Source organism: Heterodontus francisci, chromosome 35 (assembly GCF_036365525.1).
Source record: "Heterodontus francisci isolate sHetFra1 chromosome 35, sHetFra1.hap1, whole genome shotgun sequence".
Lineage (NCBI taxonomy): Eukaryota > Metazoa > Chordata > Chondrichthyes > Heterodontiformes > Heterodontidae > Heterodontus > Heterodontus francisci.
The window spans coordinates 15,095,610-15,239,788 of NC_090405.1; positions in this window are offsets into that span (position 1 = coordinate 15,095,610).

Sequence of the window (144,179 nt, forward strand, 5' to 3'; positions counted from 1 at the left end):
TGACACTCTCAGACACTCTCTTTCACTCTCTGTCACTCTCAGACTCTCTCAGACGCTCTCTCTCAATCTCTGACACTCTCTATCACTCTCTGACACTCTCTGACACTCTCTATCACTCTCTGACACTCTCAATCGCTCTCTGAAACTCCCTGACACACTCAATCACTCTCTATCACTCTCCGACGCACTCTGAAACTCTCTATCACTCTATGACACTCTCTGACACTCTCTGACACCCTCAGACATTCTCTGTCACTCTCTATCACTCTCTGACTCTCTCTATCACTCTCTGACACTCTCTATCACGCTCTATCACTCTCTTACACTCTCTAACACTCTCTGACACTCTCTGACACACTCTATCACACTCTGACACTGTCTGACACTCTCTATCACTCAATGACACACTCTGAAACTCTTTATCACTCTCTATCACTCTCTATCAAACTCTGACACTCACTGACACTCTCAGACACTCGCTGTCACTCTCAGACACTCTCTGTCACTCTCAGACACACTCAGACACTCTCTATCACTCTCTGACACTCTCTATCACTCTCTGACACTCTCTTTCGCTCTCTGACACTCTCTGACACACTCTCACACTTTCTGACACCCTCAGACACTCTCTATCACTCTCTATCAAACTCTGACACTCACTGGCAATCTCAGACACTCGCTGTCACTCTCAGACACTCTCTGTCACTCTCAGACACTCTCAGACACTCTCTATCACTCTCTGACACTCTCTATAACTCACTGACACTCTCTTTCACTCTCTGTCACTCTCAGACTCTCTCAGACGCTCTCTATCAATCTCTGACACTCTCTATCACTCTCTGACACTCTCTGACACTCTCTATCACTCTCTGACACTCTCAATCGCTCTCTGAAACTCTCTGACACACTCAATCACTCTCTATCACTCTCCGACGCACTCTGAAACTCTCTATCACTCTATGACACTCTCTGACACTCTCTATCACTCTCTATCACTCTCTGACACACTGACACTCTCTGACACCCTCAGACATTCTCTGTCACTCTCTATCACTCTCTGACTCTCTCTATCACTCTCTGACACTCTCTATCACGCTCTATCACTCTCTTACACTCTCTAACACTCTCTGACACTCTCTGACACACTCTATCACACTCTGACACTGTCTGACACTCTCTATCACTCAATGACACACTCTGAAACTCTTTATCACTCTCTATCACTCTCTATCAAACTCTGACACTCACTGACACTCTCAGACACTCGCTGTCACTCTCAGACACTCTCTGTCACTCTCAGACACTCTCAGACACTCTCTATCACTCTCTGACACTCTCAATCACTCTCTGACACTCTCTTTCGCTCTCTGACACTCTCTGACACACTCTCACACTTTCTGACACCCTCAGACACTCTCTATCACTCTCTATCAAACTCTGACACTCACTGGCAATCTCAGACACTCGCTGTCACTCTCAGACACTCTCTGTCACTCTCAGACACTCTCAGACACTCTCTATCACTCTCTGACACTCTCTATAACTCACTGACACTCTCTTTCACTCTCTGTCACTCTCAGACTCTCTCAGACGCTCTCTATCAATCTCTGACACTCTCTATCACTCTCTGACACTCTCTGACACTCTCTATCACTCTCTGACACTCTCAATCGCTCTCTGAAACTCTCTGACACACTCAATCACTCTCTATCACTCTCCGACGCACTCTGAAACTCTCTATCACTCTATGACACTCTCTGACACTCTCTATCACTCTCTATCACTCTCTGACACACTGACACTCTCTGACACCCTCAGACATTCTCTGTCACTCTCTATCACTCTCTGACTCTCTCTATCACTCTCTGACACTCTCTATCACGCTCTATCACTCTCTTACACTCTCTAACACTCTCTGACACTCTCTGACACACTCTATCACACTCTGACACTGTCTGACACTCTCTATCACTCAATGACACACTCTGAAACTCTTTATCACTCTCTATCACTCTCTATCAAACTCTGACACTCACTGACACTCTCAGACACTCGCTGTCACTCTCAGACACTCTCTGTCACTCTCAGACACTCTCAGACACTCTCTATCACTCTCTGACACTCTCTATCACTCTCTGACACTCTCTTTCGCTCTCTGACACTCTCTGACACACTCTCACACTTTCTGACACCCTCAGACACTCTCTATCACTCTCTATCACTCTCAGACACTCTCAGACACTCTCAGTCACTCTCAGACACTCTCAGACACTCTCTATCACTCTCTGACACTCTCTATCACTCTCTGACACTCTCTTTCGTTCTCTGACACTTTCTGACACTCTCAGACGCTCTCTATCACTCTCTATCACTCTCTGACACTCTCTGACACTCTCAGAATCTCTCTCTCACTCTCTGACACTCTCAGACACTCTCTATCACTCTCTGACACTCTCTATCACTCTCTGACACTCTCAGACACTCTCTATCACTCTCAGACACTCTCTATCACTCTCTGACACTCTCTTTCGCTCTCTGTCACTCTCAGACACTCACAGACACTCTCTATCACTCTCTGACAATCTATATCACTCTCTGACACTCTCTATCGCTCTCTGACACTCTCAGACACTCTCTATCACTCTCTATCACTCTCTGACACTCTCTGACACTCTCTATCACTCAATGACACTCTGTGACACTCTCTATCACTCTCTATCACTATCTGACACTCTCTGACATACTCAGACACCCTGTGACACACTCTGACACTCTCTATCACTCTATGAAACTCTCTGACACACTCTATCACTCTCTATCACTCTCTGACACACTCTGACACTCTCTGACACTCTCAGACATTCTCTGCCACTCTCTATCACTCTCTATCACTACATGACACTCTCTGACACTCTCAGAATCTCTCTCTCATTCTCTGACACCCTCAGACACTCTCTATCACTCTCTGACACTCTCTATCACTCTCTGACATTCTCAGACACTCTCTATCACTCTCAGACACTCTCTGTCACTCTCAGACACTCTCAGACACTCTCTATCACTCTCTGACACTCTCTATCACTCTCTTTCGCTCACTGACACTCTCAGACACTCGCTTTCACTCTCTGTCACTCTCTGACACTCTCTGACACTCTCTATCACTCTCTGACACTCACTGACACTCTCAGACACTCGCTTTCACTCACTGACACTCTCAGACACTCGCTTTCACTCTAGTCACTAGTTGACACTCTCTGACACTCTCTATCACTCTCTGACACTCACTGACACTCTCAGACACTCGCGTACACTCTCTGTCACTCTCAGAGACTCTCAGACACTCTCAGACACTCTCTATCACTCTCTGACACTCTATATCACTCTATGACACTCTCTGACACTCTCTATCACTCTCTATCACTCTCTGACACACTCTGACACTCTGTGACACTCTCAGACACTCTCTGTCACTCTCTATCACTCTCTGACACTCTCTATCACTCTCTGACACTCTCTATCACTCTCTTACACTCTCTATCACTCTCTGACACTCTCTATCACTCTCTGACACTCTCAGACACTCTCTATCACTCTCTGACACTCTCTATCACTCTCTGACACTCTCTTTCGCTCTCTGACACTCTCTGACACACTCTCACACTTTCTGACACCCTCAGACACTCTCAATCACTCTCTATCACTCTCAGACACTCTCTATCACTCTCTATCACTCTCTGACACTCACTGACACTCTCAGACACTCTCTTTCAATCTCATGCACTCTCAGACTCTCTCAGACGCTCTCTATCACTCTCTGACACTCTCTATCACTCCCTGACACTCTCTGACACTCTCTATCACTCTCTGACACTCTCAATCGCTCTCTGAAACTCTCTGACACACTCAATCACTCTCTATCACTCTCCGACGCACTCTGACACTCTCTATCACTCTATGACACTCTCTGACACTCTCTATCACTCTCTATCACTCTCTGACACACTGACACTCTCTGACACCCTCAGACATTCTCTGTCACTCTCTATCACTCTCTGACTCTCTCTATCACTCTCTGACACTCTCTATCACGCTCTATCACTCTCTTACACTCTCTGACACTCTCTGACACTCTCTGACACACTCTATCACACTCTGACACTGTCTGACACTCTCTATCACTCAATGACACACTCTGAAACTCTTTATCACTCTCTATCACTCTCTATCAAACTCTGACACTCACTAACACTCTCAGACACTCGCAGTCACTCTCAGACACTCTCTGTCACTCTCAGACACTCTCAGACACTCTCTATCATTCTCTGACACTCTCTATCACTCTCTGACACTCTCTTTCGCTCTCTGACACTCTCTGACACACTCTGACACTTTCTGACACCCTCAGACACTCTCTATCACTCTCTATCACTCTCAGACACTCTCTGTCACTCTCAGACACTCTCAGACACTCTCTATCATTCTCTGACACTCTCTATCACTCTCTGACACTCTCTTTCGTTCTCTGACACTTTCTGACACTCTCAGACACTCTCTATCACTCTCTGACACTCTCTGACACTCTCAGAATCTCTCTCTCACTCTCTGACACTCTCTATCACTCTCTGACACTCTCTATCACTCTCTGACATTCATTGACACTCTCAGACGCTCTCTGTCACTCTCAGCCTCTCTCTATCACTCTCTATCACTCTCTGACACTCTCTGACACTCTCTATCACTCAAAGACACTCTGTGACACTCTCTATCACTCTCTATCACTCTCTGACTCTCTCTGACAAACTCAGAAACTCTGTGACACACTCTGACACTCTCTGTCACTCTCAGACACTCTCAGACACTCTCTATCACTCTCTGACACTCACTGACACTCTCAGACACTCTCTGTCACTCTCTGTCACTCTCAGACACGCTCAGATTCTCCCTATCACTCTCTGACTCTCCCTATCACTCTCTGACACTCTCTATCACTCTCTGACACTCTCTATCGCTCTCTGACACTCTCACATACTCTGACACTCTCTGACACTCTCACATACTCTGACACTCTGACACTCTCAGACACTCTCTATCACTCTCTATCACTTTCTGACACTCTCTATCACTCTCTGACTCTCACTGAAACTCTCAGACACTCTCTGTCACTCTCTAACTCTCTCTGACACTCTCTATCACTCTCTGACACTCTCTGACATTCTCAGAGGCACTCTATCACTATCTATAACTCACTGACACTCTCAGACACTCACTATCACTCTCTGACACTCACTGATACTCTCAGAAACTCTCTTTCACTCTCTGTCACTCTCAGACTCTCTCAGACGCTCTCTATCACTCTCTGACTCTCTCTATCACTCTCTGACACTCTCTGACACTCTCTATCACTCTCTGACACTCTCAATCGCTCTCTGAAACTCTCTGACAGACTCAATCACTCTCTATCACTCTCCGACGCACTCTGACACTCTCTATCACTCTATGACACTCTCTGACACTCTCTATCACTCTCTATCACTCTCTGACACACTGACACTCTCTGACACCCTCAGACATTCTCTGTCACTCTCTATCACTCTCTGACTCTCTCTGACACTCTCACATACTCTGACACTCTCTGACACTCTCAGACACTCTCTATCACTCTCTATCACTTTCTGACACTCTCTATCACTCTCTGACACTCACTGAAACTCTCAGACACTCTCTGTCACTCTCTAACTCTCTCTGACACTCTCTATCACTCTCTGACACTCTCTGACATTCTCAGAGGCACTCTATCACTATCTATAACTCACTGACACTCTCAGACACTCACTGACACTCTCAGACACTCGCTGTCACTCTCAGACACTCTCAGACACTCTCTATCACTCTCTGACACTCTCTATCACTCTCTGACACTCTCTTTCGCTCTCTGACACTCTCTGACACACTCTGACACTTTCTGACACCCTCAGACACTCTCAATCACTCTCTATCACTCTCAGACACTCTCTATCACTCTCTATCACTCTCAGACACTCTCTGTCACTCTCAGACACTCTCAGACACTCTCTATCACTCTCTGACACTCTCTATCACTCTCTGACACTCTCTTTCGTTCTCTGACACTTTATGACACTCTCAGACACTCTCTATCACTCTCTGACACTCTCTGACACTCTCAGAATCTCTCTCTCACTCTCTGACACTCTCTATCCCTCTCTGACACTCTCTATCACTCTCTGACATTCATTGACACTCTCAGACGCTCTCTGTCACTCTCAGCCTCTCTCTATCACTCTCTATCAATCTCTGACACTCTCTGACACTCTCTATCACTCAAAGACACTCTGTGACACTCTCTATCACTCTCTATCACTCTCTGACTCTCTCTGACAAACTCAGAAACTCTGTGACACACTCTGACACTCTCTGTCACTCTCAGACACTCTCTATCACTCTCTGACACTCACTGACACTCTCAGACACTCTCTGTCACTCTCTGTCACTCTCAGACACGCTCAGATTCTCCCTATCACTCTCTGACTCTCCCTATCACTCTCTGACACTCTCTATCACTCTCTGACACTCTCTATCGCTCTCTGACACTCTCACATACTCTGACACTCTCTGACACTCTCAGACACTCTCTATCACTCTCTATCACTTTCTGACACTCTCTATCACTCTCTGACTCTCACTGACACTCTCAGACACTCTCTGTCACTCTCTAACTCTCTCTGACACTCTCTATCACTCTCTGACACTCTCTGACATTCTCAGAGGCACTCTATCACTATCTATAACTCACTGACACTCTCAGACACTCACTATCACTCTCTGACACTCACTGACACTCTCAGAAACTCTCTTTCACTCTCTGTCACTCTCAGACTCTCTCAGACGCTCTCTATCACTCTCTGACACTCTCTATCACTCTCTGACACTCTCAATCGCTCTCTGACACTCTCTGAAGCACTCAATCACTCTCTATCACTCTCTGACACACTCTGACACTCTCTATCACTCTATGACACTCTCTGCCACTCTCTATCACTCTCTATCACTCTCAGACACACTCTGACACTCTCTCTCGCTCTCTATCACTCTCTTACACTCTCTATCACTCTCTGACACTCTCTTTCGTTCTCTGACACTTTATGACACTCTCAGACACTCTCTATCACTCTCTGACACTCTCTGACACTCTCAGAATCTCTCTCTCACTCTCTGACACTCTCTATCACTCTCTGACACTCTCTATCACTCTCTGACATTCATTGACACTCTCAGACGCTCTCTGTCACTCTCAGCCTCTCTCTATCACTCTCTATCAATCTCTGACACTCTCTGACACTCTCTATCACTCAAAGACACTCTGTGACACTCTCTATCACTCTCTATCACTCTCTGACTCTCTCTGACAAACTCAGAAACTCTGTGACACACTCTGACACTCTCTGTCACTCTCAGACACTCTCTATCACTCTCTGACACTCACTGACACTCTCAGACACTCTCTGTCACTCTCTGTCACTCTCAGACACGCTCAGATTCTCCCTATCACTCTCTGACTCTCCCTATCACTCTCTGACACTCTCTATCACTCTCTGACACTCTCTATTGCTCTCTGACACTCTCACATACTCTGACACTCTCTGACACTCTCAGACACTCTCTATCACTCTCTATCACTTTCTGACACTCTCTATCACTCTCTGACTCTCACTGACACTCTCAGACACTCTCTGTCACTCTCTAACTCTCTCTGACACTCTCTATCACTCTCTGACACTCTCTGACATTCTCAGAGGCACTCTATCTCTATCTATAACTCACTGACACTCTCAGACACTCACTATCACTCTCTGACACTCACTGACACTCTCAGAAACTCTCTTTCACTCTCTGTCACTCTCAGACTCTCTCAGACGCTCTCTATCACTCTCTGACACTCTCTATCACTCTCTGACACTCTCAATCGCTCTCTGACACTCTCTGAAGCACTCAATCACTCTCTATCACTCTCTGACACACTCTGACACTCTCTATCACTCTATGACACTCTCTGCCACTCTCTATCACTCTCTATCACTCTCTGACACACTCTGACACTCTCTCTCGCTCTCTATCACTCTCTTACACTCTCTTTCACTCTCTGACTCTCTCTGACACACTCTATCACACTCAGACACTCTCAGACACTCTCTATCACTCTCTGACACTCTCTATCACTCTCTGACACTCTCTTTCGTTCTCTGACACTTTCTGACACTCTCAGACACTCTCTATCACTCTCTATCACTCTCTGACACTCTCTGACACTCTCTGTCAGTCTCAGACACACTCAGACACTCTCTATCACTCTCTGACACTCACTGACACTCTCAGATTCTCCCTATCACTCTCTGACTCTCTCTATCACTCTCTGACACTCTCTATCACTCTCTGACACTCTCTATCGCTCTCTGACACTCTCACATACTCTGACACTCTCTGACACTCTCTGACACTCTCAGACACTCTCTATCACTCTCTATCACTTTCTGACACTCTCTATCACTCTCTGACACTCACTGACACTCTCAGACACTCTCTGTCACTCTCTAACTCTCTGTGACACTCTCTATCACTCTCTGACACTCTCTGACATTCTCAGAGACACTATATCACTCTCTATAACTCACTGACACTCTCAGACACTCACTGACACTCTCAGACACTCGCTGTCACTCTCAGACACTCACTGTCACTCTCAGTCACTCTCAGACACTCTCTATCACTCTCTGACACTCTCTATCACTCTCTGACACTCTCTTTCGCTCTCTGACACTCTCTGACACACTCTGACACTTTCTGACACCTCAGACACTCTCTATCACTCTCTATCACTCTCAGACACTCTCTATCACTCTCTATCACTCTCAGACACTCTCTGTCACTCTCAGACACTCTCTATCACTCTCTGACACTCTCTATCACTCTCTGACACTCTCTTTCGTTCTCTGACACTTTATGACACTCTCAGACACTCTCTATCACTCTCTGACACTCTCTGACACTCTCAGAATCTCTCTCTCACTCTCTGACACTCTCTATCACTCTCTGACACTCTCTATCACTCTCTGACATTCATTGACACTCTCAGACGCTCTCTGTCACTCTCAGCCTCTCTCTATCACTCTCTATCACTCTCTGACACGCTCTGACACTCTCTATCACTCAAAGACACTCTGTGACACTCTCTATCACTCTCTATCACTCTCTGACTCTCTCTGACAAACTCAGAAACTCTGTGACACACTCTGACACTCTCTGTCACTCTCAGACACTCTCTATCACTCTCTGACACTCACTGACACTCTCAGACACTCTCTGTCACTCTCTGTCACTCTCAGACACGCTCAGATTCTCCCTATCACTCTCTGACTCTCCCTATCACTCTCTGACACTCTCTATCACTCTCTGACACTCTCTATTGCTCTCTGACACTCTCACATACTCTGACACTCTCTGACACTCTCAGACACTCTCTATCACTCTCTATCACTTTCTGACACTCTCTATCACTCTCTGACTCTCACTGACACTCTCAGACACTCTCTGTCACTCTCTATCACTCTCTGACACTCTATCACTCTCTGACATTCATTGACACTCTCAGACGCTCTCTGTCACTCTCAGCCTCTCTCTATCACTCTCTATCACTCTCTGACACTCTCTGACACTCTCTATCACTCAAAGACACTCTGCGACACTCTCTATCACTCTCTATCACTCTCTGACTCTCTCTGACAAACTCAGACACTCTGTGACTCACTCTGACACTCTCTGTCAGTCTCAGACACTCTCTATCACTCTCTGACACTCACTGACACTCTCAGACACACTCTGTCACTCTCTGTCACTCTCAGACACGCTCAGATGCTCCCTATCACTCTCTGACTCTCTCTATCACTCTCTGACACTCTCTATCACTCTCTGACACTCTCTATCGCTCTCTGACACTCTCACATACTCTGACACTCTCTGACACTCTCTGACACTCTCAGACACTGTCTATCACTCTCTATCACTTTCTGACACTCTCTATCACTCTCTGACACTCACTGACACTCTCAGACACTCTCTGTCACTCTCTAACTCTCTCTGACACTCTCTATCACTCTCTGACACTCTCTGACATTCTCAGAGACACTATATCACTCTCTATAACTCACTGACACTCTCAGACACTCACTGACACTCTCAGACACTCGCTGTCACTCTCAGACACTCTCTGTCACTCTCAGTCACTCTCAGACACTCTCTATCACTCTCTGACACTCTCTATCACTCTCTGACACTCTCTTTCGCTCTCTGACACTCTCTGACACACTCTGACACTTTCTGACACCCTCAGACACTCTCTATCACTCTCTATCACTCTCAGACACTCTCTATCACTCTCTATCACTCTCAGACACTCTCTGTCACGCTCAGACACTCTCTCTCGCTCTCTATCACTCTCTTACACTCTCTATCACTCTCTGACACTCTCTTTCGTTCTCTGACACTTTATGACACTCTCAGACACTCTCTATCACTCTCTGACACTCTCTGACACTCTCAGAATCTCTCTCTCACTCTCTGACACTCTCTATCACTCTCTGACACTCTCTATCACTCTCTGACATTCATTGACACTCTCAGACGCTCTCTGTCACTCTCAGCCTCTCTCTATCACTCTCTATCACTCTCTGACACTCTCTGACACTCTCTATCACTCAAAGACACTCTGTGACACTCTCTATCACTCTCTATCACTCTCTGACTCTCTCTGACAAACTCAGAAACTCTGTGACACACTCTGACACTCTCTGTCACTCTCAGACACTCTCTATCACTCTCTGACACTCACTGACACTCTCAGACACTCTCTGTCACTCTCTGTCACTCTCAGACACGCTCAGATTCTCCCTATCACTCTCTGACTCTCCCTATCACTCTCTGACACTCTCTATCACTCTCTGACACTCTCTATTGCTCTCTGACACTCTCACATACTCTGACACTCTCTGACACTCTCAGACACTCTCTATCACTCTCTATCACTTTCTGACACTCTCTATCACTCTCTGACTCTCACTGACACTCTCAGACACTCTCTGTCACTCTCTATCACTCTCTGACACTCTATCACTCTCTGACATTCATTGACACTCTCAGACGCTCTCTGTCACTCTCAGCCTCTCTCTATCACTCTCTATCACTCTCTGACACTCTCTGACACTCTCTATCACTCAAAGACACTCTGCGACACTCTCTATCACTCTCTATCACTCTCTGACTCTCTCTGACAAACTCAGACACTCTGTGACTCACTCTGACACTCTCTGTCAGTCTCAGACACTCTCAGACACTCTCTATCACTCTCTGACACTCACTGACACTCTCAGACACACTCTGTCACTCTCTGTCACTCTCAGACACGCTCAGATGCTCCCTATCACTCTCTGACTCTCTCTATCACTCTCTGACACTCTCTATCACTCTCTGACACTCTCTATCGCTCTCTGACACTCTCACATACTCTGACACTCTCTGACACTCTCTGACACTCTCAGACACTGTCTATCACTCTCTATCACTTTCTGACACTCTCTATCACTCTCTGACACTCACTGACACTCTCAGACACTCTCTGTCACTCTCTAACTCTCTCTGACACTCTCTATCACTCTCTGACACTCTCTGACATTCTCAAAGACACTATATCACTCTCTATAACTCACTGACACTCTCAGACACTCACTGACACTCTCAGACACTCGCTGTCACTCTCAGACACTCTCTGTCACTCTCAGTCACTCTCAGACACTCTCTATCACTCTCTGACACTCTCTATCACTCTCTGACACTCTCTTTCGCTCTCTGACACTCTCTGACACACTCTGACACTTTCTGACACCCTCAGACACTCTCTATCACTCTCTATCACTCTCAGACACTCTCTATCACTCTCTATCACTCTCAGACACTCTCTGTCACGCTCAGACACTCTCAGACACTCTCTATCACTCTCTGACACTCTCTATCACTCTCTGACACTCTCTTTCGTTCTCTGACACTTTATGACACTCTCAGACACTCTCTATCACTCTCTGACACTCTCTGACACTCTCAGAATCTCTCTCTCACTCTCTGACACTCTCTATCACTCTCTGACACTCTCTATCACTCTCTGACATTCATTGACACTCTCAGACGCTCTCTGTCACTCTCAGCCTCTCTCTATCACTCTCTATCACTCTCTGACACTCTCTGACACTCTCTATCACTCAAAGACACTCTGTGACACTCTCTATCACTCTCTATCACTCTCTGACTCTCTCTGACAAACTCAGAAACTCTGTGACACACTCTGACACTCTCTGTCACTCTCAGACACTCTCTATCACTCTCTGACACTCACTGACACTCTCAGACACTCTCTGTCACTCTCTGTCACTCTCAGACACGCTCAGATTCTCCCTATCACTCTCTGACTCTCCCTATCACTCTCTGACACTCTCTATCACTCTCTGACACTCTCTATTGCTCTCTGACACTCTCACATACTCTGACACTCTCTGACACTCTCAGACACTCTCTATCACTCTCTATCACTTTCTGACACTCTCTATCACTCTCTGACTCTCACTGACACTCTCAGACACTCTCTGTCACTCTCTATCACTCTCTGACACTCTATCACTCTCTGACATTCATTGACACTCTCAGACGCTCTCTGTCACTCTCAGCCTCTCTCTATCACTCTCTATCACTCTCTGACACTCTCTGACACTCTCTATCACTCAAAGACACTCTGCGACACTCTCTATCACTCTCTATCACTCTCTGACTCTCTCTGACAAACTCAGACACTCTGTGACTCACTCTGACACTCTCTGTCAGTCTCAGACACTCTCAGACACTCTCTATCACTCTCTGACACTCACTGACACTCTCAGACACACTCTGTCACTCTCTGTCACTCTCAGACACGCTCAGATGCTCCCTATCACTCTCTGACTCTCTCTATCACTCTCTGACACTCTCTATCACTCTCTGACACTCTCTATCGCTCTCTGACACTCTCACATACTCTGACACTCTCTGACACTCTCTGACACTCTCAGACACTGTCTATCACTCTCTATCACTTTCTGACACTCTCTATCACTCTCTGACACTCACTGACACTCTCAGACACTCTCTGTCACTCTCTAACTCTCTCTGACACTCTCTATCACTCTCTGACACTCTCTGACATTCTCAAAGACACTATATCACTCTCTATAACTCACTGACACTCTCAGACACTCACTGACACTCTCAGACACTCGCTGTCACTCTCAGACACTCTCTGTCACTCTCAGTCACTCTCAGACACTCTCTATCACTCTCTGACACTCTCTATCACTCTCTGACACTCTCTTTCGCTCTCTGACACTCTCTGACACACTCTGACACTTTCTGACACCCTCAGACACTCTCTATCACTCTCTATCACTCTCAGACACTCTCTATCACTCTCTATCACTCTCAGACACTCTCTGTCACGCTCAGACACTCTCAGACACTCTCTATCACTCTCTGACACTCTCTATCACTCTCTGACACTCTCTTTCGTTCTCTGACACTTTATGACACTCTCAGACACTCTCTATCACTCTCTGACACTCTCTGACACTCTCAGAATCTCTCTCTCACTCTCTGACACTCTCTATCACTCTCTGACACTCTCTATCACTCTCTGACATTCATTGACACTCTCAGACGCTCTCTGTCACTCTCAGCCTCTCTCTATCACTCTCTATCACTCTCTGACACTCTCTGACACTCTCTATCACTCAAAGACACTCTGTGACACTCTCTATCACTCTCTATCACTCTCTGACTCTCTCTGACAAACTCAGAAACTCTGTGACACACTCTGACACTCTCTGTCACTCTCAGACACTCTCTATCACTCTCTGACACTCACTGACACTCTCAGACACTCTCTGTCACTCTCTGTCACTCTCAGACACGCTCAGATTCTCCCTATCACTCTCTGACTCTCCCTATCACTCTCTGACACTCTCTATCACTCTCTGACACTCTCTATTGCTCGCTGACACTCTCACATACTCTGACACTCTCTGACACTCTCAGACACTCTCTATCACTCTCTATCACTTTCTGACACTCTCTATCACTCTCTGACTCTCACTGACACTCTCAGATACACTCTGTCACTCTCTAACTCTCTCTGACACTCTCTATCACTCTCTGACACTCTCTGACATTCTCAGAGGCACTCTATCACTATCTATAACTCACTGACACTCTCAGAGACTCACTATCACTCTCTGACACTCACTGACACTCTCAGAAACTCTCTTTCACTCTCTGTCACTCTCAGACTCTCTCAGACGCTCTCTATCACTCTCTGACACTCTCTATCACTCTCCGACACTCTCAATCGCTCTCTGACACTCTCTGAAGCACTCAATCACTCTCTATCACTCTCTGACACACTCTGACACTCTCTATCACTATATGACACTCTCTGCCACTCTCTATCACTCTCTATCACTCTCTGACACACTCTGACACTCTCTCTCGCTCTCTATCACTCTCTTACACTCTCTTTCACTCTCTGACACTCTCTTTCGTTCTCTGACACTTTATGACACTCTCAGACACTCTCTATCACTCTCTGACACTCTCTGACACTCTCAGAATCTCTCTCTCACTCTCTGACACTCTCTATCACTCTCTGACACTCTCTATCACTCTCTGACATTCATTGACACTCTCAGACGCTCTCTGTCACTCTCAGCCTCTCTCTATCACTCTCTATCACTCTCTGACACTCTCTGACACTCTCTATCACTCAAAGACACTCTGTGACACTCTCTATCACTCTCTATCACTCTCTGACTCTCTCTGACAAACTCAGAAACTCTGTGACACACTCTGACACTCTCTGTCACTCTCAGACACTCTCTATCACTCTCTGACACTCACTGACACTCTCAGACACTCTCTGTCACTCTCTGTCACTCTCAGACACGCTCAGATTCTCCCTATCACTCTCTGACTCTCCCTATCACTCTCTGACACTCTCTATCACTCTCTGACACTCTCTGTTGCTCTCTGACACTCTCACATACTCTGACACTCGCTGACACTCTCAGACACTCTCTATCACTCTCTATCACTTTCTGACACTCTCTATCACTCTCTGACTCTCACTGACACTCTCAGACACACTCTGTCACTCTCTAACTCTCTCTGACACTCTCTATCACTCTCTGACACTCTCTGACATTCTCAGAGGCACTCTATCACTATCTATAACTCACTGACACTCTCAGACACTCACTATCACTCTCTGACACTCACTGACACTCTCAGAAACTCTCTTTCACTCTCTGTCACTCTCAGACTCTCTCAGACGCTCTCTATCACTCTCTGACACTCTCGATCACTCTCCGACACTCTCAATCGCTCTCTGACACTCTCTGAAGCACTCAATCACTCTCTATCACTCTCTGACACACTCTGACACTCTCTATCACTATATGACACTCTCTGCCACTCTCTATCACTCTCTATCACTCTCTGACACACTCTGACACTCTCTCTCGCTCTCTATCACTCTCTTACACTCTCTTTCACTCTCTGACTCTCTCTGACACACTCTATCACACTCAGACACTCTCAGACACTCTCTATCACTCTCTGACACTCTCTGACACTCTCTCTGACACTCTCTTTCGTTCTCTGACACTTTCTGACACTCTCAGACACTCTCTATCACTCTCTATCACTCTCTGACACTCTCTGACACTCTCAGAATCTCTCTCTCACTCTCTGACACTCTCAGACACTCTCTATCACTCCCTGACACTCTCTATCACTCTCTGACATTCTCAGACACTCTCTATCACTCTCTGACTCTCTCTATCACTCTCTGACACTCTCTATCACTCTCTGACATTCATTGACACTCTCAGACGCTCTCTGTCACTCTCAGCCTCTCTCTATCACTCTCTATCACCCTCTGACACTCTCTGACACTCTCTATCACTCAAAGACACTCTGTGACACTCTCTATCACTCTCTATCACTCTCTGACTCTCTCTGACAAACTCAGACACTCTGTGACACACTCTGACACTCTCTGTCACTCTCAGACACTCTCAGACACTCTCTATCACTCTCTGACACTCACTGACACTCTCAGACACACTCTGTCACTCTCTGTCACTCTCAGACACGCTCAGATTCTCCCTATCACTCTCTGACTCTCTCTATCACTCTCTGACACTCTCTATCACTCTCTGTCACTCTCTATCGCTCTCTGACACTCTCACATACTCTGACACTCTCTGACACTCTCTGACACTCTCAGACACTCTCTATCACTCTCTATCACTTTCTGACACTCTCTATCACTCTCAGACACTCTCTGTCACTCTCTAACTCTCTCTGACACTCTCTATCACTCTCTGACACTCTGACATTCTCAGAGACACTCTATCACTCTCTATAACTCACTGACACTCTCAGACACTCACTATCGCTCTCTGACACTCACTGACACTCTCAGAAACTCTCTTTCACTCTCTGTCACTCTCAGACTCTCTCAGACGCTCTCTATCACTCTCTGACACTCTCTATCACTCTCTGACACTCTCAATCGCTCTCTGACACTCTCTGACGCACCCAATCACTCTCTATCACTCTCTGACACACTCTGACACTCTCTATCACTCGATGACACTCTCTGCCACTCTCTATCACTCTCTATCACTCTCTGACACACTCTGACACTCTCTCTCGCTCTCTATCACTCTCTGACACTCTCTTTCACTCTCTGACTCTCTCTGACACACTCTATCACACTCTGACACTGTCTGACACTCTCTATCACTCAATGACACACTCTGAAACTCTCTATCACTCTCTATCACTCTCTATCACTCTCTATCACACTCTGACGCTCACTGACACTCTCAGACACTCGCTGTCACTCTCAGACACTCTCTGTCACTCTCAGACACTCTCTATCACTCTCTGACACACTCTATCACTCTCTGACACTCTCTTTCTCTCTCTCTCACTCTCTGACACTCTCAGACACTCTCTATCACTCTCTGACACTCTCTATCACTCTCTGACATTCTCAGACACTCTCTATCACTCTCTGACACTCTCTATCACTCTCTGACACTCTCTGACACTCTCTATCACTCTCTGACACTCATTGACACTCTCAGACGCTCTCTGTCACTCTCAGACACTCTCTATCACACGCTATCACCCTCTGACACTCTCTGACACTCTCTATCACTCTCTATATCTCTCTGACAATCTCTGTAACTCTCTATCACTCTCTGACAATCTCTGACACACTCAGACACTCTGTGACACACTCTGACTCTCTCTATCATTCTATGACACTCTCTGACACTCTCAGACACTTTCTGTCACCTTTGTCTCTCTCTGACACTCTCTGACACTCTCTGACACTCTCTGACACTCACAGACACTCTCAGATACTCTCCATCACTCTGTATCAGTCTCTAACACTCTCTGACACACTTAATCACTCTCTATCACTCTCTATCACTCGCTGACACTCTCTATCACTCTCTGACACACTCTAGCACTCCCTGACACTCTCGATCACTCTCTGACACTCTCTGTAACTCTCTATAACTCAATGGCACTCTATGACTCTCTCTATCACTCTCTATCATTCTCTGACTCTCTCTGACACACACTGACACTCTCGGACACTCTCATACACTCTCTATCACTCTCTATCACACCCTGACACTCTCTGACACTCTCAGACATTCTGTGACACACTCTGACACTCTTTGACACTCTCTGACACGCTCTATCACTCTCTATCACTCTCTGACACTCTCTATCACTCTCTATCACTCTCTGACACTCTCTGACTGTCTCAGACACTGTCTATCACTCTCTATCACTCTCAGTCACTGTCAGACACTCTCTATCACTCTCTGACACTCACTGACACTCTCAGATACTCTCTGTCACTCTCTGTCACTCTCAGACACGCTCAGATTCTCTCTATCACTCTCTGACTCTCTCTATCACTCTCTATCACTGTCTGACACTCTCTATCACTCTCTGTCACTCTCTAACTCTCTCTGACACTCTCTATCACTCTCTGACACTCTGACATTCTCAGAGACACTCTATCACTCTCTATAACTCACTGACACTCTCAGACACTCACTATCGCTCTCTGACACTCACTGACACTCTCAGAAACTCTCTTTCACTCTCTGTCACTCTCAGACTCTCTCAGACGCTCTCTATCACTCTCTGACACTCTCTATCACTCTCTGACACTCTCAATCGCTCTCTGACACTCTCTGACGCACCCAATCACTCTCTATCACTCTCTGACACACTCTGACACTCTCTATCACTCGATGACACTCTCTGCCACTCTCTATCACTCTCTATCACTCTCTGACACACTCTGACACTCTCTCTCGCTCTCTATCACTCTCTGACACTCTCTTTCACTCTCTGACTCTCTCTGACACACTCTATCACACTCTGACACTGTCTGACACTCTCTATCACTCAATGACACACTCTGAAACTCTCTATCACTCTCTATCACTCTCTATCACTCTCTATCACACTCTGACGCTCACTGACACTCTCAGACACTCGCTGTCACTCTCAGACACTCTCTGTCACTCTCAGACACTCTCTATCACTCTCTGACACACTCTATCACTCTCTGACACTCTCTTTCTCTCTCTCTCACTCTCTGACACTCTCAGACACTCTCTATCACTCTCTGACACTCTCTATCACTCTCTGACATTCTCAGACACTCTCTATCACTCTCTGACACTCTCTATCACTCTCTGACACTCTCTGACACTCTCTATCACTCTCTGACACTCATTGACACTCTCAGACGCTCTCTGTCACTCTCAGACACTCTCTATCACACGCTATCACCCTCTGACACTCTCTGACACTCTCTATCACTCTCTATATCTCTCTGACAATCTCTGTAACTCTCTATCACTCTCTGACAATCTCTGACACACTCAGACACTCTGTGACACACTCTGACTCTCTCTATCATTCTATGACACTCTCTGACACTCTCAGACACTTTCTGTCACCTTTGTCTCTCTCTGACACTCTCTGACACTCTCTGACACTCTCTGACACTCACAGACACTCTCAGATACTCTCCATCACTCTGTATCAGTCTCTAACACTCTCTGACACACTTAATCACTCTCTATCACTCTCTATCACTCGCTGACACTCTCTATCACTCTCTGACACACTCTAGCACTCCCTGACACTCTCGATCACTCTCTGACACTCTCTGTAACTCTCTATAACTCAATGGCACTCTATGACTCTCTCTATCACTCTCTATCATTCTCTGACTCTCTCTGACACACACTGACACTCTCGGACACTCTCATACACTCTCTATCACTCTCTATCACACCCTGACACTCTCTGACACTCTCAGACATTCTGTGACACACTCTGACACTCTTTGACACTCTCTGACACGCTCTATCACTCTCTATCACTCTCTGACACTCTCTATCACTCTCTATCACTCTCTGACACTCTCTGACTGTCTCAGACACTGTCTATCACTCTCTATCACTCTCAGTCACTGTCAGACACTCTCTATCACTCTCTGACACTCACTGACACTCTCAGATACTCTCTGTCACTCTCTGTCACTCTCAGACACGCTCAGATTCTCTCTATCACTCTCTGACTCTCTCTATCACTCTCTATCACTGTCTGACACTCTCTATCACTCTCTGACACTCTCTATCGCTCTCTGACACTCTCAGACACTCTCTGTCACTCTCTAACTCTCTCTGACACTCTCGTTCTCTCTCTGACACTCTCTGACATTCTCAGAGGCTCTCTATCACTCTCTATAACGCACTGACACTCTCAGACACTCACTATCACTCTCTGACACTCACTGACACTCTCAGAAACTCTCTTTCACTCTCTGTCACTCTCAGACTCTCTCAGACGCTCTCTATCATTCTCTGACACTCTCAATCGCTCTCTAAAACTCTCTGACACACTCAATCACTCTCTGTCACTCTCTGACACACTCTGACACTCTCTATCACTCTATGACACTCTCTGACACTCTTTATCACTCTCTATCACTCTCTGACACACTCTGTCACACTCTGACACTGTCTGACACTCTCTATCACTCAATGACACTCTCTGAAACTCTCTATCACTCTTTATCACTCTCCATCACTCTCTATCACTCTCTATCACTCTCTGACACTCACTGACACTCTCAGACACTCGCTGTCACTCTCAGACACTCTCTGTCACTCTCAGACACTCTCTATCACTCTCTGACACTCTCTATCACTCTCTGACACTCTCTTTCGCTCTCTGACACTCTCTGACACTCTCTGACACGCTCTGACACTCTCTGACACTCTCAGACACTCTCTCTCACTCTCTGAAACTCTCAGACACTCTCTATCACTCTCTGAAACTCTCTATCACTCTCTGACACTTTCTGACACTCTCAGACACTCTCTATCACTCTCTATCACTCTCTGACACTCTCTGACACTCTCAGAATCTCTATCACTCTCTGACACTCTCGGACACTCTCTATCACTCTCTGACATTCTCAGACACTCTCTATCACTCTCTGACACTCTCTATCACTCTCTGACACTCTCTGACACTCTCTATCACTCTCTGACACTCACTGACACTCTCAGACGCTCTCTGTCACTCTCAGACTCTCTCTATCACTCTCTATCACTCTCTGACACTCTCTGACACTCTCTATCACTCAATGACACTCTGTGACACTCTCTATCACACTCTATCACTCTCTGACACACTCAGACACTCTGTGACACACTCTGACACACTCTGTCACTCTATGGCACTCTCTGACGCTCGCTATCACTCTCTATCACTCTCTGACACTCTATGAAACTGTCTGACTCTCTCTGACACTCTCTATCACTCTCTATCACGCTCTTACACTCTCTGACACTTTCTATCACACTCTGACACTCTCTGACTGTCTCAGACACTGTCTATCACTCTCTGTCACTCTCAGACACTCTCAGACACTCTCAGACACTCTCTATCCCTCTCTGACACTCACTGACACTCTCAGACTCTCTCTGTCACTCTCTGTCACTCTCAGACATGCTCAGATTCTCCCTATCACTCTCTGACTCTCTCTATCACTCTCTGACACTCTCTATCACTCTCTGACACTCTCTATCGCTCTCTGACACTCTCACATACTCTGACACTCTCTGACACTCTCAGACACTCTCTATCACTCTCTATCACTTTCTGACACTCTCTATCACTCTCTGACACTCACTGACACTCTCAGACACTCTCTGTCACTCTCTAACTCTCTCTGACACTCTCTATCACTCTCTGACACTCTCTGACATTCTCAGAGGCACTCTATCACTCTCGATAACTCACTGACACTCTCAGACACTCACTATCACTCTCTGACATTCACTGACACTCTCAGAAACTCTCTTTCACTCTCTGTCACTCTCAGACTCTCTCAGACGCTCTCCATCACTCTCTGACTCTCTCTATCACTCTCTGACACTCTCAATCGCTCTCTGACACTCTCTGACGCACTCAATCACTCTCTATCACTCTGTGACACTCTCTGACACTCTCTATCACTCTCTGACACACACTGACACTCTCAGACACTCGCTGTCATTCTCAGACACTCTCTGTCACTCTCAGACACTCTCAGACACTCTCTGTCACTCTCTGACACTCTCTATCACTCTCTGACACTCTATTTCGCTCTCTGACACTCTCTGACACGCTCTGACACGCTCTGACACTCTCTGACACTCTCAGACACTCTCTCACTCTCTGAAACTCTCAGACACTCTCTATCACTCTCTGACACTCTCTGACACTCTCAGAATCTCTCTATCACTCTCTGACACTCTCAGACACTCTCTAGCACTCTCTGACATTCTCAGACACTCTCTGTCACTCTCTGACACTCTCTATCACTCTCTGACACACTCTGACACTCTATATCACTCTCTGACACTCTCTGACACTCTCTATCAATCAATGACACTCTGTGACACTCTCTATCACACTCTATCACTCTCTGACACACTCAGACACTCTGTGACACACTCTGACACACTCTGTCACTCTATGGCACTCACTGACAATCTCAGACACTCTCTATCCCTCTCTGACACTCACTGACACTCTCAGACACTCTCTGTCACTCTCTGTCACTCTCAGACATGCTCAGATTCTCCCTATCACTCTCTGACTCTCTCTATCACTCTCTGACACTCTCTATCACTCTCTGACACTCTCTATCGCTCTCTGACACTCACTGACACTCTCAGACACTCTCTGTCACTCTCTAACTCTCTCTGACACTCTCTATCACTCTCTGACACTCTCTGACATTCTCAGAGGCACTCTATCACTCTCTATCACTTTCTGACACTCTCTATCACTCTCTGACACTCACTGACACTCTCAGACACTCTCTGTCACTCTCTAACTCTCTCTGACACTCTCTATCACTCTCTGACACTCTCTGACATTCTCAGAGGCACTCTATCACTCTCTATAACTCACTGACACTCTCAGACACTCACTATCACTCTCTGACACTCACTGACACTCTCAGAAACTCTCTTTCACTCTCTGTCACTCTCAGACTCTCTCAGACGCTCTCCATCACCCTCTGACACTCTCTATCACTCTCTGACACTCTCAATCGCTCTCTGACACTCTCTGACGCACTCAATCACTCTCTATCACTCTCTGACACACTCTGACACTCTCTATCACTCTATGACACTCTCTATCACTCTATGACACTCTCTATCACACTCTGACACTGTCTGACACTCTCTATCACTCAATGACACACTCTGACGCTCTCTATCATTCTCTGACACTCTCTATCTCTCTCTGACACTCTCTGACAGTCTCTATCACTCTCTGACACTCTCTATCTCTCTCTCACACTCTCTGACACGCTCTGACACTCTCTATCACTCTCTGACACTCACTGTCACTCTCTGACAATCTCTATCTCTCTCTGACACTCTCTATCTCTCTCTGACACTCTCTATCTCTCTCTGACACTCTCTGACACTCTCTGGCACTCTCTATCACTCTCTATCGCTCTCTGACACTCTCTGACACTCTCAGACACTCACTATCACTCTCTGACATTCTCTATCACTCTCTGACATTCTCTATCACTCTCTGACACTCTCCATCACTCTCTGACACTCACTATCACTCTCTGACAATCTCTGACACACTCTGTCACTCTCTGACACTCTCTATCGCACTCTGACACTCGCAGACACTCACTATCACTCTCTGACAGTCTCTATCACTCTCTGACACTCTCTATCACTCTCTATCACTCTCTGATACTCTCTGACACTCACTATCACCCTCTGATACTCTCCATCACTCTCTGACACTGTCTGACACTCTCTGACACTCTCTATCACTCTCTGACACTCTCTATCTCTCTCTGACACTCTCTGACAGTCTCTATCACTCTCTGACACTCTCTGACACTCTCAGACACTCACTATCACTCTCTGACACTCTCTATCTCTCTCTGACACACTCTGACACTCACTATCTCTCTCTGACACTCTCTGACACTCTCTATCACTCTCTATCGCTCTCTGACACTCTCTGACACTCTCAGACACTCACTATCACTCTCTGACAGTCTCTATCACTCTCTGACACTCTCTATCACTCTCTATCACTCTCTGATACTCTCTGACACTCACTATCACCCTCTGATACTCTCCATCACTCTCTGACACTGTCTGACACTCTCTAACATTCTCTGACACTCTCTATCACTCTCTGACACACTCTGAGTCTCTCAGACACTCTCAGACACTCACTATCACTCTCTGACACTCTCTGACACTCTCTGACACTCTCTATCACTCTCTGACACTCTGTATCTCTCTCTGACACTTTGTGACACTCTCTATCACTGTCTATCGCTCTCTGACACTCTCTGACACTCTCAGACGCTCACTATCACTCTCTGACACTCTCTATCATTCGCTGACACTCTCAGACACTCACTATCACTCTCTGACACTCAGTATCACTCTCTGACACTCTCTGACATTCTCTGACACTCTCTATCACTCTCTGACACACTCTGAGTCTCTCAGACACTCTCAGACACTCACTATCACTCTCTGACACTCTCTGACACTCTCTGACACTCTCTATCACTCTCTGACACTCTCTATCTCTCTCTGACACTTTGTGACACTCTCAATCACTCTCTATCGCTCTCTGACACTCTCTGACACTCTCTGACACTCTCTATCACTCTCTGACACTCTCTATCTCTCTTTGACACTCTCTGACAGTCTCTATCACTCTCTGACACTCTCTGACACTCTCAGACACTCACTATCACTCTCTGACACTCTCTATCTCTCTCTGACACACTCTGACACTCACTATCTCTCTCTGACACTCTCTGACATTGTCTGACACTCTCTGTCACTCTCTGACATTCTCTATCTCTCTCTGACACTCTCTGACACTCTCAGACACTCACTATCACTCTCTGACACTCTCTGACTCTCTCTATCTCTCTCTGACACTCTCTATCTCTCTCTGACACTCTCTGAGACTCACTGACACTCTCTATCACTCTCTATCACTCTCGGACACTCTCTGACCCTCTCTGACACTCTGAGACACTCACTGACACTCTATGACACTCTATGACACTCTCTATCTCTCTCTGACACTCTCTATCTCTCTCTGACACTCACTATCATTCTCTTACAATCTCTGACACTCTCTGACACTCTCTATCACTCTCTGACACTCTCTGACACTCTCAGACACTCTCCATCTCTCTCTGACACTCTCTATCTCTCTCTGACATTCTCTATCTCTCTCTGACACTCTCGATCACTCTCTATCGCTCTCTGACACCCTCTGACACTCTCAGACACTCACTATCACTCTCTGACTGTCTCGATCACTCTCTGACACTCTCTATCACTCTCTGACACTCTCTGACACTCTCTGACACTCACTATCACTCTCTGATAATCTCTGACACTGATTATCGCCCTCTGATACTCTCCATCACTCTCTGACACTGTCTGATACTCTCTGACACTCTCTGACACTCTCTATCTCTCTCTGACACTCTCTATCTCACTCTGACACTGTCTGACACTCTCTGAGACTCTCTGACACTCTCTATCACTCTCTGACACTCTCTGACACTCTCTATCTCTCTCTATCGCTCTCTGACACTCTCAGACACTCACTATCACTCTCTGACACTCTCTATCACTATCTGTCACTCTCTGACACTCACTGACTATCTCTGACACTCTCAGACACTCACTATCAATCTCTGACGCTCTCTGAGACTCTCAGACACTCACTATCACTCTCTATCACTCTCTGACTCTCTCTGACACTCTCTGACACTCTCTATCACTCTCTATCACTCTGACACTCTCTGATACTCGCTATCACTCTCTGACACTCACTATCACTCTCTGACAGTCTCTGACACTCGATTACTCTTTATCACTCTCTGACACTCTCTGACACTCACTATCACTCTCTGACACGCTCTGACACTCTGTGACACTCTCAGACACTGTCTATCACTCTCTATCACTCTCTGACACTCACTATCACTCTCTGACACGCTCGGACACTCTGTGACACTCTCAGACACTGTCTATCACTCTCTATCACTCTCTGACACTCTCTGACACTCTCTGAGACTCTCTGACACTCTCTATCACTCTCTGACACTCTCTGACACTCGCTATCACTCTCTGACACTCACTATCACTCTCTGACACTCTCTGACACTCACTATCACTCTCTGACCCTCTCTGACACTCTCTGACACTCTCTGACACTCTCTGACACTCTCTATCACTCTCTGACACTTTCTGACACTCTCAGACACTCCCAATCACTCTCTGATACTCTCTGAAACTCTCTATCACTCTCTGACACTCTCTGACGTTCTCTATCACTCTCTATCACTCTCTGAGTCTCTCTGATACTCTCTGACACTCTCTGACACTCACTATCACTCTCAGACACACTCTGACACTCTCTGACACTCTCTGACACTCACTATCACTCTCAGACACTCACTATTACTCTCAGACACTCACTATCACTCTCTGACACGCTCTATCGCTTTCTGACACTCACTATCACTCTCTGGCACTCTATGACACTCTCGCTCGCTCTTTGACACTCTCTGACACTCTCAGACACTCACAATCACTCTCTGACACTCTCTATCTCTCTCTGACACTCTCTATCTCTCTGTGTTATGCTCTATCACACTCTGTCACTCTCTATCACTCTCTATCGCTCTCTGACACTCTCTGACACTCTCAGACACTCACTAGCACTCTCTGACACTCTCTATCTCTCTCTGACACTCTGACACTCTCTGACACTCATTATCACTCTCTGACACTCTCTGACACTCTCTATCGCCTTTATCGTTCTCTATCGCTCTCTGACACTCTCTGACACACTCAGGCGGTCACTATCACTCTCTGACTCTCTCTATCTCTCTCACACACTCTCTGACACGCTCTGACACTCGCTATCACTCTCTGACACTCACTATCACTCTCTGACACTCTCGATCTCTCTCTGACACTCTCTGACATTCACGATCAAACTCTGACACTCTCTGACACTCTCTATCACTCTCTGACACACTCTATCTCTCTCTGACACTCTCTGACACTCTCTATCACTCTCTATCGCTCTCTGACACTCTCTGACACTCTCAGACACTCACTATCACTCTCTGACACTCTCTATCTCTCTCTGACACTCTCTGACACTCTCTATCACTCTCTATCGCTCTCTGACACTCTCTGACACTCTCAGACGCTCACTATCACTCTCTGACACTCTCTATAACTCTCTGACTCTCTCTGACACTCTCTGACACACTCTGACAATCTCAGACACTCTCAGACACTCACTATCACTCTCTGACACACTCTGACACTCTCTATCACTCTCTGACACTCTCTATCTCTCTCTGACAGTCCGTGACAAGCTCTATCACTCTCTATCGCTCTCTGACGCTCTCTGACACTCTCAGACACTCACTGTCATTCTCTGACACTCTCTGATACACTCTGACACTCTCTATCACTCTCTGACTCTCTCTATCTCTCTCTGAAACTCTCTGACAGTCTCTATCACTCTCTGACACTCTCTGACTCTCTCAGACACTCACTATCACTCTCTGACACTCTCTATTTCTCTCTGACACTCTCTGACACTCTCTGACACTCACTATCACTCTCTGACACTCTTGGACACTCTCTGTCACTCTCTGACACTCTCTGACACTCTCTATCACTCTCTGACACTCTCTATCTCTCTCTGACACTCTCTGACACTCTCTATCACACTCTATCGCTCTCTGACACTCTCCGACACCCTCTATCACTCTCGGACACTCTCTGACACTCTCAGACACTCTCTATCACTGTCTATCGCTCTCTGACACTCTCTGACACTCTCAGACGCTCACTATCACTCTCTGACACTCTCTATCACACGCTGACACTCTCAGACACTCACTGTCTCTCTCTGACACTCTCTGACACTCAGTATCACTCTCTGACACTCTCTGACATTCTCTGAAACTCTCTATCACTCTCTGACACACTCTGAGTCTCTCAGACACTCTCAGACACTCACTATCACTCTCTGACACTCTCTGACACTCTCTATCACTCTCTGACACTCTCTATCTCTCTCTGACACTTTGTGACACTCTCAATCACTCTCTATCGCTCTCTATCACTCTCTGACACTCTCTATCTCTCTCTGACACTCTCTGACAATCTCTATCACTCTCTGACACTCTCTGACACTCTCAGACACTCACTATCACTCTCTGACACTCTCTATCTCTCTCTGACACACTCTGACACTCACTATCTCTCTCTGACACTCTCTGACATTCCCTGACACTCTCTATCACTCTCTGACATTCTCTATCTCTCTCTGACACTCTCTGACACTCTCAGACACTCACTATCACTCTCTGACACTCTCTGACACTCTCTATCTCTCTCTGACACTCTCTATCTCTCTCTGACACTCTCTGAGACTCACTGACACTCTCTATCACTCTCTGACACTCTCTGACACCCTCTATCTCTCTCTATCGCTCTCTGACACTCTCAGACACTCACTATCACTCTCTGACACTCTCTATCTCTCTATGATACTCTCTATCACTCTCTATCACTCTCTATCGCTCTCTAACACTCTCAGACACTCATTATCACTCTCTGTCACTCTCTATCTCTCTATGATACTCTCTATCACTCTCTATCACTCTCTATCGCTCTCTAACACTCTCTGACACTCATTATCACTCTCTGTCACTCTCAGACACTCTCTATCACTCTCTGACACTCTCTAACTCTCTCTGACACTCTCTATCGCCCTCTATCACTCTCTATCGCTCTCTGACACTCTCTGACACACTCAGACGCTCACTATCACTATCTGACACTCTCTATCTCTCTCTCACACTCTCTGACACGCTCTGACACTCTCTATCACCCTCTGACACTCACTGTCACTCTCTGACACTCTCTATCTCTCTCTGACACTCTCTGACAATCACTATCAAACTCTGACACTCTCTGACACTCTCTATCACTCTCTGACTCTCTCTATCTCTCTCTGACACTCTCTGACACTCTCCATCGCTCTCTATCGCTCTCTGACACTCGGTGACACTCTCAGACACTCACTATCACTCTCTGACACTCTCTATGTCTCTCTGACACTCTCTATCACTCTCTGACACTCTCTATCACTCTCTGACACTCTCTGACACTCTCTGACACCCTCTGACACTCTCTATCACTCTCTATCACTCTCTGACACACTCTGACACTCTCAGAGACTCTCAGACACTCACTATCACTCTCTGACACACTCTGACTCTCTCCATCACTCTCTGTCACTCTCTATCTCTCTCTGACACTCTGTGACAACCTCTATCACACCCTATCGCTCTCTGACACTCTCTGACACTCTCAGACACTCACTGTCACTCTCTGACACTCTCTGACACACTCTGACACTCTCTATCACTCTCTGACACTCTCTATCTCTCTCTGACACCCTCTGACAGTCTCTATCACTCTCTGACACTCTCTGACTTTCTCCGACACTCACTATCACTCTCTGACACTCTCTATTTCTCTCTGACACTCTCTGACACTCACTATCAATCTCTGACAATCTCTGACACTCTCTATCACTCTCTGACAATCTCTGAAACTCTCTATCACTCTCTGACACTCTCTATCTCTCTCTGACACTCTCTGACACTCTCTGACACTCTCTATCACACTCTATCGCTCTCTGACACTCTCTGACACTCTCAGACACTCACTATCACTCTCTGACATTCTCTATCACTCTCTGACACTCTCTATCTCTCTCTGACACTCTCTATCACTCTCAGACACTCACTATCACTCTCTGACATTCTCTATCACTCTCTGACACGCTCTATCTCTCTCTAACACACTCTATCACTCTCTGACACACTCAGACACTCTCAGACTCTCACTGTCACTCTCTGACACACTCTGACACTCTATATCATTCTCTGACACTCTCTAGCACTCTCTGACACTCTCTGACAGTCTCTATCACTCTCTGACACTCTCTATCTCTCTCTCAAACTCTCTGACACGCTCTGACACTCTCTATCACTCTCTGACACTCACTGTCACTCTCTGACACTCTCTATCTCTCTCTGACACTCTCTGACATTCACTATCAAACTCTGACACTCTCTGACACTCTCGATCACTCTCTGACACTCTCTATATCTCTCTGACACACTCTGACACTCTCTATCATTCTCTGACACTCTCTATCTCTCTCTGACACTCTCTGACAGTCTCTATCACTCTCTGAAACTCTCTATCTCTCTCTCACACTCTCTGACACGCTCTGACACTCTCTATCACTCTCTGACACTCACTGTCACTCTCTGACACTCTCTATCTCTCTCTGACACTCTCTGACATTCACTATCAAACTCTGACACTCTCTGACACTCTCGATCACTCTCTGACACTCTCTATCTCTCACTGACTCTCTCTGACACTCTCTATCACGCTCTATCGCTCTCTGACACTCTCTGACACTCTCAGACACTCACTATCACTCTCTGACACTCTCTATCTCTCTCTGACACTCTCTATCACTCTCTGACACTCTCTATCACTCTCTGACACTCTCTGACACCCTCTGACACTCTCTATCACTCTCTGACACACTCTGACACTCTCAGACACTCTCAGACACTCTCTATCACTCTCTGACACTCTCTATCTCTCTCTGACACTCTGTGACAACCTCTATCACTCCCTATCGCTCTCTGACACTCGCTGACACTCTCAGACACTCACTGTCACTCTCTGACACTCTCTGACACACTCTGACACTCTCTATCGCTCTCTGACACTCTCTGAGACTCACTGACACTCTCTATCACTCTCTGACACACTCTGACACTCTCTATCTCTCTCTATCGCTCTCTGACACTCTCAGACTCTCACTATCACTCTCTGACACTCTCTATCTCTCTATGATACTCTCTATCACTCTCTATCACTCTCTACACTCTCTATCTCTCTCTATCGCTCTCTGACACTCTCAGACACTCACTATCACTCTCTGACACTCTCTATCTCTCTATGATACTCTCTATCACTCTCTATCACTCTCTATCACTCTCTATCACTCTCTGACAATCTCTATCTCTCTCTGACACTCTGTGACAACCTCTATCACTCCCTATCGCTCTCTGACACTCGCTGACACTCTAAGACACTCACTGTCACTCTCTGACACTCTCTGACACTCTCTGACACTCTCTATCGCCCTCTGACACTCTCTGACACTCTCAGACACTCACTATCACTCTCTGACACTCTCTATCTCTCTCTGATACTCTCTATCACTCTCTGACACTCTCTATAACTCTCTGACACTCTCTGACACCCTCTGACACACTCTATCACTCTCTATCACTCTCTATCACTCTCTGACACACTCTGACACTCTCAGACACTCTCAGACACTCGCAGACACTCACTATCACTCTCTGACATTCTCTATCACTCTCTGACACTCTCTATCTCTCTCTGACACTCTCTATCACTCTCAGACACTCACTATCACTCTCTGACATTCTCTATCACTCTCTGACACTCTCTATCTCTCTCTGACACACTCTATCACTCTCAGACACTCTCTATCACTCTCTGACACTCTCTATCACTCTCTGACACACTCTGACACTCTCAGACAATCTCAGACACTCACTATCACTCTCTGACACTCTCTGACACACTCTGACACTCTCTACAACTCTCTGACACTCTCTATCTCTCTCTGACACTCTGTGACAACCTCTATCACTCTCTATCGCTCTCTGACACTCTCAGACACTCTCAGACACTCACTGTCACACTCTGACACTCTCTGACACACTCTGACACTCTCTATCACCCTCTGACACTCTCTATCTCTCTCTGACACCCTCTGACAGTCTCTATCAATCTCTGACACTCTCTATCTCTCTCTCTCACACTCTCTGACATGCTCTGACACTCTCTTTCACTCTCTGACACTCACTGTCACTCTCTGACACTCTCTATCTCTCTCTGACACTTTCTGACATTCACTATCAAACTCTGACACTCTCTGACAATCTCTATCACTCTCTGACACTCTCTATCTATCTCTGACACTCTCTGACACTCTCTATCACTCTCTATCGCTCTCTGACACTCTCTGACACTCTCAGACACTCACTATCACTCTCTGACACTCTCTATCTCTCTCTGACACTCTCTATCACTCTCTGACACTCTCTATCAGACTCTGACACTCTCTGACTTTCTCTGACACTCTCTGACACTCTCAGACACTCACTATCACTCTCTGACACTCTCTATCTCTCTCTGACACTCTCTATCACTCTCTGACACTCTCTATCACTCTCTAACACACTCTGCCACTCTCAGACACTCTCAGACATTCACTATCTCTCTCTGACACACTCTTACACTCTCTATCACTCTCTGACACTCTCTATCTCTCTCTGACACTCTGTGACAACCTCTATCACTCCCTATCGCTCTCTGACATTCTCTGACACACTCAGACACTCACTGTCACTCTCTGACACTCTCTGACACACTCTGACACTCTCTATCACTCTCTGACACTCTCTATCTCTCTCTGACACTCTCTGACAGTCTCCATCACTCTCTGACACTCTCTGACTCTCTCAGACACTCACTATCACTCTCTGAAACTCTCTATTTCTCTCTGACACTCTCTGACACTCACTATCACTCTCTGACACTCTCTGACACTCTCTAGCACTCTCTGACTCTCTCTGAAACTCTCTATCACTCTCTGACACTCTCTATCTCTCTCTGACACTCTCTGACACTCTCTATCACACTCTATCGCTCTCTGACACTCTCTGACACTCTCAGACACTCACTATCACTCTCTGACATTCTCTAACACTCTCTGGCTCTCTCTATCTCTCTCTGACACTCTCTATCACTCTCAGACACTCTCTATCACTCTCTGACATTCTCTATCACTCTCTGACACTCTCTAACTCTCTCTGACACTCTCTATCACTCTCAGACACTCTCTATAACTCTCTGACACTCTCTGACACTCTCTGACACTCTCTATCACTCTCTATCACTCTCTGACACACTCTGACACTCTCAGACAATCTCAGACACTCACTATCACTCTCTGACACTCTCTACAACTCTCTGACACTCTCTATCTCTCTCTGACACTCAGTGACAACCTCTATCACTCTCTATCGCTCTATGACACTATCAGACACTCTCAGACACTCACTGTAACTCTCTGACACTCTCTGACACACGCTGACACTCTCTATCACTCTCTATCTCTCTCTGACACTCTCTGACAATCTCTAGCACTCTCTGACACTCACTGACTCTCTCAGACACTCACTATCACTCTCTGACAATCTCTATTTCTCTCTGACACTCTCTGACACTCACTATCACTCTCTGACACTCTCTGACAATCTCTATCACTCTCTGACACTCTCTGACACTCTCTATCACTCTCTGACAATCTCTGACACTCTCAGACACTCTCTATCACTCTTTATCACTCTCTGACACTCTCTATCTCTCACTGACACTCTCTATCATGCTCTGACACTCTCTATCTCTCTCTGACACTCTCTATCAATCTCTATCACTCTCTGACACCCTCTGAGACACTCAGACACTCACTATCACTCTCTGACTGTCTCGATCAATCTCTGACACTCTCTATCACTCTCTGACACCCTCTTACACTCACTATCACTCTCTGATACTCTCTGACACTCATTATCGCCCTCTGATACTCTCCATCACTCTCTGACACTGTCTGATACTCTCTGATAATCTCTGACACTCTCTGACACTCTCTGACACTCTCTATCTCTCTCTGACACTCTCTATCTCTCTCTGACACTCTCCGACACTCTTTGACACTCTCTATCACTCTCTGACACTCTCTGACACTCTCTATCTCTCTCTATCGCTCTCTGACACTCTCTATCTCTCTATGATATTCTCTATCACTCTCTATAACTCTCTATCGCTCTCTATCGCTCTCTGACACTCTCTGACACTCTCAGACACTCACTAGCACTCTCTGACACTCTCTATCTCTCTCTCTGACACTCTCTGACACTCATTATCACTCTCTCTCACTCTCTGACACTCTCTATCACTCTCTGACACTCTCTATCTCTCTCTGACACTCTCTGACACTCTCTATCGCCCTCTATCGCTCTCTATCGCTCTCTGACACTCTCTGACACACTCAGACGCTCACTATCACTCTCTGACACTCTCTATCTCTCTCTCACACTCTCTGACACGCTCTGACACTCTCTATCACTCTCTGACACTCTCTGACACTCTCTATCTCTCTCTGACACTCTCTGACATTCACTATCAAACTCTGACACTCTCTGACACTCTCTATCACTCTCTGACACTCTCTATCTCTCTCTGACACTCTCTGACACTCTCTATCACTCTCTATCGCTCTCTGACACTCTCTGACACTCTCAGACACTCACTGTCACTCTCTGACACTCTCTATCTCTCTCTGACACTCTCTATCACTCTCTGACACTCTCTATAACTCTCTGACACTCTCTGACAGCCTCTGACACTCTCTATCACTCTCTATCACAATCTGACACACTCTGACACTCTCAGACACTCACCAGCACTCTCTGACACACTCTGACACTCTCTATCACTCTCTGACACTCTCTATCCCTCTCTGACACTCTGTGACAACCTCTATCACTCCCTATCGCTCTCTGACACTCTCTGACACTCTCAGACACTCACTGTCGCTCTCTGACACTCTCTGACACACTCTGACACTCTCTATCACTCTCTGACACTCTCTATCTCTCTCTGACACTCTCTGACAGTCTCTATCACTCTCTGACACTCTCTGACTCTCTCAGACACTCACTATCACTCTCTGACACTCTCTATTTCTCTCTGACACTCTCTGACACCCTCTGACACTCACTATCACTCTCTGACACTCTCTGACACTCTCTATTACTCTCTGACACTCTCTGAAACTCTCTATCACTCTCTGACACTCTCTATCTCTCTCTGACACTCTCTGACACTCTCTATCACACTCTATCGCTCTCTGACACTCTCTGACACTCTCTGACACTCTCAGACACTCACTATCACTCTCTGACATTCTCTATCACTCTCTGACACTCTCTATCTCTCTCTGACACTCTCTATCACTCTCAGACATTCACTAACACTCTCTGACATTCTCTATCACTCTCTGACACTCTCTATCTCTCTCTGACACTCTCTATCACTCTCAGACACTCTCTATACCTCTCTGACACACTCTGACACTCTCTATCACTCTCTATCAGTCTCTATCACTCTCTGACACACTCTGACACTCTCAGACAATCTCAGACACTCACTATCACTCTCTGACACTCTCTGACACTCTCTGACACACACTGACACTCTCTACAACTCTCTGACACTCTCTATCTCTCTCTGACACTCTCTGACACCCTCTGACACTCACTATCACTCTCTGACACTCTCTGACACTCTCTATTACTCTCTGACACTCTCTGAAACTCTCTATCACTCTCTGACACTCTCTATCTCTCTCTGACACTCTCTGACACTCTCTATAACACTCTATCGCTCTCTGACACTCTCTGACACTCTCTGACACTCTCAGACACTCACTATCACTCTCTGACATTCTCTATCACTCTCTGACACTCTCTATCTCTCTCTGACACTCTCTATCCCTCTCTGACACTCTGTGACAACCTCTATCACTCCCTATCGCTCTCTGACACTCTCTGACACTCTCAGACACTCACTGTCGCTCTCTGACACTCTCTGACACACTCTGACACTCTCTGACAGTCTCTATCACTCTCTGACACTCTCTGACTCTCTCAGACACTCACTATCACTCTCTGACACTCTCTATTTCTCTCTGACACTCTCTGACACCCTCTGACACTCACTATCACTCTCTGACACTCTCTGACACTCTCTATCACTCTCTGACACTCTCTGAAACTCTCTATCACTCTCTGACACTCTCTATCTCTCTCTGACACTCTCTGACACTCTCTATCACACTCTATCGCTCTCTGACACTCTCTGACACTCTCTGACACTCTCAGACACTCACTATCACTCTCTGACATTCTCTATCACTCTCTGACACTCTCTATCTCTCTCTGACACTCTCTATCACTCTCAGACATTCACTATCACTCTCTGACATTCTCTATCACTCTCTGACACTCTCTATCTCTCTCTGACACTCTCTATCACTCTCAGACACTCTCTATACCTCTCTGACACACTCTGACACTCTCTATCACTCTCTATCAGTCTCTATCACTCTCTGACACACTCTGACACTCTCAAACAATCTCAGACACTCACTATCACTCTCTGACACTCTCTGACACACACTGACACTCTCTACAACTCTCTGACACTCTCTATCTCTCTCTGACACTCTGTGACAACCTCTATCACTCTCTATCGCTCTCTGATACACTCAGACACTCTCAGACACTCACTGTCACTCTCTGACACTCTCTGACACACTCTGACGCTCTCTATCACTCTCTGACACTCTCTATCTCTCTCTGACACTCTCTGACAGTCTCTATCACTCTCTGACACTCACTGACATTCTCAGACTCTCACTATCACTCTCTGACACTCTCTATTTCTCTCTGACACTCTCTGACACTCACTATCATTCTCTGACACTCTCTGACACTCCCTATCACTCTCTGACACTCTCTGACACTCTATCACTCTCTGACACTCTCTATCTCTCTCTGACACTCTCTGACACTCACTATCACACTCTATCGCTCTCTGAAATTCTCTGGCACTCTCTATCACTCTCTGACACTCACTATCTCTCTCTGACACTCTCTGACACTCACTATCACACTCTATCACTCTCTGACACTTTCTATCTCTCTCTGACACTCTCTGACAGTCTCTATCTCTCTCTGACACTCTCTGACTCTCTCAGACACTCACTATCACCCTCTGACACTCTCTATTTCTCTCTGACACTCTCTGACACTCTCTGACACTCACTATCACTCTCTGACACTATCTGACACTCTCTATCAGTCTCTGACACTCTCTGAAACTCTCTATCACTCTCTGACACTCTCTATCTCTCTCTGACACTCTCTGACACTCTCTATCACACTCTATCTCTCTCTGACACTCTCAGACACTCTCAGACACTCACTATCACTCTCTGACATTCTCTATCACTCTCTGACACTCTCTATCACTCTCTGACACTCTCTATCTCTCTCTGACACTCTCTGACACTCTCTATCACTCTCTATCGCTCTCTGACACTCTCTGACACTCTCAGACACTCACTGTCACTCTCTGACACTCTCTATCTCTCTCTGACACTCTCTATCACTCTCTGACACTCTCTATAACTCTCTGACACTCTCTGACACTCTCTGACAGCCTCTGACACTCTCTATCACTCTCTATCACAATCTGACACACTCTGACACTCTCAGACACTCACCAGCACTCTCTGACACACTCTGACACTCTCTATCACTCTCTGACACTCTCTATCCCTCTCTGACACTCTGTGACAACCTCTATCACTCCCTATCGCTCTCTGACACTCTCTGACACTCTCAGACACTCACTGTCGCTCTCTGACACTCTCTGACACACTCTGACACTCTCTATCACTCTCTGACACTCTCTATCTCTCTCTGACACTCTCTGACAGTCTCTATCACTCTCTGACACTCTCTGACTCTCTCAGACACTCACTATCACTCTCTGACACTCTCTATTTCTCTCTGACACTCTCTGACACCCTCTGACACTCACTATCACTCTCTGACACTCTCTGACACTCTCTATTACTCTCTGACACTCTCTGAAACTCTCTATCACTCTCTGACACTCTCTATCTCTCTCTGACACTCTCTGACACTCTCTATCACACTCTATCGCTCTCTGACACTCTCTGACACTCTCTGACACTCTCAGACACTCACTATCACTCTCTGACATTCTCTATCACTCTCTGACACTCTCTATCTCTCTCTGACACTCTCTATCACTCTCAGACATTCACTATCACTCTCTGACATTCTCTATCACTCTCTGACACTCTCTATCTCTCTCTGACACTCTCTATCACTCTCAGACACTCTCTATACCTCTCTGACACACTCTGACACTCTCTATCACTCTCTATCAGTCTCTATCACTCTCTGACACACTCTGACACTCTCAGACAATCTCAGACACTCACTATCACTCTCTGACACTCTCTGACACTCTGACACACACTGACACTCTCTACAACTCTCTGACACTCTCTATCTCTCTCTGACACTCTCTGACACCCTCTGACACTCACTATCACTCTCTGACACTCTCTGACACTCTCTATTACTCTCTGACACTCTCTGAAACTCTCTATCACTCTCTGACACTCTCTGTCTCTCTCTGACACTCTCTGACACTCTCTATAACACTCTATCGCTCTCTGACACTCTCTGACACTCTCTGACACTCTCAGACACTCACTGTCACTCTCTGACATTCTCTATCACTCTCTGACACTCTCTATCTCTCTCTGACACTCTCTATCCCTCTCTGACACTCTGTGACAACCTCTATCACTCCCTATCGCTCTCTGAAACTCTCTGACACTCTCAGACACTCACTGTCGCTCTCTGACACTCTCTGACACACTCTGACACTCTCTGACAGTCTCTATCACTCTCTGACACTCTCTGACTCTCTCAGACACTCACTATCACTCTCTGACACTCTCTATTTCTCTCTGACACTCTCTGACACCCTCTGACACTCACTATCACTCTCTGACACTCTCTGACACTCTCTATCACTCTCTGACACTCTCTGAAACTCTCTATCACTCTCTGACACTCTCTATCTCTCTCTGACACTCTCTGACACTCTCTATCACACTCTATCGCTCTCTGACACTCTCTGACACTCTCTGACACTCTCAGACACTCACTATCACTCTCTGACATTCTCTATCACTCTCTGACACTCTCTATCTCTCTCTGACACTCTCTATCACTCTCAGACATTCACTATCACTCTCTGACATTCTCTATCACTCTCTGACACTCTCTATCTCTCTCTGACACTCTCTATCACTCTCAGACACTCTCTATACCTCTCTGACACACTCTGACACTCTCTATCACTCTCTATCAGTCTCTATCACTCTCTGACACACTCTGACACTCTCAAACAATCTCAGACACTCACTATCACTCTCTGACACTCTCTGACACACACTGACACTCTCTACAACTCTCTGACACTCTCTATCTCTCTCTGACACTCTGTGACAACCTCTATCACTCTCTATCGCTCTCTGACACACTCAGACACTCTCAGACACTCACTGTCACTCTCTGACACTCTCTGACACACTCTGACGCTCTCTATCACTCTCTGACACTCTCTATCTCTCTCTGACACTCTCTGACAGTCTCTATCACTCTCTGACACTCACTGACATTCTCAGACTCTCACTATCACTCTCTGACACTCTCTATTTCTCTCTGACACTCTCTGACACTCACTATCATTCTCTGACACTCTCTGACACTCCCTATCACTCTCTGACACTCTCTGACACTCTATCACTCTCTGACACTCTCTATCTCTCTCTGACACTCTCTGACACTCACTATCACACTCTATCGCTCTCTGAAACTCTCTGGCACTCTCTATCACTCTCTGACACTCACTATCTCTCTCTGACACTCTCTGACACTCACTATCACACTCTATCACTCTCTGACACTTTCTATCTCTCTCTGACACTCTCTGACAGTCTCTATCTCTCTCTGACACTCTCTGACTCTCTCAGACACTCACTATCACCCTCTGACACTCTCTATTTCTCTCTGACACTCTCTGACACTCTCTGACACTCACTATCACTCTCTGACACTATCTGACACTCTCTATCAGTCTCTGACACTCTCTGAAACTCTCTATCACTCTCTGACACTCTCTATCTCTCTCTGACACTCTCTGACACTCTCTATCACACTCTATCTCTCTCTGACACTCTCAGACACTCTCAGACACTCACTATCACTCTCTGACATTCTCTATCACTCTCTGACACTCTCTATCTCTCTCTGACACTCTCTATCACTCTCAGACACTCACTATCACTCTCTGACATTCTCTATCACTCTCTGACACTCTCTATCTCTCTCTGACACTCTCTATCACACTCTTTCACTCTCTATCACTCTCTGACACACTCTGACACTCTCAGACAATCTCAGACACTCACTATCACTCTCTGACACACTCTGACACTCTCTACAACTCTCTGACACTCTCTATCACTCTCTGACACTCTCTATCTCTCTCTGACACTCTCTGACACTCTCTATCGCCCTCTATCGCTCTCTGTCGCTCTCTGACACTCTCTGACACACTCAGACGCTCACTATCACTCTCTGACACTCTCTATCTCTCTCTCACACTCTCTGACATGCTCTGACACTCTCTATCACTCTCTGACACTCACTGTCACTCTCTGACACTCTCTATCTCTCTCTGACACTCTCTGACATTCACTATCAAACTCTGACACTCTCTGACACTCTCTATCACTCTCTGACACTCTCTATCTCTCTCTGACACTCTCTGACACTCTCTATCACTCTCTATCGCTCTCTGACACTCTCTAACACTCTCAGACACTCACTGTCACTCTCTGACACTCTCAATCTCTCTCTGACACTCTCTATCACTCTCTGACACTCTCTATAACTCTCTGACACTCTCTGACACTCTCTGACTCTCTCAGACACTCACTATCACTCTCTGACACTCTCTATTTCTCTCTGACACTCTCTGACACTCACTGACACTCACTATCACTCTCTGACACTATCTGACACTCTCTATCAGTCTCTGACACTCTCTGAAACTCTCTATCACTCTCTGACACTCTCTATCTCTGTCTGACACACTCTGACACTCTCTATCACACTCTATCGCTCTCTGACACTCTCTGAAACTCTCTGACACTCTCAGACACTCACTATCACTCTCTGACATTCTCTATCACTCTCTGACACTCTCTATCTCTCTCTGACACTCTCTATCACTCTCAGACACTCACTATCACTCTCTGACATTCTCTATCACTCTCTGACACTCTCTATCTCTCTCTGACACTCTCTATCACCCTCTTTCACTCTCTATCACTCTCTGACACACTCTGACACTCTCAGACAATCTCAGACACTCTCTATCTCTCTCTGACACTCTCTGACACTCTCTATCGCCCTCTATCGCTCTCTATCGCTCTCTGACACTCTCTGACACACTCAGACGCTCACTATCACTCTCTGACACTCTCTATCTCTCTCTCACACTCTCTGACACGCTCTGACACTCTCTATCACTCTCTGACACTCTCTGACACTCACTGTCACTCTCTGACACTCTCTATCTCTCTCTGACACTCTCTGACATTCACTATCAAACTCTGACACTCTCTGACACTCTCTATCACTCTCTGACACTCTCTATCTCTCTCTGACACTCTCTGACACTCTCTATCACTCTCTATCGCTCTCTGACACTCTCTGACACTCTCAGACACTCACTGTCACTCTCTGACACTCTCTATCTCTCTCTGACACTCTCTATCACTCTCTGACACTCTCTATAACTCACTGACTCTCTGACACTCTCTGACAGCCTCTGACACTCTCTATCACTCTCTATCACAATCTGACACACTCTGACACTCTCAGACACTCACTATCACTCTCTGACACACTCTGACACTCTCTATCACTCTCTGACACTCTCTATCTCTCTCTGACACTCTCTGACAGTCTCTATCACTCTCTGACACTCTCTATCTCTCTCTGACACTCTCTATCACCCTCTTTCACTCTCTATCACTCTCTGACACACTCTGACACTCTCAGACAATCTCAGACACTCACTATCACTCTCTGACACACTCTGACACTCTCTACAACTCTCTGACACTCTCTATCTCTCTCTGAGACTCTGTGACAACCTCTATCACTCTCTATCGCTCTCTGACAATCTCTGACACTCACTATCACTCTCTGACACTCTGACACTCTCTATCACTCTCTGACACTCTCTATCTCTCTCTGACACTCTGTGACAACCTCTATCACTCTCGATCGCTCTCTGACACTCTCAGACACTCACTGTCACTCTCTGACACTCTCTGACACACTCTGACACTCTCTATCACTCTCTGACACTCTCTATCTCTCTCTGAAACTCTCTGACAGTCTCTATCACTCTCTGACACTCACTGACTCTCTCAGACACTCACTATCACTCTCTGACACTCTCTGTTTCTCTCTGACACTCTCTAACACTCACTATCACTCTCTGACACTCTCTGACACTCTCTATCACTCTCTGACACTCTCTGACACTCTCTATCAATCTCTGACACTCTCTATCTCTCTCTGACGCTCTCTGACACTCACTATCACTCTGTATCGCTCTCTGACACTCTCGAACACTCTCTGACACACTCAGACACTCACTATCACTCTCTGACATTCTCTATCACTCTCTGACACACTCTGACACTCTCTGACACTCTCTGACACTCACTATCACTCCCTGACACTCTCTGACACTCTCTGACACTCACTATCACTCTCTGACACTCTCTGACACTCTCTGACACTCTCGGTCACTCTCTGACACTCTCTCTCTCTGACACTCTCTGACACTCTCTATCACTCTCTATCGCTCTCTGACACTCTCTGACACTCTCAGACACTCACTATCACTCTCTGACTGTCTCTATCACTCTCTGACACTCTCTAACAGTCTCTGACACTCTCTATCTCTCTCAGACACTCTCTGACACTCTCAGAGACTCACTATCACTCTCTGACACTCTCTTACTCTCTATCACTTTCGGTCGCTCTCTGACACTCTCTGACACTCTCCATCACTCTCTGACACTCTCTATCTCTCTCTGACACTCACTGACACTCTCTATCACTCTCTATCACTCTCTATCACTCTCTACCGCTCTCTGACACTCTCTGACACTCTCAGCCACACACTATCACTCTCTGACACTCTATCTCTCTCTGACACTCTCTCACACTCTCTGACACTCACTATCACTCTCTGAGACTCTCTGTCTCTCTCTGACACTCTCTGACATTCTCTGTCACTCCCTGACACTCTCTATCTCTCTCTGACACTCTCTGACACTCTCTTTCACTCTCTATCGCTCTCTGACACTCTCTGACACTCTCAGACATTCTCTGTCACTCTCTGACACTCTCTATCTCTCTCTGACACTCTCTGACACTCTCTTTCACTCTCTATCGCTCTCTGACACTCTCTGACACTCTCTGACACTCTCTATCACTCTCTGACTCTCTCTATCTCTCTCTGACACTCTCTGATACTCTCTATCGCCCTCTATCGCTCTCTATCGCTCTCTGACACTCTCTGACACACTCAGACGCTCACTATCACTCTCTGACACTCTCTATCTCTCTCTCACACTCTCTGACACGCTCTGACACTCTCTATCACTCTCTGACACTCACTGTCACTCTCTGACACTCTCTATCTCTCTCTGACACTCTCTGACACTCTCTATCACTCTCTGACACTCTCTATCTCTCTCTGACACACTCTGACACTCTCTATCACTCTCTATCGCTCTCTGACACTCTCAGACACTCACTATCACTCTCTGACACTCTCTATCTCTCTCTGACACTCTCTATCACTCTCTGACACTCTCTATAACTCTCTGACACTCTTTGACACTCTCTGACACCCTCTGACACTCTCTATCACTCTCTATCACTCTCTATCACTCTCTGACACACTCTGACACTCTCAGACACACTCAGACACTCACTATCACTCTCTGACACACTCTGACACTCTCTATCACTCTCTGACACTCTCTATCTCACTCTGACACTCTGTGACAACCTCTATCACTCCCTATCGCTCTCTGACACTCTCTGACACTCTCAGACACTCACTGTCGCTCTCTGACACTCTCTGACACACTCTGACACTCTCTATCACTCTCTATCTCTCTCTGACACTCTCTGACAGTCTCTATCACTCTCTGACACTCTCAGACTCTCTCAGACACTCACTATCACTCTCTGACACTCTCTATTTCTCTCTGACACTCTCTGACACTCTCTGACACTCTGTATCACTCTCTGACACTCTCTGACACTCTGTATCACTCTCTGACACTCTCTAAAACTCTCTATCACTCTCTGACACTTTCTATCTCTCTCTGACACTCTCTGACACTCTCTGACACTCTCAGACACTCACTATCACTCTCTGACATTCTCTATCACACTCTGACACTCTCTATCACTCTCTGACACTCTCTATCACTCTCAGACACTCACTATCATTCTCTGACATTCTCTATTTCTCTGTGACACTCTCTATCACTCTCAGACACTCTCTATAACTCTCTGACACTCTCTGACACACTCTGACACACTCTATCACTCTCTATCATTCTCTATCACTCTCTGACACACTCTGACACTCTCAGACAATCTCAGACACTCACTATCACTCTCTGACACTCTCTGACACACTCTGACATTCTTTACAACTCTCTGACACTCTCTATCTCTCTCTGACACTCTGTGACAACCTCTATCAATCTCCATCGCTATCTGACTCTCTCAGACACACTCAGACACTCACTGTCACTCTCTGACACTCTCTATCTCTCTCTGACACTCTCTGACACTCTCAGAGACTCACTATCACTCTCTGACTTTCTCTATCACTCTCTGACACTCACTATCACTCTCTGATACTCTCTGACACTCTCTATCACCCTCTGACACTCTCTATCACTCTCTGACACTCTCTATCTCTCTCTGACACTCTCTGACACTCTCATAGACTCACTATCACTCTCTGACACTCTCTGTCTCTCTCTGACACTCTCTGACATTCTCTGTCACTCCCTGACACTCTCTATCTCTCTCTGACACTCTCTGACACTCTCTTTCACTCTCTATCGCTCTCTGACACTCTCTGACACTCTCAGACATTCTCTGTCACTCTCTGACACTCTCTATCTCTCTCTGACACTCTCTGACACTCTCTTTCACTCCCTATCGCTCTCTGACACTCTCTGACACTCTCTATCACTCTCTGACACTCTCTGATACTCTCTATCGCCCTCTATCGCTCTCTATCGCTCTCTGACACTCTCTGACACACTCAGACGCTCACTATCACTCTCTGACACTCTCTATCTCTCTCTCACACTCTCTGACACGCTCTGACACTCTCTATCACTCTCTGACACTCACTGTCACTCTCTGACACTCTCTATCTCTCTCTGACACTCTCTGACACTCTCTATCACTCTCTGACACTCTCTATCTCTCTCTGACACACTCTGACACTCTCTATCACTCTCTATCGCTCTCTGACACTCTCTGACACTCACTATCACTCTCTGACACTCTCTATCTCTCTCTGACACTCTCTATCACTCTCTGACACTCTCTATAACTCTCTGACACTCTTTGACACTCTCTGACACCCTCTGACACTCTCTATCACTCTCTATCACTCTCTGACACACTCTGACACTCTCAAACACTCTCAGACACTCACTATCACTCTCTGACACACTCTGACACTCCCTATCACTCTCTGACACTCTCTATCTCACTCTGACACTCTGTGACAACCTCTATCACTCCCTATCGCTCTCTGACACTCTCTGACACTCTCAGACACTCACTGTCGCTCTCTGACACTCTCTGACACACTCTGACACTCTCTATCACTCTCTATCTCTCTCTGACACTCTCTGACAGTCTCTATCACTCTCTGACACTCTCTGACTCTCTCAGACACTCACTATCACTCTCTGACACTCTCTATTTCTCTCTGAAACTCTCTGACACTCTCTGACACTCACTATCACTCTCTGACACTCTCTGACACTCTGTACCACTCTCTGACACTCTCTAAAACTCTCTATCACTCTCTGACACTTTCTATCTCTCTCTGACACTCTCTGACACTCTCTGACACTCTCAGACACTCACTATCACTCTCTGACATTCTCTATCACTCTCTGACACTCTCTATCACTCTCTGACACTCTCTATCACTCTCAGATACTCACTATCACTCTCTGACATTCTCTATCACTCTCTGACACTCTCTATCTCTCTGTGACACTCTCTATCACTCTCAGACACTCTCTATAACTCTCTGACACTCTCTGACACTCTCTGACACTCTCTATCACTCTCTATCATTCTCTATCACTCTCTGACACACTCTGACACTCTCAGACAATCTCAGACACTCACTATCACTCTCTGACACTCTCTGACACACTCTGACATTCTCTACAACTCTCTGACACTCTCTATCTCTCTCTGACACTCTGTGACAACCTCTATCACTCTCCATCGCTCTCTGACACTCTCAGACACACTCAGACACTCACTGTCACTCTCTGACACTCTCTATCTCTCTCTGACACTCTCTGACACTCTCAGAGACTCACTATCACTCTCTGACTTTCTCTATCACTCTCTGACACTCACTATCACTCTCTGATACTCTCTGACACTTTCTATCACCCTCTGACACTCTCTATCACTCTCTGACACTCTCTATCTCTCTCTGACACTCTCTGACACTCTCAGAGACTCACTATCACTCTCTGACACTCTCTATCTCTCTCAGACACTCTCTGACTCTCTATCACTCTCTGTCGCTCTCTGACACTCTCTGACACTCTCTATCACTCTCTGACACTCTCTATCTCTCTCTGACACTCACTGACACTCTCTATCACTCTCTATCACTCTCTATCGCTCTCTGACACTCTCTGACACTCTCCGACACACACTATCACTCTCTGACACTCTGTCTCTCTCTGACAGTCTCTCACACTCTCTGACACTCACTATCACTCTCTGACAATCTCTATCTCTCTCTGACACTCTCTGACACTCTCTGATACTCTCTGACACTCTCTTTCACTCTCTGAAACTCTCTGTCTCTCTCTGACACTCGATGACATTCTCTGTCACTCTCTATCTCTCTCTGACATTCTCTGACACTCTCTTTCACTCTCTATCGCTCTCTGACACTCTCTGACACTCTCTGACACTCTCTATCACTCTCTGACACTCACTATCACTCTCTGACACTCAGTGTCACTCTTTGACACTCACTATCACTCTCTGACACTCTCTGACACTCTCTGACACTCTCTATCACTCTCTGACACTCTCTGACACTCTCTGACACTCACTGACACACTCTGACACTCTCTGACACTCTCAGACACACACTATCACTCTCTGACACTCTGTCTCTCTCTGACACTCTCTCACACTCTCTGACACTCACTATCACTCTCTGACAATCTCTATCTCTCTCTGACACTCTCTGACACTCTCTGATACTCTCTGACACTCTCTGTCACTCTCTGAGACTCTCTGTCTCTCTCTGACACTCTCTGACATTCTCTGTCACTCTCTGAATCTCTCTATCTCTCTCTGACACTCTCTGACACTCTCTTTCACTCTCTATCGCTCTCTGACACTCTCTGACACTCTCAGACATTCTCTGTCACTCTCTGACACTCTCTATCTCTCTCTGACACTCTCTGACACTCTCTTTCACTCTCAATCGCTCTCTGACACTCTCTGACACTCTCTATCACTCCCTGACACTCTCTGACACTCACTATCACTCTCTGACACTCAGTATCACTCTCTGACACTCACTATCTCTCTCTGACACTCTCTGACACTCTCTATCACTCTCTGACACTCTCTGACACTCTCTATCACTCTCTGACACCCTCTATCGCTCTCTGACACTCACTGACACTCTTTATCACTCTCTATCACTCTCTATCGTTCTCTGACACTCTCTGACACTCTCAGACACACACTATCACTCTCTGACACTCTATCTCTCTCTGAAACTCTCTCACACTCTCTGACACTCACTATCACTCTCTGACAATCTCTATCTCTCTCTGACACTCTCTGACACTCTCTGACATTCTCTGACACTCTCTGTCACTCTCTGAGACTCTCTGTCTCTCTCAGACACTCTCTGACATTCTCTGTCTCTCTCTGACACTCTCTATCTCTCTCTGACACTCTGTGACACTCTCTTTCACTCTCTGTCGCTCTCTGACACTCTCTGACACACTCTGACGCTCTCTATCACTCTCTGACACTCTCTATCTCTCTCTGACACTCTCTGACAGTCTCTATCACTCTCTGACACTCTCTGACTCTCTCAGACACTCACTATCACTCTCTGACACTCTCTATTTCTCTCTGACACTCTCTGACACTCTCTGACACTCACTATCACTCTCTGACACTCTCTGACACTCTCTATCACTCCCTGACACTCTCTGAAACTCTCTATCACTCTCTGACACTCTCTATCTCTCTCTGACACTCTCTGACACTCTCTATCACACTCTGTCGCTCTCTGACACTCTCTGACACTCTCAGACACTCACTATCACTCTCTGACATTCTCTATCACTCTCTGACACTCTCTATCTCTCTCTGACACTCTCTATCACTCTCAGACACTCACTATCACTCTCTGACATTCTCTATCACTCTCTGACACTCTCTATCTCTCTCTGACACTCTCTGACACTCTCTTTCACTCTCTATCGCTCTCTGACACTCTCTGACACACTCAGACGCTCACTATCACTCTCTGACACTCTCTATCTCTCTCTCACACTCTCTGACACGCTCTGACACTCTCTATCACTCTCTGACACTCACTGTCACTCTCTGACACTCTCTATCTCTCTCTGACACTCTCTGACACTCTCTATCACACTCTGACACTCTCTATCTCTCTCTGACACACTCTGACACTCTCTATCACTCTCTATCGCTCTCTGACACTCTCAGACACTCACTATCACTCTCTGACACTCTCTATCTCACTCTGACACTCTGTGACAACCTCTATCACTCCCTATCGCTCTCTGACACTCTCTGACACTCTCAGACACTCACTGTCGCTCTCTGACACTCTCTGACACACTCTGACACTCTCTATCACTCTCTATCTCTCTCTGACACTCTCTGACTCTCTCAGACACTCACTATCACTCTCTGACACTCTCTATTTCTCTCTGACACTCTCTGACACTCACTATCACTCTCTGACACTCTCTGACACTCTGTATCACTCTCTGACACTCTCTAAAACTCTCTATCACTCTCTGACACTTTCTATCTCTCTCTGACACTCTCTGACACTCTCTGACACTCTCTGACACTCTCTATCACTCTCTGACACTCTCTATCACTCTCAGATACTCACTATCACTCTCTGACATTCTCTATCACTCTCTGACACTCTCTATCTCTCTGTGACACTCTCTATCACTCTCAGACACTCTCTATCATTCTCTATCTCTCTCTGACACACTCTGACACTCTCTATCACTCTCTATCGCTCTCTGACACTCTCAGACACTCACTATCACTCTCTGACACTCTCTATAACTCTCTGACACTCTTTGACACTCTCTGACACCCTCTGACACTCTCTATCACTCTCTATCACTCTCTGACACACTCTGACACTCTCAGACACTCTCAGACACTCACTATCACTCTCTGACACACTCTGACACTCTCTATCACTCTCTGACACTCTCTATCTCACTCTGACACTCTGTGACAACCTCTATCACTCCCTATCGCTCTCTGACACTCTCTGACACTCTCAGACACACACTGTCGCTCTCTGACACTCTCTGACACACTCTGACACTCTCTATCACTCTCTATCTCTCTCTGACACTCTCTGACAGTCTCTATCACTCTCTGACACGCTCTGACTCTCTCAGACACTCACTATCACTCTCTGACACTCTCTATTTCTCTCTGACACTCTCTGACACACTCTGACACTCACTGTCACTCTCTGACACTCTCTGACACTCTGTATCACTCTCTGACACTCTCTAAAACTCTCTATCACTCTCTGAAACTTTCTATCTCTCTCTGACACTCTCTGACACTCTCTGACACTCTCTGACACTCTCTATCACTCTCTGACACTCTCTATCACTCTCAGATACTCACTATCACTCTCTGACACTCTCTATCTCACTCTGACACTCTGTGACAACCTCTATCACTCCCTATCGCTCTCTGACACTCTCTGACACTCTCAGACACTCACTGTCGCTCTCTGACACTCTCTGACACACTCTGACACTCTCTATCACTCTCTATCTCTCTCTGACACTCTCTGACTCTCTCAGACACTCACTATCACTCTCTGACACTCTCTATTTCTCTCTGACACTCTCTGACACTCTCTGACACTCACTATCACTCTCTGACACTCTCTGACACTCTGTATCACTCTCTGACACTCTCTAAAACTCTCTATCACTCTCTGACACTTTCTATCTCTCTCTGACACTCTCTGACACTCTCTGACACTCTCTGACACTCTCTATCACTCTCTGACACTCTCTATCACTCTCAGATACTCACTATCACTCTCTGACATTCTCTATCACTCTCTGACACTCTCTATCTCTCTGTGACACTCTCTATCACTCTCAGACACTCTCTATCATTCTCTATCTCTCTCTGACACACTCTGACACTCTCTATCACTCTCTATCGCTCTCTGACACTCTCAGACACTCACTATCACTCTCTGACACTCTCTATAACTCTCTGACACTCTTTGACACTCTCTGACACCCTCTGACACTCTCTATCACTCTCTATCACTCTCTGACACACTCTGACACTCTCAGACACTCTCAGACACTCACTATCACTCTCTGACACACTCTGACACTCTCTATCACTCTCTGACACTCTCTATCTCACTCTGACACTCTGTGACAACCTCTATCACTCCCTATCGCTCTCTGACACTCTCTGACACTCTCAGACACACACTGTCGCTCTCTGACACTCTCTGACACACTCTGACACTCTCTATCACTCTCTATCTCTCTCTGACACTCTCTGACAGTCTCTATCACTCTCTGACACGCTCTGACTCTCTCAGACACTCACTATCACTCTCTGACACTCTCTATTTCTCTCTGACACTCTCTGACACTCTCTGACACTCACTGTCACTCTCTGACACTCTCTGACACTCTGTATCACTCTCTGACACTCTCTAAAACTCTCTATCACTCTCTGACACTTTCTATCTCTCTCTGACACTCTCTGACACTCTCTGACACTCTCTGACACTCTCTATCACTCTCTGACACTCTCTATCACTCTCAGATACTCACTATCACTCTCTGACACTCTCTATCTCTCTGTGACACTCTCTATCACTCTCAGACACTCTCTATCATTCTCTATCACTCTCTGACACACTCTGACACTCTCAGACAATCTCAGACACTCACTATCACTCTCTGACACTCTCTGACACACTCTGACATTCTCTACAACTCTCTGACCCTCTCTATCTCTCTCTGACACTCTGTGACAACCTCTATCACTCTCCATCGCTCTCTGACACTCTCAGACACACTCAGACACTCACTGTCACTCTCTGACACTCTCTATCTCTCTCTGACACTCTCTGACACTCTCAGAGACTCACTATCACTCTCTGACTTTCTCTATCACTCTCTGACACTCACTATCACTCTCTGATACTCTCTGACACTCTCTATCACCCTCTGACACTCTCTATCACTCTCTGACACTCTCTATCTCTCTCTGACACTCTCTGACACTCTCAGAGACTCACTATCACTCTCTGACACTCTCTATCTCTCTCTGACACTCTCTGACTCTCTATCACTCTCTGTCGCTCTCTGACACTCTCTGACACTCTCTATCACTCTCTGACACTCTCTATCTCTCTCTGACACTCACTGACACTCTCTATCACTCTCTATCACTCTCTATCGCTCTCTGACACTCTCTGACACTCTCCGACACACACTATCACTCTCTGACACTCTGTCTCTCTCTGACAGTCTCTCACACTCTCTGACACTCACTATCACTCTCTGACAATCTCTATCTCTCTCTGACACTCTCTGACACTCTCTGATACTCTCTGACACTCTCTGTCACTCTCTGAAACTCTCTGTCTCTCTCTGACACTCGATGACATTCTCTGTCACTCTCTATCTCTCTCTGACATTCTCTGACACTCTCTTTAACTCTCTATCGCTCTCTGACACTCTCTGACACTCTCTATCACTCTCTGACACTCACTATCACTCTCTGACACTCAGTGTCACTCTTTGACACTCACTATCACTCTCTGACACTCTCTGACACTCTCTGACACTCTCTATCACTCTCTGACACTCTCTGACACTCTCTATCACTCTCTGACACTCTCTGACACTCACTGACACACTCTAACACTCTCTGACACTCTCAGACACACACTATCACTCTCTGACACTCTGTCTCTCTCTGACACTCTCTCACACTCTCTGACACTCACTATCACTCTCTGACAATCTCTATCTCTCTCTGACACTCTCTGACACTCTCTTTCACTCTCTATCGCTCTCTGACACTCTCTGACACTCTCTGACACTCTGTATCACTCTCTGACACTCTCTATCTCTCTCTGACACTCTCTGACACTCTCTATCGCCCTCTATCGCTCTCCATCGCTCTCTGATACTCTCTGACACACTCAGACGCTCACTATCACTCTCTGAGACTCTCTATCTCTCTCGCACACTCTCTGACACGCTCTGACACTCTCTACCACTCTCTGACACTCACTGTCACTCTCTGACACTCTCTATCTCTCTCTGACACTCTCTGACATTCATTATCAAACTCTGACACTCTCTGACACTCTCTATCACTCTCTAAGGCTCTCTGACACTCTCTGACACACTCAGACACTCACTATCACTCTCTGACACTCTCTATCTCTCTCTGACACTCTCTATCACTCTCTGACACTCTCTATAACTCTCTGACACTCTCTGACACTCTCTGACACCCTCTGACACTCTCGATCACTCTCTATCACTCTCTGACACACTCTGACACTCTCAGACACTTTCAGACACCCACTATCACTCTCTGACACTCTCTATCTCTCTCTGACACTCTGTGACAACCTCTATCACTCCCTATCGCTCTCTGACACTCTCTGACACTCTCAGACACTCACTGTCGCTCTCTGACACTCTCTGACACACTCTGACGCTCTCTATCACTCTCTGACTCTCTCTATCTCTCTCTGACACTCTCTGACAGTCTCTATCACTCTCTGACACTCTCTGACTCTCTCAGACACTCACTATCACTCTCTGACACTCTCTATTTCTCTCTGACACTCTCTGACACTCTCTGACACTCACTATCACTCTCTGACACTCTCTGACACTCTCTATCACTCCCTGACACTCTCTGAAACTCTCTATCACTCTCTGACACTCTCTATCTCTCTCTGACACTCTCTGACACTCTCTATCACACTCTATCGCTCTCTGACACTCTCTGACACTCTCTGACACTCTCAGACACTCACTATCACTCTCTGACATTCTCTATCACTCTCTGACACTCTCTATCTCTCTCTGACACTCTCTATCACTCTCAGACACTCACTATCACTCTCTGACATTCTCTATCACTCTCTGACACTCTCTATCTCTCTCTGACACTCTCTGACACTCTCTTTCACTCTCTATCGCTCTCTGACACTCTCTGACACTCTCTGACACACTCAGACGCTCACTATCACTCTCTGACACTCTCTATCTCTCTCTCACACTCTCTGACACGCTCTGACACTCTCTATCACTCTCTGACACTCACTGTCACTCTCTGACACTCTCTATCTCTCTCTGACACTCTCTGACACTCCCTATCACTCTCTGACACTCTCTATCTCTCTCTGACACACTCTGACACTCTCTATCACTCTCTATCGCTCTCTGACACTCTCAGACACTCACTATCACTCTCTGACACTCTCTATCTCTCTCTGACACTCTCTATCACTCTCTGACACTCTCTATAACTCTCTGACACTCTTTGACACTCTCTGACACCCTCTGACACTCTCTATCACTCTCTATCACTCTCTGACACACTCTGACACTCTCAGACACTCTCAGACACTCACTATCACTCTCTGACACACTCTGACACTCTCTATCACTCTCTGACACTCTCTATCTCACTCTGACACTCTGTGACAACCTCTATCACTCCCTATCGCTCTCTGACACTCTCTGACACACTCAGACACTCACTGTCGCTCTCTGACACTCTCTGACACACTCTGACACTCTCTATCACTCTCTATCTCTCTCTGACACTCTCTGACAGTCTCTATCACTCTCTGACACTCTCTGACTCTCTCAGACACTCACTATCACTCTCTGACACTCTCTATTTCTCTCTGACACTCTCTGACACTCTCTGACACTCACTATCACTCTCTGACACTCTCTGACACTCTGTATCACTCTCTGACACTCTCTAAAACTCTCTATCACTCTCTATCACTCTCTGACACTCTCTATCACTCTCAGATACTCACTATCACTCTCTGACATTCTCTATCACTCTCTGACACTTTCTATCTCTCTCTGACACTCTCTGACACTCTCTGACACTCTCTGACACTCTCTATCACTCTCTGACACTCTCTATCACTCTCAGATACTCACTATCACTCTCTGACATTCTCTATCACTCTCTGACACTCTCTATCTCTCTGTGACACTCTCTATCACTCTCAGACACTCTCTATCATTCTCTATCTCTCTCTGACAAACTCTGACTCTCTCTATCACTCTCTATCGCTCTCTGACACTCTCAGACACTCACTATCACTCTCTGACTCTCTCTATCTCTCTCTGACACTCTCTATCACTCTCTGACACTCTCTATAACTCTCTGACACTCTTTGACACTCTCTGACACCCTCTGACACTCTCTATCACTCTCTATCACTCTCTGACACACTCTGACACTCTCAGACACTCTCAGACACTCACTATCACTCTCTGACACACTCTGACACTCTCTATCACTCTCTGACACTCTCTATCTCACTCTGACACTCTGTGACAACCTCTATCACTCCCTATCGCTCTCTGACACTCTCTGACACTCTCAGACACACACTGTCGCTCTCTGACACTCTCTGACACACTCTGACACTCTCTATCACTCTCTATCTCTCTCTGACACTCTCTGACAGTCTCTATCACTCTCTGACACGCTCTGACTCTCTCAGACACTCACTATCACTCTCTGACACTCTCTATTTCTCTCTGACACTCTCTGACACTCTCTGACACTCACTATCACTCTCTGACACTCTCTGACACTCTGTATCACTCTCTGACACTCTCTAAAACTCTCTATCACTCTCTGACACTTTCTATCTCTCTCTGACACTCTCTGACACTCTCTGACACTCTCTGACACTCTCTATCACTCTCTGACACTCTCTATCACTCTCAGATACTCACTATCACTCTCTGACACTCTCTATCTCTCTGTGACACTCTCTATCACTCTCAGACACTCTCTATCATTCTCTATCACTCTCTGACACACTCTGACACTCTCAGACAATCTCAGACACTCACTATCACTCTCTGACACTCTCTGACACACTCTGACATTCTCTACAACTCTCTGACCCTCTCTATCTCTCTCTGACACTCTGTGACAACCTCTATCACTCTCCATCGCTCTCTGACACTCTCAGACACACTCAGACACTCACTGTCACTCTCTGACACTCTCTATCTCTCTCTGACACTCTCTGACACTCTCAGAGACTCACTATCACTCTCTGACTTTCTCTATCACTCTCTGACACTCACTATCACTCTCTGATACTCTCTGACACTCTCTATCACCCTCTGACACTCTCTATCACTCTCTGACACTCTCTATCTCTCTCTGACACTCTCTGACACTCTCAGAGACTCACTATCACTCTCTGACACTCTCTATCTCTCTCTGACACTCTCTGACTCTCTATCACTCTCTGTCGCTCTCTGACACTCTCTGACACTCTCTATCACTCTCTGACACTCTCTATCTCTCTCTGACACTCACTGACACTCTCTATCACTCTCTATCACTCTCTATCGCTCTCTGACACTCTCTGACACTCTCCGACACACACTATCACTCTCTGACACTCTGTCTCTCTCTGACAGTCTCTCACACTCTCTGACACTCACTATCACTCTCTGACAATCTCTATCTCTCTCTGACACTCTCTGACACTCTCTGATACTCTCTGACACTCTCTGTCACTCTCTGAAACTCTCTGTCTCTCTCTGACACTCGATGACATTCTCTGTCACTCTCTATCTCTCTCTGACATTCTCTGACACTCTCTTTAACTCTCTATCGCTCTCTGACACTCTCTGACACTCTCTGACACTCTCTATCACTCTCTGACACTCACTATCACTCTCTGACACTCAGTGTCACTCTTTGACACTCACTATCACTCTCTGACACTCTCTGACACTCTCTGACACTCTCTATCGCTCTCTGACACTCTCTGAGACTCTCTATCACTCTCTGACACTCTCTGACACTCACTGACACACTCTAACACTCTCTGACACTCTCAGACACACACTATCACTCTCTGACACTCTGTCTCTCTCTGACACTCTCTCACACTCTCTGACACTCACTATCACTCTCTGACAATCTCTATCTCTCTCTGACACTCTCTGACACTCTCTGATACTCTCTGACACTCTCTGTCACTCTCTATCACTCTCTGACACTCTCTATCACTCTCAGATACTCACTATCACTCTCTGACACTCTCTATCTCTCTGTGACACTCTCTATCACTCTCAGACACTCTCTATCATTCTCTATCACTCTCTGACACACTCTGACACTCTCAGACAATCTCAGACACTCACTATCACTCTCTGACACTCTCTGACACACTCTGACATTCTCTACAACTCTCTGACCCTCTCTATCTCTCTCTGACACTCTGTGACAACCTCTATCACTCTCCATCGCTCTCTGACACTCTCAGACACACTCAGACACTCACTGTCACTCTCTGACACTCTCTATCTCTCTCTGACACTCTCTGACACTCTCAGAGACTCACTATCACTCTCTGACTTTCTCTATCACTCTCTGACACTCACTATCACTCTCTGATACTCTCTGACACTCTCTATCACCCTCTGACACTCTCTATCACTCTCTGACACTCTCTATCTCTCTCTGACACTCTCTGACACTCTCAGAGACTCACTATCACTCTCTGACACTCTCTATCTCTCTCTGACACTCTCTGACTCTCTATCACTCTCTGTCGCTCTCTGACACTCTCTGACACTCTCTATCACTCTCTGACACTCTCTATCTCTCTCTGACACTCACTGACACTCTCTATCACTCTCTATCACTCTCTATCGCTCTCTGACACTCTCTGACACTCTCCGACACACACTATCACTCTCTGACACTCTGTCTCTCTCTGACAGTCTCTCACACTCTCTGACACTCACTATCACTCTCTGACAATCTCTATCTCTCTCTGACACTCGATGACATTCTCTGTCACTCTCTATCTCTCTCTGACATTCTCTGACACTCTCTTTAACTCTCTATCGCTCTCTGACACTCTCTGACACTCTCTGACACTCTCTATCACTCTCTGACACTCACTATCACTCTCTGACACTCAGTGTCACTCTTTGACACTCACTATCACTCTCTGACACTCTCTGACACTCTCTGACACTCTCTATCACTCTCTGACACTCTCTGACACTCTCTATCACTCTCTGACACTCTCTGACACTCACTGACACACTCTAACACTCTCTGACACTCTCAGACACACACTATCACTCTCTGACACTCTGTCTCTCTCTGACACTCTCTCACACTCTCTGACACTCACTATCACTCTCTGACAATCTCTATCTCTCTCTGACACTCTCTGACACTCTCTGATACTCTCTGACACTCTCTGTCACTCTCTGAGACTCTCTGTCTCTCTCTGACACTCTCTGACATTCTCTGTCACTCTCTGAATCTCTCTATCTCTCTCTGACACTCTCTGACACTCTCTTTCACTCTCTATCGCTCTCTGACACTCTCTGACACTCTCAGACATTCTCTGTCACTCTCTGACACTCTCTATCTCTCTCTGACACTCTCTGACACTCTCTTTCACTCTCAATCGCTCCCTGACACTCTCTGACACTCTCTATCACTCCCTGACACTCTCTGACACTCACTATCACTCTCTGACACTCAGTATCACTCTCTGACACTCACTATCTCTCTCTGACACTCTCTGACACTCTCTATCACTCTCTGACACTCTCTGACACTCTCTAACACTCTCTGACACCCTCTATCACTCTCTGACACTCACTGACACTCTTTATCACTCTCTATCGCTCTCTGACACTCTCTATCACTCTCAGACACACACTATCACTCTCTGACACTCTATCTATCTCTGAAACTCTCTCACACTCTCTGACACTCACTATCACTCTCTGACAATCTCTATCTCTCTCTGACACTCTCTGACACTCTCTGACACTCTCAGACACACACTATCACTCTCTGACACTCTATCTATCTCTGAAACTCTCTCACACTCTCTGACACTCTCTATCACTCTCTGACACCCTCTATCGCTCTCTGACACTCACTGACACTCTTTATCACTCTCTATCACTCTCTATCGCTCTCTGACACTCTCTGACACTCTCAGACACACACTATCACTCTCTGACACTCTATCTATCTCTGAAACTCTCTCACACTCTCTGACACTCACTATCACTCTCTGACAATCTCTATCTCTCTCTGACACTCTCTGACACTCTCTGACACTTACTATCACTCTCTGACACACTCTGACACTCTCTATCACTCTCTGACACTCTCTATCTCACTCTGACACTCTGTGACAACCTCTATCACTCCCTATCGCTCTCTGACACTCTCTGACACTCTCAGACACACACTGTCGCTCTCTGACACTCTCTGACACACTCTGACACTCTCTATCACTCTCTATCTCTCTCTGACACTCTCTGACAGTCTCTATCACTCTCTGACACGCTCTGACTCTCTCAGACACTCACTATCACTCTCTGACACTCTCTATTTCTCTCTGACACTCTCTGACACTCTCTGACACTCACTATCACTCTCTGACACTCTCTGACACTCTGTATCACTCTCTGACACTCTCTAAAACTCTCTATCACTCTCTGACACTTTCTATCTCTCTCTGACACTCTCTGACACTCTCTGACACTCTCTGACACTCTCTATCACTCTCTGACACTCTCTATCACTCTCAGATACTCACTATCACTCTCTGACACTCTCTATCTCTCTGTGACACTCTCTATCACTCTCAGACACTCTCTATCATTCTCTATCACTCTCTGACACACTCTGACACTCTCAGACAATCTCAGACACTCACTATCACTCTCTGACACTCTCTGACACACTCTGACATTCTCTACAACTCTCTGACCCTCTCTATCTCTCTCTGACACTCTGTGACAACCTCTATCACTCTCCATCGCTCTCTGACACTCTCAGACACACTCAGACACTCACTGTCACTCTCTGACACTCTCTGACACTCTCAGAGACTCACTATCACTCTCTGACTTTCTCTATCACTCTCTGACACTCACTATCACTCTCTGATACTCTCTGACACTCTCTATCACCCTCTGACACTCTCTATCACTCTCTGACACTCTCTATCTCTCTCTGACACTCTCTGACACTCTCAGAGACTCACTATCACTCTCTGACACTCTCTTTCTCTCTCTGACACTCTCTGACTCTCTATCACTCTCTGTCGCTCTCTGACACTCTCTGACACTCTCTATCACTCTCTGACACTCTCTATCTCTCTCTGACACTCACTGACACTCTCTATCACTCTCTATCACTCTCTATCGCTCTCTGACACTCTCTGACACTCTCCGACACACACTATCACTCTCTGACACTCTGTCTCTCTCTGACAGTCTCTCACACTCTCTGACACTCACTATCACTCTCTGACAATCTCTATCTCTCTCTGACACTCTCTGACACTCTCTGATACTCTCTGACACTCTCTGTCACTCTCTGAAACTCTCTGTCTCTCTCTGACACTCGATGACATTCTCTGTCACTCTCTATCTCTCTCTGACATTCTCTGACACTCTCTTTAACTCTCTATCGCTCTCTGACACTCTCTGACACTCTCTGACACTCTCTATCACTCTCTGACACTCACTATCACTCTCTGACACTCTCTGTCACTCTCTGAAACTCTCTGTCTCTCTCTGACACTCGATGACATTCTCTGTCACTCTCTATCTCTCTCTGACATTCTCTGACACTCTCTTTAACTCTCTATCGCTCTCTGACACTCTCTGACACTCTCTGACACTCTCTATCACTCTCTGACACTCACTATCACTCTCTGACACTCAGTGTCACTCTTTGACACTCACTATCACTCTCTGACACTCTCTGACACTCTCTGACACTCTCTATCGCTCTCTGACACTCTCTGACACTCTCTATCACTCTCTGACACTCTCTGACACTCACTGACACACTCTAACACTCTCTGACACTCTCAGACACACACTATCACTCTCTGACACTCTGTCTCTCTCTGACACTCTCTCACACTCTCTGACACTCACTATCACTCTCTGACAATCTCTATCTCTCTCTGACACTCTCTGACACTCTCTGATACTCTCTGACACTCTCTGTCACTCTCTATCACTCTCTGACACTCTCTATCACTCTCAGATACTCACTATCACTCTCTGACACTCTCTATCTCTCTGTGACACTCTCTATCACTCTCAGACACTCTCTATCATTCTCTATCACTCTCTGACACACTCTGACACTCTCAGACAATCTCAGACACTCACTATCACTCTCTGACACTCTCTGACACACTCTGACATTCTCTACAACTCTCTGACCCTCTCTATCTCTCTCTGACACTCTGTGACAACCTCTATCACTCTCCATCGCTCTCTGACACTCTCAGACACACTCAGACACTCACTGTCACTCTCTGACACTCTCTATCTCTCTCTGACACTCTCTGACACTCTCAGAGACTCACTATCACTCTCTGACTTTCTCTATCACTCTCTGACACTCACTATCACTCTCTGATACTCTCTGACACTCTCTATCACCCTCTGACACTCTCTATCACTCTCTGACACTCTCTATCTCTCTCTGACACTCTCTGACACTCTCAGAGACTCACTATCACTCTCTGACACTCTCTATCTCTCTCTGACACTCTCTGACTCTCTATCACTCTCTGTCGCTCTCTGACACTCTCTGACACTCTCTATCACTCTCTGACACTCTCTATCTCTCTCTGACACTCACTGACACTCTCTATCACTCTCTATCACTCTCTATCGCTCTCTGACACTCTCTGACACTCTCCGACACACACTATCACTCTCTGACACTCTGTCTCTCTCTGACAGTCTCTCACACTCTCTGACACTCACTATCACTCTCTGACAATCTCTATCTCTCTCTGACACTCGATGACATTCTCTGTCACTCTCTATCTCTCTCTGACATTCTCTGACACTCTCTTTAACTCTCTATCGCTCTCTGACACTCTCTGACACTCTCTGACACTCTCTATCACTCTCTGACACTCACTATCACTCTCTGACACTCAGTGTCACTCTTTGACACTCACTATCACTCTCTGACACTCTCTGACACTCTCTGACACTCTCTATCACTCTCTGACACTCTCTGACACTCTCTATCACTCTCTGACACTCTCTGACACTCACTGACACACTCTAACACTCTCTGACACTCTCAGACACACACTATCACTCTCTGACACTCTGTCTCTCTCTGACACTCTCTCACACTCTCTGACACTCACTATCACTCTCTGACAATCTCTATCTCTCTCTGACACTCTCTGACACTCTCTGATACTCTCTGACACTCTCTGTCACTCTCTGAGACTCTCTGTCTCTCTCTGACACTCTCTGACATTCTCTGTCACTCTCTGAATCTCTCTATCTCTCTCTGACACTCTCTGACACTCTCTTTCACTCTCTATCGCTCTCTGACACTCTCTGACACTCTCAGACATTCTCTGTCACTCTCTGACACTCTCTATCTCTCTCTGACACTCTCTGACACTCTCTTTCACTCTCAATCGCTCCCTGACACTCTCTGACACTCTCTATCACTCCCTGACACTCTCTGACACTCACTATCACTCTCTGACACTCAGTATCACTCTCTGACACTCACTATCTCTCTCTGACACTCTCTGACACTCTCTATCACTCTCTGACACTCTCTGACACTCTCTATCACTCTCTGACACCCTCTATCACTCTCTGACACTCACTGACACTCTTTATCACTCTCTATCGCTCTCTGACACTCTCTATCACTCTCAGACACACACTATCACTCTCTGACACTCTATCTATCTCTGAAACTCTCTCACACTCTCTGACACTCACTATCACTCTCTGACAATCTCTATCTCTCTCTGACACTCTCTGACACTCTCTGACACTCTCAGACACACACTATCACTCTCTGACACTCTATCTATCTCTGAAACTCTCTCACACTCTCTGACACTCTCTATCACTCTCTGACACCCTCTATCGCTCTCTGACACTCACTGACACTCTTTATCACTCTCTATCACTCTCTATCGCTCTCTGACACTCTCTGACACTCTCAGACACACACTATCACTCTCTGACACTCTATCTATCTCTGAAACTCTCTCACACTCTCTGACACTCACTATCACTCTCTGACAATCTCTATCTCTCTCTGACACTCTCTGACACTCTCTGACACTCTCTGTCACTCTCTGAGACTCTGTGTCTCTCTCAGACACTCTCTGACATTTTCTGTCTCTCTCTGACACTCTCTATCTCTCTCTGACACTCTGTGACACTCTCTTTCACTCTCTATCGCTCTCTGACACTCTCTGACACTCTCAGACATTCTCTGTCACTCTCTGACATTCTCTATCTCTCTCTGACACTCTCTGACACTCTCTTTCACTCTCTATCGCTCTCTGACACTCTCTGACACTCTGTATCACTCTCTGACACTCTCTATCTCTCTCTGACACTCTCTGACACTCTCTATCGCCCTCTATCGCTCTCCATCGCTCTCTGATACTCTCTGACACACTCAGACGCTCACTATCACTCTCTGAGACTCTCTATCTCTCTCGCACACTCTCTGACACGCTCTGACACTCTCTACCACTCTCTGACACTCACTGTCACTCTCTGACACTCTCTATCTCTCTCTGACACTCTCTGACATTCACTATCAAACTCTGACACTCTCTGACACTCTCTATCACTCTCTATCGCTCTCTGACACTCTCTGACACACTCAGACACTCACTATCACTCTCTGACACTCTCTATCTCTCTCTGACACTCTCTATCACTCTCTGACACTCTCTATAACTCTCTGACACTCTCTGACACCCTCTGACACTCTCTATCACTCTCTATCACTCTCTGACACACTCTGACACTCTCAGACACTTTCAGACACCCACTATCACTCTCTGACACTCTCTATCTCTCTCTGACACTCTGTGACAACCTCTATCACTCCCTATCGCTCTCTGACACTCTCTGACACTCTCAGACACTCACTGTCGCTCTCTGACACTGTCTGACACACTCTGACACTCTCTATCACTCTCTGACACTCTCTATCTCTCTCTGACACTCTCTGACAGTCTCTATCACTCTCTGACACTCTCTGACTCTCTCAGACACTCACTATCACTCTCTGACACTCTCTATTTCTCTCTGACACTCTCTGACACTCTCTGACACTCACTATCACTCTCTGACACTCTCTGACACTCTCTATCACTCCCTGACACTCTCTGAAACTCTCTATCACTCTCTGACACTCTCTATCTCTCTCTGACACTCTCTGACACTCTCTATCACACTCTATCGCTCTCTGACACTCTCTGACACTCTCTGACACTCTCAGACACTCACTATCACTCTCTGACATTCTCTATCACTCTCTGACACTCTCTATCTCTCTCTGACACTCTCTATCACTCTCAGACACTCACTATCACTCTCTGACATTCTCTATCACTCTCTGACACTCTCTATCACTCTCTGACACTCTCTATCACTCTCAAAACACTCTCTGACACTCTCTGACACTCACTATCACTCTCTGACATTCTCTATCACTCTCTGACACTCTCTATCTCTCTCTGACACTCTCTATCACTCTCAGACACTCACTATCACTCTCTGACATTCTCTATCACTCTCTGACACTCTCTATCACTCTCTGACACTCTCTATCACTCTCAGACACTCTCTGACACTCTCTGACACTCTCAGACAATCTCAGACACTCACTATCACTCTCTGACACTCTCTGACACACTCTGACACTCTCTACAACTCTCTGACACTCTCTATCTCTCTCTGACACTCTGTGACAACCTCTATCACTCTCTATCGCTCTCTGACACTCTCAGACACTCTCAGACACTCACTGTCACTCTCTGACACTCTCTGACACACTCTGACACTCTCTGTCACTCTCTGACACTCTCTAGCTCTCTCTGACAATCTCTGACAGTCTCTATCACTCTCTGACACTCACTGTCTCTCTCAGACACTCACTATCACTCTCTGACACTCTCTATTTCTCTCTGACACTCTCTGACACTCACTATCACTCTCTGACACTCTCTGACACTCTCTATCACTCTCTATCGCTCTCTGACACACTCTAACACTCTCTGACACACTCAGACACTCACGATCACTCTCTGACATTCTCTATCACTCTCTGACACACTCTGACACTCTCTGACACTCTCTGACACTCACTATCACTCTCTGACACTCTCTGACACTCTCTGACACTCTCTGACACTCACTATCACTCTCTGACACTCTCGGACACTCTCTGTCACTCTCTGACACTCTCTATATCTCTCTGACACTCTCTATCACTCTCTATCGCTCTCTGACACTCTCTATCTCTCTCTGACACTCTCTGACACTCTCAGAGACTCTCGATCACTCTCTGACACTCTCTGACACTCACTATCACTCTCTGACACTCAGTATCACTCTCTGACACTCACTATCACTCTCTGACACTCTCTGACACTCTCTATCACTCTCTGACACTCTCTGAAACTCTCTATCAATCTGTATCGCTCTCTGACACCCTCTGACACCCTAAGACACTCAATATCACTCTCTGACACTCTCTATCTCTCTCTGACACTCTCTGACACTCTCTGACACTCTCTATCACTCTCTGACACTCTTTGACAATCTCAGACACTCACTGTCACTCTCTGATACTATCTGACACTCTCTTTCACTCTCTGACACTCTCTGACACTCACTATCACTCTCTGACACTCTCTATCACTCTCTGACATGCTATGACACTCACTATCATTCTCGGACACTCTCGATCTCTCTCTATCTCTCTCTGACACTCTCTGACAATCTAAGATACTCTCAGACACTCACTGTCACTCTCTGATAGTCTCTGACACTCACTATCACTCTCTGACACTCTCTATCACTCTCTGACATGCTCTGACACTCTCTGACACTCTCTGACACTCACTATCACGCTGACACTCACTGTGACTCTCTGACATTCTCTGACACTCTCCATCACTCTCTATCACTCTCTGACACATTCTGACACTCTCTGACTCTCTCTGATACTCTGAGACAATCACTATCACTCTCTGACACTCACTATCACTGTCTGACACTCTCTGACACTCTCTGACACTCTCTATCACTCTCGAACACTCTCTGACACTCTCAGACACTCACTATCACTCTTTGACACTCTCTGATACTCTCTGACACTCTCTATCACTCTCTATCACCCTCTGAAACTCTCAGACACTCACTATCACACTCTGACAATCTCAGACTCTCTCAGACACTCACTATCACTCTCTGATACTCTCTGATACTCTCTATCACTCTCTGACACTCTCTATCACTCTCTATCACTCTCTGACACACACAGACTCTCACAGATACTCACTATCACTCTCTGTCACTCTCTATCGCTCTCTGTCTCTCTCTGACACTCTCTGACACTCTCTATCTCTCTCTGACACTCTCTGACACTCTCTTTCACTCTCTATCGCTCTCTGACACTCTCTGACACTCTCTGACACTCTCGATCACTCTCTGACACTCTCTGACACTCACTATCACTCTCTGAGACTCTCTATCTCTCTCGCACACTCTCTGACACGCTCTGACACTCTCTACCACTCTCTGACACTCACTGTCACTCTCTGACACTCTCTATCTCTCTCTGACACTCTCTGACATTCACTATCAAACTCTGACACTCTCTGACACTCTCTATCACTCTCTATCGCTCTCTGACACTCTCTGACACACTCAGACACTCACTATCACTCTCTGACACTCTCTATCTCTCTCTGACACTCTCTATCACTCTCTGACACTCTCTATAACTCTCTGACACTCTCTGACACCCTCTGACACTCTCTATCACTCTCTATCACTCTCTGACACACTCTGACACTCTCAGACACTTTCAGACACCCACTATCACTCTCTGACACTCTCTATCTCTCTCTGACACTCTGTGACAACCTCTATCACTCCCTATCGCTCTCTGACACTCTCTGACACTCTCAGACACTCACTGTCGCTCTCTGACACTGTCTGACACACTCTGACACTCTCTATCACTCTCTGACACTCTCTATCTCTCTCTGACACTCTCTGACAGTCTCTATCACTCTCTGACACTCTCTGACTCTCTCAGACACTCACTATCACTCTCTGACACTCTCTATTTCTCTCTGACACTCTCTGACACTCTCTGACACTCACTATCACTCTCTGACACTCTCTGACACTCTCTATCACTCCCTGACACTCTCTGAAACTCTCTATCACTCTCTGACACTCTCTATCTCTCTCTGACACTCTCTGACACTCTCTATCACACTCTATCGCTCTCTGACACTCTCTGACACTCTCTGACACTCTCAGACACTCACTATCACTCTCTGACATTCTCTATCACTCTCTGACACTCTCTATCTCTCTCTGACACTCTCTATCACTCTCAGACACTCACTATCACTCTCTGACATTCTCTATCACTCTCTGACACTCTCTATCACTCTCTGACACTCTCTATCACTCTCAGACACTCTCTGACACTCTCTGACACTCTCAGACAATCTCAGACACTCACTATCACTCTCTGACACTCTCTGACACACTCTGACACTCTCTACAACTCTCTGACACTCTCTATCTCTCTCTGACACTCTGTGACAACCTCTATCACTCTCTATCGCTCTCTGACACTCTCAGACACTCTCAGACACTCACTGTCACTCTCTGACACTCTCTGACACACTCTGACACTCTCTGTCACTCTCTGACACTCTCTAGCTCTCTCTGACACTCTCTGACAGTCTCTATCACTCTCTGACACTCACTGTCTCTCTCAGACACTCACTATCACTCTCTGACACTCTCTATTTCTCTCTGACACTCTCTGACACTCACTATCACTCTCTGACACTCTCTGACACTCTCTATCACTCTCTATCGCTCTCTGACACACTCTAACACTCTCTGACACACTCAGACACTCACGATCACTCTCTGACATTCTCTATCACTCTCTGACACACTCTGACACTCTCTGACACTCTCTGACACTCACTATCACTCTCTGACACTCTCTGACACTCTCTGACACTCTCTGACACTCACTATCACTCTCTGACACTCTCGGACACTCTCTGTCACTCTCTGACACTCTCTATATCTCTCTGACACTCTCTATCACTCTCTATCGCTCTCTGACACTCTCTATCTCTCTCTGACACTCTCTGACACTCTCAGAGACTCTCGATCACTCTCTGACACTCTCTGACACTCACTATCACTCTCTGACACTCAGTATCACTCTCTGACACTCACTATCACTCTCTGACACTCTCTGACACTCTCTATCACTCTCTGACACTCTCTGAAACTCTCTATCAATCTGTATCGCTCTCTGACACCCTCTGACACCCTAAGACACTCAATATCACTCTCTGACAATCTCTATCTCTCTCTGACACTCTCTGACACTCTCTGACACTCTCTATCACTCTCTGACACTCTTTGACAATCTCAGACACTCACTGTCACTCTCTGATACTATCTGACACTCTCTTTCACTCTCTGACACTCTCTGAAACTCACTATCACTCTCTCACACTCTCTATCACTCTCTGACATGCTATGACACTCACTATCATTCTCGGACACTCTCGATCTCTCTCTATCTCTCTCTGACACTCTCTGACAATCTAAGATACTCTCAGACACTCACTGTCACTCTCTGATAGTCTCTGACACTCACTATCACTCTCTGACACTCTCTATCACTCTCTGACATGCTCTGACACTCTCTGACACTCTCTGACACTCACTATCACGCTGACACTCACTGTGACTCTCTGACATTCTCTGACACTCTCCATCACTCTCTATCACTCTCTGACACTCTCTGACACTCTCTGACTCTCTCTGATACTCTGAGACAATCACTATCACTCTCTGACACTCACTATCACTGTCTGACACTCTCTGACACTCTCTGACACTCTCTATCACTCTCGAACACTCTCTGACACTCTCAGACACTCACTATCACTCTTTGACACTCTCTGATACTCTCTGACACTCTCTATCACTCTCTATCACCCTCTGAAACTCTCAGACACTCACTATCACACTCTGACAATCTCAGACTCTCTCAGACACTCACTATCACTCTCTGATACTCTCTGATACTCTCTATCACTCTCTGACACTCTCTATCACTCTCTATCACTCTCTGACACACACAGACTCTCACAGATACTCACTATCACTCTCTGTCACTCTCTATCGCTCTCTGTCTCTCTCTGACACTCTCTGACACTCTCTATCTCTCTCTGACACTCTCTGACACTCTCTTTCACTCTCTATCGCTCTCTGACACTCTCTGACACTCTCTGACACTCTCGATCACTCTCTGACACTCTCTGACACTCACTATCACTCTCTGACACTCACTATCACTCTCTGACACTCACTATCACTCTCTGACACTCTCTGACACTCTCTGACACTCTCTATCACTCTCTGACACACTCTGACACTCTCTATCAATCTGTATCGCTCTCTGACACCCTCTGACACTCTCAGACACTCAATATCACTCTCTGACACTCTATATCTCTCTCTGACACTCTCTGACACTCTCTGACACTCTCTGACACTCTCTATCACTCTCTGACACTCTTTGACAATCTCAGACACTCACTATCACTCTCTGATACTATCTGACACTCTCTATCACTCTCTGACACTCTCTATCACTCTCTGACATGCTATGACACTCACTATCATTCTCTGACACTCTCTATCTCTCTATATCTCTCTCTATCTCTCTCTGACACTCTCTGACAATCTAAGACACTCTCAGACACTCACTATCACTCTCTGATACTCTCTGACATTCACAATCACTCTCTGACACTCTCTATCACTCTCTGACATGCTCTGACACTCTCTGACACTCACTATCACTCTGACACTCACTATCACTCTCTGACATTCTCTGACACACTCTGACATTCTCTACAACTCTCTGACCCTCTCTATCTCTCTCTGACACTCTGTGACAACCTCTATCACTCTCCATCGCTCTCTGACACTCTCAGACACACTCAGACACTCACTGTCACTCTCTGACACTCTCTATCTCTCTCTGACACTCTCTGACACTCTCAGAGACTCACTATCACTCTCTGACTTTCTCTATCACTCTCTGACACTCACTATCACTCTCTGATACTCTCTGACACTCTCTATCACCCTCTGACACTCTCTATCACTCTCTGACACTCTCTATCTCTCTCTGACACTCTCTGACACTCTCAGAGACTCAATATCACTCTCTGACACTCTCTATCTCTCTCTGACACTCTCTGACTCTCTATCACTCTCTGTCGCTCTCTGACACTCTCTGACACTCTCTATCACTCTCTGACACTCTCTATCTCTCTCTGACACTCACTGACACTCTCTATCACTCTCTATCACTCTCTATCGCTCTCTGACACTCTCTGACACTCTCCGACACACACTATCACTCTCTGACACTCTGTCTCTCTCTGACAGTCTCTCACACTCTCTGACACTCACTATCACTCTCTGACAATCTCTATCTCTCTCTGACACTCTCTGACACTCTCTGATACTCTCTGACACTCTCTGTCACTCTCTGAAACTCTCTGTCTCTCTCTGACACTCGATGACATTCTCTGTCACTCTCTATCTCTCTCTGACATTCTCTGACACTCTCTTTAACTCTCTATCGCTCTCTGACACTCTCTGACACTCTCTGACACTCTCTATCACTCTCTGACACTCACTATCACTCTCTGACACTCAGTGTCACTCTTTGACACTCACTATCACTCTCTGACACTCTCTGACACTCTCTATCACTCTCTGACACTCTCTGACACTCTCTATCACTCTCTGACACTCTCTGACACTCTCTGACACTCACTGACACACTCTAACACTCTCTGACACTCTCAGACACACACTATCACTCTCTGACACTCTGTCTCTCTCTGACACTCTCTCACACTCTCTGACACTCACTATCACTCTCTGACAATCTCTGTCTCTCTCTGACACTCTCTGACACTCTCTGATACTCTCTGACACTCTCTGTCACTCTCTGAGACTCTCTGTCTCTCTCTGACACTCTCTGACATTCTCTGTCACTCTCTGAATCTCTCTATCTCTCTCTGACACTCTCTGACACTCTCTTTCACTCTCTATCGCTCTCTGACACTCTCTGACACTCTCAGACATTCTCTGTCACTCTCTGACACTCTCTATCTCTCTCTGACACTCTCTGACACTCTCTTTCACTCTCAATCGCTCTCTGACACTCTCTGACTCTCTCTATCACTCCCTGACACTCTCTGACACTCACTATCACTCTCTGACACTCAGAATCACTCTCTGACACTCACTATCTCTCTCTGACACTCTCTGACACTCTCTATCACTCTCTGACACTCTCTGACACTCTCTATCACTCTCTGACACCCTCTATCGCTCTCTGACACTCACTGACACTCTTTATCACTCTCTATCACTCTCTATCGCTCTCTGACACTCTCTGACACTCTCAGACACACACTATCACTCTCTGACACTCTATCTATCTCTGAAACTCTCTCACACTCTCTGACACTCACTATCACTCTCTGACAATCTCTATCTCTCTCTGACACTCTCTGACACTCTCTGACACTCTCTGACACTCTCTGTCACTCTCTGAGACTCTGTGTCTCTCTCAGACACTCTCTGACATTTTCTGTCTCTCTCTGACACTCTCTATCTCTCTCTGACACTCTGTGACACTCTCTTTCACTCTATATCGCTCTCTGACACTCTCTGACACTCTCAGACATTCTCTGTCACTCTCTGACATTCTCTATCTCTCTCTGACACTCTCTGACACTCTCTTTCACTCTCTATCGCTCTCTGACACTCTCTGACACTCTGTATCACTCTCTGACACTCTCTATCTCTCTCTGACACTCTCTGACACTCTCTATCGCCCTCTATCGCTCTCCATCGCTCTCTGATACTCTCTGACACACTCAGACGCTCACTATCACTCTCTGAGACTCTCTATCTCTCTCGCACACTCTCTGACACGCTCTGACACTCTCTACCACTCTCTGACACTCACTGTCACTCTCTGACACTCTCTATCTCTCTCTGACACTCTCTGACATTCACTATCAAACTCTGACACTCTCTGACACTCTCTATCACTCTCTATCGCTCTCTGACACTCTCTGACACACTCAGACACTCACTATCACTCTCTGACACTCTCTATCTCTCTCTGACACTCTCTATCACTCTCTGACACTCTCTATAACTCTCTGACACTCTCTGACACCCTCTGACACTCTCTATCACTCTCTATCACTCTCTGACACACTCTGACACTCTCAGACACTTTCAGACACCCACTATCACTCTCTGACACTCTCTATCTCTCTCTGACACTCTGTGACAACCTCTATCACTCCCTATCGCTCTCTGACACTCTCTGACACTCTCAGACACTCACTGTCGCTCTCTGACACTGTCTGACACACTCTGACACTCTCTATCACTCTCTGACACTCTCTATCTCTCTCTGACACTCTCTGACAGTCTCTATCACTCTCTGACACTCTCTGACTCTCTCAGACACTCACTATCACTCTCTGACACTCTCTATTTCTCTCTGACACTCTCTGACACTCTCTGACACTCACTATCACTCTCTGACACTCTCTGACACTCTCTATCACTCCCTGACACTCTCTGAAACTCTCTATCACTCTCTGACACTCTCTATCTCTCTCTGACACTCTCTGACACTCTCTATCACACTCTATCGCTCTCTGACACTCTCTGACACTCTCTGACACTCTCAGACACTCACTATCACTCTCTGACATTCTCTATCACTCTCTGACACTCTCTATCTCTCTCTGACACTCTCTATCACTCTCAGACACTCACTATCACTCCCTGACATTCTCTATCACTCTCTGACACTCTCTATCTCTCTCTGACACTCTCTATCACTCTCAGACACTCACTATCACTCTCTGACATTCTCTATCACTCTCTGACACTCTCTATCTCTCTCTGATACTCTCTATCACTCTCAGACACTCTCTGACACTCTCTGACACTCTCTGACACTCTCAGACAATCTCAGACACTCACTATCACTCTCTGACACTCTCTGACACACTCTGACACTCTCTACAACTCTCTGACACTCTCTATCTCTCTCTGACACTCTGTGACAACCTCTATCACTCTCTATCGCTCTCTGACACTCTCAGACACTCTCAGACACTCACTGTCACTCTCTGACACTCTCTGACACACTCTGACACTCTCTGTCACTCTCTAGCTCTCTCTGACACTCTCTGACAGTCTCTATCAGTCTCTGACACTCACTGTCTCTCTCAGACACTCACTATCACTCTCTGACACTCTCTATTTCTCTCTGACACTCTCTGACACTCACTATCACTCTCTGACACTCTCTGACACTCTCTATTTCTCTCTGACACTCTCTGACACTCACTATCACTCTCTGACACTCTCTGACACTCTCTATCACTCTCTATCGCTCTCTGACACACTCTATCACTCTCTGACACACTCTGACACTCTCTGACACTCTCTGACACTCACTATCACTCTCTGACACTCTCTGACACTCTCTGACACTCACTATCACTCTCTGACACTCTCGGACACTCTCTGTCACTCTCTGACACTCTCTATATCTCTCTGACACTCTCTATCACTCTCTATCGCTCTCTGACACTCTCTATCTCTCTCTGACACTCTCTGACACTCTCAGAGACTCACTATCACTCTCTGACACTCTCTATCTCTCTCTGACACTCTCTGACTCTCTATCACACTCTGTCGCTCTCTGACACTCTCTGACACTCTCTATCACTCTCTGACACTCTCTAGCTCTCTCTGAAACTCTCTGACACTCCCAGACACACACTATCACTCTCTGACACTCTATCTCTCTCTGACACTCTCTCACACTCTCTGACACTCGCTATCACTCTCTAACAATCTCTATCTCTCTCTGAAACTCTCTGACACTCTCTGATACTCTCTGTCACTCTCTGAGACTCTCTGTCTCTCTCTGACACTCTCTGACATTCTCTGTCACTCTCTGACACTCTCTATCTCTCTCTGACACTCTCTGACACTCTCTTTCACTCTCTATCGCTCTCTGACACTCTCTGACACTCTCAGACATTCTCTGTCACTCTCTGACACTCTCTATGTCCCTCTGACACTCTCTGACACTCTCTGACACTCTGTTTCACTCTCTATCGCTCTCTGACACTCTCTGACACTCTCTGACACTCTCGATCACTCTCAGACACTCTCTGACACTCACTATCACTCTCTGACACTCAGTATCACTCTCTGACACTCACTATCACTCTCTGACACTCTCTGACACTCTCTATCACTCTCTGACACTCTCTGAAACTCTCTATCAATCTGTATCGCTCTCTGACACCCTCTGACACTCTAAGACACTCAATATCACTCTCTGACACTCTCTATCTCTCTCTGACACTCTCTGACACTCTCTGACACTCTCTATCACTCTCTGACACTCTTTGACAATCTCAGACACTCACTGTCACTCTCTGATACTATCTGACACTCTCTTTCACTCTCTGACACTCTCTGACACTCACTATCACTCTCTGACACTCTCTATCACTCTCTGACATGCTATGACACTCACTATCATTCTCGGACACTCTCGGTCTCTCTCTATCTCTCTCTGACACTCTCTGACAATCTAAGATACTCTCAGACACTCACTATCACTCTCTGATACTCTCTGACACTCACTATCACTCTCTGACACTCTCTATCACTCTCTGACATGCTCTGACACTCTCTGACACTCTCTGACACTCACTATCACGCTGACACTCACTGTGACTCTCTGACATTCTCTGACACTCTCCATCACTCTCTATCACTCTCTGACACTCTCGGACACTCTCTGACACTCTCTGACACTCTCTGACTCTCTCTGATACTCTGAGACAATCACTATCACTCTCTGACACTCTCTATCACTCTCTGACACTCACTATCACTGTCTGACACTCTCTGACACTCTCTGACACTCTCTATCACTCTCGAACACTCTCTGACACTCTCAGACACTCACTATCACTCTTTGACACTCTCTGATACTTTCTGACACTCTCTATCACTCTCTATCACTCTCTGAAACTCTCAGACACTCACTATCACACTCTGACAATCTCAGACTCTCTCAGACACTCACTATCACTCTCTGATACTCTCTGACACTCTCTATCACTCTCTGACACTCTCTATCACTCTCTATCACTCTCTGACACACACAGACACTCACAGATACTCACTATCACTCTCTGTCACTCTCTATCGCTCTCTGTCTCTCTCTGACACTCTCTGACACTCTCTATCTCTCTCTGACACGCTCTGACACTCTCTTTCACTCTCTATCGCTCTCTGACACTCTCTGACACTCTCTGACACTCTCGATCACTCTCTGACACTCTCTGACACTCACTATCACTCTCTGACACTCACTATCACTCTCTGACACTCACTATCACTCTCTGACACTCTCTGACACTCTCTGACACTCTCTATCACTCTCTGACACTCTCTGACACTCTCTATCAATCTGTATCGCTCTCTGACACCCTCTGACACTCTCAGACACTCAATATCACTCTCTGACACTCTATATCTCTCTCTGACACTCTCTGACACTCTCTGACACTCTCTATCACTCTCTGACACTCTTTGACAATCTCAGACACTCACTATCACTCTCTGATACTATCTGACACTCTCTATCACTCTCTGACACTCTCTGACACTCACTATCACTCTCTGACACTCTCCATCACTCTCTGACATGCTATGACACTCACTATCATTCTCTGACACTCTCTATCTCTCTATATCTCTCTCTATCTCTCTCTATCTCTCTCTGACACTCTCTGACACTCTCTGACAATCTAAGACACTCTCAAACACTCACTATCACTCTCTGATACTCTCTGACACTCACAATCACTCTCTGACACTCTCTATCACTCTCTGACATGCTATGACACTCACTATCATTCTCTGACACTCTCTATCTCTCTATATCTCTCTCTATCTCTCTCTATCTCTCTCTGACACTCTCTGACACTCTCTGACAATCTAAGACACTCTCAGACACTCACTATCACTCTCTGATACTCTCTGACACTCACAATCACTCTCTATCACTCTCTATCACTCTCTGACACTCTCTGACACTCTCTGACACTCTCTGACACTCTCTGATACTCTGAGACAATCACTATCACTCTCTGACACTCTCTATCACTCTCTGACACTCACTATCACTGTCTGACACTCTCTGACACTCTCTGACACTCTCTATCACTCTCGAACACTCTCTGACACTCTCAGACACTCACTATCACTCTCTGACACTCTCTGATACTCTCTGACACTCTCTATCACTCTCTATCACTCTCTATCACTCTCTGACACTCTCTGACACTCTCTGACACTCTCTGACACTCTCTGATACTCTGAGACAATCACTATCACTCTCTGACACTCTCTATCACTCTCTGACACTCACTATCACTGTCTGACACTCTCTGACACTCTCTGACACTCTCTATCACTCTCGAACACTCTCTGACACTCTCAGACACTCACTAAAACTCTCTATCAGTCTCTGATACTCTCTATCACTCTCCTACACTATCTTACACGCACTATCACTCACTGACACTGTCTGACACTCTCTGACAAACTCTGACGCTTACTATCACTCTCTGACACTCTCTGACACTTTTGATCACTCTCGGACACTCTCGGACACTCTCGGACTCTCTCAGACACTCACTATCACTCTTTGACACTCACTGACACTCTCTATCACTCTCTATCACTCTCTTACACTCTCAGACACTCACAATCACACTCTGACAATCTCAGACACTCTCAGACACTCACTATCACTCTCTGATACTCTCTGACACTCTCTATCACTCTCTGACACTCTCGATCACTCTCTGACACTCTCTGACACTCTCTGACACTATCAGACAATCACTATCACTCACTGACACTGTCTGACGCTCTCGGACACTCTCGGACACTCAATATCACTCTCTGACACTCTCTGACACTCTCTGAGATTCCCTATCACTTTCTGACACTCTCTGACACTCTCAGACAATCTCAGACACTCACTATCACTTTCTATCATTCTCTGACACTCTCTGACACTCTCTGACACTCTCTATCACTCTTTGACACTCTCAGACACTCAATATCACTCTCTGACATTCACTGACACTCTCTGACACTCTCCATCACTCTCTATCACTCTCCATCACTCTCTGACACTCTCAGACACTCACTATCACACTCTGACAATCTCAGACACTCATTATCACTCTCTGATACTCTCTGACACTCTCTATCACTCTCTGACACTCTCTATCACTCTCTATCACTCTCTGACACTCTCTATCAATCTCGGACACTCTCTGACACTCACTATCACTCTCTGACACTCTCTGACACTCACTATGACTCTCTGACACTATCTGACACTCACTATCACTCACTGACACTGTCTGACACTCTCTGACGCTCACTATCACTCTCTGACAATCTCGGACACTCTCGATCACTCTCGGACACTCTCGGACACTCACGGACACTCTTGGACAGTCTCAGACACTCACTATCACTCTCTGACACTCTCTATCAATCTCCATCACTCTCTATCACTCTCTGACACTCTCTGACACTCTCTGACACTCTCTATCACTCTCTATCGCTCTCTGACACTCTCTGACACTCTCACACACTCACTATCACTCTCGGACAATATCTGACACTCTCAGACACTCAATATCATTCTCTGATACTCTCTGATGTTCTTTGACACTCACTGAAACTCTCTATCACTCTCTGATACTCTATATTACTCTCTGACACTCTCAGACCCTCACTATCACTCTCTGACACTCTCTATCACTCTCTGACACTCTCTGACACTCTCTGACACTCTCAGACACTCACTATCACTCTCTGACAGTCTCTGACACGCTCTGACACTCACTATCACTCTCTGACAATCTCAGACACTCTCAGAAACTCACTATCACTCTCTGACAATCTCAGACACTCTCAGACGCTCACTATCACTCTTTGATACTCTGAGACACTCTCTATCACTCTCGGACACTCTCTATCACTCTCTGACACGCTCTGACACTCACTATCACTCTCTGACACTGTCTGACGCTCTCTGACACTTTCTATCACTCTCTATCACTCTCTATCACTCTCTGACACTCTCTAACACTCTCTGACACTCTCGGACACTATCTGACACTCTCTGACACTCTCAGAGACTCTCAGACACTCACTATCACTCTTTGATACTCTCTGACACTCTCCATCACTCTCTGACACTCTATATCACTCTCTATCACTCTCTGACACTCTCTATCAATCTCGGACACTCTCTGACACTCACTATCACTCTCTGACACTCTCTGACACTCACTATGACTCTCTGACACTATCTGATACTCACTATCACTCACTGACACTGTCTGACACTCTCTGACGCTCACTATCACTCTCTGACAATCTCGGACACTCTCGATCACTCACGGACACTCTCGGACACTCACGGAAACTCTCGGACTGTCTCAGACACTCACTATCACTCTCTGACACTCTCTGACACTCTCTAATACTCTCTATCGCTCTCTGACACTCTCTGACACTCTCGGACACTCTCGAACACTCTCGGACAATCAATATCACTCTCTGACACTCTCTGACACTCTCTGAGATTCCCTATCACTTTCTGACACTCTCTGACACTCTCAGACAATCTCAGACACTCACTATCACTTTCTATCATTCTCTGACACTCTCTGACACTCTCTGACACTCTCTATCACTCTCTGACACTCTCAGACACTCAATATCACTCTCTGACATTCTCTGACATTCTCTGACAAGCTCTGACACTCTCTATCACTCTCTATCACTCTCCATCACTCTCTGACACTCTCAGACACTCACTATCACACTCTGACAATCTCAGACACTCTCAGACACTCACTATCACTCTCTGATACTCTCTGACACTCTCTATCACTCTCTGACACTCTCTATCACTCTCTATCACTCCCTGACACTCTCTATCAATCTCGGACACTCTCTGACACTCACTATCAATCTCTGACACTCTCTGACACTCACTATCACTCACTGACACTGTCTGACGCTCTCTGACGCTCACTATCACTCTCTGACAATCTCGGACACTCTCGATCACTCTCGGACACTCTCGGACACTCACGGACTCTCTTGGACAGTCTCACACACTCACTATCTCTCTCTGATACTCTCTATCACTCTCTGTCACTCTCTATCACTCTCTGACACTCTCTGACAATCTCTATCACTGTCCATCGCTCTCTGACACTCTCTGACACCCTCACACACTCACTATCACTCTCTGACAATCTCTGACACTCTCAGACACTCAATATCATTCTCTGATACTCTCTGATGTTCTTTGACACTCACTGAAACTCTCTATCACTCTCTGATACTCTCTATTACTCTCTGACACTCTCAGACCCTCACTATCACTCTCTGACACTCTCTATCACTCTCTGACACTCTGTGACACTCTCAGACACTCACTATCACTCTCTGACACTGTCTAACACTCACTATCACTCTATGACACTCTCTGACACTCTCAGACACTCACTATCACTCTCTGACACTCTCTGACACGCTCTGACACTCACTATCACTCTCTGACAATCTCAGACACACTCAGAAACTCACTATCACGCTCTGACAATCTCAGACACTCTCAGACGCTCACTATCACTCTTTGATACTCTGAGACACTCTCTATCACTCTCTATCACTCTCGGACACTCTCTATCACTCTCTGACACTCACTATCACTCTTTGACACTGTCTGACGCTCTCTGACACACTCTATCACTCTCTATCACTCTCTATCACTCTCTGACACTCTCTAACACTCTCTGACACTCTCGGACACACTCTGACACTCTCAGAGACTCTCAGACACTCACTATCACTCTCTGATACTCTCTGACACTCTCTATCACTCTCTGACACTCTCTATCACTCTCTATCACTCTCTGACACTCTCTATCAATCTCGGACACTCTCTGACACTCACTATCACTCTCTGACACTCTCTGACACTCACTATGACTCTCTGACACTATCTGACACTCACTATCACTCACTGACACTGTCTGACACTCTCTGACGCTCACTATCACTCTCTGACAATCTCGGACACTCTCGATCACTCTCGGACACTCTCGGACACTCTCGGACACTCACGGACACTCTCGGACAGTCTCAGACACTCACTATCACTCTCTGACACTCTCTATCACTCTCTATCACTCTCTATCACTCTGACACTCTCTGACACTCTCTATCACTCTCTATTGCTCTCTGACACTCTCTGACACTCTCACACACTCACTATCACTCTCTGACAATCTCTGACACTCTCAGACACTCAATATCATTCTCTGATACTCTCTGATGTTCTTTGACACTCACTAAAACTCTCTATCACTCTCTGATACTCTCTATTACTCTCTGACACTCTCAGACCCTCACTATCACTCTCTGACACTCTCTATCACTCTCTGACACTCTCTGACACTCTCAGACACTCACTATCACTCTCTGATACTCTCTGACACTCTCTATCACTCTCTGACACTCTCTATCACTCTCTATCACTCACTGACACGCTCTATCAATCTCGGACACTCTCTGACACTCACTATCACTCTCTGACACTCTCTGACACTCACTATGACTCTCTGACACTATCTGACACTCACTATCACTCACTGACACTGTCTGACACTCTCTGACGCTCACTATCGCTCTCTGACTATCTCGGACACTCTCGATCACTCTCGGACACTCTCGGACACTCACGGACACTCTCGGACAGTCTCAGACACACACTATCACTCTCTGACACTCTCTATCACTCTCTATCACTCTCTGTCACTCTCTGACACTCTCTGACACTCTCTATCACTCTCTATCGCTCTCTGACACTCTCTGACACTCTCACACACTCACTATCACTCTCTGACAATCTCTGACACTCTCAGACACTCAATATCATTCTCTGATACTCTCTGATGTTCTTTGACACTCACTAAAACTCTCTATCACTCTCTGATACTCTCTATTACTCTCTGACACTCTCAGACCCTCACTATCACTCTCTGACACTCTCTATCACTCTCTGACACTCTCTGACACTCTCAGACACTCACTATCACTCTCTGAGACTCTCTGACACTCACTATCACTCTCTGACACTCTCAGACACTCACTATCAGTCTCGGACACTCTCTGACACGCTCTGACACTCACTATCACTCTCTGACAATCTCAGACACTCTCAGAAACTCACGATCACTCTCTGACAATCTCAGACACTCTCAGACGCTCACTATCACTCTTTGATACTCTGAGATATTCTCTATCACTCTCGGACACTCTCTATCACTCTCTGACACTCTCAGACACTCACTATCACTCTCTGACACTGTCTGACGCTCTCTGACACATTCTATCACTCTCTATCACTCTCTATCACTCTCGATCACTCTCTGACACTCTCTAACACTCTCTGACACTCTCGGACACTCTCTGACACTCTCTGACACTCTCAGAGACTCTCAGACACTCACTATCACTCTCTGACACTCTCTATCACTCTCTATCTCTCTCTGACACTCTCGGACACTCTCTGACACTCTCTAACACTCTCTGGCACTCTCGGACACTCTCTGACACTCTCTGACACTCTCAGAGACTCTCAGACACTCACTATCACTCTCTGACACTCTCTATCACTCTCTATCTCTCTCTGACACTCTCTGAAACTCTCAGACACTCACTATCACACTCTGACAATCTCAGACTCTCTCAGACACTCACTATCACTCTCTGATACTCTCTGACACTCTCTATCACTCTCTGACACTCTCTATCACTCTCTATCACTCTCTGACACACACAGACACTCACAGATACTCACTATCACTCTCTGTCACTCTCTATCGCTCTCTGTCTCTCTCTGACACTCTCTGACACTCTCTATCTCTCTCTGACACGCTCTGACACTCTCTTTCACTCTCTATCGCTCTCTGACACTCTCTGACACTCTCTGACACTCTCGATCACTCTCTGACACTCTCTGACACTCACTATCACTCTCTGACACTCACTATCACTCTCTGACACTCACTATCACTCTCTGACACTCTCTGACACTCTCTGACACTCTCTATCACTCTCTGACACTCTCTGACACTCTCTATCAATCTGTATCGCTCTCTGACACCCTCTGACACTCTCAGACACTCAATATCACTCTCTGACACTCTATATCTCTCTCTGACACTCTCTGACACTCTCTGACACTCTCTGACACTCTCTATCACTCTCTGACACTCTTTGACAATCTCAGACACTCACTATCACTCTCTGATATTATCTGACACTCTCTATCACTCTCTGACACTCTCTGACACTCTCTGACACTCACTATCACTCTCTGACACTCTCTATCACTCTCTGACATGCTATGACACTCACTATCATTCTCTGACACTCTCTATCTCTCTATATCTCTCTCTATCTCTCTCTATCTCTCTCTGACACTCTCTGACACTCTCTGACAATCTAAGACACTCTCAGACACTCACTATCACTCTCTGATACTCTCTGACACTCACAATCACTCTCTGACACTCTCTATCACTCTCTGACATGCTATGACACTCACTATCATTCTCTGACACTCTCTATCTCTCTATATCTCTCTCTATCTCTCTCTATCTCTCTCTGACACTCTCTGACACTCTCTGACAATCTAAGACACTCTCAGACACTCACTATCACTCTCTGATACTCTCTGACACTCACAATCACTCTCTATCACTCTCTATCACTCTCTGACACTCTCTGACACTCTCTGACACTCTCTGACACTCTCTGATACTCTGAGACAATCACTATCACTCTCTGACACTCTCTATCACTCTCTGACACTCACTATCACTGTCTGACACTCTCTGACACTCTCTATCACTCTCGAACACTCTCTGACACTCTCAGACACTCACTATCACTCTCTGACACTCTCTGATACTCTCTGACACTCTCTATCACTCTCTATCACTCTCTGACACTCTCAGACACGCACTATCACACTCTGACAATCTCAGACACTCTCAGACACTCACTATCAGTCTCTGATACTCTCTGACACTCTCTATCACTCTCTGACACTCTCTATCACTCTCTGCCACTCTCTGCCACTCTCTGACACTCACTATCACTCTCCTACACTATCTTACACGCACTATCACTCACTGACACTGTCTGACACTCTCTGACAAACTCTGATGCTTACTATCACTCTCTGACACTCTCTGACACTTTTGATCACTCTCGAACACTCTCGGACACTCTCGGACTCTCTCAGACACTCACTATCACTCTTTGACACTCACTGACACTCTCTATCACTCTCTATCACTCTCTTACACTCTCAGACACTCACAATCACACTCTGACAATCTCAGACACTCTCAGACACTCACTATCACTCTCTGATACTCTCTGACACTCTCTATCACTCTCTGACACTCTCGATCACTCTCTGACACTCTCTGACACTCTCTGACACTATCAGACAATCACTATCACTCACTGACACTGTCTGACACTCTCTGACACTCTCGGACACTCTCGGACACTCAATATCACTCTCTGACACTCTCTGACACTCTCTGAGATTCCCTATCACTTTCTGACACTCTCTGACACTCTCAGACAATCTCAGACACTCACTATCACTTTCTATCATTCTCTGACACTCTCTGACACTCTCTGACACTCTCTATCACTCTTTGACACTCTCAGACACTCAATATCACTCTCTGACATTCACTGACACTCTCTGACACTCTCCATCACTCTCTATCACTCTCCATCACTCTCTGACACTCTCAGACACTCACTATCACACTCTGACAATCTCAGACACTCATTATCACTCTCTGATACTCTCTGACACTCTCTATCACTCTCTGACACTCTCTATCACTCTCTATCACTCTCTGACACTCTCTATCAATCTCGGACACTCTCTGACACTCACTATCACTCTCTGACACTCTCTGACACTCACTATGACTCTCTGACACTATCTGACACTCACTATCACTCACTGACACTGTCTGACACTCTCTGACGCTCACTATCACTCTCTGACAATCTCGGACACTCTCGATCACTCTCGGACACTCTCGGACACTCACGGACACTCTTGGACAGTCTCAGACACTCACTATCACTCTCTGACACTCTCTATCAATCTCCATCACTCTCTATCACTCTCTGACACTCTCTGACACTCTCTGACACTCTCTATCACTCTCTATCGCTCTCTGACACTCTCTGACACTCTCACACACTCACTATCACTCTCGGACAATATCTGACACTCTCAGACACTCAATATCATTCTCTGATACTCTCTGATGTTCTTTGACACTCACTGAAACTCTCTATCACTCTCTGATACTCTATATTACTCTCTGACACTCTCAGACCCTCACTATCACTCTCTGACACTCTATCACTCTCTGACACGCTCTGACACTCTCTGACACTCTCTGACACTCTCAGACACTCACTATCACTCTCTGACAGTCTCTGACACGCTCTGACACTCACTATCACTCTCTGACAATCTCAGACACTCTCAGAAACTCACTATCACTCTCTGACAATCTCAGACACTCTCAGACGCTCACTATCACTCTTTGATACTCTGAGACACTCTCTATCACTCTCGGACACTCTCTATCACTCTCTGACACGCTCTGACACTCACTATCACTCTCTGACACTGTCTGACGCTCTCTGACACTTTCTATCACTCTCTATCACTCTCTATCACTCTCTGACACTCTCTAACACTCTCTGACACTCTCGGACACTCTCTGACACTCTCTGACACTCTCAGAGACTCTCAGACACTCACTATCACTCTTTGATACTCTCTGACACTCTCCATCACTCTCTGACACTCTATATCACTCTCTATCACTCTCTGACACTCTCTATCAATCTCGGACTCTCTGACACTCACTATCACTCTCTGACACTCTCTGACACTCACTATGACTCTCTGACACTATCTGATACTCACTATCACTCACTGACACTGTCTGACACTCTCTGACGCTCACTATCACTCTCTGACAATCTCGGACACTCTCGATCACTCACGGACACTCTCGGACACTCACGGAAACTCTCGGACTGTCTCAGACACTCACTATCACTCTCTGACACTCTCTGACACTCTCTAATACTCTCTATCGCTCTCTGACACTCTCTGACACTCTCGGACACTCTCGAACACTCTCGGACACTCAATATCACTCTCTGACACTCTCTGACACTCTCTGAGATTCCCTATCACTTTCTGACACTCTCTGACACTCTCAGACAATCTCAGACACTCACTATCACTTTCTATCATTCTCTGACACTCTCTGACACTCTCTGACACTCTCTATCACTCTCTGACACTCTCAGACACTCAATATCACTCTCTGACACTCTCGGACACTCACGGACTCTCTCGGACAGTCTCACACACTCACTATCTCTCTCTGATACTCTCTATCACTCTCTGTCACTCTCTATCACTCTCTGACACTCTCTGACAATCTCTATCAATGTCCATCGCTCTCTGACACTCTCTGACACCCTCACACACTCACTATCACTCTCTGACAATCTCTGACACTCTCAGACACTCAATATCATTCTCTGATACTCTCTGATGTTCTTTGACACTCACTGAAACTCTCTATCACTCTCTGATACTCTCTATTACTCTCTGACACTCTCAGACCCTCACTATCACTCTCTGACACTCTCTATCACTCTCTGACACTCTGTGACACTCTCAGACACTCACTATCACTCTCTGACACTGTCTAACACTCACTATCACTCTATGACACTCTCTGACACTCTCAGACACTCACTATCACTCTCTGACACTCACTGACACGCTCTGACACTCACTATCACTCTCTGACAATCTCAGACACACTCAGAAACTCACTATCACGCTCTGACAATCTCAGACACTCTCAGACGCTCACTATCACTCTTTGATACTCTGAGACACTCTCTATCACTCTCTATCACTCTCGGACACTCTCTATCACTCTCTGACACTCACTATCACTCTTTGACACTGTCTGACGCTCTCTGACACACTCTATCACTCTCTATCACTCTCTATCACTCTCTGACACTCTCTAACACTCTCTGACACTCTCGGACACACTCTGACACTCTCAGAGACTCTCAGACACTCACTATCACTCTCTGATACTCTCTGACACTCTCTATCACTCTCTGACACTCTCTATCACTCTCTATCACTCTCTGACACTCTCTATCAATCTCGGACACTCTCTGACACTCACTATCACTCTCTGACACTCTCTGACACTCACTATGACTCTCTGACACTATCTGACACTCACTATCACTCACTGACACTGTCTGACACTCTCTGACGCTCACTATCACTCTCTGACAATCTCGGACACTCTCGATCACTCTCGGACACTCTCGGACACTCACGGACACTCTCGGACAGTCTCAGACACTCACTATCACTCTCTGACACTCTCTATCACTCTCTATCACTCTCTATCACTCTGACACTCTCTGACACTCTCTATCACTCTCTATCGCTCTCTGACACTCTCTGACACTCTCACACACTCACTATCACTCTCTGACAATCTCTGACACTCTCAGACACTCAATATCATTCTCTGATACTCTCTGATGTTCTTTGACACTCACTAAAACTCTCTATCACTCTCTGATACTCTCTATTACTCTCTGACACTCTCAGACCCTCACTATCACTCTCTGACACTCTCTATCACTCTCTGACACTCTCTGACACTCTCAGACACTCACTATCACTCTCTGATACTCTCTGACACTCTCAGACCCTCACTATCACTCTCTGACACTCTCTATCACTCTCTATCACTCACTGACACGCTCTATCAATCTCGGACACTCTCTGACACTCACTATCACTCTCTGACACTCTCTGACACTCACTATGACTCTCTGACACTATCTGACACTCACTATCACTCACTGACACTGTCTGACACTCTCTGACGCTCACTATCGCTCTCTGACTATCTCGGACACTCTCGATCACTCTCGGACACTCTCGGACACTCACGGACACTCTCGGACAGTCTCAGACACTCACTATCACTCTCTGACACTCTCTATCACTCTCTATCACTCTCTGTCACTCTCTGACACTCTCTGACACTCTCTATCACTCTCTATCGCTCTCTGACACTCTCTGACACTCTCACACACTCACTATCACTCTCTGACAATCTCTGACACTCTCAGACACTCAATATCATTCTCTGATACTCTCTGATGTTCTTTGACACTCACTAAAACTCTCTATCACTCTCTGATACTCTCTATTACTCTCTGACACTCTCAGACCCTCACTATCACTCTCTGACACTCTCTATCACTCTCTGACACTCTCTGACACTCTCAGACACTCACTATCACTCTCTGAGACTCTCTGACACTCACTATCACTCTCTGACACTCTCAGACACTCACTATCAGTCTCGGACACTCTCTGACACGCTCTGACACTCACTATCACTCTCTGACAATCTCAGACACTCTCAGAAACTCACGATCACTCTCTGACAATCTCAGACACTCTCAGACGCTCACTATCACTCTTTGATACTCTGAGATATTCTCTATCACTCTCGGACACTCTCTATCACTCTCTGACACTCTCAGACACTCACTATCACTCTCTGACACTGTCTGACGCTCTCTGACACATTCTATCACTCTCTATCACTCTCTATCACTCTCGATCACTCTCTGACACTCTCTAACACTCTCTGACACTCTCGGACACTCTCTGACACTCTCTGACACTCTCAGAGACTCTCAGACACTCACTATCACTCTCTGACACTCTCTATCACTCTCTATCTCTCTCTGACACTCTCGGACACTCTCTGACACTCTCTATCACTCTCTATCTCTCTTTGACACTCTCTGACACTCTCTGACACTCTCTGACACTCACTATCACTCTCTAACACTATCTGACACTCACTATCACTCACTGACACTGTCTGACACTCTCTGACGCTCACTATCACTCTCTGACAATCTCTGACACTCTCAGACACTCACTATCACTCTCTATCACTCTCTGACACTCTCAGACACTCACTGAAACTCTCTATCACTCTCTGATACTCTCTATTACTCTCTGACACTCTCAGAACCTCACTATCACTCTCTGACACTCTCTATCACTCTCTGACACTCTCTGACACTCTCTGACACTCTCTGACACTCTCGATCACTCTCTGACACTCTCTGACACTCTCTGACACTATCAGACAATCACTATCACTCACTGACACTGTCTGACACTCTCTGACACTCTCGGACACTCTCGGACACTCTCGGACACTCAATATCACTCTCTGACACTCTCTGACACTCTCTGAGATTCCCTATCACTTTCTGACACTCTCTGACACTCTCAGACAATCTCAGACACTCACTATCACTTTCTATCATTCTCTGACACTCTCTGACACTCTCTGACACTCTCTATCACTCTTTGACACTCTCAGACACTCAATATCACTCTCTGAGATTCACTGACACTCTCTGACACTCTCCATCACTCTCTATCACTCTCCATCACTCTCTGACACTCTCAGACACTCACTATCACACTCTGACAATCTCAGACACTCATTATCACTCTCTGATACTCTCTGACACTCTCTATCACTCTCTGACACTCTCTATCACTCTCTATCACTCTCTGACACTCTCTATCAATCTCGGACACTCTCTGACACTCACTATCACTCTCTGACACTCTCTGACACTCACTATGACTCTCTGACACTATCTGACACTCACTATCACTCACTGACACTGTCTGACACTCTCTGACGCTCACTATCACTCTCTGACAATCTCGGACACTCTCGATCACTCTCGGACACTCTCGGACACTCACGGACACTCTTGGACTGTCTCAGACACTCACTATCACTCTCTGACACTCTCTATCAATCTCCATCACTCTCTATCACTCTCTGACACTCTCTGACACTCTCTGACACTCTCTATCACTCTCTATCGCTCTCTGACACTCTCACACACTCACACACTCACTATCACTCTCGGACAATATCTGACACTCTCAGACACTCAATATCATTCTCTGATACTCTCTGATGTTCTTTGACACTCACTGAAACTCTCTATCACTCTCTGATACTCTATATTACTCTCTGACACTCTCAGACCCTCACTATCACTCTCTGACACTCTCTATCACTCTCTGACACTCTCTGACACTCTCTGACACTCTCTGACACTCTCAGACACTCACTATCACTCTCTGACAGTCTCTGACACGCTCTGACACTCACTATCACTCTCTGACAATCTCAGACACTCTCAGAAACTCACTATCACTCTCTGACAATCTCAGACACTCTCAGACGCTCACTATCACTCTTTGATACTCTGAGACACTCTCTATCACTCTCGGACACTCTCTATCACTCTCTGACACGCTCTGACACTCACTATCACTCTCTGACACTGTCTGACGCTCTCTGACACTTTCTATCACTCTCTATCACTCTCTATCACTCTCTGACACTCTCTAACACTCTCTGACACTCTCGGACACTCTCTGACACTCTCTGACACTCTCAGAGACTCTCAGACACTCACTATCACTCTTTGATACTCTCTGACACTCTCCATCACTCTCTGACACTCTATATCACTCTCTATCACTCTCTGACACTCTCTATCAATCTCGGACACTCTCTGACACTCACTATCACTCTCTGACACTCTCTGACACTCACTATGACTCTCTGACACTATCTGATACTCACTATCACTCACTGACACTGTCTGACACTCTCTGACGCTCACTATCACTCTCTGACAATCTCGGACACTCTCGATCACTCACGGACACTCTCGGACACTCACGGAAACTCTCGGACTGTCTCAGACACTCACTATCACTCTCTGACACTCTCTGACACTCTCTAATACTCTCTATCGCTCTCTGACACTCTCTGACACTCTCACACACTCACTATCACTCTCTGACAATCTCTGACACTCTCAGACACTCAATATCATTCTCTGATACTCTCTGATGTTCTTTGACACTCACTGAAACTCTCTATCACTCTCTGATACTCTCTATTACTCTCTGACACTCTCAGACCCTCACTATCACTCTCTGACACTCTCTATCACTCTCTGACACTCTCTGACACTCTCAGACACTCACTATCACTCTCTGACACTCTCTGACACTCACTATCACTCTCTGACAATCTCAGACACTCTCAGAAACTCACTATCACTCTCTGACAATCTCAGACACTCTCAGACGCTCACTATCACTCTTTGATACTCTGAGACACTCTCTATCACTCTCGGACACTCTATATCACTCTCTGACACGCTCTGACACTGACTATCACTCTCTGACACTGTCTGACGCTCTCTGACACTTTCTATCACTCTCTGACACTCTCTGACACTCTCAGAGACTCCCAGACACTCACTATCACTCTCTGACACTCTCTATCACTCTCTATCTCTCTCTGACACTCTCGGACACTCTCTGACACTCTCTATCACTCTCTATCTCTCTCTGACACTCTCTGACTCATTCTGACACTCTCTGACACTCACTATCACTCTCTAACACTATCTGACACTCACTATCACTCACTGACACTGTCTGCCACTCTCTGACACTCACTATCACTCTCTGACAATCTCTGACAATCTCAGACACTCACTATCACTCTCCATCACTCTCTGACACTCTCTGACACTCTCAGACACTCTCTGACACTCTCGATCACTCTCTGGCACTCTCTGACACTATCAGACAATCACTATCACTCACTCACTCTGTCTGTCACTCTCTGATATTCTCTGACACTCTCTATCACTCTCTGACACTCTCGATTACTCTCTGACACTCTCTGACACTATCAGACAATCACGATCACTCACTGACACTGTCTGTCACCCTCTGACACTCTCTGACACTCTCGGACACTCTCGAACACTCTCGGACACTCAATATCACTCTCTGACACTCTCTGACACTCTCTGAGATTCCCTATCACTTTCTGACACTCTCTGACACTCTCAGACAATCTCAGACACTCACTATCACTTTCTATCATTCTCTGACACTCTCTGACACTCTCTGACACTCTCTATCACTCTCTGACACTCTCAGACACTCAATATCACTCTCTGACATTCTCTGACAAGCTCTGACACTCTCTATCACTCTCTATCACTCTCCATCACTCTCTGACACTCTCAGACACTCACTATCACACTCTGACAATCTCAGACACTCTCAGACACTCACTATCACTCTCTGATACTCTCTGACACTCTCTATCACTCTCTGACACTCTCTATCACTCTCTATCACTCCCTGACACTCTCTATCAATCTCGGACACTCTCTGACACTCACTATCAATCTCTGACACTCTCTGACACTCACTATCACTCACTGACACTGTCTGACGCTCTCTGACGCTCACTATCACTCTCTGACAATCTCGGACACTCTCGATCACTCTCGGACACTCTCGGACACTCACGGACTCTCTCGGACAGTCTCACACACTCACTATCTCTCTCTGATACTCTCTATCACTCTCTGTCACTCTCTATCACTCTCTGACACTCTCTGACAATCTCTATCACTGTCCATCGCTCTCTGACACTCTCTGACACCCTCACACACTCACTATCACTCTCTGACAATCTCTGACACTCTCAGACACTCAATATCATTCTCTGATACTCTCTGATGTTCTTTGACACTCACTGAAACTCTCTATCACTCTCTGATACTCTCTATTACTCTCTGACACTCTCAGACCCTCACTATCACTCTCTGACACTCTCTATCACTCTCTGACACTCTGTGACACTCTCAGACACTCACTATCACTCTCTGACACTGTCTAACACTCACTATCACTCTATGACACTCTCTGACACTCTCAGACACTCACTATCACTCTCTGACACTCTCTGACACGCTCTGACACTCACTATCACTCTCTGACAATCTCAGACACACTCAGAAACTCACTATCACGCTCTGACAATCTCAGACACTCTCAGACGCTCACTATCACTCTTTGATACTCTGAGACACTCTCTATCACTCTCTATCACTCTCGGACACTCTCTATCACTCTCTGACACTCACTATCACTCTTTGACACTGTCTGACGCTCTCTGACACACTCTATCACTCTCTATCACTCTCTATCACTCTCTGACACTCTCTAACACTCTCTGACACTCTCGGACACACTCTGACACTCTCAGAGACTCTCAGACACTCACTATCACTCTCTGATACTCTCTGACACTCTCTATCACTCTCTGACACTCTCTATCACTCTCTATCACTCTCTGACACTCTCTATCAATCTCGGACACTCTCTGACACTCACTATCACTCTCTGACACTCTCTGACACTCACTATGACTCTCTGACACTATCTGACACTCACTATCACTCACTGACACTGTCTGACACTCTCTGACGCTCACTATCACTCTCTGACAATCTCGGACTCTCTCGATCACTCTCGGACACTCTCGGACACTCACGGACACTCTCGGACAGTCTCAGACACTCACTATCACTCTCTGACACTCTCTATCACTCTCTATCACTCTCTATCACTCTGACACTCTCTGACACTCTCTATCACTCTCTATCGCTCTCTGACACTCTCTGACACTCTCACACACTCACTATCACTCTCTGACAATCTCTGACACTCTCAGACACTCAATATCATTCTCTGATACTCTCTGATGTTCTTTGACACTCACTAAAACTCTCTATCACTCTCTGATACTCTCTATTACTCTCTGACACTCTCAGACCCTCACTATCACTCTCTGACACTCTCTATCACTCTCTGACACTCTCTGACACTCTCAGACACTCACTATCACTCTCTGATACTCTCTGACACTCTCTATCACTCTCTGACACTCTCTATCACTCTCTATCACTCACTGACACGCTCTATCAATCTCGGACACTCTCTGACACTCACTATCACTCTCTGACACTCTCTGACACTCACTATGACTCTCTGACACTATCTGACACTCACTATCACTCACTGACACTGTCTGACACTCTCTGACGCTCACTATCGCTCTCTGACTATCTCGGACACTCTCGATCACTCTCGGACACTCTCGGACACTCACGGACACTCTCGGACAGTCTCAGACACTCACTATCACTCTCTGACACTCTCTATCACTCTCTATCACTCTCTGTCACTCTCTGACACTCTCTGACACTCTCTATCACTCTCTATCGCTCTCTGACACTCTCTGACACTCTCACACACTCACTATCACTCTCTGACAATCTCTGACACTCTCAGACACTCAATATCATTCTCTGATACTCTCTGATGTTCTTTGACACTCACTAAAACTCTCTATCACTCTCTGATACTCTCTATTACTCTCTGACACTCTCAGACCCTCACTATCACTCTCTGACACTCTCTATCACTCTCTGACACTCTCTGACACTCTCAGACACTCACTATCACTCTCTGAGACTCTCTGACACTCACTATCACTCTCTGACACTCTCAGACACTCACTATCAGTCTCTGACACTCTCTGACACGCTCTGACACTCACTATCACTCTCTGACAATCTCAGACACTCTCAGAAACTCACGATCACTCTCTGACAATCTCAGACACTCTCAGACGCTCACTATCACTCTTTGATACTCTGAGATATTCTCTATCACTCTCGGACACTCTCTATCACTCTCTGACACTCTCAGACACTCACTATCACTCTCTGACACTGTCTGACGCTCTCTGACACATTCTATCACTCTCTATCACTCTCTATCACTCTCGATCACTCTCTGACACTCTCTAACACTCTCTGACACTCTCGGACACTCTCTGACACTCTCTGACACTCTCAGAGACTCTCAGACACTCACTATCACTCTCTGACACTCTCTATCACTCTCTATCTCTCTCTGACACTCTCGGACACTCTCTGACACTCTCTATCACTCTCTATCTCTCTTTGACACTCTCTGACACTCTCTGACACTCACTATCACTCTCTAACACTATCTGACACTCACTATCACTCACTGACACTGTCTGACACTCTCTGACGCTCACTATCACTCTCTGACAATCTCTGACACTCTCAGACACTCACTATCACTCTCTATCACTCTCTGACACTCTCAGACACTCACTGAAACTCTCTATCACTCTCTGATACTCTCTATTACTCTCTGACACTCTCAGAACCTCACTATCACTCTCTGGCACTCTCTATCACTCTCTGACACTCTCTGACACTCTCTGACACTCTCAGACACTCTCGGACACTCTCTGACACTCTCAGAGACTCTCAGACACTCACGATCACTCTCTGATACTCTCTGACACTCTCTATCACTCTCTGACACTCTCTATCACTCTCTATCACTCTCTGACACTCTCTATCAATCTCGGACACTCTCTGACACTCACTATCACTCTCTGACACTATCTGACACTCACTATCACTCACTGACACTGTCTGACACTCTCTGATGCTCACTCTCACTCTCTGACTATCTCGGACACTCTCGATCGCTCTCGGACACTCTCGGACACTCACGGACACTCTCGGACAGTCTCAGACACTCACTATCACTCTCTGACTTTCTCTATCACTCCCTATCACTCTCTATCACTCTCTGACACTCTCTGACACTCTCTATCACTCTCTATCGCTCTCTGACACTCTCTGACACTCTCACACACTCACTATCACTCTCGGACAATCTCTGACACTCTCAGACACTCAATATCATTCTCTGATACTCTCTGATGTTCTTTGACACTCACTAAAACTCTCTATCACTCTCTGATACTCTCTATTACTCTCTGACACTCTCAGACCCTCACTATCACTCTCTGACACTCTGTATCACTCTCTGACACTCTCTGACACTCTCAGACACTCACTATCACTCTCTGAGACTCTCTGACACTCACTATCACTCTCTGACACTCTCAGACACTCACTATCAGTCTCTGACACTCTCTGATACTCTCTATTACTCACTGACACTCTCAGACCCTCACTATCATTCTCTGACACTCTCTATCACTCTCTGACACTCTCTGACACTCTCAGACACTCACTATCACTCTCTGAGACTCTCTGACACTCACTATCACTCTCTGAGACTCTCTGACACTCACTATCACTCTCTGACACTCTCAGACACTCACTATCAGTCTCTGACACTCTCTGACACGCTCTGACACTCACTATCACTCTCTGACAATCTCAGACACTCTCAGAAACCCTACTATCACTCTCTGACAATCTCAGACACTCTCAGACGCTCACTATCACTCTTTGATACTCTGAGACACTCTCTATCACTCTCGGACACTCTCTATCACTCTCTGACACTCTCAGACACTCACTATCACTCTCTGACACTGTCTGACGCTCTCTGACACATTCTATCACTCTCTATCACTCTCTATCACTCTCTATCACTCTCTATCACTCTCTGACACTCTCTAACACTCTCTGACACTCTCGGACACTCTCTGACACTCTCTGACATTCTCAGAGACTCTCAGACACTCACTATCACTCTCTGACACTCTCTATCACTCTCTATCTCTCTCTGACACTCTCGGACACTCTCTGACACTCTCTATCACTCTCTATCTCTCTTTGACACTCTCTGACACTCTCTGACACTCTCTGACACTCACTATCACTCTCTAACACTATCTGACACTCACTATCACTCACTGACACTGTCTGACACTCTCTGACGCTCACTATCACTCTCTGACAATCTCTGACACTCTCAGACACTCACTATCACTCTCTATCACTCTCTGACACTCTCAGACACTCACTGAAACTCTCTATCACTCTCTGATACTCTCTATTACTCTCTGACACTCTCAGAACCTCACTATCACTTTCTGACACTCTCTTTCACTCACTGACACTCTCTGTAACTCTCTGACACTCTCAGACACTCACTATCACTCTCTGACACTCTCTGACACGCTCTGACACTCACTATCACTCTCTGACAATCTCAGACACTCTCAGAAACTCACTATCACTCTCTGACACTCTCGGACACTCTCTGACACTCTCTGACATTCTCAGAGACTCTCAGACATTCACTATCACTCTCTGACACTCTCTATCACTCTCTATCTCTCTCTGACACTCTCGGACACTCGCTGACACTCTCTATCACTCTCTATCTCTCTTTGACACTCTCTGACACTCTCTGACACTCACTATCACTCTCTAACACTATCTGACACTCACTATCACTCACTGACACTGTCTGACACTCTCTGACGCTCACTATCACTCTCTGACAATCTCTGACACTCTCAGACACTCACTATCACTCTCTATCACTCTCTGACACTCTCAGACACTCACTGAAACTCTCTATCACTCTCTGATACTCTCTATTACTCTCTGACACTCTCAGAACCTCACTATCACTTTCTGACACTCTCTATCACTCACTGACACTCTCTGACACTCTCTGACACTCTCAGACACTCACTATCACTCTCTGACACTCTCTGACACGCTCTGACACTCACTATCACTCTCTGACAATCTCAGACACTCTCAGACGCTCACTATCACTCTTTGATACTCTGAGACACTCTCTATCACTCTCGGACACTCTCTATCACTCTCTGACACGCTCTGACACTCACTATCACTCTCTGACACTGTCTGACGCTCTCTGACACTTTCTATCACTCTCTATCACTCTCTATCACTCTCTGACACTCTCTAACACTCTCTGACACTCTCTGACACTCTCAGAGACTCTCAGACACTCACTATCACTCTCTGATACTCTCTGACACTCTCCATCACTCTCTGACACTCTATATCACTCTCTATCACTCTCTGACACTCTCTATCAATCTCGGACACTCTCTGACACTCACTATCACTCTCTGACACTCTCTGACACTCACTATGACTCTCTGACACTATCTGATACTCACTATCACTCACTGACACTGTCTGACACTCTCTGACGCTCACTATCACTCTCTGACAATCTCGGACACTCTCGATCACTCACGGACACTCTCGGACACTCACGGACACTCTCGGACAGTCTCAGACACTCACTATCACTCTCTGACACTCTATGACACTCTCTATCACTCTCTATTGCTCTCTGACACTCTCTGACACTCTCACACACTCACTATCACTCTCTGACAATCTCTGACACTCTCAGACACTCAATATCATTCTCTGATACTCTCTGATGTTCTTTGACACTCACTGAAACTCTCTATCACTCTCTGATACTCTCTATTACTCTCTGACACTCTCAGACCCTCACTATCACTCTCTGACACTCTCTATCACTCTCTGACACTCTCTGACACTCTCTGACACTCTCAGACACTCACTATCACTCTCTGACACTCTCTGACACTCTCAGACACTCACTATCACTCTCTGACACTCTCTGACACGCTCTGACACTCACTATCACTCTCTGACAATCTCAGACACTCTCAGAAACTCACTATCACTCTCTGACAATCTCAGACACTCTCAGACGCTCACTATCACTCTTTGATACTCTGAGACACTCTCTATCACTCTCGGACACTCTATATCACTCTCTGACACGCTCTGACACTGACTATCACTCTCTGACACTGTCTGACGCTCTCTGACACTTTCTATCACTCTCTATCACTCTCTATCACTCTCTGACACTCTCTAACACTCTCGGACACTCTCTGACACTCTCTGACACTCTCTGACACTCTCTGACACTCTCAGAGACTCTCAGACACTCACTATCACTCTCTGACACTCTCTATCACTCTCTATCTCTCTCTGACACTCTCTGACACTCTCTATCACTCTCTAACTCTCTCTGACACTCTCGGACACTCTCTGACACTCTCTATCACTCTCTATCACTCTCTGACACTCTCTGACTCTCTCTGACACTCTCTGACACTCACTATCACTCTCTAACACTATCTGACACTCTCGGACACTCTCTGACACTCTCTATCACTCTCTATCACTCTCTGACACTCTCTGACTCTCTCTGACACTCTCAGACACTCAATATCACTCTCTGACATTCTCTGACAAGCTCTGACACTCTCTATCACTCTCTATCACTCTCCATCACTCTCTGACACTCTCAGACACTCACTATCACTCTCTGATACTCTCTGACACTCTCTATCACTCTCTGACACTCTCTATCACTCTCTATCACTCTCTGACACTCTCTATCAATCTCGGACACTCTCTGACACTCACTATCACTCTCTGACACTCTCTGACACTCACTATGACTCTCTGACACTATCTGACACTCACTATCACTCACTGACACTGTCTGACGCTCTCTGACGCTCACTATCACTCTCTGACAATCTCGGACACTCTCGATCACTCTCGGACACTCTCGGACACTCACGGACTCTCTCGGACAGTCTCACACACTCACTATCACTCTCTGATACTCTATATCACTCTCCATCACTCTCTATCACTCTCTGACACTCTCTGACAATCTCTATCACTGTCCATCGCTCTCTGACACTCTCTGACACTCTCACACACTCACTATCACTCTCTGACGATCTCTGACACTCTCAGACACTCAATATCATTATCTGATACTCTCTGATGTTCTTTGACACTCACTGAAACTCTCTATCACTCTCTGATAGTCTCTATTACTCTCTGACACTCTCAGACCCTCACTATCACTCTCTGACACTCTCTATCACTCTCTGACACTCTCTGACACTCTCAAACACTCACTATCACTCTCTGACACTCTCTGACACTCACTATCACTCTCTGACACTCTCTGACACTCTCAGACACTCACTATCACTCTCTGACACTCTCTGACACGCTCTGACACTCACTATCACTCTCTGACAATCTCAGACACACTCAGAAACTCACTATCACGCTCTGACAATCTCAGACACTCTCAGACGCTCACTATCACTCTTTGATACTCTGAGACACTCTCTATCACTCTCTATCACTCTCGGACACTCTCTATCACTCTCTGACACTCACTATCACTCTTTGACACTGTCTGACGCTCTCTGACACACTCTATCACTCTCTATCACTCTCTATCACTCTCTGACACTCTCTAACACTCTCTGACACTCTCGGACACTCTCTGACACTCTCAGAGACTCTCAGACACTCACTATCACTCTCTGATACTCTCTGACACTCTCTATCACTCTCTGACACTCTCTATCACTCTCTATCACTCTCTGACACTCTCTATCAATCTCGGACACTCTCTGACACTCACTATCACTCTCTGACACTCTCTGACACTCACTATGACTCTCTGACACTATCTGACACTCACTATCACTCACTGACACTGTCTGACACTCTCTGACACTCTCGATCACTCTCGGACACTCTCGGACACTCACGGACACTCTCGGACAGTCTCAGACACTCACTATCACTCTCTGACACTCTCTATCACTCTCTCTCACTCTGACACTCTCTGACACTCTCTATCACTCTCTATCGCTCTCTGACACTCTCTGACACTCTCACACACTCACTATCACTCTCTGACAATCTCTGACACTCTCAGACACTCAATATCATTCTCTGATACTCTCTGATGTTCTTTGACACTCACTAAACTCTCTATCACTCTCTGATACTCTCTATTACTCTCTGACACTCGCAGACCCTCACTATCACTCTCTGACACTCTCTATCACTCTCTGACACTCTCTGACACTCTCAGACACTCACTATCACTCTCTGAGACTCTCTGACACTCACTATCACTCTTTGATACTCTGAGACAATCTCTATCACTCTCGGACACTCTCTATCACTCTCTGACACTCTCAGACACTCACTATCACTCTCTGACACTGTCTGACGCTCTCTGACACATTCTATCACTCTCTATCACTCTCTATCACTCTCTATCACTCTCTGACACTCTCTAACACTCTCTGACACTCTCGGACACTCTCTGACACTCTCTGACACTCTCAGAGACTCTCAGACACTCACTATCACTCTCTGACACTCTCTATCACTCTCTATCTCTCTCTGACACTCTCGGACACTCTCTGACACTCCCTATCACTCTCTATCTCTCTCTGACACTCTCTGACACTCTCTGACACTCTCTGACACTCACTATCACTCTCTAACACTCTCTGACGCTCACTATCACTCTCTGACAATCTCTGACACTCTCAGACACTCACTATCACTCTCTATCATTCTCTGACACTCTCAGACACTCTCTAACACTCTCTATCACTCTCTACCACTCTCTGACACTCTCTATGACTCTCGGACACTCTCTGACGCTCACTATCACTCTCTGACACTCTCTGACTCTCACTATCACTCTCTAACACTATCTGACACTCACTATCACTCACTGACACTGTCTGAAACTCTCTGACGCTCACTATCACTCTCTGACACTCTCTGACACTCTCTGACAGTCTCTGACAGTCTCTGGCACTCTCGATCACTCTCGATCACTCTCGGACACTCTCGGACGCTGTCGGATACTCTCGGACAGTCTCAGACACTCACTATCACTCTCTGACACACTCTGACACTCTCTATCACTCTCTGACACTCTCTGACACTCTCTATCACTCTCCATCGCTCTGTGACAGTCTCTGACACTCTCACACATTCACTATCACTCTCTGACACTCAATATCACTCTCTGATACTCTCTGACGCTCTCTGACACTCTCTGACACTCTCTATCACTCTCTGGCACTCTCTGATGCTCTCTAACACTCTCTATCACTATCCATCACTCTCTGACACTCTCTGACACTCTCTGACATTCTCTGACACTCACCATCACTCTCTGACACTCTCTGACAATCTCCATCACTATCTGACACTCTCTGACACTCACTATCACTCTCTGACACTCTCTGACACGCTCTGACACTCACTATCACTCTCTGACAATCTCAGACACTCTTAGACACTCACTATCACTCTCTGACAATCTCAGACTCTCTCAGACGCTCACTATCACTCTCTGATACTCTTTATCATTCTCGGACACTCTCTATCACTCTCTGACACGCTCTGACACTCACTATCACTCTCTGACACTGTCTGACACTCTCTGACACTCTCGGACACTCTCTATCACTCTCTATCTCTCTCTGACACTCTCGGACACCTCTGACACTCTCAGACACTCAATATCACTCTCTGACACTCTCTGACACTGTCTATCACTCTCTATCTCTCTCTGACACTCTCTGACTCTCACTGACACTCTCTGACTCTCTCTGACACTGTCTGACACTCTCAGCCTCTTACTATCACTCTCTGACACTCTCTGACACTCAATATCACTCTCTGACACTCAATATCACTCTCTGACACTCAATATCACTCTCTGACACTCTCTATCTCTCTCTGACACTCTCTGACTCTCTCTGACACTCTCTGACTCTTTCTGACACTCTCTGACACTCTCAGACTCTTACTATCACTCTCTGACACTCTCTGACACTCTCTGACACTCTCTGACACTCTCTGACAATCTCTGACACTCTCAGACACTCACTATCACTCTCTGACTCTCTCTGACACTCTCTGACTCTCTCTGACACTCTCTGACACTCTCAGACAATTACTATCACTCTCTGACACTCTCTATCACTCTCTGACACTCTCTGACACTCCCTATCACTCTCAATCTCTCTCTGACACTCTCTGACTCTCTCTGACACTCTCTGACTCTCTCTGACACTCTCTGACATTCTCAGACTCTTACTATCACTCTCTGACACTCTCTATCACTCTCTGACACTCTCGATCACTCTCTATCTCCCTCTGACACTCTCTGACACTCTCAGACTCTCTCTGACACTCTCTATCACTCTCTGACACTCTCTGACACTCTCTATCAATCTCTGATACTCTCAGACACTCAATATCACTCCCTGACACTCTCTGACACTCTCTATCACTCTCTATCTCTCTCTGACACTCTCTGACTCTCTCTGACACTCTCTGACTCTCTCTGACACTCTCTGACCCTCTCAGACTCTTACTATCACTCTCTGACACTCTCTATCACTCTCTGACACTCTCTGACACTCTCTGACAATCTCAGACACTCTCAGACACTCTCTATCACTCTCTGATACTCTCTGACACTCTCTATCACTCTCTGACACTCTCTATCACTCTCTGACACTCTCTATCACTCTCTGACACTCTCTGACACTCACTATCACTCTCTGACAAACTCTGATACTCTCTGACACTCTCAGACCCTCACTATCACTCTCTGACACTCTCTATCGCTCTCTGACACTCTCTGACACTCTCAGACAATCTCCATCTCTCTCTGACACTCTCTGACACTCACTATCACTCTCTGACACTCTCTGACACGCTCTGACACTCACTATCACTCTCTGACAATCTCAGACACTCTCAGACACTCACTATCACTCTCTGACAATCTCAGACACTCTCAGACGCTCACTATCACTCTCTGATACTCTCTATCATTCTCGGACACTCTCTATCACTCTCTGACACGCTCTGACACTCACTATCACTCTCTGACACTGTCTGACACTCTCTGACACTCTCGGACACTCTCTATCACTCTCTATCTCTCTCTGACACTCTCGGACACCTCTGACACTCTCAGACACTCAATATCACTCTCTGACACTCTCTGACACTGTCTATCACTCTCTATCTCTCTCTGACACTCTCTGACTCTCTCTGACACTCTCTGACACTCTCAGACTCTTACTATCACTCTCTGACACTCTCTATCACTCTCTGACTCTCTCTGACACTCTCTATCACTCTCTATCTCTCTCTGACACTCTCTGACTCTCTCTGACACTCTCTGACTCTCTCTGACACTCTCTGACACTCTCAGACTCTTACTATCACTCTCTGACACTCTCTATCACTCTCTGACACTCTCTATCACTCTCTATCTCCCTCTGACACTCTCTGACTCTCTCTGACACTCTCTATCACTCTCTGACACTCTCTGACACTCTCTATCAATCTCTGATACTCTCAGACACTCAATATCACTCTCTGACACTCTCTGACACTCTCTATCACTCTCTATCTCTCTCTGACACTCTCTGACTCTCTCTGACACTCTCTGACTCTCTCTGACACTCTCTGACACTCTCAGACTCCTACTATCACTCTCTGACACTCTCTATCACTCTCTGACACTCTCTGACACTCTCTGACAATCTCAGGCACTCTCAGACACTCTCAGACACTCTCTATCACTCTCAGATACTCTCTGACACTCTCTATCACTCTCTGACACTCTCTATCACTCTCTGACACTCTCTATCACTCTCTATCTCCCTCTAACATTCTCTGACTCTCTCTGACACTCTCTATCACTCTCTGACACTCACTATCAATCTCTATCGCTCTCTGACACTCTCTGACACTCTCATACACTCACTATCACTCTCTGACACTCAATATCACTCTCTGATACGCTCTGACGCTCTCTATCTCTCTCTGACACTCTCGGACACTCTCTGACACTCTCAGACACTCAATATCACTCTCTGACACTCAATATCACTCTCTGACACTCTCTGACACTCTCTATCACTCTCTGACACTCTCTATCACTCTCTATCTCCCTCTGACATTCTCTGACTCTCTCTGACACTCTCTATCACTCTCTGACACTCACTATCAATCTCAATCGCTCTCTGACACTCTCTGACACTCTCATACACTCACTATCACTCTCTGACACTCAATATCACTCTCTGATACTCTCTGACGCTCTCTATCTCTCTCTGACACTCTCGGACACTCTCTGACACTCTCAGACACTCAATATCACTCTCTGACACTCAATATCACTCTCTGACACTCTCTATCTCTCTCTGACACTCTCTGACTCTCTCTGACACTCTCTGACTCTTTCTGACACTCTCTGACACTCTCAGACTCTTACTATCACGCTCTGACACTCTCTGACACTCAATATCACTCTCTGACACTCAATATCACTCTCTGACACTCTCTATCTCTCTCTGACACTCTCTGACTCTCTCTGACACTCTCTGACTCTTTCTGACACTCTCTGACACTCTCAGACTCTTACTATCACTCTCTGACACTCTCTGACACTCTCTGACACTCTCTGACAATCTCTGACACTCTCAGACACTCAATATCACTCTCTGACACTCTCTGACACTCTCTATCACTCTCTATCTCTCTCTGACACTCTCTGACTCTCTCTGACACTCTCTGACTCTCTCTGACACTCTCTGACACTCTCAGACTCTTACTATCACTCTCTGACACTCTCTATCACTCTCTGACTCTTTCTGACACTCTCTATCACTCTCTATCTCTCTCTGACACTCTCTGACTCTCTCTGACACTCTCTGACTCTCTCTGACACTCTCTGACACTCTCAGACTCTTACTATCACTCTCTGACACTCTCTATCACTCTCTGACACTCTCTATCACTCTCTATCTCCCTCTGACACTCTCTGACTCTCTCTGACACTCTCTATCACTCTCTGACACTCTCTGACACTCTCTATCAATCTCTGATACTCTCAGACACTCAATATCACTCTCTGACACTCTCTGACACTCTCTATCACTCTCTATCTCTCTCTGACACTCTCTGACTCTCTCTGACACTCTCTGACTCTTTCTGACACTCTCTGACAATCTCAGACTCTTACTATCACTCTCTGACACTCTCTGACACTCAATATCACTCTCTGACACTCAATATCACTCTCTGACACTCTCTATCTCTCTCTGACACTCTCTGACTCTCTCTGACACTCTCTGACTCTTTCTGACACTCTCTGACACTCTCAGACTCTTACTATCACTCTCTGACACTCTCTGACACTCTCTGACACTCTCTGACAATCTCTGACACTCTCAGACACTCAATATCACTCTCTGACACTCTCTGACACTCTCTATCACTCTCTATCTCTCTCTGACACTCTCTGACTCTCTCTGACACTCTCTGACTCTCTCTGACACTCTCTGACACTCTCAGACTCTTACTATCACTCTCTGACACTCTCTATCACTCTCTGACTCTCTCTGACACTCTCTATCACTCTCTATCTCTCTCTGACACTCTCTGACTCTCTCTGACACTCTCTGACTCTCTCTGACACTCTCTGACACTCTGAGACTCTTACTATCACTCTCTGACACTCTCTATCACTCTCTGACACTCTCTATCACTCTCTATCTCCCTCTGACACTCTCTGACTCTCTCTGACACTCTCTATCACTCTCTGACACTCTCTGACACTCTCTATCAATCTCTGATACTCTCAGACACTCAATATCACTCTCTGACACTCTCTATCACTCTCTATCTCTCTCTGACACTCTCTGACTCTCTCTGACACTCTCTGACTCTCTCTGACACTCTCTGACACTCTCAGACTCCTACTATCACTCTCTGACACTCTCTATCACTCTCTGACACTCTCTGACACTCTCTGACAATCTCAGACACTCTCAGACACTCTCAGACACTCTCTATCACTCTCAGATACTCTCTGACACTCTCTATCACTCTCTGACACTCTCTATCACTCTCTGACACTCTCTATCACTCTCTATCTCCCTCTAACATTCTCTGACTCTCTCTGACACTCTCTATCACTCTCTGACACTCACTATCAATCTCTATCGCTCTCTGACACTCTCTGACACTCTCATACACTCACTATCACTCTCTGACACTCAATATCACTCTCTGATACACTCTGACGCTCTCTATCTCTCTCTGACACTCTCGGACACTCTCTGACACTCTCAGACACTCAATATCACTCTCTGACACTCAATATCACTCTCTGACACTCTCTGACACTCTCTATCACTCTCTGACACTCTCTATCACTCTCTATCTCCCTCTGACATTCTCTGACTCTCTCTGACACTCTCTATCACTCTCTGACACTCACTATCAATCTCAATCGCTCTCTGACACTCTCTGACACTCTCATACACTCACTATCACTCTCTGACACTCAATATCACTCTCTGATACTCTCTGACGCTCTCTATCTCTCTCTGACACTCTCGGACACTCTCTGACACTCTCAGACACTCAATATCACTCTCTGACACTCAATATCACTCTCTGACACTCTCTATCTCTCTCTGACACTCTCTGACTCTCTCTGACACTCTCTGACTCTTTCTGACACTCTCTGACACTCTCAGACTCTTACTATCACTCTCTGACACTCTCTGACACTCAATATCACTCTCTGACACTCAATATCACTCTCTGACACTCTCTATCTCTCTCTGACACTCTCTGACTCTCTCTGACACTCTCTGACTCTTTCTGACACTCTCTGACACTCTCAGACTCTTACTATCACTCTCTGACACTCTCTGACACTCTCTGACACTCTCTGACAATCTCTGACACTCTCAGACACTCAATATCACTCTCTGACACTCTCTGACACTCTCTATCACTCTCTATCTCTCTCTGACACTCTCTGACTCTCTCTGACACTCTCTGACTCTCTCTGACACTCTCTGACACTCTCAGACTCTTACTATCACTCTCAGACACTCAATATCACTCTCTGACACTCTCTGACACTCTCTATCACTCTCTATCTCTCTCTGACACTCTCTGACTCTCTCTGTCACTCTCTGACACTCTCTATCACTCTCTGACTCTCTCTGACACTGTCTATCACTCTCTATCTCTCTCTGACACTCTCTGACTCTCTCTGACACTCTCTGACTCTCTCTGACACTCTCTGACACTCTCAGACTCTTACTATCACTCTCTGACACTCTCTATCACTCTCTGACACTCTCTATCACTCTCTATCTCCCTCTGACACTCTCCGACTCTCTCTGACACTCTCTATCACTCTCTGACACTCTCTGACACTCTCTATCAATCTCTGATACTCTCAGACACTCAATATCACTCTCTGACACTCTCTGACACTCTCTATCACTCTCTATCTCTCTCTGACACTCTCTGACTCTCTCTGACACTCTCTGACTCTCTCTGACACTCTCTGACACTCTCAGACTCCTACTATCACTCTCTGACACTCTCTATCACTCTCTGACACTCTCTGACACTCTCTGACAATCTCAGACACTCTCAGACACTCTCAGACACTCTCTATCACTCTCAGATACTCTCTGACACTCTCTATCACTCTCTGACACTCTCTATCACTCTCTGACACTCTCTATCACTCTCTATCTCCCTCTAACATTTTCTGACTCTCTCTGACACTCTCTATCACTCTCTGACACTCACTATCAATCTCTATCGCTCTCTGACACTCTCTGACACTCTCATACACTCACTATCACTCTCTGACACTCAATATCACTCTCTGATACTCTCTGACGCTCTCTATCTCTCTCTGACACTCTCGGACACTCTCTGACACTCTCAGACACTCAATATCACTCTCTGACACTCAATATCACTCTCTGACACTCTCTGACACTCTCTATCACTCTCTGACACTCTCTATCACTCTCTATCTCCCTCTGACATTCTCTGACTCTCTCTGACACTCTCTATCACTCTCTGACACTCACTATCAATCTCTATCGCTCTCTTACACTCTCTGACACTCTCATACACTCACTATCACTCTCTGACACTCAATATCACTCTCTGATACTCTCTGACGCTCTCTATCTCTCTCTGACACTCTCGGAGACTCTGTGACACTCTCAGACACTCAATATCACTCTCTGACACTCAATATCACTCTCTGACGCTCATAGACTCTCTCTGACACTCTCTATCACTCTCTGACACTCTCTGACGCTCTCTGACACTCTCTATCACTATCTATCACTCTCGGACTCTCTCTGACACTCTCTGACATTCTCTGACATTCTCTGACATTCTCTGACACTCTCTGACACTCTCTGACACTCTCTGACAATCTCTGACAATCTCAGACACTCACTATCAATCTCTGACACTCTCTATTACTCTCTGACACTCTCTGACACTCTCTATCACTCTCTCACACTCCCTGATACTCTCTGACACTCTCAGACCCTCACTATCACTCTCTGACACTCTCTGACACGCTCTGACACTCACTATCACTCTCTGACAATCTCAGACACTCTCAGACACTCACTATCACTCTCTGACAATCTCAGACACTCTCAGACGCTCACTATCACTCTCTGACACTCTCTGACACTCTCTGACACTCTCTGACACTCACTATCACTCTCTGACACTCTCTGACACTCACTATGACTCTCTGACACTATCTGATACTCACTATCACTCACTGACACTGTCTGACACTCTCTGACGCTCACTATCACTCTCTGACAATCTCGGACACTCTCGATCACTCACGGACACTCTCGGACACTCACGGACACTCTCGGACAGTCTCAGACACTCACTATCACTCTCTGACACTCTCTATCACTCTCTGACACTCTCTGACACTCTCTATCACTCTCTATCGCTCTCTGACACTCTCTGACACTCTCACACACTCACTATCACTCTCTGACAATCTCTGACACTCTCAGACACTCAATATCATTCTCTGATACTCTCTGATGTTCTTTGACACTCACTGAAACTCTCTATCACTCTCTGATACTCTCTATTACTCTCTGACACTCTCAGACCCTCACTATCACTCTCTGACACTCTCTATCACTCTCTGACACTCTCTCACACTCTCAGACACTCACTATCACTCTCTGACACTCTCTGACACTCACTATCACTCTCTGACACTCTCTGACACTCTCAGACACTCACTATCACTCTCTGACAATCTCTGACACGCTCTGACACTCACTATCACTCTCTGACAATCTCAGATACTCTCAGAAACTCACTATCACTCTCTGACAATCTCAGACACTCTCAGACGCTCACTATCACTCTTTGATACTCTGAGACACTCTCTATCACTCTTGGACACTCTCTATCACTCTCTGACACTGACTATCACTCTCTGACACTGTCTGACGCTCTCTGACACTTTCTATCACTCTCTATCACTCTCTGACACTCTCTAACACTCTCTGACACTCTCGGACACTCTCTGACACTCTCTGACACTCTCAGAGACTCTCAGACACTCACTATCACTCTCTGACACTCTCTATCACTCTCTATCTCTCTCTGACACTCTCTGACACTCTCTATCACTCTCTATCTCTCTCTGACACTCTCTGACTCACTCTGACACTCACTGACACTCACTATCACTCTCTAACACTATCAGACACTCACTATCACTCACTGACACTGTCTGACACTCTCTGACACTCACTATCACTCTCTGACAATCTCTGACACTCTCAGACACTCACTATCACTCTCCATCACTCTCTGACACTCTCTGACACTCTCAGACACTCTCTGACACTCTCGATCACTCTCTGACACTCTCTGACACTATCAGACAATCACTATCACTCACTGACTCTGGCTGTCACTCTCTGATATTCTCTGACACTCTCTATCACTCTCTGACACTCTCGATCACTCTCTGACACTCTCTGACACTCTCTGACACTATCAGACAATCACGATCACTCACTGACACTGTCTGTCACTCTCTGACACTCTCTGACACTCTCGGACACTCTCGAACACTCTCGGACACTCAATATCACTCTCTGACACTCTCTGACACTCTCTGAGATTCCCTATCACTTTCTGACACTCTCTGACACTCTCAGACACTCTGTGACACTCTCAGACACTCTCTGACACTCTCAGACACAGTTTGACACTCTCTCACATTCTGAGACACACTCTGACACAGTCTGACACTCTCAGACACTCTCTGACACTCTCTATCACTCTCTGACACTCTCTATCACTCTCTATAACTCTCTGACACTCTCTGAATCTCTCAGGCACTCTCTGACACTTTCTAACACTCTCTGAAACTATCGGACACTTTTTATCACTCTCCCACACACTCTGACACTCTCTGAGACTTTCTATCACTCTCTGGCACTCTCAGACACTCTCAGACACATTCTATCTCTCTTTGACACTCTCTGACACTATCAGAGACTCTCAGGCAGTCTCAGACGCTCTCCATTTCTCTCTGCCACTGTTTGACACTCTCTGACACTCTCAGACACTCCCTGACACGCTCAGACACTTTCTATCACTCTCTGACACTGTCTGACTTTCTCTGACACTCTCTGACACTCTCACACCCTCTCTGACACACTCTGACACTCTCAGGCACAATCAGACACTCTCTATCACTCTCCATCACTCTCCGACACTCTCTCATACTCGCTAACACTCTCTGAAACACTCAGGCACTCTCTGGGACTCTCTGACACTCTCTATCACTTTCTGACACTCTCTGACTCTGTCTGACTCTCTCTGACATTCTCAGACACTCTCAGACACTCTCAGACACTCTCTGACACACTCTGACACTCTCTGACACTCTCAGACACTCCCTTTCGCTCTCTATCACTCTATGACACTCCCTATCACACCCTGACACTCTCAGATTCTGTCTGACAATCTCTTTCACTCTCCATCACTCTCTGACACTCTCTGACACTCTCAGACACTCTCTGACACCTCAGACATCTCTACCACTCTCTATCACTCTCTGATACTCTCCATCGCTCTCCGACACTCTCTGAAACTCTCTGATACACTCTGACACTCTCAGACACTCTCTGACACTCTGCACCACTCTCTGACACTCTCTATCACTCTCTGACACTCTCGGACACTCTCTGATACACTCTGACACTCTCAGACAGTCTCTGACACTTCTATCACTCGCTGACACACTCTGACTCTCTCTATCACACTCTGACAATCTCTGACACTCTCTGATACACTCTGAAACTCTCAGACACTCTCTATCACTCTCTGACACTCTCTGATACACTGTGACACTCTCAGACACTCTCTGACACTCTGTATCACACTCTGACACTCTCTGACACTCTCTATCACTCTCTGACACTCTCTGACACTCTCTGATACACTCTGACACTCTCAGACACTCTCTGACACTTATATAACTCTCTGACACACTCTGAAACTCTCTATCACTCTCTGACAATCTCTCACACTCTCAGACACTCTCAGACACTCTCAGACAGTCTCAGACACTCTCTATCACTCTCTGAAACACTCGACCACGCATTGACACTCTCTATCTCTCTCTATCACTCTCTATCACTCTCTGACACTCTCTGACACTTTCCGACACTCTCAGGCAATCTCTACCACTCTCTATCACTCACTGACACTCTCTGACACTCTCTGACAATCTCAGACACAATCTGACACTCTCTAGGTCTCTCTGACACTCTCTGACACTTTCAGACACTCTCAGACACACTCATACAATCTCTGGCACTCTCTATCGCTCTCTGGTGCTCTCTATCACTCTCTGACACTCTCTGACACTCTCTGACACTTTCAGACTGTCCATGTCACTTTCAGACTCTCTGACTCTCTCTATCACTCTATTTCACTCTCTGACACTCTATATCACTTTCTGACACTGCCTGACACACACTGACACTCGCAGGCACTCTCTGAAACTCTCTATCACTCTCTGAAACTCTCTGACACTCGCAGACACTCTCTGAAACTTTTTATCACTTTCCGACACTCTCAGACACTCTCAGACACTCTCTGGCACTCTCTATCACTCTCTGACACTCTCTATCACACTCTGAAAATTTCTGTCACTCTCTGTCACTCTCTGTCACTCTCTGTCACTCTCTGTCACTCTCTATCACTCTCTACCACTCTCTGTCACTCTCTGACACTCTTTGACACTCTCTATCACTCTCTGACACTCTCAGACCATCTCAGAACCTATCTGACACTTTCTATCACTCTCTGACTCTCTCAGACACTCTGTCACTTTCTATCACTCTCTGACACTGTTTGACACTCTCTGACACTCTCAGACTCTCTCAGACACTATCTATCACTCTATGAAACTCTCCGACAATCTCTATCACACTCTATCACTCTCTGGCACAATCTGAATCTCTCTCTGACACTCTCTGACACTCTCTATCACTCTCTGACACTCTCTGACACTTTCCGACACTCTCAGACACACTCTACCACTCTCTATCACTCTCTGACACTCTCTGAGACTCTCTGATACACTCTGACACTCCCTGACACTCCCTGACATTCTCTGACACTCTCTGACACTCTCTGACACTCTCTGACAATCTCAGACACTCCCTGACACTTTCTATGACTCTCTGACACTCTCTGACACTTTCAGACACTCTCAGACACACTCATATACTCTCTGGCGCTCTCTGGCACTCTATATCACTCTCTGGCACTCTCTATCACTCTCTATCACTCTCTATCACTCTCTGACACTCTCTGACACTCTCTGACACTCTCAGACTCTCACTGACGCTCTCAGTCTCTTTCTGACTCTCTCTATCACTCTCTGATACTCTCTGACACTCTCAGACACTCTCAGACATTCTCAGACACTCTCTGACACTCTCAGACGCTCTCTGACACTCTCCATCACTCTCTGACACTCTATATCACTTTCTGACACAGCCTGACACACACTGACACTCTCAGGCACTCTCTGAAACTCTCTATCACTCTCTGAAACTCTCTGACACTCGCAGACACTCTCTGACATGTTTTATCACTTTCTGACACTCTCTATCACTCTCTGACACTCTCGATCACTCTCTGACACTATCTGACACTCTCTGTCACTCTCTGTCACTCTCTGACAATCTCTACCACTCTCTACCACTCTCTGTCACTCTCTGTCACTCTCTGACTCTCTCTGACACTCTCAGATACTCGTTGACGCTCTCAGACACTCTCAGACACTCTCTGACACATTCTATCACTCGCTGACACTCTCTGCCACTCTCAGAGGCTCTCAGACAGTCTCAGACACTTTCTATCACTCTCTGACACTGTCTGACAATCTCTGACACTGTCAGACACTCACTTTCACTCTCTATCCCTCTATGACATTCCCTATCTCTCCCTTACACTCTCAGATTCTCTATGACAATCTCTTTCACTCTCCATCACTCTCAGACACTCTCAGATACTCTCTGTCACTCTCAGACTCACTCAGACACTCTCTATCACACTATATCACTCTCTGACACACTCTGACACTGTCTATCACTCTTTGACACTCTCTGACACTCACTATCACTCTCTATCACTCTCTGGCACACTCTGACACTCTCTGGCACTCTCAGACACTCTCTATCGCTCTCTATCACTCTCTGAAACTCTCTGACACTCTCTGACACTCTCTATCACTCTCTGACACTCTCAGACACTCTCTATCACTCACTGACACACTCTATCACTCTCTGACACTCTCTGACACAATCTGACACACTCAGACACTCTATCACTCTCTATCACTCTCTGTTACTCTCTGACACACTCTGACACACTCTGAAACTATCTGTCAATCTCTGACACGTTCGATCACTCTCTGACATTCTCTATCACTCTCTGACATTAAAAGACACTCTCTATCACTCTCTGACAGTCTCTGACACTCTCTGATACACTCTGACACTCTCAGACAGTCTCTGACACTTCTATCACTCTCTGAAACACTCTGACACTCTCTATCACTCTCTGACAATCTCTGACACTCTCTGACACTCTCAGACACTCTCAGACACTCCCTGACACTCTCTGAGACTCTCTGACACACTCACACCCTCTCTGACACACTCTGACACCCTCAGGCAGTCTCAGACACTCTCTATCACTCTCTGAAACTCTCAGGCACTCGCTGGGACACTCTGACACTCTCTATCACTTTCTGACACACTCTGACTCTGTCTGACTCTCTCTGACATTCTCAGACACTCTCAGACACTCTCAGACACTCTCTGACACACTCTGACACTCTCTGACACTCTCCGACACTCTCTGAAACTCTCTATCACTCTATGACATTCACTATCACTCCCTGACACTCTCAGATTCTGTCTGACAATCTCTTTCACTCTCCATCACTCTCTGACACTCTCTGACACTCTCAGTCACTGTCTGACACTCTCTGACACTCTCTGACACCTCAGACATCTCTACAACTCTCTATCACTCTCTGATACTCTCTGATACACTCTGACACTCTCAGACACTCTCTGACTCTCTGCATCACTCTCTGACACTCTCTGACACTCTCTATCACTCTCTGACACTCTCTGACACTCTCTGACACTCTCTGACACTCTCTGATACACTCTGACACTTCTATGACTCTCTGACACTCTCTATCACTCTCTGACAATCTCTGACACTCTCTGATACACTCTGAAACTCTCAGACACTCTCTGACACTCTCTATCACTCTCTGACACTCTCTGAAAATCTCTGATACATTCTGACACTCTCAGACACTCTCTGATACTCTGTATCACTCTCTGACACACTCTGACACTCTCTATCACTCTCTGACACTCTCTGTCACTCTCTGACAATCTCTGACACTCTCTGATACACTCTGAAACTCTCAAACACTCTCTGACACTCTCTATCACTCTCTGACACTCTCTGAAAATCTCTGATACACTCTGACACTCACAGACACTCTCAGACACTCTCTGACACTCTCTGATACCCGCTATCACTCTCTGACACTCTCACACCCTCTCTGCCACACTCTGACACTCTCAGGCACAATCAGACACTCTCTATCACTCTCCATCACTCTCCGACACTCTCTCATACTCTCTAACACTCTCTGAAACACTCAGGCACTCTCTGGGACTCTCTGACACTCTCTATCACTTTCTGACACTCTCTGACTCTGTCTGACACTCTCTGACACTCTCAGACACTCTGTGACACTCTCAGACACTCTCTGACACTCTCAGACACAGTTTGACACTCTCTCACATTCTGAGACTCTCTCTGACACAGTCTGACACTCTCAGACACTCTCTGACACTCTCTATCACTCTCTGACACTCTCTATCACTCTCTATAACTCTCTGACACTCTCTGAATCTCTCAGGCACTCTCTGACACTTTCTAACACTCTCTGAAACTCTCGGACACTTTTTATCACTCTCCCACACAGTCTGACACTCTCTGACACTTTCTATCACTCTCTGGCACTCTCAGACACTCTCAGACACATTCTATCTCTCTTTGACACTCTCTGACACTATCAGAGACTCTCAGGCAGTCTCAGACGCTCTCCATTACTCTCTGCCACTGTTTGACACTCTCTGACACTCTCAGACACTCCCTGACACGCTCAGACACTTTCTATCACTCTCTGACATTGTCTGACTTTCTCTGACACTCTCACACCCTCTCTGACACACTCTGACACTCTCAGGCACAATCAGACACTCTCTATCACTCTCCATCACTCTCCGACACTCTCTCATACTCGCTAACACTCTCTGAAACACTCAGGCACTCTCTGGGACTCTCTGACACTCTCTATCACTTTCTGACACTCTCTGACTCTGTCTGACTCTCTCTGACATTCTCAGACACTCTCAGACACTCTCAGACACTCTCTGACACACTCTGACACTCTCTGACACTCTCAGACACTCCCTTTCGCTCTCTATCACTCTATGACACTCCCTATCACTCCCTGACACTCTCAGATTCTGTCTGACAATCTCTTTCACTCTCCATCACTCTCTGACACTCTCTGACACTCTCAGACACTCTCTGACACCTCAGACATCTCTACCACTCTCTATCACTCTCTGATACTCTCCATCGCTCTCCGACACTCTCTGAAACTCTCTGATACACTCTGACACTCTCAGACACTCTCTGACACTCTGCACCACTCTCTGACACTCTCTGACACTCTCTATCACTCTCTGACACTCTCGGACACTCTCTGATACACTCTGACACTCTCAGACAGTCTCTGACACTTCTATCACTCGCTGACACACTCTGACTCTCTCTATCACACTCTGACAATCTCTGACACTCTCTGATACACTCTGAAACTCTCAGACACTCTCTATCACTCTCTGACACTCTCTGATACACTGTGACACTCTCAGACACTCTCTGACACTCTGTATCACACTCTGACACTCTCTGACACTCTCTATCACTCTCTGACACTCTCTGACACTCTCTGATACACTCTGACACTCTCAGACACTCTCTGACACTTATATAACTCTCTGACACACTCTGAAACTCTCTATCACTCTCTGAAAATCTCTCACACTCTCAGACACTCTCAGACACTCTCAGACAGTCTCAGACACTCTCTATCACTCTCTGAAACACTCGACCACGCATTGACACTCTCTATCTCTCTCTATCACTCTCTATCACTCTCTGACACTCTCTGACACTTTCCGACACTCTCAGGCAATCTCTACCACTCTCTATCACTCACTGACACTCTCTGACACTCTCAGACACTCTCTGACACCTCAGACATCTCTACCACTCTCTATCACTCTCTGATACTCTCCATCGCTCTCCGACACTCTCTGAAACTCTCTGATACACTCTGACACTCTCAGACACTCTCTGACACTCTGCACCAATCTCTGACACTCTCTATCACTCTCTGACACTCTCGGACACTCTCTGATACACTCTGACACTCTCAGACAGTCTCTGACACTTCTATCACTCGCTGACACACTCTGACTCTATCACACTCTGACAATCTCTGACACTCTCTGATACACTCTGAAACTCTCAGACACTCTCTATCACCCTCTGACACTCTCTGATACACTGTGACACTCTCAGACACTCTCTGACACTCTGTACCACACTCTGACACTCTCTGACACTCTCTATCACTCTCTGACACTCCCTGACACTCTCTGATACACTCTGACACTCTCAGACACTCTCTGACACTTATATAACTCTCTGACACACTCTGAAACTCTCTATCACTCTCTGACAATCTCTCACACTCTCAGACACTCTCAGACAGTCTCAGGTACTCTCTATCACTCTCTGAAACACTCGACCACGCATTGACACTCTCTATCTCTCTCTATCACTCTCTATCACTCTCTGACACTCTCTGACACTTTCCGACACTCTCAGGCAATCTCTACCACTCTCTATCACTCAATGACACTCTCTGACACTCTCTGACAATCTCAGACACAATCTGACACTCTCTAGGTCTCTCTGACACTCTCTGACACTTTCAGACACTCTCAGACACACTCATACAATCTCTGGCGCTCTCTATCGCTCTCTGGTGCTCTCTATCACTCTCTGACACTCTCTGACACTCTCTGACACTTTCAGACTGTCCATGTCACTTTCAGACTCTCTGACTCTCTCTATCACTCTATTTCACTCTCTGACACTCTATATCACTTTCTGACACTGCCTGACACACACTGACACTCTCAGGCACTCTCTGAAACTCTCTATCACTCTCTGAAACTCTCTGACACTCGCAGACACTCTCTGAAACTTTTTATCACTTTCCGACACTCTCAGACACTCTCAGACACTCTATGGCACTCTCTATCACTCTCTGACACTCTCTATCACACTCTGAAAATTTCTGTCACTCTCTGTCACTCTCTGTCACTCTCTGTCACTCTCTATCACTCTCTACCACTCTCTGTCACTCTCTGACACTCTTTGACACTCTCTATCACTCTCTGACACTCTCTGACACTCTCAGACCATCTCAGAACCTATCTGACACTTTCTATCACTCTCTGACTCTCTCAGACACTCTGTCACTTTCTATCACTCTCTGACACTGTTTGACACTCTCTGACACTCTCAGAAACTCTCAGACACTTTATATCACTCACTGCCACTCTCTGACACTCTCGGAGACTCTCAGATAGTCTCAGACACTTTCTGTCACTCTCTGACACTGTCTGACAATCTCTGACACTCTCAGAAAAAATCTTTCACTCTCTATCCCTCTTTGACACTCCCTATCACTCCCTAACACTCTCAGATACTCTCTGGCACTCTCTTTCACTCTCCATCACTCTTTGACACTGTCAGACACTCTCTGACAATCTCAGACTATCTCAGACACTATCTATCACTCTATGAAACTCTCCGACAATCTCTATCACACTCTATCACTCTCTGGCACAATCTGAATCTCTCTCTGACACTCTCTGACACTCTCTATCACTCTCTGACACTCTCTGACACTTTCCGACACTCTCAGACACACTCTACCACTCTCTATCACTCTCTGAGACTCTCTGAGACTCTCTGATACACTCTGACACTCCCTGACACTCCCTGACATTCTCTGACACTCTCTGACACTCTCTGACACTCTCTGACAATCTCAGACACTCCCTGACACTTTCTATGACTCTCTGACACTCTCTGACACTTTCAGACACTCTCAGACACACTCATATACTCTCTGGCGCTCTCTGGCACTCTATATCACTCTCTGGCACTCTCTATCACTCTCTATCACTCTCTATCACTCTCTGACACTCTCTGACACTCTCTGACACTCTCAGACTCTCACTGACGCTCTCAGTCTCTTTCTGACTCTCTCTATCACTCTCTGATACTCTCTGACACTCTCAGACACTCTCAGACATTCTCAGACACTCTCTGACACTCTCAGACGCTCTCTGACACTCTCTATCACTCTCTGACACTCTATATCACTTTCTGACACAGCCTGACACACACTGACACTCTCAGGCACTCTCTGAAACTCTCTATCACTCTCTGAAACTCTCTGACACTCGCAGACACTCTCTGACATTTTTTATCACTTTCTGACACTCTCTATCACTCTCTGACACTCTCTGACACTCTCTGTCACTCTCTGTCACTCTCTGACAATCTCTGCCACTCTCTACCACTCTCTGTCACTCTCTGACTCTCTCTGACACTCTCAGATACTCGCTGACGCTCTCAGACACTCTCAGACACTTTCTGTCACTCTCTGACACTCTCAGACACTCTCTGACACATTCTGTCACTCGCTGACACTCTCTGCCACTCTCAGAGGCTCTCAGACAGTCTCAGACACTTTCTATCACTCTCTGACACTGTCTGACAATCTCTGACACTGTCAGACACTCACTTTCACTCTCTATCCCTCTATGACATTCCCTATCTCTCCCTTACACTCTCAGATTCTCTATGACAATCTCTTTCACTCTCCATCACTCTCAGACACTCTCAGATACTCTCTGTCACTCTCAGACTCACTCAGACACTCTCTATCACACTCTATCACTCTCTGACACACTCTGACACTGTCTATCACTCTTTGACACTCTCTGACACTCACTATCACTCTCTATCACTCTCTGGCACACTCTGACACTCTCTGGCACTCTCAGACACTCTCTATCGCTCTCTATCACTCTCTGACACTCTCTGACACTCTCTGACACTCTCTATCACTCTCTGACACTCTCAGACACTCTCTATCACTCACTGACACACTCTATCACTCTCTGACACTCTCTGACACAATCTGACACACTCAGACACTCTAACACTCTCTATCACTCTCTGTTACTCTCTGACACACTCTGACACACTCTGAAACTATCTGTCAATCTCTGACACTCTCGATCACTCTCTGACATTCTCTATCACTCTCTGACACTAAAAGACACTCTCTATCACTCTCTGACACTCTCTGATACACTCTGACACTCTCAGACAGTCTCTGACACTTCTATCACTCTCTGAAACACTCTGACACTCTCTATCACTCTCTGACAATCTCTGACACTCTCTGACACTCTCAGACACTCTCAGACACTCCCTGACACTCTCTGAGACTCTCTGACACACTCACACCCTCTCTGACACACTCTGACACCCTCAGGCACTCTCAGACACTCTCTATCACTCTCCATCACTCTGCGACACTCTCTCATACTCTCTATCACTCTCTGAAACTCTCAGGCACTCGCTGGGACACTCTGACACTGTCTATCACTCTTTGACACTCTCTGACACTCACTATCACTCTCTATCACTCTCTGGCACACTCTGACACTCTCTGGCACTCTCAGACACTCTCTATCGCTCTCTATCACTCTCTGACACTCTCTGACACTCTCTGACACTCTCTATCACTCTCTGACACTCTCAGACACTCTCTATCACTCACTGACACACTCTATCACTCTCTGACAATCTCTGTTACTCTCTGACACACTCTGACACACTCTGAAACTATCTGTCAATCTCTGACACTCTCGATCACTCTCTGACATTCTCTATCACTCTCTGACACTAAAAGACACTCTCTATCACTCTCTGACACTCTCTGACACTCTCTGATACACTCTGACACTCTCAGACAGTCTCTGACACTTCTATCACTCTCTGAAACACTCTGACACTCTATATCACTTTCTGACACAGCCTGACACACACTGACACTCTCAGGCACTCTCTGAAACTCTCTATCACTCTCTGAAACTCTCTGACACTCGCAGACACTCTCTGACATTTTTTATCACTTTCTGACACTCTCTATCACTCTCTGACACTCTCTGACACTCTCTGTCACTCTCTGTCACTCTCTGACAATCTCTGCCACTCTCTACCACTCTCTGTCACTCTCTGACTCTCTCTGACACTCTCAGATACTCGCTGACGCTCTCAGACACTCTCAGACACTTTCTGTCACTCTCTGACACTCTCAGACACTCTCTGACACATTCTGTCACTCGCTGACACTCTCTGCCACTCTCAGAGGCTCTCAGACAGTCTCAGACACTTTCTATCACTCTCTGACACTGTCTGACAATCTCTGACACTGTCAGACACTCACTTTCACTCTCTATCCCTCTATGACATTCCCTATCTCTCCCTTACACTCTCAGATTCTCTATGACAATCTCTTTCACTCTCCATCACTCTCAGACACTCTCAGATACTCTCTGTCACTCTCAGACTCACTCAGACACTCTCTATCACACTCTATCACTCTCTGACACACTCTGACACTGTCTATCACTCTTTGACACTCTCTGACACTCACTATCACTCTCTATCACTCTCTGGCACACTCTGACACTCTCTGGCACTCTCAGACACTCTCTATCGCTCTCTATCACTCTCTGACACTCTCTGACACTCTCTGACACTCTCTATCACTCTCTGACACTCTCAGACACTCTCTATCACTCACTGACACACTCTATCACTCTCTGACACTCTCTGACACAATCTGACACACTCAGACACTCTAACACTCTCTATCACTCTCTGTTACTCTCTGACACACTCTGACACACTCTGAAACTATCTGTCAATCTCTGACACTCTCGATCACTCTCTGACATTCTCTATCACTCTCTGACACTAAAAGACACTCTCTATCACTCTCTGACACTCTCTGATACACTCTGACACTCTCAGACAGTCTCTGACACTTCTATCACTCTCTGAAACACTCTGACACTCTCTATCACTCTCTGACAATCTCTGACACTCTCTGACACTCTCAGACACTCTCAGACACTCCCTGACACTCTCTGAGACTCTCTGACACACTCACACCCTCTCTGACACACTCTGACACCCTCAGGCACTCTCAGACACTCTCTATCACTCTCCATCACTCTGCGACACTCTCTCATACTCTCTATCACTCTCTGAAACTCTCAGGCACTCGCTGGGACACTCTGACACTGTCTATCACTCTTTGACACTCTCTGACACTCACTATCACTCTCTATCACTCTCTGGCACACTCTGACACTCTCTGGCACTCTCAGACACTCTCTATCGCTCTCTATCACTCTCTGACACTCTCTGACACTCTCTGACACTCTCTATCACTCTCTGACACTCTCAGACACTCTCTATCACTCACTGACACACTCTATCACTCTCTGACAATCTCTGTTACTCTCTGACACACTCTGACACACTCTGAAACTATCTGTCAATCTCTGACACTCTCGATCACTCTCTGACATTCTCTATCACTCTCTGACACTAAAAGACACTCTCTATCACTCTCTGACACTCTCTGACACTCTCTGATACACTCTGACACTCTCAGACAGTCTCTGACACTTCTATCACTCTCTGAAACACTCTGACACTCTCTATCACTCTCTGACAATCTCTGACACTCTCTGACACTCTCAGACACTCTCAGACACTCCCTGACACTCTCTGAGACTCTCTGACACACTCACACCCTCTCTGACACACTCTGACACCCTCAGGCACTCTCAGACACTCTCTATCACTCTCCATCACTCTGCGACACTCTCTCATACTCTCTATCACTCTCTGAAACTCTCAGGCACTCGCTGGGACACTCTGACACTCTCTATCACTTTCTGACACACTCTGACTCTGTCTGACTCTCTCTGTCATTCTCAGACACTCTCAGACACTCTCAGACACTCTCTGACACACTCTGACACTCTCTGACACTCTCAGACACTCTCTGAAACTCTCTATCACTCTATGACATTCACTATCACTCCCTGACACTCTCAGATTCTGTCTGACAATCTCTTTCACTCTCCATCACTCTCTGACACTCTCTGACACTCTCAGTCACTCTCTGACACTCTCTGACACTCTCTGACACCTCAGACATCTCTACAACTCTCTATCACTCTCTGAGACTCTCTGATACACTCTGACACTCTCAGACACTCTCTGACTCTCTGCATCACTCTCTGACACTCTCTGACACTCTCTATCACTCTCTGACACTCTCTGACACTCTCTGATACACTCTGACACTTCTATGACTCTCTGACACTCTCTATCACTCTCTGACAATCTCTGACACTCTCTGATACACTCTGACACTCTCAGACACTCTCAGACACTCTTGACACTATCTATCACTGTATGACACTCTCAGACACTCTCTGTCACTTTCTCTCACTCTCTGACACTGTTTGACACTCTCTGACATCCTCTGACACTCTCAGACACCCTCTGACACTTTCTATCACTCTCTGACACTCTCAGAAACTCTCAGACAGTCTCAGACAATTTCTATCACTCTCTGACACTGCCTGACACTCTCTGACACTCTCAGACACTCTCTTTCACTCTCTATCCCTCTATGCCACTGTCTGGCACTCTCAGACATTCTGTGACACTCTCAGACACTCTCTGACACTCTCAGACACAGTTTGACACTCTCAGACACTCTCTATCACTCACTGACACACTCTATCACTCTCTGACAATCTCTGTTACTCTCTGACACACTCTGACACACTCTGAAACTATCTGTCAATCTCTGACACTCTCCATCACTCTCTGACATTCTCTATCACTCTCTGACACTAAAAGACACTCTCTATCACTCTCTGACACTCTCTGACACTCTCTGATACACTCTGACACTCTCAGACAGTCTCTGACACTTCTATCACTCTCTGAAACACTCTGACACTCTCTATCACTCTCTGACAATCTCTGACACTCTCTGACACTCTCAGACACTCTCAGACACTCCCTGACACTCTCTGAGACTCTCTGACACACTCACACCCTCTCTGACACACTCTGACACCCTCAGGCACTCTCAGACACTCTCTATCACTCTCCATCACTCTGCGACACTCTCTCATACTCTCTATCACTCTCTGAAACTCTCAGGCACTCGCTGGGACACTCTGACACTCTCTATCACTTTCTGACACACTCTGACTCTGTCTGACTCTCTCTGTCATTCTCAGACACTCTCAGACACTCTCAGACACTCTCTGACACACTCTGACACTCTCTGACACTCTCAGACACTCTCTGAAACTCTCTATCACTCTATGACATTCGCTATCACTCCCTGACACTCTCAGATTCTGTCTGACAATCTCTTTCACTCTCCATCACTCTCTGACACTCTCTGACACTCTCAGTCACTCTCTGACACTCTCTGACACCTCAGACATCTCTACAACTCTCTATCACTCTCTGAGACTCTCTGATACACTCTGACACTCTCAGACACTCTCTGACTCTCTGCATCACTCTCTGACACTCTCTGACACTCTCTATCACTCTCTGACACTCTCTGATACACTCTGACACTTCTATGACTCTCTGACACTCTCTATCACTCTCTGACAATCTCTGACACTCTCTGATACACTCTGACACTCTCAGACACTCTCAGACACTCTTGACACTATCTATCACTGTATGACACTCTCAGACACTCTCTGTCACTTTCTCTCACTCTCTGACACTGTTTGACACTCTCTGACATTCTCTGACACTCTCAGACACCCTCTGACACTTTCTATCACTCTCTGACACTCTCAGAAACTCTCAGACAGTCTCAGACAATTTCTATCACTCTCTGACACTGCCTGACACTCTCTGACACTCTCAGACACTCTCTTTCACTCTCTATCCCTCTATGCCACTCTCTGGCACTCTCAGACATTCTGTGACACTCTCAGACACTCTCTGACACTCTCAGACACAGTTTGACACTCTCTCACATTATGAGACACTCTCTGACACAGTCTGACACTCTCAGACACTCTCTGTCACTCTCTATCACTCTTTGACACTCTCTATCACTCTCTATAACTCTCTGACACTCTCAGGCACTCTCTGACACTTTCTAACACTCTCTGAATCTGTCTGACTTTCTCTGACACTCTCTGACACTCTCACACCCTCTCTGCCACACTCTGACACTCTCAGGCACAATCAGACACTCTCTATCACTTTCTGACACACTCTGACTCTGTCTGACTCTCTGACATTCTCAGACACTCTCAGACACTCTCAGACACTCTCAGACACTCTCTGACACACTCTGACACTCTCTGACACTCTCAGACACTCTCTGAAACTCTCTATCACTCTATGACATTCACTATCACTCCCTGACACTCTCAGATTCTGTCTGACAATCTCTTTCACTCTCCATCACTCTCTGACACTCTCTGACACTCTCAGTCACTCTCTGACACTCTCTGACACTCTCTGACACCTCAGACATCTCTACAACTCTCTATCACTCTCTGATACTCTCTGATACACTCTGACACTCTCAGACACTCTCTGACTCTCTGCATCACTCTCTGACACTCTCTGACACTCTCTATCACTCTCTGACACTCTCTGATACACTCTGACACTTCTATGACTCTCTGACACTCTCTATCACTCTCTGACAATCTCTGACACTCTCTGATACACTCTGACACTCTCAGACACTCTCAGACACTCTCTGACACTATCTATCACTGTATGACACTCTCAGACACTCTCTGTCACTTTCTCTCACTCTCTGACACTGTTTGACACTCTCTGACATTCTCTGACACTCTCAGACACCCTCTGACACTTTCTATCACTCTCTGACACTCTCAGAAACTCTCAGACAGTCTCAGACAATTTCTATCACTCTCTGACACTGCCTGACACTCTCTGACACTCTCAGACACTCTCTTTCACTCTCTATCCCTCTATGCCACTCTCTGACACTCTCAGACATTCTGTGACACTCTCAGACACTCTCTGACACTCTCAGACACAGTTTGACACTCTCTCACATTATGAGACACTCTCTGACACAGTCTGACACTCTCAGACACTCTCTGACACTCTCTATCACTCTCTGACACTCTCTATCACTCTCTATAACTCTCTGACACTCTCAGGCACTCTCTGACACTTTCTAACACTCTCTGAAACTGTCTGACTTTCTCTGACTCTCTGACACTCTCACACCCTCTCTGCCACACTCTGACACTCTCAGGCACAATCAGACACTCTCTATCACTCTCCATCACTCTCCGACACTCTCTCATACTCTCTAACACTCTCTGAAACACTCAGGCACTCTCTGGGACTCTCTGACACTCTCTATCACTTTCTGACACTCTCTGACTCTGTCTGACTCTCTCTGACATTCTCAGACACTCTCAGACACTCTCTGACACTCTCAGACACTCTCTTTCACTCTCTATCCCTCTATGACACTCTCTGACACTCTCAGACACTCTGTGACACTCTCAGACACTCTCTGACACTCTCACACACAGTTTGACACTCTCTCACATTCTGAGACACTCTCTGACACAGTCTGACACTCTCAGACACTCTCTGACACTCTCTATCACTCTCTGACACTCTCTATCACTCTCTATAACTCTCAGACACTCTCTTTCACTCTCTATCCCTCTATGACACTCTCTGACACTCTCAGACACTCTGTGACACTCTCAGACACTCTCTGACACTCTCAGACACAGTTTGACACTCTCTCACATTCTGAGACACTCTCTGACACAGTCTGACACTCTCAGGCACTCTCTGACACTTTCTAACACTCTCTGAAACTCTCGGACACTTTTCATCACTCTCCCACACACTCTGACACTCTCTGACACTTTCTATCACTCTCTGGCACTCTCAGACACTCTCAGACACATTCTATCTCTCTTTGACACTCTCTGACACTATCAGAGACTCTCAGGCAGTCTCAGACGCTCTCCATTACTCTCTGCCACTGTTTGACACTCTCTGACACTCTCAGACACTCCCTGACACGCTCAGGCACTTTCTATCACTCTCTGACACTGTCTGACTTTCTCTGACACTCTCTGACACTCTCACACCCTCTCTGACACACTCTGACACTCTCAGGCACAATCAGACACTCTCTATCACTCTCCATCACTCTCCGACACTCTCTCATACTCGCTAACACTCTCTGAAACACTCAGGCACTCTCTGGGACTCTCTGACACTCTCTATCACTTTCTGACACTCTCTGACTCTGTCTGACTCTCTCTGACATTCTCAGTCACTCTCAGACACTCTCAGACACTCTCAGACACTCTCTGACACACTCTGACACTCTCTGACACTCTCAGACACTCCCTTTCGCTCTCTATCACTCTATGACACTCCCTATCACTCCCTGACACTCTCAGATTCTGTCTGACAATCTCTTTCACTCTCCATCACTCTCTGACACTCTCTGACACTCTCAGACACTCTCTGACACCTCAGACATCTCTACCACTCTCTATCACTCTCTGATACTCTCCATCGCTCTCCGACACTGTCTGAAACTCTCTGATACACTCTGACACTCTCAGACACTCTCTGGCACTCTGCACCACTCTCTGACACTCTCTGACACTCTCTATCACTCTCTGACACTCTCGGACACTCTCTGATACACTCTGACACTCTCAGACAGTCTCTGACACTTCTATCACTCGCTGACACACTCTGACTCTCTCTATCACACTCTGACAATCTCTGACACTCTCTGATACACTCTGAAACTCTCAGACACTCTCTATCACTCTCTGACACTCTCTGATGCACTGTGACACTCTCAGACACTCTCTGACACTCTGTATCACACTCTGACACTCTCTGACACTCTCTATCACTCTCTGACACTCTCTGACACTCTCTGATACACTCTGACACTCTCAGACACTCTCTGACACTTATATAACTCTCTGACACACTCTGAAACTCTCTATCACTCTCTGACAATCTCTCACACTCTCAGACACTCTCAGACACTCTCAGACAGTCTCAGACACTCTCTATCACTCTCTGAAACACTCGACCACGCATTGACACTCTCTATCTCTCTCTATCACTCTCTATCACTCTCTGACACTCTCTGACACTTTCCGACACTCTCAGGCAATCTCTACCACTCTCTATCACTCACTGACACTCTCTGACACTCTCTGACAATCTCAGACACAATCTGACACTCTCTAGGTCTCTCTGACACTCTCTGACACTTTCAGACACTCTCAGACACACTCATACAATCTCTGGCACTCTCTATCGCTCTCTGGTGCTCTCTATCACTCTCTGACACTCTCTGACACTCTCTGACACTTTCAGACTGTCCATGTCACTTTCAGACTCTCTGACTCTCTCTATCACTCTATTTCACTCTCTGACACTCTATATCACTTTCTGACACTGCCTGACACACACTGACACTCTCAGGCACTCTCTGAAACTCTCTATCACTCTCTGAAACTCTCTGACACTCGCAGACACTCTCTGAAACTTTTTATCACTTTCCGACACTCTCAGACACTCTCAGACACTCTCTGGCACTCTCTATCACTCTCTGACACTCTCTATCACACTCTGAAAATTTCTGTCACTCTCTGTCACTCTCTGTCACTCTCTGTCACTTTCTATCACTCTCTACCACTCTCTGTCACTCTCTGACACTCTTTGACACTCTCTATCACTCTCTGACACTCTCTGACACTCTCAGACCCTCTCAGAACCTATCTGACACTTTCTATCACTCTCTGACTCTCTCAGACACTCTGTCACTTTCTATCACTCTCTGACACTATTTGACACTCTCTGACACTCTCAGTCACTCTCGGATACACTCTGACACTCGCTGACACTCTCAGACTCTCTCTGACACTCTCTTACACACGCTATCACTCTCTGACACACTCTGTCACACACTGACACTCGCTGAAACTCCCTTACACCCTCTGACACTCTCTGGCACTCTCTGGCACTCTCCGGCACTCTATATCACTCTCTGACACTCTCTGACACTCGCAGACACTCTCTGACACATTCTATCAATTACTGACACTCTCAGACATTTTCAGACACTCTCTGACACACTCTACCACTCTATGACACTCTCTGACACTCTCTATCACTCTCTGACAATCTCTGACACTCTCTGATACTCTCTGATACTCTCTGACTCTCTCTTTCACTCTCTGACACTCTCTGACACTCTCTGATACACTCTGACACTCTCAGACAGTCGCTGACACTTCTATCACTCTCTGACACTCTCCATCACTCTCTGACACTCTCTGATACACTCTGAAACTCTCAGACACTCTCTGACACTCTCTGTCGCTCTCGGATACACTCTGACACTCGCTGACACTCTCAGACTCTCTCTGACACTCTCTTACACATGCTATCACTCTCTGACACACTCTGTCACACACTGACTCTCGCTGAAACTCCCTTACACGTTCTGACACTCTCTGGCACTCTCTGGCACTCTCCGGCACTCTATAACACTCTCTGACACTCTCTGACACTCTCTATCACTCTCTGACACTCTCTGACACTCTCTGATACACTCTGACACTCTCAGACAGTCGCTGACACTTCTATCACTCTCTGACACTCTCTATCACTCTCTGACAATCTCTGACACTCTCTGATACACCATGGCACTCTCTGACACATTCTCTCACTCTCTACACTCTCTGACAATCTCAGACACAATCAGACACTCTCAGACACACTCAGACACTCTCTGACACTCTCTGACTATCTCAGACACAATCAGACGCTCTCTGGCACTCTCTGGCGCTCTCTATCACTCTCTGGCACTCTCTATCACTCTCTGACACTCTCTGACACTCTCTGACACTCTCTGAATGTTTATATCACTCTCTGACACACTCTATCACTGTCTGACACTTCCTGACACTCTCAGACTCTCCCTGACAATCTCAGACTCTCTCTGACTCTCTCTATCACTCTCTGACACTCTCTGACACTCTCTATCACTCTCTGACACTCTCAGACACTCTCAGACACTCTCTGACACTCTCTGACACTCTCTGACGCTCTCAGACACTCTCTCTCACTCTCCATCACTCTCCATCACTCTCTGACACTCTCTATCACTTTCTGACACTGCCTGACACACACTGACACTCTCAGGCACTCTCTGAAAGTCTCTATCACTCTCTGAAACTCTCTGACACTCGCAGACACTCTCTGACACATTCTATCAATTACTGACACTCTCAGACACACTCAGACATTTTCAGACACTCTCTGACACACTCTATGACAATCTCTGACACTCTCTATCACTCTCTGACAATCTCTGACACTCGCTGATACTCTCTGACACTCTCTAATACTCTCTATCACTCTCTGACACTCTCTGACACTCTCTGATACACTCTGACACTCTCAGACAGTCTCTGACACTTCTATCATTCTCTGACACTCTCTATCACTCTCTGAAAATCTCTGACACTCTCTGATACACTCTGAAACTGTCAGACACTCTCTGTCACTCTCTGACACTCTCTGAAAATCTCTGATACACTCTGACACTCTCAGACACTATCTGACACTCTGTATCACTCTCTGACACTCTCTGACACTCTCTATCACACTCTGACAATCTCTGACACTCTCTGATACACTCTGAAACTGCCAGACACTCTCTGACACACTCTATCACTCTCTGACACTCTCTGAAAATCTCTGATACAGTCTGACACTCACAGACACTCTCAGACACTGTCTGACACTCTCAGGCACTCTCTCGCAATCTCTGACACGCTATATCACTCTCTGACACTCTCTGAAACTCTCTATCACTCTCTGATACTCTCTGACACTCTCTGACACTCTCTGTCGCTCTCGGATACACTCTGACACTCGCTGACACTCTCAGACTCTCTCTGACACTCTCTTACACACGCTATCACTCTCTGACACACTCTGTCACACACTGACACTCGCTGAAACTCCCTTACACCCTCTGACACTCTCTGGCACTCTCTGGCACTCTCCGCCACTCTATACCACTCTCTGACACTCTCTGACACTCTCTATCACTCTCTGACACTCGCAGACACTCTCTGACACATTCTATCAATTACTGACACTCTCAGACACTCTCAGACATTTTCAGACACTCTCTGACACACTCTACCACTCTATGACACTCTCGGACACTCTCTATCACTCTCTGACAATCTCTGACACTCTCTGATACTCTCTGACACTCTCTGACTCTCTCTTTCACTCTCTGACACTCTCTGACACTCTCTGATACACTCTGACACTCTCAGACAGTCGCTGACACTTCCATCACTCTCTGACACTCTCCATCACTCTCTGACACTCTCTGATACACTCTGAAACTCTCAGACACTCTCTGACACTCTCTGTCGCTCTCGGATACACTCTGACACTCGCTGACACTCTCAGACTCTCTCTGACACTCTCTTACACATGCTATCACTCTCTGACACACTCTGTCACACACTGACACTCGCTGAAACTCCCTTACACCTTCTGACACTCTCTGGCACTCTCTGGCACTCTCCGGCACTCTATAACACTCTCTGACACTCTCTGACACTCTCTATCACTCTCTGACACTCTCTGACACTCTCTGATACACTCTGACACTCTCAGACAGTCGCTGACACTTCTATCACTCTCTGACACTCTCTATCACTCTCTGACAATCTCTGACACTCTCTGATACACTCTGACACTCTCTGACACTCTCTGACACTCTCTGTCACTCTCGGATTCACTCTGACACTCGCTGACACTCTCATACTCTCTCTGACACTCTCTTACACATGCTATCACTCTCTGACACACTCTGTCACACACTGACACTCGCTGAAACTCCCTTACACCCTCTGACACTCTCTGGCACTCTCAGGCACACTCCGTCACTCTATATCACTCCCTGACACTCTCTGACACTCTCTATCACTCTCTGACACTCTCTGACACTCTCTATCACTCTCTGACAATCTCTGACACTCTCTGATACACTCTGAAACTGTCAGACACTCTCTGACACTCTCTATCACTCTCTGACACTCTCTGAAAATCTCTGATACACTCTGACACTCACAGACACTCTCATACACTGTCTGACACTCTCAGGCACTCTCTGACACTCTCTGGCACTCTCTCGCACTCTCTGACACGCTATATCACTCTCTGACACTCTCTGAAACTCTCTATCACTCTCTGATACTCTCTGACACTCTCTGACACTCTCTGTCGCTCTCGGATACACTCTGACACTCGCTGACACTCTCAGACTCTCTCTGACACTCTCTTACACACGCTATCACTCTCTGACACACTCTGTCACACACTGACACTCGCTGAAACTCCCTTACACCCTCTGACACTCTCTGGCACTCTCTGGCACTCTCCGCCACTCTATATCACTCTCTGACACTCTCTGACACTCTCTATCACTCTCTGACACTCGCAGACACTCTCTGACACATTCTATCAATTACTGACACTCTCAGACTCTCTCAGACATTTTCAGACACTCTCTGACACACTCTACCACTCTATGACACTCTCTATCACTCTCTGACAATCTCTGACACTCTCTGATACTCTCTGACACTCTCTGACTCTCTCTTTCACTCTCTGACACTCTCTGACACTCTCTGATACACTCTGACACTCTCAGACAGTCGCTGACACTTCTATCACTCTCTGACACTCTCCATCACTCTCTGACACTCTCTTACACATGCTATCACTCTCTGACACACTCTGTCACACACTGACACTCGCTGAAACTCCCTTACACCTTCTGACACTCTCTGGCACTCTCTGGCACTCTCCGGCACTCTATAACACTCTCTGACACTCTCTATCACTCTCTGACACTCTCTGACACTCTCTGATACACTCTGACACTCTCAGACAGTCGCTGACACTCTCTGATACACTCTGAAACTCTCAGACACTCTCTGACACTCTCTGTCACTCTCGGATACACTCTGACACTCGCTGACACTCTCAGACTCTCTCTGACACTCTCTTACACATGCTATCACTCTCTGATACACTCTGTCACACACTGACACTCGCTGAAACTCCCTTACACCCTCTGACACTCTCTGGCACTCTCAGGCACACTCCGGCACTCTATGTCACTCTCTGACACTCTCTGACACTCTCTATCACTCTCTGACACTCTCTGACACTCTCTATCACTCTCTGACAATCTCTGACACTCTCTGATACACTCTGAAACTCTCACACACTCTCTGACACTCTCTATCACTCTCTGACACTCTCTGAAAATCTCTGATACACTCTGACACTCACAGACACTCTCAGACACTGTCTGACACTCTCAGGCACTCTCTGACACTCTCTGGCACTCTCTCGCACTCTCTGACACGCTATATCACTCTCTGACACTCTCTGAAACTCTCTATCACTCTCTGATACTCTCTGACACTCTCTGACACTCTCTGTCGCTCTCGGATACACTCTGACACTCGCTGACACTCTCAGACTCTCTCTGACACTCTCTTACACACGCTATCACTCTCTGACACACTATGTCACACACTGACACTCGCTGAAACTCCCTTACACCCTCTGACACTCTCTGGCACTCTCTGGCACTCTCCGGCACTCTATATCACTCTCTGACACTCTCTGACACTCTCTATCACTCTCTGACACTCTCTGACACTCGCAGACACTCTCTGACACATTCTATCAATTACTGACACTCTCAGACACTCTCAGACATTTTCAGACACTCTCTGACACACTCTACCACTCTATGACACTCTCTGACACTCTCTATCACTCTCTGACAATCTCTGACACTCTCTGATACTCTCTGACACTCTCTGACTCTCTCTTTCACTCTCTGACACTCTCTGACACTCTCTGATACACTCTGACACTCTCAGACAGTCGCTGACACTTCCATCACTCTCTGACACTCTCCATCACTCTCTGACACTCTCTGATACACTCTGAAACTCTCAGACACTCTCTGACACTCTCTGTCGCTCTCGGATACACTCTGATACTCGCTGACACTCTCAGACTCTCTCTGACACTCTCTTACACATGCTATCACTCTCTGACACACGATGTCACACACTGACACTCGCTGAAACTCCCTTACACCTTCTGACACTCTCTGGCACTCTCTGGCACTCTCCGGCACTCTATAACACTCTCTGACACTCTCTGACACTCTCTATCACTCTCTGACACTCTCTGACACTCTCTGATACACTCTGACACTCTCTGATACTCTCGATCACTCTCTATCACTCTCTATCACTCTCTATCACTCTCTGACACTCTCAGACACTCTCAGACAGTCTCAGACACTCTCTATCACTCTCTGAAACTCTCTACCACGCTTTGACTCTCTCTAACTCTCTCCATCACTCTCTGGCACTCTCTGACACTCTCGGATACACTCTGACACTCCCTGGATCTCTCTGACACTCTCTTTCACTGTCTGACACTCTCTGACAATCTCTGACAATCTCAGACACAGTCAGACACTCTCTGACACTCTCTATCACTCTCTGACACTCTCTGACACATTCAGACACTCTCAGACACTCACTACCACTCTCTACCACTCTCTGACACTCTCTGATACACTCTGAAACTCTCAGACACTCTCTGACACTAACTATCACTCTCTGACACTCTCTGAAAATCTCTGATACACTCTGACGCTCTCTGACAATCTCTGACACTCTCTGATACACTCTGAAACTCTCAGACACTCTCTGACACTCTCTGTCACTCTCTGGCACTCTCTGAAAATCTCTGATACACTCTGACACTCACAGACACTCTCAGACACTGTCTGACACTCTCTGATACCCTCTATCTCTCTCTGATACTCCCTGAAACTCTCAGGCACTCTCTCGCACTCTCTGACACTCTATATCACTCTCTGACACTCTCTGAAACTCTCTATCACTCTCTGACACTCTCTGACACTCTCTGTCGCTCTCGGATACACTCTGACTCTCTCTGACACTCTCTTACACACGCTATCACTCTCTGACACACTCTGGCACACACTGACACTCGCTGAAACTCCCTTACACCCTCTGACACTCTCTGGTACTCTCTGGCACTCTCCGGCACTCTATATCACTCTCTGACACTCTCTGACACTCTCTATCACTCTCTGACACTCTCTGACACTCTCGATCACTCCCTATCACTCTCTATCACTCTCTGACACTCTCAGACAATCTCAGACAGTCTCAGACACTCTCTATCACTCTCTGAAACTCTCTACCACGCTTTGACTCTCTCTAACGCTCTCTATCACTCTCTGGCACTCTCTGAAACTCTCGGATACACTCTGACACTCCCTGACTCTCTCTGACACTCTCTTTCACTCTCTGACATTCTCTGACAATCTCAGACACACTCAGACATACTCAGACACTCTCTGACACTCACTACCACTCTCTGACACTCTCTGATACACTCTGACACACCCTGACACTCTCTGACACATTCTGTCACTCTATAACACTCTCTGACACTCTCTATCACTCTCTGACACTCTCTGACACTCTCTGATACACTCTGACACTCTCAGACAGTCGCTGACACTCTCTGATACACTCTGAAACTCTCAGACACTCTCTGACACTCTCTGTCACTCTCGGATACACTCTGACACTCGCTGACACTCTCAGACTCTCTCTGACACTCTCTTACACATGCTATCACTCTCTGATACACTCTGTCACACACTGACACTCGCTGAAACTCCCTTACACCCTCTGACACTCTCTGGCACTCTCAGGCACACTCCGACACTCTATGTCACTCTCTGACACTCTCTGACACTCTCTATCACTCTCTGACACTCTCTGACACTCTCTATCACTCTCTGACAATCTCTGACACTCTCTGATACACTCTGAAACTCTCACACACTCTCTGACACTCTCTATCACTCTCTGACACTCTCTGAAAATCTCTGATACACTCTGACACTCACAGACACTCTCAGACACTGTCTGACACTCTCAGGCACTCTCTGACACTCTCTGGCACTCTCTCGCACTCTCTGACACGCTATATCACTCTCTGACACTCTCTGAAACTCTCTATCACTCTCTGATACTCTCTGACACTCTCTGACACTCTCTGTCGCTCTCGGATACACTCTGACACTCGCTGACACTCTCAGACTCTCTCTGACACTCTCTTACACACGCTATCACTCTCTGACACACTATGTCACACACTGACACTCGCTGAAACTCCCTTACACCCTCTGACACTCTCTGGCACTCTCTGGCACTCTCCGGCACTCTATATCACTCTCTGACACTCTCTGACACTCTCTATCACTCTCTGACACTCTCTGACACTCGCAGACACTCTCTGACACATTCTATCAATTACTGACACTCTCAGACACTCTCAGACATTTTCAGACACTCTCTGACACACTCTACCACTCTATGACACTCTCTGACACTCTCTATCACTCTCTGACAATCTCTGACACTCTCTGATACTCTCTGACACTCTCTGACTCTCTCTTTCACTCTCTGACACTCTCTGACACTCTCTGATACACTCTGACACTCTCAGACAGTCGCTGACACTTCCATCACTCTCTGACACTCTCCATCACTCTCTGACACTCTCTGATACACTCTGAAACTCTCAGACACTCTCTGACACTCTCTGTCGCTCTCGGATACACTCTGATACTCGCTGACACTCTCAGACTCTCTCTGACACTCTCTTACACATGCTATCACTCTCTGACACACGATGTCACACACTGACACTCGCTGAAACTCCCTTACACCTTCTGACACTCTCTGGCACTCTCTGGCACTCTCCGGCACTCTATAACACTCTCTGACACTCTCTGACACTCTCTATCACTCTCTGACACTCTCTGACACTCTCTGATACACTCTGACACTCTCTGACACTCTCGATCACTCTCTATCACTCTCTATCACTCTCTGACACTCTCAGACACTCTCAGACAGTCTCAGACACTCTCTATCACTCTCTGAAACTCTCTACCACGCGTTGACTCTCTCTAACTCTCTCCATCACTCTCTGGCACTCTCTGACACTCTCGGATACACTCTGACACTCCCTGACTCTCTCTGACACTCTCTTTCACTGTCTGACACTCTCTGACAATCTCTGACAATCTCAGACACACTCAGACACTCTCTGACACTCTCTATCACTCTCTGACACTCTCTGACACATTCAGACACTCTCAGACACTCACTACCACTCTCTACCACTCTCTGACACTCTCTGATACACTCTGAAACTCTCAGACACTCTCTGACACTAACTATCACTCTCTGACACTCTCTGAAAATCTCTGATACACTCTGACGCTCTCTGACAATCTCTGACACTCTCTGATACACTCTGAAACTCTCAGACACTCTCTGACACTCTATGTCACTCTCTGGCACTCTCTGAAAATCTCTGATACACTCTGACACTCACAGACACTCTCAGACACTGTCTGACACTCTCTGATACCCTCTATCTCTCTCTGATACTCCCTGACACTCTCAGGCACTCTCTCGCACTCTCTGACACTCTATATCACTCTCTGACACTCTCTGAAACTCTCTATCACTCTCTGACACTCTCTGACACTCTCTGTCGCTCTCGGATACACTCTGACTCTCTCTAACACTCTCTTACACACGCTATCACTCTCTGACACACTCTGGCACACACTGACACTCGCTGAAACTCCCTTACACCCTCTGACACTCTCTGGTACTCTCTGGCACTCTCCGGCACTCTATATCACTCTCTGACACTCTCTGACACTCTCTATCACTCTCTGACACTCTCTGACACTCTCGATCACTCCCTATCACTCTCTATCACTCTCTGACACTCTCAGACACTCTCAGACAGTCTCAGACACTCTCTATCACTCTCTGAAACTCTCTACCACGCTTTGACTCTCTCTAACGCTCTCTATCACTCTCTGGCACTCTCTGAAACTCTCGGATACACTCTGACACTCCCTGACTCTCTCTGACACTCTCTTTCACTCTCTGACATTCTCTGACAATCTCAGACACACTCAGACATACTCAGACACTCTCTGACACTCACTACCACTCTCTGACACTCTCTGATACACTCTGACACACCCTGACACTCTCTGACACATTCTGTCACTCTCTGACACTCTCTGACAATCTCAGACACAATCAGAAACTCTCAGACACTCTCTGTCACTCTCTGACACTCTCTGACTCTTTCAGACACTCTCAGACACACTCAGACACTCTCTGGCACTCTCTGGCACTCTTTATCACTGTCTGACACTCTCGATCACTCTCTGACAATCTCTGACACTCTCTGATGCTCTCAGACAGTCTCTGACACTTCTATCACTCTCTGACACTCTCTATCACTCTCTGACAATCTCTGACACTCTCTGATACACTCTGAATCTCTCAGACACTCTCGGACACTAACTATCACTTTCTGACACTCTCTGAAAATCTCTGATACACTCTGACACTCTCTATCACTCTCTGACATTCTCTGACACTCTCTATCACTCTCTGACAATCTCTGACACTCTCTGATACACTCTGAAACTCTCAGACACTCTCTGACACTCTCTATCACTCTCTGAAACTCTCTGAAAATCTCTGATACACTCTGACACTCACAGACACTCTCAGACACTGTCTGACACTCTCTGATACCCTCTATCACTCTCTGATACTCCCTGACACTCTCAGGCACTCTCTCGCACTCTCTGACACTCGATATCACTCTCTGACACTCTCTGAAACTCTCTATCACTCTCTGACACTCTCTGACACTCTCTATCACTCTCTGACACTCTCTGACACTCTCTGTCGCTCTCGGATACACTCTGACACTCGCTGACACTCTCAGACTCTCTCTGACACTCTCTTACACACGCTATCACTCTCTGACACACTCTGGCACACACTGACTCTCGCTGAAACTCCCTTACACCCTCTGACACTCTCTGGCACTCTCTGGCACTCTCCGGCACTCTATATCACTCTCTGACACTCTCTGACACTCTCTATCACTCTCTATTACTCTCTGACACTCTCAGACACTCTCAGACACTCTCAGACAGTCTCAAACAGTCTCAGACACTCTCTATCACTCTCGGAAACTCTCTACCACGCTTTGACTCTCTCTAACTCTCTCTATCACTCTCTGGCACTCTCTGACACTCTCGGATACACTCTGACACTCCCTGACTCTCTCTGACACTCTCTTTCACTCTCTGACACTCTCTGACAATCTCAGACACACTCAGACACACTCAGACACTCTCTGACACTCTCTATCACTCTCTGACACTCTCGGACACATTCAGACACTCTCAGACACTCACTACCACTCTCTGACACTCTCTGACACTCTCTGATACACTCTGACACTCTCTGACACATTCTGTCACTCTCTGACACTCTCTGACAATCTCAGACACAATCAGAAACTCTCAGACACACTCAGACACTCACTGGCACTCTTTATCACTCTCTGACACTCTCTGACAATCTCAGACACAATCAGACACTCTCTGGCGCTCTCTGGCGCTCTCTATCACTCTCTGGCACTCTCTATCACTCTCTCACACGCTCTGACACTTTCTGACACTCTCTGAATGTTTATATCACTCTCTGACGCACTCTATCACTGTCTGACACTGCCTGACACTCTCAGACTCTCCCTGACAATCTCAGACTCTCTCTGACTCTCTCTATCACTCTCTGACACTCTCTGTCACTCTCTGACACTCTCTGACACTCTCTGACACTCTCTGACACTCTCTGACACTCTCTATCACTTTCTGACACTTCCTGACACACACTGACACTCTCAGGCACTCTCTGAACGTCTCTATCACTCTCTGAAACTCTCTGACACTCGCAGACACTCTCTGACACATTATATCAATTACTGACACTCTCAGACACTCTCAGACATTTTCAGACACTCTCTGACACACTCTGTCACTCTGTGACACTCTCTGACACTTTCTATCACTCTCTGACAATCTCTGACACTCTCTGATACTCTCTGACTCTGTCTATCACTCTCTGACACTCTCTGACACTCTCTGATACACTCTGACACTCTCAGACAGTCGCTGACACTTCTATCACTCTCTGACACTCTCTATCACTCTCTGACAATCTCTGATACTCTCTGATACACTCTGAAACTCTCAGACACTCTCTGACACTCTCTATCACTCTCTGACACTCTCTGAAAATCTTTGATACACTCTGACACTCTCAGACACTCTCTGACACTCTGTATCACTCTCTGACACTCTCTATCACTCTCTGACAATCTCTGACACTCTCTGATACACTCTGAAACTCTCAGATACTCTCTGACACTCTCTATCACTCTTTGACACTCTCTGAAAATCTCAGATACACTCTGACACTCACAGACACTGTCTGACACGCTCTGATACCCTCTATCACTCTCTGATACTCTCTGACACTCTCAGGCACTCTCTGACACTCTCTGAAACTCTCTATCACTCTCTGACACTCTCTGACACTCTCTGTCGCTCTCAGATACACTCTGACACTCGCTGACACTCTTAAACTCTCTCTGACACTCTCTTACACACGCTATCACTCTCTGACACACTCTGTCACACACTGACACTCGCTGAAATTCCCTTCCACCCTCTGACACTCTCTGGCACTCTCTGGCACTATCCGGCACTCTATGTCTCTCTCTGACACTCTCTGACACTCTCTGACACTCTCTATCACTCACTGACACTCTCTGACACTCGCAGACACTCTCTGACACATTCTATCAATTACTGACACTCTCAGACACTCTCAGAAATTTTCAGACACTCTCTGACACTCTCTATCACTCTCTGACAATCTCTGACACTCTCTGATACTCTCTGACACTCTCTGACTTTCTCTATCACTCTCTGACACTCTCTGACACTCTCTGATACACTCTGACACTCTCAGACAGTCGCTGACACTTCTATCACTCTCTGACACTCTCTATCACTCTCTGACAATCTCTGACACTCTCTGATACACTCTGAAACTCTCTGACAATCTCTGACGCTCTCTGTCACTCTCGGATACACTCTGACACTCGCTGACACTCTCAGACTCTCTCTGACACTCTCTTACACATGCTATCACTCTCTGACACACTCTGTCACACACTGACACTCGCTGAAACTCCCTTAGACCTCTGACACTCTCTGGCACTCTCTGGCACACTCCAGCACTCTATATCAATCTCTGACACTCTCTGACACTCTCTATCACTCTCTGACACTCTCTGACACTCTCGATCACTCTCTATCACTCTCTATCACTCTCTGACACTCTCAGACACTCTCTATCACTCTCTGAAACTCTCTACCACGCTTTGACTCTCTCTAACTCTCTCTATCACTCTCTGGCACTCTCTGACACTCTCGGATACACTCTGACACTCCCTGACTCTCTCTGACACTCTCTTTCACTCTCTGACTCTCTCTGACAATCTCAGACACACTCTGACACTCTCTGACACTCTCTGACACTCTCTATCACTCTCTGACACTCTCTGACACATTCAGACACTCACTACCACTCTCTACCACTCTCTGACACTCTCTGATACACCCTGACACTCTCTGACACATTCTCTCACTCTCTGACACTCTCTGACAATCTCAGACACAATCAGAAACTCTCAGACACTCTCTGTCACTCTCTGACACTCTCTGACTCTTTCAGACACTCTCAGACACACTCAGACACTCTCTGGCACTCTCTGGCACTCTCTATCACTCTCTGACACTCTCTGACTATCTCAGACACAATCAGACACTCTCTGGCACTCTCTATCACTCTCTCTCACTCTCTATCACTCTCTGACACTCTCTGACACTCTCTGACACTCTCTGAATGTTTATATCACTCTCTCACACACTCTATCACTGTCTGACACTGCCTGACACTCTCAGACTCTCCCTGACAATCTCAGACTCTCTCTGACTCTCTCTATCACTCTCTGACACTCTCTGTCACTCTCTGTCACTCTCTGACGCTCTCAGACACTCTCAGACACTCTCTGACACTCTCTGACACTCTCTGACGCTCTCAGACACTCTCAGACACTCTCTCTCACTCTCCATCACTCTCTATCACTCTCTGACACTCTCTATCACTTTCTGACACTGCCTGACACACACTGACACTCTCAGGCACTCTCTGAAAGTCTCTATCACTCTCTGAAACTCGCAAACACTCTCTGACACATTCTATCAATTACTGACACTCTCAGACACACTCAGACATTTTCAGACACTCTCTGACACACTCTATCACTCTATGACACTCTCTGACACTCTCTATCACTCTCTGACACTCACTACCACTCTCTACCACTCTCTGACGCTCTCTGATACACCCTGACACTCTCTGACACATTCTCTCACTCTCTGACACTCTCTGACAATCTCAGACACAATCAGAAACTCTCAGACACTCCCTGTCACTCTCTGACACTCTCTGACTCTTTCAGACACTCTCAGACACACTCAGACACTCTCTGGCACTCTCTGGCACTCTCTATCACTCTCTGACACTCTCTGACTATCTCAGACACAATCAGACACTCTCTGGCACTCTCTGGCGCTCTCTATCACTCTCTGGCAGTCTCTATCACTCTCTCACACTCTCTGACACTCTCTGACACTCTCTGAATGTTTATATCACTCTCTGACACACTCTATCACTGTCTGACACTGCCTGACACTCTCAGACTCTCCCTGACAATCTCAGACTCTCTCTGACTCTCTCGATCACTCTCTGACACTCTCTGACACTCTCTGTCACTCTCTGACGCTCTCAGACACTCTAAGACACTCTCTGATACTCTCTGACGCTCTCAGACACTCTCAGACACTCTCTCTCACTCTCCATCACTCTCTATCACTCTCTGACACTCTCTATCACTTTCTGACACTGCCTGACACACACTGACACTCTCAGGCACTCTCTGAAAGTCTCTATCACTCTCTGAAACTCACAAACACTCTCTGACACATTCTATCAATTACTGACACTCTCAGACACACTCAGACATTTTCAGACACTCTCTGACACACTCTATCACTCGATGACACTCTCTGACACTCTCTATCACTCTCTGACAATCTCTGACACTCTCTGATGCTCTCTGACACTCTCTGACACTCTCTATCACTCTCTGACACTCTCTGACACTCTCTGATACACTCTGACACTCTCAGACAGTCTCTGACACTTCGATCACTCTCTGACACTCACTATCACTCTCTGACAATCTCTGACACTCTCTATCACTCTCTGACACTCTCTGAATATCTCTGATACACTCTGACACTCTCAGACACTCTCTGACACTCTCTATCACTCTCTGACAATCTCTGACACTCTCTGATACACTCTGAAACTCTCTGACACTCTCTGAAAATCTCTGATACACTCTGACACTCACAGACACTCTCTGACACTCTCTGACACTCTCTGATACCCTCTATCACTCTCTGATACTCCCTGACACTCTCAGGCACTCTCTCACACTCTCTGAGACTCTATATCACTCTCTGACACTCTCTGAAACTCTCTATCACTCTCTGACACTCTCTGACACTCTCTATCACTCTCTGACACTCTCTGACACTCTCTGACACTCTCTGTCGCTCTTGGATACTCTCTGACACTCGCTGACACTCTCAGACTCTCTCTTACACTCTCTTACACACGCTATCACTCTCTGACACACTCTGGCACACACTGACACTCGCTGAAACTCCCTTACACCCTCTGACACTCTCTGGCACTCACTGGCACACTCCGGCACTCTATATCACTCTCTGACACTCTCTGACACTCTCTATCACTCTCTGACACTCTCTGACACTCTCGATCACTCTCTATCACTCTCTATCACTCTCTGACACTCTCAGACACTCTCAGACAGGCTCAGACACTCTCTATCACTCTCTGAAACTCTCTACCACGCTTTGACTCTCTCTAACTTTCTCTATCACTCTCTGGCACTCTCTGACACTCTCGGATACACTCTTTCACTCTCTGACACTCTCTGACACTCTCTGACACTCTCCATCACTCTCTGACACTCTCTGACACATTCAGACACTCTCAGACACTCACTACCACTCTCTGACACTCTCTGAT